The sequence below is a fragment of the Epinephelus fuscoguttatus genome, linkage group LG18, assembly GCF_011397635.1.
Source record: "Epinephelus fuscoguttatus linkage group LG18, E.fuscoguttatus.final_Chr_v1".
NCBI lineage: Eukaryota > Metazoa > Chordata > Actinopteri > Perciformes > Serranidae > Epinephelus > Epinephelus fuscoguttatus.
In genome coordinates, this window is record NC_064769.1 from 5,207,715 (window position 1) to 5,332,334 (window position 124,620).

General features: G+C 40.0%; 4 protein-coding genes across 6 annotated transcripts; 2 read left to right on the top strand and 2 right to left on the bottom strand.

Annotated features, from left to right (window-relative positions):
* Window positions 1-3,388: 3,388 nt before the first annotated feature.
* pkn3 (protein kinase N3) lies at window positions 3,389-45,447 on the top strand. Of its 2 annotated transcripts, XM_049604010.1 has the most exons (22): window positions 3,389-3,684; window positions 8,476-8,752; window positions 10,660-10,826; window positions 13,041-13,161; window positions 15,850-16,001; window positions 18,615-18,834; window positions 19,876-20,037; window positions 21,448-21,557; window positions 26,167-26,310; window positions 26,492-26,567; window positions 29,811-29,970; window positions 34,593-34,677; window positions 34,963-35,024; window positions 35,318-35,387; window positions 35,653-35,744; window positions 40,278-40,454; window positions 40,544-40,606; window positions 40,716-40,792; window positions 41,011-41,153; window positions 41,893-42,000; window positions 42,116-42,196; window positions 44,575-45,447. In XM_049604010.1, the coding sequence occupies exons 1-22, from the start codon at window positions 3,664-3,666 to the stop codon at window positions 44,773-44,775; spliced, it is 2,769 nt and encodes a 922-aa protein (XP_049459967.1). In that variant the 5' UTR covers window positions 3,389-3,663; the 3' UTR covers window positions 44,776-45,447. The 2 variants fall into 2 exon arrangements, with proteins under 2 accessions (XP_049459967.1, XP_049459968.1); XM_049604011.1 differs by lacking the exons at window positions 3,389-3,684; window positions 8,476-8,752 and having other exon boundaries at window positions 10,729-10,826; window positions 13,046-13,161.
* A 12-nt stretch (window positions 45,448-45,459) lies between these two features.
* zdhhc12b (zinc finger DHHC-type palmitoyltransferase 12b) lies at window positions 45,460-57,462 on the bottom strand. 2 transcript variants are annotated; one of them, XM_049604146.1, is made up of 5 exons: window positions 56,878-57,462; window positions 56,419-56,558; window positions 54,154-54,246; window positions 48,469-48,638; window positions 45,460-48,368 (listed from the first exon to the last, which is right to left on the bottom strand). In XM_049604146.1, the coding sequence occupies exons 1-5, from the start codon at window positions 56,972-56,974 to the stop codon at window positions 48,053-48,055; spliced, it is 816 nt and encodes a 271-aa protein (XP_049460103.1). In that variant the 5' UTR covers window positions 56,975-57,462; the 3' UTR covers window positions 45,460-48,052. The 2 variants fall into 2 exon arrangements, with proteins under 2 accessions (XP_049460103.1, XP_049460104.1); XM_049604147.1 differs by having other exon boundaries at window positions 45,464-48,368; window positions 48,469-48,635.
* Window positions 57,463-62,195: 4,733 nt separating this feature from the next.
* uap1l1 (UDP-N-acetylglucosamine pyrophosphorylase 1, like 1) lies at window positions 62,196-72,038 on the bottom strand. Its single transcript, XM_049604071.1, has 9 exons — window positions 71,406-72,038; window positions 68,616-68,820; window positions 68,231-68,406; window positions 67,917-68,089; window positions 67,155-67,348; window positions 65,404-65,544; window positions 65,096-65,281; window positions 63,278-63,344; window positions 62,196-62,568 (listed from the first exon to the last, which is right to left on the bottom strand). Exons 1-9 carry the CDS (start codon window positions 71,683-71,685, stop codon window positions 62,482-62,484), a joined length of 1,509 nt encoding a protein of 502 aa, XP_049460028.1. The 5' UTR covers window positions 71,686-72,038; the 3' UTR covers window positions 62,196-62,481.
* A 15,786-nt stretch (window positions 72,039-87,824) lies between these two features.
* Window positions 87,825-121,909, top strand: slc25a25b (solute carrier family 25 member 25b). The gene is made up of 10 exons (XM_049604058.1): window positions 87,825-88,733; window positions 105,408-105,534; window positions 107,016-107,103; window positions 109,218-109,329; window positions 111,022-111,180; window positions 111,324-111,476; window positions 111,571-111,678; window positions 112,111-112,278; window positions 113,980-114,130; window positions 118,702-121,909. Exons 1-10 carry the CDS (start codon window positions 88,371-88,373, stop codon window positions 118,884-118,886), a joined length of 1,614 nt encoding a protein of 537 aa, XP_049460015.1. The 5' UTR covers window positions 87,825-88,370; the 3' UTR covers window positions 118,887-121,909.
* Window positions 121,910-124,620: the final 2,711 nt, after the last annotated feature.

Genomic DNA, 124,620 nt, shown 5'->3' on the forward strand with positions numbered 1-124,620 from the left:
AGAAAGTAGTCGCAGACCAGCTGTGTGATTTTCTCCATGATAATAATCTATTTGAGGAATTTCAGTCAGGATTTAGTGTGCATCATAGCACTGAGACAGCACTAGTTAAAATTACAAATGACCTTCTAATTGCTTCAGACAAAGGACTCCTCTCTGTACTTGTTTTATTAGATCTTAGTGCGGCGTTTGACACAATTGACCATCAAATTCTACTGCAGAGACTGGAACACTTAATTGGCCTAAGAGGTTCTGCACTGAGCTGGTTTAAATCTTATTTATCTGATCGTTTTCAGTTTGTTCACTTTCATAATGAATCGTCCTTACGTACCAAAGTTTGTTTTGGAGTCCCGCAAGGTTCTGTGCTCGGACCAATCCTATTTACTCTATATATGCTTCCTTTAGGTAACATCATTAGAAATCACTCTATAAATTTCCATTGTCATGCGGATGATACACAGTTGTATTTATCGATGAAGCCAGAAGAAAGTAATCAATTAACTAAACTCCATAACTGCCTTAAAGACATAAAAACCTGGATCAGCACCAATTTCCTGATGTTAAATTCAGACAAAACTGAAGTTATTGTTCTTGGCCCCAAACAACTCAGAGACTCTTTATCTGATGACATAGTTTCTCTAGATGGCATTGCTCTGGCCTCTAGCACTACCGTAAGAAACCTCGGAGTGATATTTGACCAAGATTTGTCTTTTAATTCTCATTTAAAACAAACCTCACGGACTGCATTTTTTCATCTGCGTAATATTGCGAAAATTAGGCCTATCCTGACCTGAAAAGATGCAGAAAAATTGGTCACCGCTTTTGTTACCTCAAGGCTGGATTACTGTAACTCTCTATTATCAGGTAGCTCTAGTAAGTCCTTAAAAACTCTCCAGCTAATTCAGAATGCAGCGCCACGTGCACTAACAGGAACTAAGAAACGAGATCATATTTCTCCTGTTTTAGCTTCTCTGCACTGGCTCCCTGTAAAATCCAGAATTGAATTTAAAATCCTACTGTTAACTTATAAAGCTCTAAATGGTCAAGCTCCGTCATATCTTAGAGAGCTCGTAGTGCCTTATTATCCCACCAGAACTCTGTGCTCTGAGAATGCAGGGTTACTCGTGGTCCCTAAAGTCTCCAAAAGTAGATCAGGAGCCAGAGCCTTTAGCTATCAGGCTCCTCTCCTGTGGAATCATCTTCCTGTTACGGTCCGGGAGGCAAACACCGTCTTCACATTTAAGACTAGACTTAAGACTTTCCTCTTTGATAAAGCTTATAGTTAGGGCTGGCTCAGGCTTGCCCTGTACCAGCCCCTAGTTAGGCTGACTTAGGCCTAGTCTGCCGGAGGACCCCCTATAATACACCGGGCACCTTCTCTCTCTCTCTCTCTCTCTCTCTCATATTCTATTACTGCATCTTGCTAACTCGGCCATTCTGGATTCTTCTCCGGAGCCTTTGTGCTCCACTGTCTCTCAGATTAACTCATATCACAGCGGTGCCTGGACAGCGTGACGTGTGTGGTTGTGCTGCTGCCGTGGTCCTGCCAGATGCCTCCTGCTGCTGCTGCCATCATTAGTCATTAGTCATACTTCTACTGTTATTATACACATATGACTATTGTCACACTTGTATACTTTCAACATATTGTACCGCAGTAGCCAGAACTATAACTATAATATTATTACTTTCAATAATGTTGTTGTAAGCTACTGTCATTACCTGCATCTCTCTCTCTCTCTCTCTCTCTCTCTCTCGCTCTCTTTCTCTGTCTCATTGTGTCATGTGGATTACTGTTAATTTGTTATGCTGATCTGTTCTGTATGACATCTATTGCACGTCTGTCCGTCCTGGAAGAGGGATCCCTCCTCAGTTGCTCTTCCTGAGGTTTCTACCGTTTTTTTCCCCCGTTAAAGGGGGTTTTTTGGGGAGTTTTTCCTTATCCGCTGCGAGGGTCATAAGGACAGAGGGATGTCGTATGCTGTAAAGCCCTGTGAGGCAAATTGTGATTTGTGATATTGGGCTTTATAAATAAAATTGAATTGAATTGAATTAAAATAATTTTAACAGCTTCCTTTTTTTTTTTTATCTAAAAACAGGTTTGGCTCACTGATGATTGAAACCAGGGTCCAGTTGTTCAGAAGTAATCTTATTAGATTAAACCAAATCTTATTTCTTTTTTTTTTTTTTTTCAAAAGAAAGTAAAGGATTCTTAAATCAGATTAAATCACATAATCCAGTCAGAGGTTTTAATTTTGATCAAACCTTCAGCATGTGTTGTTCAGAACTTTGGCATGGGCCCTCCAACAATGTGTTGGGTGGAGAATGGGCCCTTATAAGTGACTGCTAACTTGAAAAGATGCCTGTGTTCAAAGAAGACCTCTCATTAAATTAAATACAGTGCCATTTGCTATATATGCCCTTGAAAAGGGCAAACCCATCTCCATCATGTTTATTTAAAACACTTCTTTTGGTATAACAAAATTATGTGCTTGTTCCAAACAAACTTAAATAAACTATTAAATTGTTAAATCAAATGAATAATTTCTTATTTTCTTTGGTATTTTTGTCATATACAGATATGCAATGATATTTGTTGGTTAATATGTATGTGGTTATCCGATGTAAAGTCTCTGATCATGTGACGAGACGTCGTAGCATGCACTGGGGCCTGTCGCAAGTACATTACACCACAAGGTAAGACATTAGGCTACCTGCTGTCAGTACAGTGATGTAATAAAACAAGATAAGATAAAAATGAAATAAAATAAAGGATTAAAGGAGAGATCGTGATAAAATAATCCCCTAAAAGCTGTCGTTATCAAACAAAAATGACTTTAAATTTCGTTTATCACCTTATATTAACTACAATGACAAAGTCAAAGGTAGTTTCTGACAGTATCCCCATGCTGTTTTCTTTCTCTTCAAAAAACATTTGAAGTGATCTTCATAAAAAACATTTGAAGTGATCCCTAGCTGACTATTCTACCACTTGTTCTTTGCATAGTCGGTAGCCTACATTGTAATATGTAGTTCCGTTTACAGCAATGATTATCCAGATTTGGTAATCTTGAAAAGTTTGTATATCATCAGGGTGCTCAAATCCAATACTGCTTAGAAAAACGAGTACTAAAGTAAAATGAATTAGCTGATTCTGGATAACAAAACTAAGGCTATCCAAATCCGGATCACTCTGATCCAGATTACTTTTTTGAACAACTGGTCCAAGAGTTATCTGTTGTGTATGTAAGTCAAGTATGAGAGGAAGACGCAGGCCACGTGAATGCATCATTTGGTTACCTCGGCAGGTGCATTGAATAATCGAATGTGATTGGCTCTTTCAGCGTCTCTGTCAGTATCGACTGCCACCCAATCCAGCCTCCGTCTCCTGACGTCAGTTTTGCGTCGAGCCTCACTTGAACTCAATTCAAACTTTTATTCAGATTTGTTTCCATAATGAGCAGGAGTTGAGCCTCATGGAACGCCTGGGAACAGCTTTAGCAGACGTTGAATTTCACATACCGCTGCTAGTTGACCTAAGCTAGCTGTGCCATTCCGCCAGGAGCCGTTTCACTAGACTTACTTTGTGTGCCCGAAGAGGACCGACGGCAGCTGGAGGAGACGTGACGCTGTGTGAATGTCCAGCACACACAACTGACAGCCACCATGTCAGGTTTAACACTACAGGTAACATTTAATGCCACAGGTCGTCAATTCTGCAGATGAAGTTAAATTATCATGGAGATATTAGGTGCCAACATTACGCCAGTTAATATTATCCGACATTTAGTTGAGTTAAACAACGCTAGTTGCTATTTCACCAGACGGGCGCACTGGATTTTCCTGTTTGTCTTGTTTGCCTCTCCTCATAGTTCCTATGTCTTTCTGGGTGTCAGAAAAATACTATTAACTAATGTTTCATTGAAGCTAATTATTTTAACGCCTCAGTCTCGTTAAGAAAATAAAAAATGGCAAGAGTTAGCAAAGCTCACTCCTCGGCTTTATTAGTGAGTTTCTTATTCAAACACAGTCTCTGCCTAAAATGGTTTATTTCAGGAAAGATTAACGTTAGCTTACACTTTGAATATTTGTTGTTTGTCCTGTTGAAAGCAGATGAATTGCTGAAGAGAGTTGTAGCCCATGATTAGACATTTTAGGGACTGTTCGTTACTTATGGGGGGGTGAAGCATGTCAAATAATTTTTCAAGCACTGGGGAGGGACTTGTGTTTTTATTTTGGCTGATTTTTTTATTTATATCACAGCATATTGAAAAAACATGCCCTCTAAACCAGGTTTGGAAGGCATTTTTTCCCCTTTAAAAATCACAAAATTACACCATTAATCCTAGCCAGGAACTGTAAAAATAGAAATTATTGTTGGATTTTTATATATTTGTTGGTCCTTGAATACATTCTGTGGAATGAATGCTTCCATCAGAACAAAACCTAACCAAATTTGAACTTAAAATAGTGATATTTTAGTTCATCAAAGTTACTTTATTCACAGTTCAGATAAACCGTTTGCCCAAACTGAAAAACGGAGCCTTTTTTCAACTCCAGGATTTTGTCTTAAACTTTAAGCTTTCAAATACTTCTAACTATCTAACTATCTAACAATTATTACAAGGGAGGGTCATGCATTTTCCCCAAGTCACAGGTTTAAGGAGAAATATTTATAGTTTTGGGAAGGATTAAAAAAAAAACCTGGGTCACACCCCAGTCAACCCCTCCTCTGATAAATAAAGAACAGCCTGTTATTACAAAAAAAAAGTTATTTCCCATAAGGCCAGTCTAATTAAAATAAATAAATTACAACATCCATCGGTCATTATGATGTAAAAATGCTTGGTTCATTTTCTTTCAGTGGGAACCAAACTTGCCACCACTTCCTAGGACAGAGAAAGGTGTACTTGTTTTGATTGGCAGAAGGTGTGTCCTACAGTAGATAATAGCCAAAAACATGAATAGATACCGGTAATAACCAACACTAAAGCCACCCTACCTTTTGTTAAGCAATGCCACTTACTAGGAAGGACTGAGGTCTGATAGTCAGTGAAGGTGAATACTTTGTTAAGGTGTCTGGGCTTTGTATCCAGTGGTGGAGTAGAATGGTAATTGTAGGGAAATGCCTTCAAGGCTAAAGCATAACCTTAAAGCTCATCTATTTGAATCTTAAACAAATCCAACAATATTGTCATAAAATCTTTGAACATTTGTTCATTGTTCTCATCTTTTTATGCAACTTAATTTGGACTTGTAAATGTTTACTATGACAAAGCATGTCTTAGGATAATTGATTATGCCTCTGATTGTATTCTTAAATACTTGATCATACAAAAACAAACAATAAATAGCCTAAGTAAACAAATAAATAAATAGGAGGGACAGGATTTAAAGAAATTTGTGTTATATTAGGGGTTTTAATCTTCTGGTTGACAGCTGTTTGGATAATTTGCTGTCAGTTTCATTTTGAGGAATGTGTGAAGAGTCTGGGTACAATTAGTCGGAATTTAATTGGAGCTATCTAAATCTAAGATGTTTCAGATTCAGTCAAAACTGATCTGTAAATACCTTTAATTGCACACTCTGTATAACAAACTGGCCAAAGCAATTTCAGTAACTGTCTATTTATAGAGTATCTTAAATGAACACGCTGATAAGTGCAAATACAGTTTGAGACATCTTAAATTACTGTTTTGGCTGGTCATAATGAACTAAGTTTGCTTCCCAGTAAAGGTTTCCTGTCTGTTTTCCTCACACAATCCAGAGATGTGCAGGATTGGCAAACTTGAAACTGAAAATTGCCTGTCTGTATGATCATGGGTGTCTGTATCTGTGTGTCAGCCCTGTGATTGACTGGAGACATGTCCAGGGTGCATCCTGCCTTTTGCCTAATGCATACTGCTATAGACTCCACCTCCACATGACCCTGACCAGGATAAGCACTTTAGAAAATGGATATATGGATGAATGATGTAACAGCTTGCCATATACTGTTTAGTCCTCGGTTGTGTCACATGGATTTAGGATCGGTGCAGCAGCTGTCAGAGCTACTGACTAATTATTTGAAACAAAGCTGTGTTAACAGCTGTTACTAGATGTTCAGATTGAGTGTACTCAAAACATGTCACAAATGTTAAAACATTTTAAAGGGCTGTGGCTCAGGAGGAAGAGCAGTTGACCTCTTTTTCAGAGGGTCGGTGGTTCGATGTATTCTACATGTCGAAGTGTCTACGGTAGGGATGCACAATAATATTGGCATGTCATCGCTGTCGACTGATGTTGGCTTTAAATTGAACTATCAGAATCGGCCAACATGTTTTTCTTAATTTGCACAGTAAAGATTACATTAATTAATAAGCATTGTATTTCATTTCTCCATCTGCAGTATGCATGCATATGATCTTAATTCCACTACAGAAGAGAGTTGATGATTGCCAAAATTAGGTAGGGAAACAAATGGATATGGAGCTATCAGTATAGGTTATCAGTTAAATGAGTTGTTACATATCGGCATATTGAATATCGGCAAAAAGTCCAATATCATGCATCCCTAGTCCATAGGCAAGATGCTGAATCCCAAATTGCTCCTGATGGTTTAGCCGTTGGTGTGTGAATGTGTGTGTGAATGGGAAAATGCTGGCTTGTGTTGTACTCTGAGGTGTCTGCTTCTACCCCAGTAAAATGCATAGCCTATGAAAAAAGATTTTTTTTGTGGTGTTGACAGAGTTGAAAGATTACATTTTAAGAGACACACCCCAGGTAAATAGCGTAAAATTTTAACTAATAGATGCGACAATGAAACTTTCCCAGTTGATTTCTTACATTAAGATTATTATATTTTATATTCCAAGTTTTCTGAAATATTATATTTAAATGTGCAAATGATGCATTGTCTAATAAGATATGTAATATTTTGCATGTATTTCCTGAACAAACATCTGAACACTGGATAAAGACAGGTACAAAATTCTTGTTTCATTTTGTTGACATAGTAGAGTCAAAGGTTTTTACAGAGGGAAATTTGGATGTCTCTTTATATCACACCATAAATCAGAAAACAATTTACACCATGTTTATATTGATTAGGCTATGAATGATATATGAACAAACCCCTGTGTGAAAACCTGCAGAATATATGTAAGAATAAAACTGGAAAATTGGTTGTATTGTGCTACTGAAATTGAGATTTCTGGCTCAGAGAATTTTTGGGTCATGTAATTTTCAGAATCAGCCTTTAAAGATATGTATTGAAAAAAAAATACAACGTGAGGGTAAAAAATTAAACTAATAGATATCAGTATGAAACTTCCCCAGTTGACTACTTACATTAAGACAAGTAGTTTTTGTAGTACAATTTTTCTGAAATTTTATGTTTTAATATGCAAATGATGCATTATCTAATGAAATATGCAGTATTTGCAGACATTTCCAGAACATAAATTGGAACTAAAATAAACACACAAATAAGTTTTTTTTTTTTCTTTCTACTAGTCTGAAAGAAGAAATGTTATTGAAGGAAAATTGCTCAATATCTCAAACTTGACGAATACATGACAAAACTGTTTTCACCTGGGTTGTTTCACCTTAAGGAAATTAATCTGCGTGGGTTTTTTTTCTTGTATTGTTTAGAACCTGTCATACTGTTTAATATTTGATTTCTGTTGAACATTTTCTCCCTCTAGCTCCTAAAATATGAAGATTTATTGCTTATTATTATTGCTTACTATTGCTTATTGATTATAGTTGCCTACTGCTTATTCCTGATGGATGAGTTGATAATGAAAATGATGATTAGTGTCAGCTCTAATCTTGTCTCAGCACCTGATCTTCTGACACTGAAAAAAGCAACGTTACCACTACTGGAAAGCTGAACAGACCACAAGGGGGAGGCACTGTGCCATTTATTGTTGTTGACTGTCACAGTTTGATTTAACATGGGTTTAACTGGTCTGCCTGAAATATTCTACTTCCTCCCCTCCTTCCTCCAACTGGTTTCTCTCCTTTCTTTTTTTGCTTGTCCCAAACAGTGGACACAACATGTGCGTAATTTCCATTTGAATTTTGAAATTGCAGTTTTTTGTCTTTGATGTAATTGTTATTGTCACATGGGTGGAGATGTGGGTGATGGCTGTCCTTTGTTTGGTAGGGGGTGGTTTCAGTTAGTCTCAGCACTTGTTTTGGACTTCATGTGGATGGTACTTATAATGCAAACTACTTGAATTTCAGTTCCTGAAATCCATATGCATTCTTGTAATTGTTTAAAGAGTGTGCTCATGAAAAAGTATTAATTCTGAGATATAGGTGAGACAGTTAGACCCTATTCTAGGTGTCACCAGCAGGTTTTGGGAGAAACAATACAGACATTTTGGGTAATTTGTTATGATATGTAATGTAATACATATGTGATACATAAAGAAATATAAAAATAACAAAGGCAGTGTTCAGACGTTGAAGCAGTTGTGGTGTGTCCTTCAGAGTGGCAGCCTGCAGGGTCTGGTTGAAGGGGATATTCTGGACCCAGAGTTTCAGCAGCGTTTGGAGGATGCTCGTACTCTGCTCAGGCAGGAAATCCAGCGGGAGTTGAAGATCAAGGAGGCTGCTGAGAGACTACGGAGGGCCGTCACCAATCGCAAGAGCGCAGCTGATGTAGAGGGCCAACTCAAAGCCTCAAACCGCAAGCTGAACAAGTTGCATTGGGAACTGCAGGAGCTCAATGCCAGATCTATGGCCACAGAGAAGGACAGCGTCACAGGTAATTTAAACACATCATTTACTGGAACTTTGCTAAAATGGCAACTCGTGAACATTTAATAGAATGTCTGTTCTTTTGTCCAACACTTCCATACCTACTGCCTACAACAGGTCCAAATCCCTCTTGACCAGCACTTTGGTTCATGATGTGGTATTTTGAAAATTAATGGGTTTCTATAAAACTTATGGTGAATATTTAAGTTCTTGCTCATTGAGAACCCCTTGACCTCTGCTGTAGAACCATCAGCAGAAAATATCCACTTATATAGCCTACTGTGAAAATATATTGAGCACATTTATGCTCCACAGAGGATGAACCCTTTTCTATTTAGGACCCTCCAGGAGATTTCTTGTAGACAGCAGCAGTGGAGGAAAGCCAATTTACGCTGCATGTATATTATTAGGCTTTAGACTTGAAGGGGAAAACTTAACAAAGATTTTCAGGCCTTAATGAAATCTTGATTTTCTCAAAAGTACCATGCTGAAGCTTTGCACATGTAAAAATGCTTGTTTGGGTTAATGCAATATGTATTTCAAGGTGTTGCTATGTAGAGATGCAAAGTAAGGGAGGGGGGGGATGGAAATATATACAAATATCTGCTGCATCTGATTTAACACTGCTTTAGATCACTGCAGCAGAGGATCAGTGAGACAGTGTCTCGATATTGGAGACACCGAAAACACTCCAGCTATTAAATGACGCATGGTTAAGTCAGTTTACAGCAACTCAGTGTTTAGCACCACAATAACAAAGGTTTATTTAATGACTTTAGTTGTTCTTTTATCTCAAACATGTTAAGATGTTACATACCTTTACATGTTTCGGCGGAAACTTACGCCTTCCTCAGAAGTGTCACTTGGTGGTGGTTGTGACGCATTTTTATCAGTCTGTCAATCAGCCGATATTAGGGAGGCAGACAGCAGGTGGTGTGACATCTGTAGTTGTAGCAAGTACCCTGCTACATTAAAAAAATGCGGTGAATCACACTTTATGCGCCGGAGGTGGTAATTTGTATTAAAATGTATTTTGCTCAATGTAAGCCTCTTCTTTATAGTGATTGTGACCAACAATCACTATATTTTCTGAGTGACATCAACAGTGGTTTGTCTTAGCAAACCACTGTTGATGTCACTCAAAATCACGTCCACGTCCAACATACCTGCTTAGTTTAATTATCCAACACAGTTAAAATTGTATAATGTCTTCATGCTGGCGATAGCCATGGCCGGCATTCTGTTTTTGGTCTGTCTATCAAAGAACACAATGAGGGAACTTCTTCAAATTTGGCACAAATGTTCACTTGGCCAAGGATCAAGGTCAGTATGACCTCACAAAATATGTTTTTCGTCATAATTCAAGAATTCACATGCTAATTAGGACAAAATTCACATAAATGTCTAATAGGATAAAATTATGAAGTGATGACATTTTATGTCCAAAAGGTCAAACATGATAATGTTCTGCTAAAACACCTGTCTGGCCATTACTCAACATCAGAACTCAGGAACAGAAGGGGTGACATTTGGTCAGATACTGAATTGGTGGCACTAATTCTGAAACTGTGCTTATTGTATAGATCTTATGTGCTGTCAGGGGGAAGATGTATGTGACGCATCCATGTTTATTCAGACATGGATTTAAACTGTAGGAGAAACTTGACTAACTTGACACTTGAGTAGGATTTGAACATTTTGGATCCAGCTTACCTCAGTGGTAGCATCACAATCACACTGAGTCTGACAACACTGCACACTACTACCCCAAGCTTCTGTCAGAGTGCAAACACATCTGCCCTCTGAATAACTAAAAGATGGCACAGGTCATTAAGCCCTCTCCAATTGATCACCACAAATTGTCTTTACCAAGATACATAAAGCCTGACCTGCCATGTGGTTATTTTTACACAGGTTGCTCAGAGCAGGAAGACAACCAATCAGAGCCATGTCAGTGGGAAGAGGCCACATCACCAGTGGTCAGTCGAGTCAGAACCCTGAAGAAACAGCTTACCATGGAGACCAAAGTCAAACAGGGCGCTGAGAACATGATCCAAATTTACACAAACAGCTCAGTCAAGGTACAGTACAGTCCGGCCCAAATAAAAACATCACAACACAGACACACACTCACTTGGTCAGTTTGTGAATGGAGATGGTTTTCCTTCACAGTTTGTTTGTAGCAGGGAGTTGACGCCGACTCATTTGGTAAAATTCTGGCATCAGCAGAAAGCATTTCTGATGTGTAAGTAAGGACAGAGGTTTGGACAGGGGAGAGAAACAAAGGAATGCCACTGCAGACAGGGGACTTGAGGACAGGGCTGTTCCTTTGAGTGAGTAGAGCATGGTACTAACATGAACTCCACTATGTTTTGATTGTTTTAATTCAGTCCTGAATGTCTTCTTACTATTTATTTCTATCTTTTCATCTTCTTAGTTTCTTTCTAATTGAGTTTAAATACTCTTGTGTTTTTAAATGCTTTAAATATTGTTTGCTACACTCTTATAAGGAAGGGTAGTATTACAAACTAATTGAACAAGTGTGAGGTAATGCGGAAATTAACGCGAGGATGGTACCCCAAAAGTATTGTAAGGGAATGCAAAAGTATAGAAAATTATATTAAAGGAACTCTCATTTATACCTAGGGTGTAAGAAGCTTTGTTGGAACTGAATGTAAAGACAACAAATGGAGAAAGCAGACATGTCAACACACTGTGTATCCAACCATGTGAACAATTTGAGGAATTAGTGAGGATTTATTTATGTGCCAGTAGGATGACTTCAGCGTGGGATAGGTTCCACTACAGAGTAGCTGTCATTTTTGTGGGTGTGTCAAAGAATTAAAGGGACAGTTCACCTCAGAATCAAAAATACATATTTTCCTCTTGCCTGCAGTGCTGTTCATCAGTCTAGATTGTTTTGATGTGAGTTGCACAGTGTTGGAGAGATCAGCTGTAGAGATGTCTGCCTTCTCTTTAAAGATCAAGACACAACAAAACCACATCAGAGAACTAACGGTGACGAGAAATTTGATGAACAGCCGACCATTGGCTTGGTGTGTCTGGGCCTTACTAAAATGGAGCTAGATGGCACTTGGCTTGTGGTGCTCGAGCGGCCAAAAAAAAAATTACATTTGAAAAACTCAACGCCGATGTCTCTTTGCAGAACTCATGACCCGGTTATTCAAGATAATCCACAGACCTTGGTATGTGTTTCCACAGAATTACACCAGCCGACTGTATCTCCGCACAAAAGGAAGCGTGCATTTACTGATGGACGAACTTGCATCAGCGTGAGATGTAAGCATTAATGGTGTCTTCCTTGGCTGAGCTGTAACGCTAGCTAGCTCAGTGGTACTAGGTGAGCTAGCAGTTGATGCGCTCTGTCTTCTGCATGATGGCACGGTTGGTGGGTGTAGTTATGTAGAAAGAAAATATGTCCCACATGTAACTGCAAGGTCTGTTGATTATCTTGAGTAACTGGGTCATGATTTGTGGAAAGAGACATTGCTGTTGAGTTTATTTTTAAAAAAAATTGTGAGGTTTTTTTTTTTTTGCGCTTTGAGCACCACAAGCTGAGTGACATCTAGTTCCATTATATGGAAGAGAGGGCAGACATCTCTAAGGCTGATATCTCCAACATTCAGCAACTCACATCGAAACAGTCTAGACTGATAAATAGCACTACAGGTAAAGGAGAAAATACTGATTTTTGATTTTGGAGTGAATTCTCCCTTTTAAGTTTATTAGTGCCAGATACAAAATTTTTTCCTTACAGAGGATCAGTAACAAAACATCCACAAACTCTGCACAGGTTCTCTTGGTGTTACTTCATGCAAATGTATTAAATGCAACACCATGTAACTCTGTATTGGTGTCAGACATGAGTGTTATTAAGTCATCCCTAGCAGGAGAGGAGAGGACCGAGGAACGAAAGAAAGATGAGACAAGTGTTCAAAAAACTTTGAAACACAGGCCATCTAGATGGAATCCAAATTGGTCCTAAGGTTCAAGCCTTGGTTGTACTATACTTCTGATATGCTACTTCAGTGCACTATAAGAACAAATATTATTTGGGCCACTATACAAGATTGTAGATTAATATTTTATACAGAGGAATTCAGATTATAGACACTACTGCTGACTATCTGTGTAACTATTTGCCACAGTTTAGCACACTTATCATACAAGTTCCAGTCATATACTAGGTTTCTACCCAGTCTTATTCCACTCATTGTATCATGATGTGTCTGCACTGGACAACATGCATTAAGCTCCATAAGCTCATTTTCCAGGACAGGAAGATGATGTCCACAGCCCAGCAGATGTTGCAGGACAGTCGCACTAAGATTGAGCTCCTACGCATGCAGATTATCAAAATCAGTCAAGCCAGAGACGTGGTGGATGGCTTGCACGGTAAATTTAACAGCACTTACATGTACAGTTCTCATCTTGGCCTTATAATCTCCACCAGCACACAGTTTATAACACCTATTACTGAAACTGCTAACTGTGACAATTCCCATGTAAGAGACTCATCATTAGTGTTAACATTGAATGCACTGAGTCGAAACACTGCAGTAGTCTCTTATTGACAAATTGAGTCAACCATTTTCATTTTTGTAACAGGAAAAATGCTAACATTAAGGAAAATTTTAATCTAAATCACATGAAATAATCCAATTGATAATCAATGCAGTTATTTTGCATTACGTCAAACCCAACTCATGACGTACTTTCACACATTTTGGAAAAGACAGAAATCTCGATTTAAGGTCCATAAACCTTTTCCATACCTTTCAAATGCATTTCCTGGTATTCATTGGCAGAGGGACTTTGCTCAAGTTCCAGTGAGACAGAGAGCCATCATCGATGGTAACAGTCTTAAGTTCAACAAAAAAAGTCAAACAAGTGTCTCCAAGGTCAAGAATGAATTTCCATGTTCAAAACTGCAACAATTCATTTTGTTGGTTTACAGTTGAAGGCCTAATCCAGACAGACACAGTACTGTTTTTGAAAACATGGTTGGTTTTTTTCCCCTTCTTTTTTCTCAAAAAATCCTGTCTCATTGCCTTATTTGTGATGCCACGCAAAAGAGATAACGCACACTCTGATGTTATGATCCAAAAACTGTGATTTCCCTGTGTACACGTCAACACAGAAAACACAGTCTCTGAACTAGGCTTGCAACGATGTACCAGTTTCAAGGTATACTGTGATATTAAAATTGACGGTTATTGTACTGTGTACATTTGCTTATCTAAGACATTAGGAAAAAAATGCAACTGTACAGAAAATCTTAAATTTATTTTAGTTATTTACAAAAGGGAGACTTTTTGCACATACTTCCCTTGAAATAGGGTTTCAAGTTTCAAATATAGTAATAAAATATTTGTTTATCCAAAAATAACCCTTCCGTTTCAATTGTTTTGAAAGTCATTTTGACCAAATATAATAATAATAGTTCTCTGATACTGCTAAACCATAATATTTTCTGAGACAGTTATCATACTGTGAAAATCTCATAACGTTGCAACCCTACTCCGAACATCTTCACCCTGGAAGGAGTTTTACAGCAGGTCCATTTTCTGTGACCTAAAATGCAGTTTACATGTGGACTACAAAATAAATAGAAAAGCCATGTTTAAAAAAATCCCTGCGTACACATGTACTTGGACGTTATCTCCTTTGTGAAACAGCACAAATAAGCCGAAATTTTGTGCAATGGTGGATGTGGCCAAAATAGTGCTCGTTCTAACCTTGATAACAGGGCCTTTTTCATGTTTAAACATAAATGTACAGATAAGCTTCCACTATACTGAGGATCAGAGGCATCAGAATGCGCTACAATGTGACATTGCAGCCAGGTAGCCTTTTGGTTATAAGGTGCCCCAGGAATGAGTCCTAAACCCAGAAATGAGTTAGCATTTTTGCACTCCCAGTTCCCTTCTCTTAAAGTCAGTGGGTTTTTTGAATGGGTTTTTAGTTAAATGCCTGAAATAAGGTCACTTAAAGCTTAAGAGACTTTCATGTTTTGTTCTATGACATAAAAGATGCCAGTAAATGCCCCCCTCTTAAACTTTGAAGCTTTTATGTGTCTTTAAAAAAGGGGTTGCTAACAAGTGGCTAAATGACACTATGGAGCATTATCATGCCAAACACGGCTTTACAGCCTGGCTGTGGTAGGGATGTTAAGTCATGCAACCATAATGTAGTTTGTTTATAGCCTAACGTTTATAGCATTTTTACTTCTTGTGATTGCATTTGGGCATCAAAAATCACAAAGGTGGTGTTCATTTGTGAAGATTATCTCGCTAACCAAAGTGTGTTAGTATCATAAACCTTTGTTTGCCACAGAGCTTATGCTCAGCAATAATCCAGACTCCAATGGAAAAATCCCACAGGTTTTTTGACAAAGGGACCAGGGCGGAGCTAACTTCTGTGTCAGCCTACAGAAAAACGTCATCCCTTGAGCACTCAAGTGCTTTTTTACAGGCTTCTGATTGGCTAACATCGTCATCTTCTTCATGCCTGACTGGCCCACGTGACTCTGGGGTTAGGGTTATATCACTGCCTGTTGGTTTAACATGTTCTTGACAGGCTTTCAGTTGTGTGTTCCTTTGTCATTATGACAGATACATTTTTTCTAAGTGTGTTGACTGGATTTAAAAAAAAAAAAATTGACAACAGAGGAGGAAGAAAAACCATGTTTGCAAAAGTAGCCCTGTAAGTGTGGACAAGACTCTGTTTACTTCAGGTCCATAATTTTCAAAATGGAGCTTTGTGGAAATTATGATAATGAATTAAGCCCTTCAATAGTATTCCCATAGGTTTTTAAATACCTTTGACAACATGGACTCTTGCATTATAGTGGTGTTCATATACCTGGAAATGGACAAAGCTGACATTTAGATTTTTTGACCATATTAACTAATAACTATGAATAAAGCAGGTTTCAGAAAAAAACATATAAATGAAACATCAATGTGGTCTCTTGCTAATATCATATTTAATAGTTCTGACAACAGTCTTAAAGGGTGGTGCTTACTGTATCCACTCTCAAATCTGCTGGTGATGCCTGAGTCATGCTCCCTCTGACCTCAGGTCATCCTGTGGAGATGATCAGTCCTGTGGAGCTGCGGGTGGCTGACCTCATCCACCACTTGAGAATTGAATCAGCTGTAGCAGAAGGAGCCAAAAATGTGGTGAAGCAGTTGAGTGGACATAAGGTCCAGGATCGCCGCATACTCGCAGAGGTTGGTACCAGCCGGATATGTTTTGTTTATTGTGACGGCAGTCTCAAAACTAAACCTTAAAAAAGATCAAAGGCAGTAAAAGTGAATGTTTTTAATAAGGATTGAGCCAGACTGCATCCTAAGGTGTGTGAGGTGTGTAAAGGTAACTCAGAGAAATAGGGCTGATTGTGAAAAGTCTTGAATTTCATGAATTTGAAACACAGACCTCAAGCACAGAGAATATAAATTCACTAAAAAGAATATGGACATGTAAAGACAAAGCTGTGACACTGGTGGCCACAGAGCAGCGCATGTTAAGTATGCCAAAAACAAACTGAAGTAAATTTTTGGCAGCATGTTTTAAACCAGCACTGTGCTCAGTTTTTGACACAAAGTGTGATAAACTGTTGCTGCTGAGCTCCTGTGTTTGCTCAGTTTGTAGTCGTTTCATCCTTGGTTCAAGTTTGGTGTAAGTGAGGTGAATTCTCTTTGTACTGTATCATAATTGCTGAAAATGAATCAGTACACTGCTACCTGACATTTAACAACTTAGTCGTATCAGAAATGACCCAGACAGGTTATTTATCTTCGAGCAAGAATGTAAAATAGTTATCCCTTTATTGAGAAGTTCTTTATTGGTTGGATTAAGCTACTTGGTTTGTATAAGTGATGTAACAGCCTCCATTTGGTGAAAAGAAATTGCTTAAATACCTTGAGATTTTTAATAGATGGATTTCTGTCTGTCAGTCTGTCTACTGTGAGACTACAGCCAAGGGTCATCAGTGACATTTTACCTGCAGTGCATTCAAAAGCACATCTGCTGACTGGAATACTGTGCAGATATTTCAGACTGAAAAAGATATAAACTAAGAGTGTCAGGCTGACACACTGGTTCAACCTTGAGGTGACGTTAAACCTGAAAACTAGCTTGACTGAGACCAGGTTAGTCTGGAGGTATGTTACCATAGTAACTAAGGTTAGACTTAATTAAACTTACTTTATGAAACATGGTTTTATGGAATAAGCCTAATTTTTGAGGTAATGGTGGTATTTAAAAATTTATTTTTTCCAGTTTTGCCTTTATACAGTATATACAAAACGGGAAAAAAAGAACATATACATCGCAGCATATGAGTCAAAGTTCCCACTTGTTTACAATAATTTCAGCAGGTATCAGAGATGCTTGGAACATTTAGGATGTGTCCAACTCCACTTTTGCTAGTTAAAAACTGCAAATTCTGAGTGTAAAGTAAGGTGCAAGAAGCAAAGGGGTTGTATTTAGTCACTTAATTAATCATAGGTGTGTTTTGGGTGTTCAGTCAGAGTGCCATCTCCTATTTACATGGCAGATTCAACAAAATGGAGAAGTGAGTGGTTTTTTGTTGAGAGTAATGCAGTGAGAGCAGTAATGTCACTGCAGCAAATATGGTGGGACATTTAAGCAGCAACACTAAAAACTGTAGTTATAAACTTGACAGAACTAAACTTTTAGCTTTTAAAAAATCAATGAAGTTTCGCTGTTCCTTGTGTGTAAATACGTACAGCGTGTCTCTTTATGTGGAGTCAAACAGCAGCTCTACAGATCTGCTGATCTCTGCTATGTTCACATTTTACAAAATGTCATTAATATTTTCCTCATTAATGATGTCTTATTTCACCAACCTACACCCCTGGCTCTTCCCTGTTTGTGTAACAATGCAATTTTACATGTATTGTTAACCTGCCTATGTAGGCCCATTTTACTATCTGAATAAGAGGCCCTTTAAATAGCAGGAAAATACTGCACTATTCTGACTTTAGACCTGGTTTTTGTTGGTCAATGGTGTAGTGACTTTCTTCTGCCTCAAAATAGCAACACACCAACAATGCACCTGACCACACCTCATTTTAAGACAGACACACCCATAGGTGCACAGATGAGTGCAAGAACATTTGCTAATTACACAACATGGGTGCTGGCCATGAAAGTGACAATTGCATCAGTCTGAAACTAGCAATGACAGTTGCACTGCACAGTGCGCCTCTTTGTGCCAGGTGTAAGATAGGGCCCTGAATCTTACTGACTGATTGTTTCCCTCTCCTCAGAGGTGAGTCTTGTTCCCATTGGGACTGAGTCTAAGTATTGAAGTTAGAGAAGGGGTAAATCAACAGCAGACAGGAGACATTACCTCTGTCTGAACCTAAAGACCTAAATTGTTTGTCTGTATTCAGTATTTATCACAAACTTTGGGAAAAGTCTCCTAGCTGTGAAGAAGCGTTAATTATCAAATTGTTTCTCCCTCTAAGCTCATTATGTGATAAATCTCTACATTCTCTGTGATGTGTTAGATTTTTGTAATATTAAGCTGCTATCAGACATACTATGACAACAGAATTCCTGCTACTTTGCAGGCTGTATTATTGAGCCATGTTGGCAAGATGCGAGGGCAGTTTCTGTGATGCCAAGTTTTTCATGGCCTTTTTTGTAATGTCACGTGAGAACTTTATAATGCAATAACCTTGCGCTATGTAACATCCCTTCAGTGGCCTAGTGATCAGGGGGGATAACATATTGCCAAAATATCCCTTTCTTTTTTGTCATACCACTCTTTCTCTTGCTCCATATTTCTTGTCTGTATCTCTACTGTCTCTCAGGCCCAGGCACGAATGCAGGAGTCATCTCAGAAGGTGGAATTGTTAAGTCTCTCCCTGGAGAGACGTTTAAGTGAGTTGCCTCTGGACCATCCCAAGCATGCTGCCATCAAGGAGGAACTAATGTTGAGAACCTCGCCTTCCTACGGCATACCAAAGAAGCAATCCAGTGCTCCTTCCTCTTGCTCTTCTTCCTTCTTCCTCAAACCAGCCAGCCTAACAGGTTGCTACTAATATATTCCATTATATATTAATTTATTGTCTTTGTTAAAAACTTCAGTGGTGGAAAGTATCAAAGTACATTTACTCTCAAGTACTCAAATACTGTCCTCTAAAGGGTACTCGGCTGATTTACAACGAGCTTTGTATCATAACAATATGGATAGTATATGCAAATGAAACATGGTACACTGCCCTCTGCCTAACCAGTGCCTAGATATCCCTGCTCCCCTCCCAGCCAAACTTGTGGGGCAGGCAGATGGAGACAGACGGCCACTGATGGACACCGACCTTAAATGACGTGATGAATGATGTGTTTCTTGAAATGACAGCAGTCAATATAACAACTGAACAATTTTTTTAACTGTACATTGAACTACACATCAGAACATTTCTTTGTTACCATCTTCACCACCCTGGGAGCATTTAAAGAACGCAGAGGAGAATTGTAAACACGCGACTATGTAGAGACAGAAATTACATGCCGTCGTGTAAATAAGATAAATAACATACGGCTATTTGGTTTGTTTAATAAAAGGACAAGGTATAGACCTGTTCTATAGGAAAGGTAACCTTAAATGACTTCTGTTGTGATCTGGCGCTAGATAGAAAATTAAATAAAATAAAATGAACTTGACCTTCAAAGTGGGGGCAGGGGGTGCCCCTAATATAATGGTAGGGGAAACACTGTGTCAGTATTAACAAGATATGTAATAATACTCATCAGTCATAGGGGCCATAGTTTTCTACAGAACAAGTACTTTTACTTTTGATACTTTAAAAACATTTTGCTGATAATACTTTTATACAATTACTTAAGTAGGATTTTGAATGAAGTAATTTTACTCATAACAGAGTGTTCTTACATTGTTGTACTGGTACTTTTACTTATGTAAGAGATCTGAGTACCTCTTCCACCACTGAATAACTTGTCATCTGACCTCATCGTTTTGTGATTTCTAGTACATTTACATTTTCTTCCTCAAGCAGATGATTGTTTTCCATTAAGCTTGAACAGATTCTCAAGGCTGTATTCAATCATTAGGTCGGTTGGAGGTATGTTTGATGGGCTGCCAAGACCTTTTAGAGTCTGTTCCAGGCCGTGGTCGTGTGACCGGTGACTCAGATGGAAAGTCTTTGAAGGTGAGAGCCGGCCTATCAGGACGCAGCACCAATGGCAAGACTACCAAGGCTGATGAGCTGTCCTGTAAGTCAACACTCCAGCTAACAATTTTTTTGTTTGGCTATTTTACTTTCCTTTGTGTAAAGCATGCTGCTATGTTTACATTGTAATTAGTCTGCTTGTTGGCTTATTCATGGTACGTGTTTGTTCGTATTGATGACAAAACTTAATTTATATACATTTATATTAACTACTACTACTACTACTACTACTACTTATAACTTATAGTTATGACTGGTCAAGGTCCCTGCTTGGCCAGCCTTCACAGATGGGGGAGCAGCTTGAGCCCAATGTGTGCTTGTGGAGAGGAGCAAACCATGGAGCATATTATTGAAGCCTGCCCTCTCCAAAGACTAAAAGAAGGTCTAGTCTCCCTCCACAATATAGATCAAGAGGCTACAGCTTGGCTTGAGAAATTTGCATTCGCTAAATAAAACTACTTATAATAGTAATACATTGTATTGAAATTGGTCCTTGTGCCTTCCACAAATCTAACAAAATAATAATAAAAAATTTCTTGAATTAGACATGTGGCCTAGGGTGCCCAGTAGCTCAGCTGTTAGACCAGGCGTTCACTGTACGAAAGCATTGTCCTTGCCACAGCGGCCATGGGTTTATTTCCAGCCCCTGGCCCTTTGTTGCATGTCATCCCTTCCCCCATATCCAGTTGTAGAAACTCATTATTACAACGTTGCAGTTAAACCTCAGCAAACACTCCAAAAACATGAAGAAGAGAAGTGTCTGCAGAATATTCTCTCAGGCTACATACAGCCCCATAAAGCTCTAGTGGATGCTTGGTTGGCACTGAATATCTTAAGTTATTCAATTTGCTACATACATTGAACAAAGGCATATAGTCTCATGAAGTACAGGATGTGGTTAGAAAGATCATGCAGTGCCCCGTCATCCTTAATGTCAGCTGCTGTATCGGGATTGTTTGCTTGCAAGTCCTGGGGGTGGAGGTGGGAGGGTGGGAGATGTCCATTCTTGTCAAATACTTTAATATCTGTATGCCAACACTGCATTGAGTGGTATCAAGTCTGAGACTGATTATTAAAAATTTCCGATACCAGACACACAGACAATGATCACGCCTATGTTCAAATTAAAGCAACTTGTAGTCATGATGCACAAAAAGTCAGAGTAAACCGTTTAGATGACTTAAGTGAGGGAAATCAACTGAATTTGCAAAAGCCCCCAAGTCCACCTCCAGAGAAGGTAGTACCCTTAAACATTTAAGACATTTGACAGCCTGAAAAGAATATTATTTCTTATTGGAGGAGTTTGTGTTTTGAATATTCCAATGCTGTGTTGTTATGGCAGCTAACATTGTATTTTTCTCTTTCTCAAATATCCACACACATCCTGTTCTACCTTTTATTGGTCTCATTGTCAGAGCCTGTATCAGTTTGTGTGTTTGTGTTTGTGTCTCAGCGGAAATAAGTGCTGTGCTGAAAGTGGACAACAGGATAGTGGGGCGCACACACTGGAGACAGCTGGGCAAAGAAGCCTGGGGGCAGAGCTTCAGCATCGAACTGGACCGGGTCAGTGACTTTCACTTCACGTCCAACTAGCAGCTGACATTACAGCTGAGCCAGAACTGCATTTTTCAAATGGTTTCTCCACTAATGTGCTATTAAAGTAAACGTTAAAATTACTGAATTACTGTCCCTTGACTGTGATATAGCAGTGTTACAATATATTAATTTTGAAAGAGCCGTTTTTCAAATGATACGAAGTCTTTGGCAGATAATTTTTTTTTTTTTTTTTTAGATATTCAGGGTTTCCACATTGTGAAAAACTTGGAAAAGTCATGGAACATTAGAATCAAATTTTCCAGGCCTGGAAAAGTTATGGATATTATATTTTCTGTAGATGTTGATGTAATGTATGCTCTAATATACCATCATGTAAGTTTCTTCATTTTCTCCCCTCGTTCCGTCTCTCCCTTTATGTGTGCCAGCTAGCTAAAATTATGTTTAAAGAGAGTTTGAATCTAGTGTGTTTGAAAAATGTTGGGCAAACAGGGCAAGAAAAAAATGTATTATGGGTCCTTTAAAAGTCATAGAAAAGTCTTGAAATTTTGTCCAGGAAAATATGTGGGAACCCTCAATATTTCTTTTTGTCATGAGCTCTGGGTAGTGACTGAAAGAGTGAGATTGCGGATACAAGCGGCCAAAATGAATTTCCTCCGTGGGTTGGCTGGGCTCAGCCTTAGAGATAGTGTGAGGAGCTCAGACATCCAGAGGGATCTCAGAATAGAGCCGCTGCTCCCTCGTGTCGAAAGGGGCCAATTGAGTTCGTCGGGCATCTGATCAGGATGCCTCCTGAAAGCTTCGGTTAGAGGTGTGCCATGCCTGTCCAACTGGTAGGAGGCCCAGCAGGGGTGTAAATAAAAACTTTTTTTTTCTTTTCTTTTCTTTTCTTTTCTTTTCCTCTCTTTTCTTTTCTCTTTTCTTTTCTTGGTCTTTTTTGGAAAATTGTCTAATCTATAACAACATTTTATGCTTCTTCTACATGGACTAGAAAAAAACGTGAATAAATTAAATATATATATAAAAAATATTCAATTAGATAATGACATAAAATATTTGAGTAATTTGTTATTTCTTTGTTATTTTTGTCATATACATGTATACGATTATGATTGTTGGGCAACATGTATGTTACTGTTGCCTAATGTCATGTCTATTTGATCTTGTGACAAGACGATATGATCCAGCAGCTTGTTCAGGTGCAAAACCTGTCAGGACTGACAAGCTGAGCACATCTGCAAGTCCAGTGAGCAGTCATGTCTTTTAAACAGAAAAGCGGCAGTAAGAAAAGACAAGAGACACAAACAGAAGGAAAAAATAGCAAAGCTCCCTAAATTAGATTCCTTTTCTTTTGTTATAAACATTTGTTTGTGCATGCGTGCGTGCGTGCGTGTAATATCCGGAGTACTTCCAGCTTTAACTCAAAACCGAAACTGTTTCAAACATTTGTTTACAAACTCTTACACTACTAGTGCAGTATAATCTAAGTTTCATTCATCCAGTTGTATGCTCAGAACCTCCCAAACACTTGAAACTTCTCTAAAACATTACAATATAAACACTTCTGCCTTTCAATAGTGCACTCTTAGTGTGCCTTAGCACACACTTGTGTTTGAGCTCTGCTTAAGCAGACTCCTAGTTCACTGTTGAGGCATGCGAGAAAAACGTTTTCTTCAGGAATTCAACATAACACACAATTAGTAATTATATACAGTACAGTATTGTATTTGCAGCAAGAAAAATTTTCAGGTTATCTACCTAACTATAGAACAGCTGTGTTCTTCCACATTTAAATGTGCTGATGTTGGAAGTACTATAGTTGTTGTGATTTTCTTGTCTTGTCGCCTCCCTCTTCATTCCACTATTACAGTGTTGCTCACCCTCTTGACTAAATAGTTTATTGCAAAATGTCATCTCAATCTCCCCTAATGGTGAACATCTGTTAACAGCCCAAGAACCATCACACAGAGCCTTGACATCTTGTCCCTCAGTGAGTCATAATGGCCAAGTATGTCTTTGATACTCCGTCAGCCTCCTACTCCACTCATGTAATCCCTCTGCTAATCCTTTGACATTTGCTCTAATCTGGTTTTACTCATACACACCCAGCATCCCTGTGTAAGACTCAGGTTTAGCATCCCGGCTCTAATTCTCTCTGTTTAACAGTGAGCCTTAAACTTTTTAAAGGGGAAGTCACTGATTTTATACATACAGGTCAGTTCACTAATTATAGGGAGTACTGCACAGCCTGTAAAAACAGTTTTATAATTTATTCTGCAGCTCTGGAGGAGCTTCGTGAAGTCTGATAAAATCTCATCTCATCTCATCTCAAAATCTGTTACAGCTCGAGATCCAAAACAGAAAATGGGTGTCTCTGCGGGACCCAAACTGAATTTAGAATGTATATGAAATGTATTTTTCAGCATCAGCATCTCTCTCTCCCTCTCCTCTTTTGCCATGTACACGCAGGCAAGAGAGAGTTACTATGGTTAGCTTGTAAATTTCTTGAGGACCACTTATCCAAACAATTTCACACTTGACACTGAGCTTGAAACATTTGAGTTTGTTACATATACAGCCCAGGTCTCCCTTCTTTATCTGTTGTGAAGACATGTTCAGTAGAGTACCTTTGGCTCAAATCTCTGCAGAGCCCTAAAGCCTGGCCCCCACCACGGCACAGAGCCACAGAGGGCTGTTGGCTTGTTAATTCAAAGTTTATTATTGAACCTGTCGCACTTCCAAATCACACCAATTTCACCAGTGCATGCCCCTGAGCCCTAATGACTATACCTGCCAAGTGTGAAGTAGACTGGATGAATGGTTCCTGAGATATATGAAGGACATCTATACATACATACATACATACATACAGTACAGGCCAAGAGTTTGGACACACCTTCTCATTCAATGCGTTTTCTTTATTTTCATGACTATTTACATTGTAGATTCTCACTGAAGGCATCAAAACTATGAATGAACACATGTGGAGTTATGTACTTAAGAAAAAAAGGTGAAATAACTGAAAACATGTTTTATATTCTAGTTTCTTCAAAATAGCCACCCTTTGCTCTGATTACTGCTTTGCACACTCTTGGCATTCTCTCCATGAGCTTCAAGAGGTAGTCACCTGAAATGGTTTTCCAACAGTCTTGAAGGAGTTCCCAGAGGTGTTTAGCACTTGTTGGCCCCTTTGCCTTCACTCTGCGGTCCAGCTCACCCCAAACCATCTCCATTGGGTTCAGGTCCGGTGACTGTGGAGGCCAGGTCATCTGCCGCAGCACTCCATCACTCTCCTTCTTGGTCAAATAGCCCTTACACAGCCTGGAGGTGTGTTTGGGGTCATTGTCCTGTTGAAAAATAAATGATCGTTCAACTAAACGCAAACCGGATGGGATGGCATGTCGCTGCAGGATGCTGTGGTAGCCATGCTGGTTCAGTGTGCCTTCAATTTTGAATAAATCCCCAACAGTGTCACCAGCAAAATACCCCCACACCATCACACCTCCTCCTCCATGCTTCACAGTGGGAACCAGGCATGTGGAATCCATCCGTTCACCTTTTCTGCGTCTCACAAAGACACGGCGGTTGGAACCAAAGATCTCAAATTTGGACTCATCAGACCAAAGCACAGATTTCCACTGGTCTAATGTCCATTCCTTGTGTTTCTTGGCCCAAACAAATCTTTTCTGCTTGTTGCCTCTCCTTAGCAGTGGTTTCCTAGCAGCTATTTGACCATGAAGGCCTGATTCACGCAGTCTCCTCTTAACAGTTGTTCTAGAGATGGGTCTGCTGCTAGAACTCTGTGTGGCATTCATCTGGTCTCTGATCTGAGCTGCTGTTAATTTGCCATTTCTGAGGCTGGTGACTCGGATGAACTTATCCTCAGAAGCAGAGGTGACTCTTGGTCTTCCTTTCCTGGGTCGGTCCTCATGCGTGCCAGTTTCGTTGTAGCGCTTGATAGTTTTTGCGACTCCACTTGGGGACACATTTAAAGTTTTTGCAATTTTCCGGACTGACTGACCTTCATTTCTTAAAGTAATGATGGCCACTCGTTTTTCTTTACTTAGCTGATTGGTTCTTGCCATAATATGAATTTTAACAGTTGTCCAATAGGGCTGTCGGCTGTGTATTAACCTGACTTCTGCACAACACAACTGATGGTCCCAACCCCATTGATAAAGCAAGAAATTCCACTAATTAACCCTGATAAGGCACACCTGTGAAGTGGAAACCATTTCAGGTGACTACCTCTTGAAGCTCATGGAGAGAATGCCAAGAGTGTGCAAAGCAGTAATCAGAGCAAAGGGTGGCTATTTTGAAGAAAGTAGAATATAAAACATGTTTTCAGTTATTTCACCTTTTTTTGTTAAGTACATAACTCCACATGTGTTCATTCATAGTTTTGATGCCTTCAGTGAGAATCTACAATGTAAATAGTCATGAAAATAAAGAAAACGCATTGAATGAGAAGGTGTGTCCAAACTTTTGGCCTGTACTGTACATACATACAGAGATTCCTTGTTTTATCGTGAGATGAAGTGATTCTGGTAATAATGCAGTCTTCTGAAAATAAGATCATAAAAACTTATTAACTGTTGTAATGTGTTTGCTGATCTAGTCCAGGGAGCTTGAAATTGCCGTGTTCTGGAGAGACTGGCGAGCCTTAAGTGGGGTGAAGTTCCTGCGGCTGGAGGATTTCCTGGATAACCATCGACATGGCATGTGTCTCCAGCTGGAACCTCAGGGCATCCTCTTCATCGAGGTTCTTCATTTCATACCTATGAATGAATGAATGAATGAATGAATGAATGAATGAATGTGTTGTGTCTGAAATCATGCCCAGCAGTAATTATTTATTTTCCGATGACACAGCCACTAATACCAATGCTACATCAGTCCCACTGTATCCACGAATCACAATCAGCTCCTCTGTTTATTTTCAGGTGACATTTATCAATCCTGTTATTGAGCGGCGCTCCAAACTCCAGAGGCAGAGGAGAATATTCCCTAAAGCAAAAGGTATTTATGAATACTGTATTTGGTCAGTTATTTCTTCAGATGTTATTTATTTCTTAATGTAGATTGTATTATTATTTGTGCTTGTTCTAGAAGTTTTGTCCAGGTGAACAGTGGCATCATACTAAAATCAGTTTTACAATAAATAACATGGCTCTAAGCCACACATTTAAAACACTAAATAAAATAATAATAATAAAAATTACACATAAATTATAACTTGGATGATCAGCGTACACATCCAAATTTCCCAGAAGCATCATTTTTAATATTAATGTGGTTGCTTATATTTTTACGTTTTTAAATGACCATGAATAAATTTCACATTTCATTAATTGCAAGCCTGAGATTGTAATTAAAACATCAAAAGGTTATGTTCAGCTCACTCATTAACATACTTGGTGGAAAATATCACTAAATCCCACGCAGTTTATTCAAAGAAGATTTCATTTCCCTTTTAGAAAAGTGCAAAAACAGATAATAAACCATGGTATATTTACCTTTATCTCTTATTTGGAGAACAAACTCTGTAAAGATCACTATTGTAACAAAATTTTTATTTGTTTTAAGCGACACCTATTACCACCACTTACACACCAATCATTTCTAAAGGCATTCAAACAGAACATTTCCTCCTTTAATTGAAATAATAAATCAGCTCGCATTAGGAGAGGGTTTATGAAAAGACTAAAAGACCTAGGTGGTCTGTCTTATCAAAGTCAGACTAACACACCCAGATAATGTGATTGGGAATCAAATTACTCCTTGGACCCAAACTGGCCAAGGCACTCTACACATGCTCCACAGTTTCTGGCCCAGGCTTTGACCTGGAAGTCCCATAGCATTAAATGTGTAACAGAAGAAGAAACCGGTAATAACATTGCAAAATCTACATCCAGAGTCGTGCATTTTTGGACAGACGAGGAGACACAGTTCATGCTGTGGCAGCTGAAAGAGGTAAATATTTTAAAATACATGGATGGGAGAAAAACATGGAATGGCGATTGTTTGGTCTGTGACGTAATAGACCAACCGGAAAAAGGTCCAATACTAACAAGCTGAAAGGAGGCATATCACCACCAATCGTAGCAAAGTTGGATATACTTCGGTCAATAAATCGACTCCCCTCCCATGTTTGTATACTGGGACAAGGACAAAAGGCCAATTAAATGGCCTAGTTGAGCTACTTAACTGTGCATGTAAACATACTGAGTGTTATCTCCCTGTGGCTAAAGGACTGGAATGGTAAAGCTCCCGTGTGGCTCCAGATTGATACCACCACAAGCAAGTCACTTTCACTCACTCCCTGATTTTTGCTTTGCAGTCTTTGCCATTGTTAATATTTCATTGGAAATATAATTGTAACCCAATCATAAACAGTTCAAAAAGTAGTAAGCAGTTGATTACAAATAGTAAACAATAACCTTTCCAACCATCTTTATTAGATAAAGGCTTCAAAATTTGGTATGATAAGGGTTTACATAGCACTGGGACCTGTATATTGATAGCCTAATACTTTTATCTAAACAATTTGCTACCATTACCTTGCCTGGATTCTTCGTTAAAGGTCAATATGTTAAATAAGGGTGGGGTTTTAATGATTTCTGCTCAGATTATGAATAGATATAATACCTCTTTATCTCATGTTCGACAACAATGGGAAGATGATCTAGAGATCCTGCTTAGATGAGGAATGTGACATGGTTCTTTGTGGGTTTATTTGTCTTCTCAATGCTCAAGACATGCTTTAATACAGATTAAAGTGTTGCATTGGCTACCCTTTTCTAAAGCCAAACCTCTGAGATTATTCCCAAACACAACCTGAATATGTGACAGGTGTAAACAGATCCCAGTGGTCATCTACCATATGTTTTTGTCTTGCATAATACTTGTCCCTTTCTGGTTATGCTTACTATGCCTCTGCGTCAGCAATAGCCGTGACCGGAAGAATTGTGTTTTTGCTTTGTCCATCCATCCATCCATCCATCCATCCCATCCCTATGAACACAATATCTAGAGAACACCCCAAGGGAATTTGTTCAGCTTTAGCACAAATGTTCACTTGGACTTAACAATGAACTGATTACATTTTGGTGGACAAAGGTCAAGGTCTGTGTGACCTCATCTGTCTCATTGTTGTGAATGTGATATCTAAGAATGCCATGAGGGAATTAGATGACACTAATCTTGGGTGTCCTCCTTGAAACTGTGCTGATTGTATAGATCTTCTCTGCTGTCATGGGGGAGATGGGTGTGAGGCATCCATGTTTTTCATAGATAAAGATGTAAACTGTAAGAGAAACTTGACTGGTGCGCAGAGACATACAACCACGGGGTAGTCATTCTCGTTTGAAACCATTTTCAAGACTTATGGTTATAATATTATGCCTTCTCCTACAATTGCTATTTTTGGTATGTTCACAGTTCCAGATAATTCTAATATCCCTGCTCACTTACAGAAGGTCATTGCCTTTTCCTCCCTATTAGCTAAATGCTCAATTCTATTTAAATGGAAGGATGTAACCTTTTATCACACAGCCAATGGATCAAAGATATGATGCAGACAGGCGGCTATGGCTCAGAGGTAGAGCGGGTCGTCCACCAATTGAAAGATCAGCAGTTCGATCCCGGGCTCCTCCAGGCTGCATGTCGAAGTGTCCTTGAGCAAGATACTGAAACCCAAATTGCTCCCAATGGCTGTTCCATCGGTGTGTGAGTGTGTTAAAAAACTGAGTAGCAGGTGGCACCTTGTATGGTAGCCTCAGCCACCAGTGTATGAATGTGTGTGTGAATGGGTGAATGTGACTCGTAGTGTAAAAAGCGCTTTGAGTGGTCACTAGATGACCAGAAAGGTGCTATACAAATACAGGTCCATTTACCATTACCATCAAGCTAAAAATAAGATATGGCTCCATTAAGAAAAACTTGGGATTCATTCATGAACTATTTGAATAGTCTACCTCACCTGAAACTATGAAGTTATACCTCTACTGGTGGTCCATCTTATATGTACTTAAATACTCTATGAAGCATGTTTCTTTGTTTGTTTTTCATTTCTTTTTACATTTCTGTACATCTTAGGTTAATGTCTTGTATGATAAACTGAAAAATCTTGATAAAGAAAACTAAAACTAAACTAAAACTAAAACTAAACTTAAAAAAAGGTGAATCTGACACCAGTTTTTTTCAAAAGTAGCTTAAAGTGTTTCAGTATACAATACATATTGTCTCCAATTCTCCTTACAGGGAAGGACTTCATGCGTGCTGCCCAGATGAACATGAACTTTGCCACTTGGGGTCGTTTGATGATGAGCATCCTGCCTCCCTGCAGCTCCCTGGAGCCCATGAGCCCTCCATTAGCAGGCCCTTACAATGGCTCCCCATCATCCACCACTTCTCCGGCACGGTAAGGATCTGTGGTGTCTGTACACACTTTGACCCAGAAACATCTCTTTGTCACATCTATGAAAGAGCTGTTACGAAAGTGAGCTATTAACTTCTCTGCTCAGCTTTCCAACGGTGACTTGAGGCTGTTTTTCCACCCACTCATGATATCTGAGACTAGAGAGAATGTGACTTCAGTGGAGGGCTGATAGCAACATTATCACTGACCTGCATTCAGAGTTAAGAGAACTAAGACACAGTGGTTGTATAATAAGAATATCAAATAGGTTATAAAAATGAACATTATTGAAGCATAACAGCATAAATATATTTTATTTTTCTTATTGTCAACAAATCCCATATGCAGAGCCAAACAACCAATAAAAGTATCTACTAACAAGTATTATGTGTGTGTCAAAGCCTGATACATCAGTGATAGCCTGAGTGTCAGACTGAAGCTCCCAGAACCTTCAGTCTGACATGGCTTCCTTTGAAGGCGATTTAAGGGGAGAGAATTTGATTTTTCCCTAACCAATCAGTAGAGATCAACGACTCACCCAGAATCTGACGTCATTAGTATCCATGCCTCGGGGGTGCCGAAAACAAGCGAGCATTGCCCGTTTAAAATGTCTCCGTCGTCGTGCACGCCCAGCTGCATTGCCGTTAAATCCAGTTTAGCAGCTTCCTTAATTTGGTCCTCCATTAACGCGAGTAGTGGTGAAATACCTCAATAGCATCGTTAATGTGGTCTGTAGGATCTGTAGCAGTCGCCATTGTTGCTATCCTCACCAGTTACCCACCGGCGTACAGCTTGACATCAGCGTGGCGCTGATTGGCTAATCGCTAGACCCCTGGCGTTCATTGATCCGTCCATCGTTTGGACGAGATAAATCGCAAATTCATTGAAGTATGCCAGACCAGAGATGCAAGCCTACTCAGTTGACTGGGTGGGGTCTATGGTCTGGAACCAGGCTACATCAGTGAGTCACTCTGTGTCACTGGGTGACATGTTCCTTCATTACCATGAACACACACACTGTTTATTTTGACTCAATCCCACACACACACACATTGACCTGCTGCCCTAAATACCCAGTACAGCAGCAAATGTGCATTCATTTGCCACTGAAAATAGTCCACAATAATCAGAATCAGTTGAGCTTTGATGGTCAAGCACGTTAACACATATAAAGAATTTGGCTTAGTTTTTGATACCTCCTCACCAGTGATAGCTGTGGCCGGAGGCATTATGTTTTGGGGTTGTCTGTCCGTCCGTCCCATTCTCATGAACACAATATCTCGAGAATGCCTTGAGGGAATTTCTTCAAATTTGGCACAAATGTCCACTTAAACTCAAGGAAGAACCGATTAGATTTTGGGGATCATAGGTCAAAGGTCAAGGTTGTTGTGACCTCATCTGTCTCATTTCTCATGAATATTATGTCTCAAGAATGCCTTGAATTTTTTCAAATTTGGCAGAAACATTCTCCCAGACTCAAGGATGAATTGATTAGATTTGGTGGTCAAAGGTTGAAAATCAAGGTCACTGTGACATTGCATCTATCTCATTCTTGTGAATGTGATATCTCAAGAACATTTTGAGGGAATTTCCTCAAACTGGCACAAACGTCCATTCGGACTCAACAATGAACTCATTAGATTTGGGTTTTCATAGGTCAAAGGTCAAGGTCACTGTGACTTTGTCCATTGTATTATAAACGCGATGTCTCAAGAACTCCTGGAGGGAATTTCTTCAAATTTGGCACAGATATCTAAATTGGACTCAAGGATAAAATGATTAGACTTTGGTTCTTAGGATTGTTAATGGCTCCCTACATTCTGGTATCCTCCCCTCATGTCTCAAACGCACTATTGTAACATCACTGTTAAAAAGAATAATTTTGATCCACTTGTTTTTGAGAATTACGGACAAACCTTCCATTTTTGGGGAAAATTCTTGAAAAAGTTGTTTACAGTCAACATATGTATCTTCATCAGGCAAAAAACCTGGTGAAGGTCTAGTACCAAAACGTCGCTAATAAATTATATATTGCAAGTTACACAATGCAACTTTTTAGACTTAGATAGTAAAGATTTTTTTTACAGCTTAATCATAACAAAGAGATTCTGTACATAGGACCAAAGGCTTTGAGGAATGAAATCCAATTCTTTGTTAACTCCCCAGTGTGAAAAACCATGTGGGCATGTCAAAAATTTGGTTGTGATTTTAGATGCTGATCTTAGCTTCCAGAATCACATCTCTAATATTTCTAAGACTGCCTTTTATCACCTCAGAAATAGATCAAAAGTTAGATGCTTCTTGTCTCAGTTAGACTCCAGTAGGCTGGATTACTGTAATGCACGAAGCATCAATGTTTTCACAGACATGGATGTAAACTGTACCTGCAACTTGACAGGTTCAAGGAGGCATACAACCCCGAGGTGGTAATTCTAGTTGTTCATTGCTCTCAATGTATTTACACAGAAACTGACATAATAGCAAAAGAGGACAACAAAGCAAAACAAATAAACATAAAGAATACACAGGATTGATATGTACATTGGTACGTGAAAATAAATACTAAAAATATGACTTGCATATGTGTACAAGTCAAGTGTTCTTATCGGTTGTAAATCTTATAAACTGTGCAAAGAAATAAAGACAGAGTGGATATACATGAACTGGATGATTATGTAGAGTATGTACATGTAATACTAGAGAACTAATATACAGTGGTGGAAAAAAGTTTTCGGAAACCCTTAAAATTTTACACAATCTCAAATATTATCATGAAATATTTGTGGAAAAATCTTTTTTGTGTTTCAAAAGGTGTGGCTGCATTAAACAGATACAAACAAATACAAATTATATTTTTTTTGTTTATTGTTTACAAGAAAAACTAACAAAACTAAATTCTTGACAGTTTCAATATGTCAGTTCTCAACATTGTCGGTATCAAAGTCAACAAATAACAGAATGTGTTCAAAACTGAACAAAAAATAAATAAACCATCACATCATCAAATTAATATGTAGTAGTCCTGCCATTGGCACGTAGTAGAGCTCTAATCCTGGCTGGCATGTTCCCCACGAGCCTTTCACACTGTTGAGGGGTAATCTTGTCCCATTCTTCTTGAATTACTGCTTTTAATTCTTCTAAATTCATTGGTTTATACTTTGAAACAGACCTTTGATAATCCACCACAGATTTTCAATGGGGCTCATGGCCGGGGATTGAGCTGGCCACTCTAAGACCTGGATACTGTGCTCCTGCAGCCAAGTTCTACTGGCCTTGGATGTGTGGCAAGGGGCATTATCTTGTTGAAACATCCAGTTTTTACCTCGACGGAACAGTGCACGCGCAGAAGGGAGCATGTGGGTTACAATACTTGGTAGAGTTCAATGTGCCATCACAGACAGTGAGATGACCAACACCAGCAGCACTCATGCATCCCCAAACCATGATACTGCCTCCACCATGCTTGACAGTAGGTACTGTACATGCTGGAGATAATGCTTCGCCTGGCCTTCTGCGACTCACATTAGTAGGAGGAAGATAAAGCTGGAAACTGGACTCATCTGACCACAAAATCTTCTTCCAGTTCCTGGCTGTCCAGTTCTTGTGTGCCTGGGCCCAACAACGCCGGGCTAACCTCTGTCTCTCATTGATCAGGGGCTTCTTGATAGCCTTGTAGGACCTTAAGCCATGATCTAAAAGTCGGCCACGTACAGTGTGGGTGGAACACTGGACACCAGTTTGGTTTGACCACTGCTGCTGAAGCTCCTGTGATGTCATTCGGCGGTTTTGCCTGCACATGCAGATCAGGATGCGGTCATTTCTTGCTGAAGAAACCCTTGGACGCCCAGATCTTGGTTTGTCTTCCAAGCTGTTGGTTCGTCTGTATTTCTGCAGAGTGTATCCAACTGCTGAAGGACTGCATCTGCACTTCCTGGCTATATGGCAGCAGCTGTACCCTTCCTGGCTGAGAATCTTTATCTTCAGGCATGTTTCCTGCGTTAGGTTCCTTGTTTTAGCCATTTTTGTGTCTGAAGAACTTTCAAATGTGCTGGCTTTATGTAGACATGAAGCTTGGCAACAAAAATTGTGTCTTTTAATAAAAAGAACGACCTTCATCACTGGTACCAAAATGACCCAATACTCAAAATTTCTTATGTATTTTTATGGAACCAATCAGTTTTTAATGGCTTTTTTAGGATTTATTTAGTATTTTTGCTGTGACTGTACTAAAAGAAATTGCACTTGAAGACCTAAGAGTGATTCTTAATGCAATATTTCACAAATGCATGGGGTGTCCAAAAACTTTTTTCCACCACTGTATATTAAAAAAACTAATTCTTGACTAGTAAACCTTTTTTGTTTGCTTGTTTGTCCTAGTGTGTGTTTGGGGGGTTTCTTCATAAAGACACAAGTAGGCAGACCTGTGTTTTATAATGTGGCAGTGTGTAAGTGGTTTTGAGACAGTAACTTGAGTCTGAGTGTTATAGACCTGCAGCTCAAAGTAATTAAGAAAAAGCAAGATGCATCACTGAAAGTAGCCAACAATACTAACATCAGCACAACCATAAGACAGTGCTTAAACAGCAGTAGTGGCATTGTTAAAGCTTTTACCCTTGGTTTTTCAGAGAACCTGTGAATCTAAACCTTGCGGAAGAACAGCCTAGCAGATCTCCACATCGCATGAGAAAGAACACTAAAGACTCTCCACTGGTAAGTAAGTCCAGTGGCCTGTCTCAATGACTAATGCTTTAACAGCAAGAATAGTTATACAAAGATTAATACCAGTAAAACAAAGGGTTAATGGCAGAGTCAATCAATCAATTTACTTTGTTTATATTAAAATTTAGGTCATAATCTAGAGCAGTGGTTTTGTTCCATAATTTTTGTTTCTGTTGCTCTCCAAAAGCAACTGTTTTTAAAATTAATTTTCCATTTTTTCTTGTTTGAGTGTTTCAGTTGATGTGTCAGTTTATTTCTATTGTCTGATAAAACCAGGGTCCTGCTGAGAATAAGAGCCCAAAGCCCAAACGACAGCCCTCGGTTCATCCACCCCCACAGTAAGTCATACTGAGCAGGAATGTGGAAAGTTTGTATTGTTGTTTGTAATTATTTTTAAAGAGATAGTTTGGGGTTTTTGAAGTGGGGCTGTATGAGGTACATATCTATGGTCAGTGCATTACCTCTATAGATGGTGGTCAGTGCGCCCCCAGTTTGGAATAACAGGCAGGAGTCCCATCAGAGAAGATGATAATTAGAAAAACTGCCAGCAGTAAATAATTAGAAAACTTTGAAAATGGTAAGGAAGTCTTCATTTGCAAAAAAGTTAGTGCACTTTTGTTCTCTCATGCAGCAGAGACGAAGGACTACAGATGGGAGATTTCAACTGCATTTCAGTCCTGGGGAGAGGTCACTTTGGTAAGGTACGCATGTACACTAACTTGTTCTACCTGAAAAAATATCAGGAGCAGGGAGCACCCGAGTACTCGGTTAGTGAAAAATGAAGGTTAAGAGGTGTCCTAGTGAGTTGGAGATTGACCATGCAATCCCATCTTACCCAGTCCAAGTGTGTCGTTTTTGCATGTCTTCCCTCAGCTCCTGTCTCTCACTTACAATAATTTTTTAAAGAGAAGATATAAATGTTAATATGCATTATACATTTCTCCTCTACCTTGTGACTGATCAAAGGTGCTGCTAGCTGAGTATAAGAAGTCGGGCAAACTGTACGCCATCAAAGCCCTGAAGAAAGGAGACATTGTGACACGTGACGAAGTTGATAGGTAAGCGATCCCTCAACTAGCTCACTTAAAATGTCATCATAGTGTCAATGCTTCTTTCCACTCCGCTATGCTCCTAATGGATAGCATGTAAGTATGTGCTTGCGCCAGGGGTCTGTATCACAAAGTAAGTTCAACTTAGTCTGGCTTCACTGAGCCTAACATCAGTAATCCTATCATGAAGCTGGCTGTCACCTGGCTCTGTTAACTCATCCTTGTGAATACAATATCTCAAGAGCACTTTCATCAAATTTGGCACAAATGCTGACATGGACTTGAGGATGAACTGATTAGATTTTGGTGGTCAAGGGTCAAAGATCAAGGCTGCTGTGTCCTTTTATCCATCTCATTTTGTATGAATGCAATATCTCAAGAAAAGCTTGAGAGAAATTCTGAACGTTTTAGTTACTATGAAATCAGTAATAGAAGGATGCTTTATTTGAGCCAGCAATAGCCATGACTGGAGGCATTATATTTTCGGGTTGTCCGTACATGTACATTTGTCTCATAATTGTGAACACGATATCTCAAGAACACCTCGAGGGAGTTTCTTCAAATTTGATACAAATGCCCACTTGGACTCAATGATGAACTGATTAGTTTTTGGTAGTCATAGGTCAAAGGTCAAGGTAACTGTGACCTTGTTTGTCTAATTTTTGTGAACGTTACAAACACATTGACCCAAAAATAATACAATGCAGTACAAACACCAAATAAGTGTCTTCAAGTTAGGGATTCTTTTAGTTGGTGTCTTGTCTCATATAGATGTTCTGTTTTTCCAGTTCTTTTTAAATGTATTGTCTTTGACTCTTAAAATGTATGTCAACTTTTCATCACTAAAATTTCTTGGACAATTTCTAGCCAGTGTTCCTGCTCCTGCTTCCCCACTACTCGGACCTTATTTGAATTAGAAAAGAAACAATAAAAGAAATAAAAATAATTAAGTGACCTTCAAAGTCAAAATTGGACACACAGTGTTGTCTCATCCTCTTACTCTTGTCATATGAATATAAAGATATGCAAGAAAATGACTGAAATTATTTGGACCATTTATATTAATTTAAGATTCACACCACAAACACTTCAGAAAGAGTCCGCATACCATGACAAAGTAAAAACTACTTGAGTGGGATCTGCTCAAACTCTTGTAATCTTTCTCTTACTCGATGCTCAGTCTCGTTTCTGTCCTTTCTCCTCTCCGTGGTGCTCTGCCATGTCGACCCGTGAAGAAGGAACTCCATCTCGGAGTCCAGATCCTCTGCACTGCTTCACAGTGTCTCCATGGTGTATCCTCTCCCCCTCAGCACCTGCGTGGCATCTTGTGCACTATCGTATGTGCGTGTTCCTGAGTCCCAGTGAATGTGCATCTTGTCCAACGGAGTCTGGAAGCAGACACCTTTTTCCTTCAGGGCCCTCTTTACTCCCGTGTACGCCTTGTGTTTCTGGACAATCTCCATTGTGTAGTCATGGTCAAATGAGAAACGCTGCCCTATGATCATTATGTTCTTTCCTCAGGCTGTTTTCAACACCATTTTGATATTAAACTCCAGGACATACCACTATGGATCTGGGTGGTGCATTCTGATCTGCTTTACAAGCCAGAGCTCTATGGGCCCACTTGATCTGTAGGTTGGTGTCCATGAGTGCAAGTTCAGTTTTCAAAAGTTGCTCTGCAAAATCACAATATCCTTCTTTATCCCCGGGTACTCCATAGATGCGGAATTTTTTTCATTGATTTAATTAAGGCATCTTTCATAGCCATGTTAATTGTCTCCATCTCATCAATTTGAGCCTCTGCTTCTTTCAGTCTAGTTCCATAGGCCTGGATTCATATGGAATTAGCCGACAGTTTTTTTTCCTCATCTTGGGCCTGGAAACTCCACATTAATAGCTAAAAGCCTATGTTAAAACTTGCATGGTGTTTGCAGTGTTAATTTCTTTGGCGAAAACTATTAGGAAAATTCTTCATCAACAACCTTTTTAACAAGACAAAAACTATGATGACAAGCTAAAAATAGAAATTGATGATTAAAAGTGAGACAAAATCTATGTCTCATTTTCATAGATGAGATGTTATGAAAATGTTAGTGGTGGACCATGGGACATTGAAAGCTAAGAAAGGCCATGCTTGTAACTATCTTCAAATGCAGCGTTAGCAACAGGCTGATGGACTCCAGTAAATAGTTGGCACCAGCATGTTTCACCAGCCAGCAGAAACACTCAGACAGGAGCAGAGTCAGCTGTTGGTGCAAGTTGTGAGCTGTAATTCAGCAGTAAATAATCAGCTGTGTGTGTCTGACTGTGGATGGTGGAAGTGTTGAATGGATTTGTGGAGTTTGTTAGTAACAGCGATGGCTGTTAACAGCTCTGCTTGTTAGCTGCTGAATGTCAGCAGAGCAAGCAGCCACTGGCCACCAGACTTCACAGCTGATCCCCGCAGGACTCAGATTCACACTGTCTTGGGAAGATTTATGGTTTGATGCTTGTTAACAGGCAGGTAGGAGGCTCAGTTACAGTTGTGCTGTAAGTAAACAGTCTGAACTCAGATCAGTTTTCGCTGACAGAGATGAATGTTTGGTCTTAATCACCAACTCTATGAGAGGACACAAGTTTAAATCTCCAGACTAACATGTTGAAGATTAATAAGAAAGAATTCAGGTTTTAATGAAGTTATTTTTCTGCTTCTTAACAGTGAGATGGATAAATCAGAGTTTCCAGTTTCTGGGTACAAATCCCAGTGGTCTCAGATTAGTTACTTGTGGTGTCAAAGTTTTTGAGAGCATTAATAGAGAGATGTTGAGCTTTTCAAATGATGATCAGTAAGTGTGTGCTCGTAAATCACCCCTTAAACCTGTCAAAAACTGCTGGAGAAATGACAGGTTGTAAGTGTGCAGAAATTATTTGTAGTTGTAGAAAAAAAACTATCTAAATGAAATTTTTATACAACCTGTCACCTTGTTTCTAATTTCTGGTACATGAATTAGCTTAACTGTATTAGTTTAAAGATAATATATATACATAATGACTAAAAGTTGATGAAAATGTCATGAATTTTTGTCGACTAAAACTATGAAGGATAAAAATGACTACAATGTGACTAAAACTCTAAACTAAAATAGCTGTCAAAATTAACACTGGGTGTTTGAAAGATTTCACCATTTTCCAGGCAGGAAGGATTTAATGATGCTACCCAGTTGCATCATGGGAAGTTTAAGAACCAATATTGTTGGAAGTGATCCACACTAGAGGCAAAACATCAGCCTTCTGTCTTTTATCTGTAACTTTATAAGGTTCCCAGTTAGTCCTCATCATGTTGAACTCAGCTTCTCTTGTGTCCGGTTGATAACTGGGTGTTGGTTTTTTCAGGGGACAGCTCTAAAAGTACCCGGGGAAAGATTTTACCTCACATCACACCAACATGACCCCCAGTATCAGTATTGCTTAATTTTTCAGTTTGTTTACCAGCATTAACTGTGAGATAGTGCATCTCCAAACCATGATAATATAACTTTTTTAAAACAAAAGGTTTTTAAACTGTTTGCTATGATGGATTTATCATAAACATAAACACAATACCGCAAACGTTTTAAGTGAATTTCTTCAAACTTGGAAAAAACTACTCATAACTGTACTTGCGACTTGACAGGTTGAAGGAGGCATACAACCACGGGGCAATTCTAGTTTTTCATTGCTCTCACTGTATTTACACAGAAACTGACAAAATATCAAAGAACAAGGACAACAAAGCAAATCAAGTAAATGTAAAGAATAGATAGGACTGATACGTACATAGGTATGCAAAATAAATGACAAAAAAATGTGACTTGTATATGTGTACAAGTCAAGTTTTTCTGTAAGTTGTAAATCTTACAAATAGTGCAAAAAATAAATACTGGATGGATAGATGTGGACTGGATGATTATGCAGAGTATGTACATGTATCACTCATTCCTGAGAACTGTGACAAGACCATATTTTGGATATATTGAACATGGATGTAAGCTGTGTGTGCAGCTTGATCGCTTCACAGAGGCATTGAACCGCTAGGCAGTTATCCTAGTTTTTTTTTTTTCAATAAATTGTTTTGTAAATAAAATGTCAGAAAATAGTAAAACATGCCCTGTGTAATTTCCCTGAGCCCATCTTCAGATGGTACATTTTATTCACCCAAAAGTAAAAAAATTCAAAGGTGTTGAGTTTATTATCACGTATGAAAAAGAAAAGCATCGTATCCTCACATTTAAGACGCATGCAACCTGCAAATGTTTAGCTTTTTTTGCTTTTAAAAAAAGACTAATGATTACTTGATGATGAAAATAGGCAGTTAATTTTCTGTTGATTGACAAATCCATTAATTGACTAATTGTCATAGCTCTAAACAAGTGAACATGTTTTGTCATAAATTAATGATTACAATTATCCTGAATAAAAAGTGTATAATACAGCATTTATGTTTGGGAGGATAACGCATGTTTAAAAATGCTTTTGAGTCACATATGTTAATCTCTACAAACATCTCTGTGTGTTTGTGTTCAGCCTCATGTGTGAAAAGAGAATCTTTGAAGTGATCAACACCTCACAGCATCCTTTCTTGGTGAACCTATACGGCTGCTTCCAGACTTCAGACCATGTGTGTTTTGTGATGGCCTACTCTCCCGGAGGAGACCTCATGACACACATTCACACCAGCATCTTCACTGAGAAACAGGCCTGGTTAGCACACACCTCTGTTTGTAAAGTTCACTGACATGGCAGCAAAAATACAGGATGATGATATTTCCATCACTTTCTCTCTGTTTAAGGTTTTATTCATCATGTGTGCTGCTTGGTTTGGAGTTTCTACACCAAAACAAAATAGTTTACAGGTGGGTCCTTCTCAAGCTGCTCCCAGAGCAGTATTACATCATACCTTGCTGCATGTTGGGAGCGTGTTGCATTATTTGGTTTGTGTCTGTCTGTCTGTCTGTCTGTCAGGGACCTGAAGCTGGATAATCTGCTAATGGATGCAGATGGTTATGTGAGGATAGCGGACTTTGGCTTGTGCAAAGAAGGTAAGAAAATTAGAATTTCTTGTCATTTTTAAGGTCCAGTAAAAGCCAGACTCTTATGTGTGATGTAAATGTTTTGCCTACAGTACATAGCAATAAGTCTACAGGAATATCCATATCACACTTGGTACAGTGTGATATGGATAGTACAGATTTGTACAGATGGTACAGATTTTGTGTGTGGAGGCTCAGATATCTAAGCAAGGCTCTGGTTTGTGTAGGTATGGGTCACGGGGATCGCACCTCAACATTCTGTGGCACACCAGAGTTTCTGGCCCCAGAGGTGCTGACAGACAACAACTACACCCGCAGTGTGGACTGGTGGGGGTTTGGGGTCCTCCTCTATGAGATGCTGCTGGGGGAGGTCAGTATAAACATGCCCACTAGTTGCTAAACTGAACAAAGCAAATGCAAAGCAAGCAGATATTCAGGGGAGCAATTAGTTTGTGTCCATTTAATTAATTGAACACAAACATATGACACCTTTTAAGTTGATATGGTGGACTCCTTAGCACACAGATACATATTTACACATTCAGCAGGTCCAATGTTACATAAGCACTCATTGGAGTTGTGTTTGTGTCCACCTGATGAGTGGGGGGGGGGTGCGCGCACACATGCCGCAATAGCTGCTTGGAAAACACGGGGTTGGGCGCTGGGTGTTACTTTTGTGCCTACTCTATTCCAACTTTCGAGGGCGCAGAGGCAGGTTGCATCTTAGGTTGCTAAGCGCTAGAACGGCGTAGCTCTGGTGTTTGAGCATGCCTGCCACGTGTCTACATTGAAAACGATGAATTAGAGGGCGCAAAAAACATGTTTTCATGGTTTCCATGAACTTCTGATGGAAATATCTGTCTCTTTAGCTGCTAAATATGTTATGTTCACCAGCTAGTCTTATTACCAGTCCTTTAATATGCATGGAGTACAACAAAGCTTGTCCTCCCTGCATATCTGTACACACCTTTCAAATATTGATCCAGTGTTCAGCTCAAATGCAGACACGCAGTAACTCAGGTGATTTAGCTGTAGTGTAATACAACCACAGAAGGGGCAGAATCTATGAGAGGAGCATTAAGTTTGTGTTGCCCTCTGTTCTCTTTCAGTCTCCATTCCCAGGTGATGATGAGGAAGAGGTGTTTGACAGCATCGTCAATGATGATGTGCGCTACCCTCGCTTCCTTTCTCCTGAGTCTGTGTCACTCATTCAAAAGGTTGGCCTCCTATCAAATGGATCTCAAGTCTTCCACAGGAGTTTTCTCATGATCTTTTATACGGGTGTCCTGCTCCCCTGTGTACTGACTCCCCTTCATTCTCACTGTGTTTTAGCTGCTGCAGAAAAATCCTGAGATGAGACTTGGAGGAGGACAGGAAGATGCTGCAGAGATCAAAAGACACAAGTTCTTTCAGGTCATTATCCAGCCAGACACTGCTGACCATCTTACACTGTAACCTCTTAACTATAAAACATTACAAGTCTCTGACTGATTGCTCTTTAGACAAACAACAAGGGGTGGGAATCAGCAGAGGATCCACGATACACGATTATTGCAATTTTTAAAATGCTGCAATATGCTGAGTATTGTGATAAAATAAACAGCGATATTCATTCATTTTCCATCACCACTTATCCTGTTAGGGGTCACAAGGGGGCTGGACATTGGGCAAGAGGTGGGATACACCCTGGACAGACTATCACAGTGCTGGCACATAGAGACAAATGATCATTCATGGTCACATTCACACCTACGGGCAATTTAGTCACTAATTAACCTAACCTGCATGTCTTTGGACTGTGGGAGGAAGCCGGAGTACCCAGAGAAAACTCGCGCTGACAGTGGGAGAACAGGCAAACTCCACACAAAAGGGCTTCCCCACCCTGGGATTTGAACCCTTCACCCTAAGTTTGAACCAGGAACCCTCCTGCTGTGAAGCGACAGTGCTGCACCACCATGCAATATATTACGCTTTATTACCATTTTTCAGCTGTAAATTATGTCCCCAGAGGAAAACTTTGTCAACATAAGTTTTATCTAATAACATAAAGTTTTCAGTCTTTTCATCTCACTTAAGTCATTTTTTTGCAGCAGCAAAATGTTAAAGCAATTGATTATATTATTCTACTAGGCTACCTAAAGATTAAATTGAATTTGGTATATTAATAATTTATATGATTAAAAAAAAATCAATACTTGGCACTGTCTGACAATACGATATTGCTACACAAAAATATTGTGATACCATGCTGCACCAATTTTTTTCCCCTCCCCTACAAACAACTGTACTTTAACTTCAATAGAGAGCTCTTTAATTTAGTTCTTTATTTCATATTTTCTAATTCTCAGAGCTCTGGTTGCCCTCCCGAGATGAAGAGATTTCAATTTCTTGAAAATTTTCACAGTTTTAAGAACAAAGAAATTTGACCCAAAGAAGAAGCAAATTCTGGAAACACTGTGGGCACCCCTCACACTTACGATGTGTTGGTGAGGTGTACTGCTGACAACATTAGAAAAAATAACTGTTGTGGAGAGTGATGAACCAGCTGCCGGCTTGAGTCAAGCTCACACTGGCCAACTTTTCTCTGCACCGTTCTAAAGCGGTTTCATCTCATCACAAACCTTGGTCTGAACTGGACTTAAAGAACATCTTGAGGGAATTTCCTCAAAATTGGCACAAACATCTACTTGGACGCACTGATGTAATGATTAAAATACTGATTAGAATTTGGTGGTCAAAGGTTGAGGTCACTGTAACCTCACAAAACATGTTTTTTTTGGCCATAATTCAAGAATGCATATGCTAATAATGCAGACAATTTCACACAAATGTCTATCAGATAAAATGATGAAGTGATGACATTTTGTATCAAAAGGTCAAAGGTCACCAATTCAGATACTGAACTGCAGTTAAAATGAAAGTGAAAAGGATTCAGTTCAAATGTAAGCATTGAAAGATTGTGACGTGCCAATTTAAGTGTAAGCGCTGAGTAAAGTTGAAGTTCAAACACTGAAAGGAGTAGGGATGGGAATCACCAGAGGCTTCATGATACAATATTATTGCGATTTTAAATGTGTTGTTCAAATAAACACAAGAAATTTGTGCTCTAGATAAAGGCTCAGCGCTCAGTGAATAACCTCCTAAGCCCTATGATAAGCTATTAGGGCAAGGCTTAACTATACAGACCAGTGAGCAGTGATAACTAACATGTCTTTGGGGTCATCAGGTGGGAACCTCCTTTCACCAGTGTTTCGTCTAGTTGGTCCCACGACACCTCCAGGAGGCTAGACAGTGATCTCTGGCATCCCAGAGACACTTCCCTAATACCAGCTCTCACTGCTCCCCGCACCAACCCAATAACCTCCTTTACCTTACTTACACATGGCTTTCTCAGCCCAAACAGCACTGCCACCTTCAACCAAACCCAGGCTCCATTTATGCGAGCTCCAGGTAGTGACCATGTCGATACTACCTTTCCTAGCACATTTACAGATGTGATATGCTGAGTATTGCAAAAAAAAAAAAATTACGATTTATTACCTGTTTTCAACTCAATTAAGCTGGAAATGTTTGTCTAAGTGAAAGTCTGGACTGTCAGTGATGTGTAAGTGCCAGAAGCAGTTGAATTGTTTGCGATGAAGAGTGAGAGATCAGAGATATTTTTATTGTAAACCAATGTGTGCAACAAGGTAGCTCTTCCACAGCACAGACTGCAGATTGAATGTCAGTTTTTTGTAAGTTTGAGTTTGTTTGTTATTCATGCTTTTCATTAACCCTTTGTCTGTTGACAGGGAATGGACTGGGGCGCTCTCCTGGCCAAAAAGATAAAGCCTCCCTTCCTACCGGTCATCAAAGCACTGAAGGATGTCAGTAACTTTGATGAGGAGTTCACTCGCCTCAAGCCAGTCCTCACTCTCCCACGAACTCCCTGCGCCCTCACTGCCGAGCAACAAGAAATCTTTGCCGATTTTGACTTCTCTTACATGAGCTGACCAGACCAGAAACTACAGTCCTGCCTTTTTCATGTCCACACAGTTCCATATTTCCCAGTGTCACATCGTCCATGTTGCCTGGTCATTGCAACACACCACAAAGTCTGCAGGCTGCAGCCAGGCTCATTCTGCTGGGGAACTGACTCATTATGAGGCATGCAGGGTATTTTAGTTTTTACTTTGTTTTCTTTGTTTGTTTATGCCAAATTGATTTTGAAATGTTCCATGCCGACTGTTTCTGTCATCAAGCTGTAGGATCAAAAGGCTGGACATTTATTGTTTACACTAAATGAACTATATCACCAGTGCAATATTTTTACAAATGGACATTGCTCAGTAATATCAGCACTGCCCTCTGAATCTGAACTGTAAATATTTGTGCTCTTAATGAAGAAAACTGAAGGCCAAAGAATGAATGTACAGTCTGCTATTTAGTGCAACCATTATACATCCATCTGTTGTAACCTTTTATGTTGTTGGGATATTATATACTGAAAATAGCCAAATAGTTTATAGAGATTTATCAGTCAATATGCCAATTTTTAAGTAATACTCTCATGAAGATTATGCTTATATGAAACAAACCAGCCTATATGTTAAGTGTAACCTGCATGAAGGTAAATATTAATGAATAAATTTATATCTGCTGGACTTTAAATGACCAGGAAACTCTTCATGAAACATTTATTTATTGTTGTATAGTCATTTCAAAGTAGTAAAAAACATTGCATGACAGTGTTGCATATTATTCAGAAGTACACAACATTAATTCATATAAACCAGAGCTCTCCCTGATAATGACTCAGTCTGACTGGAGACAATCTGCCTTTTGTCCAATACTACTGCTGTACATTGAACTCCACACCACATTTATTGCTGTCTTACAAGGTTACTATTGCACAAGGACATGTTTAAATGGAAATACCAGACGATGTATTGCACTCTCAGCTCTCTACTTACTCTTAGCTACTGTTCCACAGTATTCTTCCACTTACTGAACTAAAATAGTCATACAAAAATCTAAAGACATTTTCTGGTTCAAAATTGTTTAAAAATTATATACAGTATAAAATAGCTTGAAATGCTGTCCATTGAAAGTCAAAGCATCTTGTACATCATGGTTGGATTAAATGCTAGAAACAATACAACACAGTTTTTACTACTTTCATATTAAAATCAACTGGGGTTTGCAAAAAATGATGAAAAAATGTAATTTGTCATTCTTTCACTTCAGAAACAGCTTTGTTTTTAAAAGACAAAAGCTGCTGAAGTAGGTGGACCCTGTAAAACCTCTGCAGAATAAATACGACTCAGCAATTACAGCAATTTATCACATAGAAGACAGAAGTAAACTTTCTACACTAAAAACAACATATGTACCATTTTAAAAAGAATTCCCCGACTTGTTCCTCAGGATCTGATTCCAGTGAGTGAACAGAGAAATCATACCAACCATACATGTGGATTCTCTACACATGCACCTAAAACAAGTATTTTTAATCAAATCTTTAATATTTGACATGTATTAAAAGTAAACTTCAGAGTCAATTTAACAGTCCATTAGTCAGGTTTACCATGTGTCATGGTAAGACCAGAAGCAAACATGTTATTATGTTATTACTGCTCACGTAAATAATTCAGTAGAGGACACAGCACAGGAGCAGAAGTTGAGTGGGATGTATGTGCATAAAAAATGACCAAGCTTCAGTCAGCAGGGCTTCATCACTAGCTTTACTTGGAACCTTAAAAGAATAGTTCACCCAAAAGCAATATAAACTGAATATAGTATGCACGTCCCTCAGCTGTCTATCGTTCCAGATAGGGGCGTCTCCAGGGGGTGGCAACCCTATCTGCCCACTCAGAGGTGTAACCTTAGGCTAATTTATTTTTGCTGGTACTTTACAATGTGATTTGGGCCCCTTCTTACACCCATCACAAAGCAGCATTGTTTTCTTTTATATATTTGCTGCAGTGACAGTACTGCTCTCACTGCATTACTCTCAGCAGAAAACTGCTCACTTCTCTGATCTGCAAAATCCACCATATAAATAACACTGCAACAGGTGCAGGGCCACCTGATTTTAAAGGGAATGGGAGACACTCTGCCTGGTTGAATTCACATTATCCTCAAAACAGACCTAATTAACTGAGACTAAATACAGCCCTGTTTAACTAGCAACAGTGGAGCTGGATACGCTCTACGTGCACTTGCAACAGGCACTTTAGACTATGTGCTTTAGATGGTTTAAATAGGGCTTGTATTTCTTAATGTGCATTGTTTTCTTTTGTATGTAGCCTGCTTTTGGAGGTACACTTTCTCTCTGAGGACTTACAGAATGATATGTATGGTACTTATGAAAACTTACATTACATTTGTCTGGTGACACACTATTGTGTTGTGACTGGTAGGTCTACTCATCCTTTAAATTAAAATTTTAGACAGAGGAATGTAAGGAAACTCTAAGATAATGTTAGTAGTTAAAGTAGATACAATATGTCTCCCACACTCATTATTCCAATAGCATAACCCCCCTACAAAAGTAAGTGCCCCACATGTCGGGAGATGCCACTGGTTTCAGCAAAAGTGTTCTATTGAAGGGCATAAAGGACAGCAGGGTGCCCCCCAGAAAAGCATGTCAGTATCAACAGGGCTCAACAGAGGCCGATCAAACAGCATAGGTTTTCCGGACATTTTATAACCTTCTTCACTGCCATTTGTTTGGCCTTCGTTAAAGTCTGTTTGCACTGATACACTTCAATTTTTCGGTGCTTCGCTCTCCTTAACGCCATTCAAAAGAAACCTTTTCTGGGGCCACAGAAAGTCTGGGGATTTGAGTACAGTTTATATTGTTTTTGGCTGAACTAGTCTTTTAAAATCAAACAGTAAAGTGTCTGTTTAAGGGGAATGGTATTACATACTTGAATAATTGTAAACAATTGTCAGAGTAAGGACTGTAGTGCTGGTAAACTTTTGTCCACACAGAGATGGTAACTCGGAGCAGGTACATTATTCTGTGGGTACACAAGACAATTTTTACTCTGTTGACAACCACTTGAGAAGAGAAGGAAAAAAACAGGAACTGTGGGCAGCAACAACACTGCAGGAGAGATGTAAGAAAAGGTAATGTTGCAGAGTTATGGAAAAATAACAAGTGTCTATATAAAGGTAAACTGCACACATAGATAGTTTATCTCCCAACTTTGTGGTCAAGTGTCTGATCCTAAAATCCAGAGAGGTTGTTAATGAGCGAAACCCCTCTCAATGAGTATTAATGTCCTAGACTTGGTCGCTGCCCTCCCTGAAGTACACCTGTTCCCACACTACTGTGTCCCATACACAGAAGAAACCCCACAGGTTGTGGAAGGTGCCACGGTCGAAGGGGTTTTCATCAGCACCGCAGTGTTTTAGGTAGGAGATGCGGTGGCGTGACATGAACTCCCAGGTGGTGGTGTTGAGTGAAACCAGGTAGAGGTGGGAGCCGAGCAGGAGCAGCACGATCAGCGAGAGCAGAGCCACCAGCACGGCCACAGCCAGCAGCATCCCATTGGTGCGCAGCCACAGCTGCCAGGTGGGTGCAAAACTGAAACCCGTCCTGATGAAACAAAGACATAAGCAGTCTGTTGAGGCTTCACAACTGCAGCAATAATCTGCCAGCTGAGTGGCATGATTGATGGTGACAGTGTTGTACTCACCAGGCAATGTGCAGCCCCCACAGCAGCACCAGCAGCTGGACAGCAAGGTAAAGCACGAACCAGCGATGGTTCCTCTCACCAACACAGTTCTCAATCCAGGGGCAGTGATGGTCGTAACGGCGGACACAGTGCTGACATGTCTGGCAGTGCTTTGATCTCATTGGCTGCTGCTGAGTGAAAAGCATCAAGATTAACCCTGTTGTTTTAACACTGGTTATGCGCCAGGCTTGATTATAACCTACACCAGCCCTGACCAGTGTTCTGTGTGAAACCATGCATGTGAAAAAAAAATTGCTGCTGTTGCTCTTCAGCCTGGAAAAATAAGTTGTAATGAGGTTTCGGAGGCTGTATACCTTGAATGAACCATACGCACAATGTCCCAATGAAAATGTTTGGGATTATGATACATGCTTTCCCTCCCAGTACTGTCTTAGTAAATCAGTTATTACCTCCACCAAGGAGGTTATGTTTTCGCCGGCATTTGTCTGTTTGTCTGCAAAATAACTCGAAGAGTTCTTAACGGATTTTAATGAAATTTTCAGGAAAGGTTGATGATGGGACAAGGAATGGATGATAAAATTTTGGTGGTGATTGGTTGAAGCGAAATGGATAAAATAATAAAAAGGCGGGAAATCCAAGCTGCTTGGCAGAGGTCTGCGCTCTCCGTAGCGCAGCAATGGGTTGGGTCCGGGCATTTTTAGGCAATTCTGAGCAACAAGCAGAAGAATTGGAAGACATTTAGGAATTTAGCAACACAGTCTGCCTTTTGCATCAGCTGAGGCTTGAACTCACAACCTCTGAGACTAAGAATCAATTTCTATCTCACTGAGCTAATTAGTCAGTGACAGTTCATGTGTAGCTTCACAAATTGACTAAGCCAGACATGCAGGTTTAGCAGCCGTCCATGCATGGAAAAGCAGATTTCAAACCACTGTAAAAAATTCAGTTATCAAAACAACAATCTGAAAATACACATATTGCATCTAGACAGCATGGAGATGTTGGTAATTTATTTTAACAATGATTGATTTGCTTCTTAAGTGAAAAACTGATGTTTAACTAGTTGAGCTATGTGCAAAGTGAGAAGCCTCAGATGGTTTCACACTGAAGCATTGACACTGGATCTTTATGCAAAGTTTGGTTTATTTTCAAGCATGAGAAGGCAGATTTTCCAGCAGAAAAAAGACTTGAAGATGCTGCACAGTGATCAGTCACGCTCAGGCAATTTTAAGCAATAAGCTTGAGCACAAGAAGAGGATTACATTACAATGTGGATTCTGCACCAGTTGAGGCTTCAACCTGCAACCTCTGGAACCTAAGACAGTCATACACCACTCTGAGCTAATTGGCAAGTAGCAAGTCAACAGTGGCTTCACAAACTGAGTAAGCCATTCACTGTTGTGTAGGAAAGCAGCCATCCGTGCATGGAAAGGCAGATTTGAAACCACTGTAAAAAAAATTCAGTTATTAAAACAAAAATCTGAAAATATACATATTGCATCTAGACAGCATGGAGATGTTGGTAATTTGTTTGTAACAATGATTGATTTGCTCCATAAGTGAAAAACTGATGTTTAAAATTGCCATTTTTACATTGACTCCAATTGTTCACATTAGAGCAAAATTCAAAATGCTGTCAAAAATTCAGTTTTTGAGATAAAATTCTGAAATTTGCCACACATCATCTACCATGACTCTAGAATTTTGTCATTTTTTTCATGACATTGAAGATTTACTTAGCAAGAATTTGCATGTATATGTTTACAGTACTGTTTACAGTCAAACATTCTGATGCACTATAGGCTCAATTTTTGATAAATCAAAAATCTGAGAAACATAGTTTTTGTAGGACAGTCTGAAGATGCTCTGTAGCAGGTTTGGTGTCAACTGAGCAAAAATTGTGGGAGGAGATAGGTTTAAGAAGTTTTACAGTTTTTGGAAAAAAAACAGAGTGATGAACTTCCTAATTTTTAATAGGTTTAAATGTACAAAAGTTTCTTCAGTATTGGGGCTACAGTTTGATAAAGTAGTGAAGTTCATCATCAGGACTATTTACAGCTGAGGATATCTGGCATGAGACTGGACCTTTGTGCAAAGTCTGGTGAGTTTTCACCCATGGGAAGTAGGATTTCCTCAGAAGAAGAAGAAGAAGAAGAAGAAGAAGAAGAAGAAGAAGAAGAATACCTAGGATTACAATAGTGTCCTGGCAGCTTAGCTGCCTGGACCCTAATAAAGAATATAAACATGCAGACAATGTGAGGAGAGGAAAAAAAGCTTCATGCAAAATAAACATGGAAATACAGTACAGGCCAAAAGTTTGGACACACCTTCTCATTCAATGCGTTTTCTTTATTTTCAAGACTATTTACATTGTAGATTCTCACTGAAGGCATCAAAACTATGAATGAACACGTGGAGTTATGTACTTAACAAAAAAAGGTGAAATAACTGAAAACATGTTTTATATTCTAGTTTCTTCAAAATAGCCACCCTTTGCTCTGATTACTGCTTTGCACACTCTTGGCATTCTCTCCATGAGCTTCAAGAGGTAGTCACCTGAAATGGTTTTCCAACAGTCTTGAAGGAGTTCCCAGAGGTGTTTAGCACTTGTTGGCCCCTTTGCCTTCACTCTGCGGTCCAGCTCACCCCAAACCATCTCCATTGGGTTCAGGTCCGGTGACTGTGGAGGCCAGGTCATCTGCCGCAGCACTCCATCACTCTCCTTCTTGGTCAAATAGCCCTTACACAGCCTGGAGGTGTGTTTGGAGTCATTGTCCTGTTGAAAAATAAATGATCGTCCAACTAAACGCAAACCGGATGGGATGGCATGTCGCTGCAGGATGCTGTGGTAGCCATGCTGGTTCAGTGTGCCTTCAATTTTGAATAAATCCCCAACAGTGTCACCAGCAAAACACCCCCACACCATCACACCTCCTCCTCCATGCTTCACAGTGGGAACCAGGCATGTGGAATCCATCCGTTCACCTGTTCTGCGTCTCACAAAGACACGGCGGTTGGAACCAAAGATCTCAAATTTGGACTCATCAGACCAAAGCACAGATTTCCACTGGTCTAATGTCCATTCCTTGTGTTTCTTGGCCCAAACAAATCTCTTCTGCTTGTTGCCTCTCCTTAGCAGTGGTTTCCTAGCAGCTATTTGACCATGAAGGCCTGATTCGCAGTCTCCTCTTAACAGTTGTTCTAGAGATGGGTCTGCTGCTAGAACTCTGTGTGGCATTCATCTGGTCTCTGATCTGAGCTGCTGTTAACTTGCCATTTCTGAGGCTGGTGACTCGGATGAACTTATCCTCAGAAGCAGAGGTGACTCTTGGTCTTCCTTTCCTGGGTCGGTCCTCATGCGTGCCAGTTTCGTTGTAGCGCTTGATGGTTTTTGCGACTCCACTTGGGGACACATTTAAAGTTTTTGCAATTTTCCGGACTGACTGACCTTCATTTCTTAAAGTAATGATGGCCACTGGTTTTTCTTTAGTTAGCTGATTGGTTCTTGCCATAATATGAATTTTGACAGTTGTCCAATAGGGCTGTCGGCTGTGTATTAACCTGACTTCTGCACAACACAACTGATGGTCCCAACCCCATTGATAAAGCAAGAAATTCCACTAATTAACCCTGATAAGGCACACCTGTGAAGTGGAAACCATTTCAGGTGACTACCTCTTGAAGCTCATGGAGAGAATGCCAAGAGTGTGCAAAGCAGTAATCAGAGCAAAGGGTGGCTATTTTGAAGAAACTAGAATATAAAACATGTCTTCAGTTATTTCACCTTTTTTTGTTAAGTACATAACTCCACATGTGTTCATTCATAGTTTTGATGCCTTCAGTGAGAATCTACAATATAAATAGTCATGAAAATAAAGAAAATGCATTGAATGAGAAGGTGTGTCCAAACTTTTGGCCTGTACTGTACATATCTGGGCTTTTCAAAAAGCACCTAGCTAACATTCCATGGTGACATTTAGAACAGAAATATACCTACACTTAAAAACTAAACCTGATCATGTGATTTAGTTTTGCTTTTAAATATCACAATAGAAACAATTCTCTCTCTGAATCATTAATTTCCATCCACTCTGATGGAAGCTGAGGACTGACTAGTACAGAATACACCTGATGTACCGCTGATATGTTGCTGACCCCCAATGAGCTTTTTACACAGGGACACCAGGGGCATATTAAAATTGACCATTTATGTTGAATGAGAAGATCATTCTCGACCCTTGACACAGACTGTGCGATTTGGTCGAAAGCTCCAAAAGCCAGTTAAAAGACCTTGGGTTCAGATTTTTTTGTATCAATGTGTATGTGGCATGATGGTGTTGTGGTTAGCATTGTCGTCTCACAGCCATAAGGTTGCTGGTTTGAACCCAGAACTCTGTGCGGAGTTTGCATGTTCTCCTCGTGTCAGCATGGGTTTTCTCAGGGTACTGAGAGGGTACTGGCTTCCTCCCACAATCCGAAAACATACAGGTTAGTTGGTGACTCTCAGTGGGCCTAAGATGTGAATGTGAGCACAAATGGTGTATGTGTTAACCCTGTGATAGTCAGGCAACCTGTCCAGGTTGTACCTCGCCTCTCATCCAATGTCATCTGGGATAGGCTCCAGCCCCCACCCCCCGTGACCCAACAGGATAAGCAGTTACGGAAAATTAATGAATTTGGCTTTACAAGTTCTATAGGTTTAGGTTGAAATAATGACCTATACATAAAGGAGGTTTTTCTCTACTGTTTATACAGACATCCAGAACACAGTAGCTCTAGATAGAGTTGGTTGTTGTTTCATGTTAGTCTGTATTAAAAGACCTGTCAAATGATTTGAGAGTGATACCAGGTTCCAACCTTGTGTTTTCATTTTTGACAGTAGGGCTTAATTTCGGTTAACTTTTGGATTATGGATTGTGCTTTAAATCATCTTGGATGTTACAGACAAAAGGTAAAAGGCAAAATACAGGCATACAATCCAATTCCTGCATACTGCTGTACACAATGACCTGCCTGCACCTGTATCATATGATGTTTTGTGTTCACTGGAAGTAGTACAGGTGTGTAACATAGAACTGGGCTGCTCGGCAACCCATCTGTTATTCTATACCGCTGAGGGATCCTAGAAGTACTGTAGAACTTCAGGTGTCACATTTCAGCCGTAGAGCTAAACTAACACTACAGAGAGACAACAAATTACAAACTCCATGTCCATAGACAAACAATCCATTCCACAGGCTCAGAAGATCAGTTTTTACAAAAACTGTAATCTCAACTCAAGGTCCTGTACTACATCTGGTGCTCTTCCCCGGATCTTTCTCTGTTATTATTTGTGGTAAAACTTAAAACACATGACCAAAGATCCATACTTAACAAATGAGTAAGCACTACTGTTTCCAAAGTCAAGAATGAACCTTCACGCTCAAATAGGAGAAGGTCTGAAATAAAACACAAAAACTGACCAAAAAGAAGCTTTTAAAAAAGACTTAAAAAAATGCAATTCATAATAACATGCAGCAATACACGTGGTGACAAAAATATCAACAGACTGTCACTCTTTCGCTTCAGCAACTTGTCATATTTTTTCTAATGGTGTTAATCCACATCAAAGTGTTCTCATCCTGAAATAACAACCAAATGCCACATGAGCCCTTGGCAGTGTTGATGACACAGTGTGTAGCGTACCTGCAGCAGACAGTGGCCACAGCGACGCTGTCGCAGGGATTTGGTGGTGGGTGGAATCATGTCCTGTTGCTCCTCAGTCACTCCCAGCGTGAACTGGCACAACACATGGGACAACTGATCAGAGAAGCCACTGCCAATTCAGTTCAAGCATTTATCAAGACCTGTTATGTGCGCTTGTCATTTATGTCCCCACAAACATGCAAAACTTTTCTAAATAAGACCTCACTATCTAATTTAGATTGTGTTTTCCACAGGTTTGTTGTCGACATTTTTCTGGGTCTTTATCAGAAGTATTTTATAACTGGTGTATGATAACAGTTAAATCTGTGTGAAACTGCCGAATGAAGTAGCCAGATATTACTGCACACTCAATTCTCCCTGAATTCTCCCTGATACTATCAATTATATAAACCAACACAAACCACTTAAAATGTTATATTGCTCCTTAAGTTCCATACATCACTTACATAGCATACAGAAGTAATGGCTACAAAACAGGGATGCATCAAATGCATGCAACACCTGCACTGCAACACCGTACATCTGCAATGGCATGAGGGAGCAGTAAGACATACTGTCAGCTAAAATCAATAAATGTTTCTCAGGTAAGGTATCCAGTCCTTTTAAGAATAAATGTCAACAAAACTCAGGTACATCACATCTCTTGAGTCATTCTCCAAATTCATACAACGGTGGTTACTGGACAATCAAACATGTTGTCATGATCTGAATACATATTTAAGTCCTCATTTCATTACTGTATGTTGGGGCTTATGTGCTTTTGTATAGTATGTTTTCCTTAATGTGCTTTGGTTTTATGGTGATGTCACTGTCTTGCTAATTGTGCTTGTGTGCTGTCGTCCTTGCTTATGTGCTTTGCTTTGTGCCTTTTTGTATTTGTTTGTGGCTATGTGCTTTAGTCTATGCTGTGTTTTATGTTGTACTTTTGTATAGTACTTTAGTATTTAATGTTTTAGGTTATGTGGTTAGGTCATTGTTTTTTCTTAATAGTGCTTATATCTTGCTGTTTTTGCCCATGTGCCTTGTTCTGTGCTTTGTCTATGGTTATATACTTGCCCTGTGCTCATGTGCCCTGCTATGGACATGCCATCAATCCATCTTTTATCTGTGCTTATGTGTTTCTGTGCTTTTGTATGTTATTTTGTCTTTTTCTGATAAATACTTACACCATCAACCTGCCAGGGACTGCAGATGAAAATTAGCCTGTATGGCTAAATCTGGCACATTTGCTTGACTTAAGTGATCAGGTTCATTAATGTGCACTGTCCCTTTCTAAATAAAATAAAATAAACATAAAACTATGAAAGACAACAAATAAAACAACAAAAAATAAAATACAATGTTTCTGTTTGGTTAAGAAAAATGGTTGCAGTGGTTATCTTAATCTTTACACCATCTTATACACAACTATTATCCCTTTAGATTTGTGCCCCAGACATCATCAGCTATTTTTGACCAACAACTTCTCCTCAACTATGGGAGCGCGGGGAACCTCCTGACGTGGGGTAAATTGCAACATGGACTTTTTAAAAGGTTAAACAGGGTCGATCCTGTCGTGCTTCCAGCCAGTTGACCACAATACCACCAAACAGTGACACACCAAACAGTGGCAGAGAGACTGGACGTGTTTTAACAGAGTTCAGTGAAAAACAGTGATTTCGGTCAATTTAAGTGTATTTCTTTATCACACTTTTTTTATTATTACTGAACTGTCTATGCAAGTCACCGAATCCAACCATATATCATCTTAATTATCTTGTAGCCTAAAACATAGCACCATTTAAAACTATGTAACCAACTCCCAGCAAGTGTTAGCTAGGCTGGATAAAATTTCCACACAGTGGGGTAAGTTGTAACATAGTGTTACAGCTAAGCTACCTATAGCGCATTTTCTCTTTTTTTGCACTTTAAACTTATGCTCATTTTGAACTAATGCACTTGATTAAATGAGATATACTATAATTGTGTCAGTATCCTACTGACACAATTCTATAGTCTTGTCAATATTCATACATTCAACACTCATATTTTGAGATGTGGATCAAGGTTACCCAATCTATGTACATCTATGGGTCCAACCATTGAATATGGATGATAGAGTAACAGATGGATGGATATCTGTATGGATACCTATCCGTCCCCTGATGTAGATGGAGAGATAGGTATCTACACACATCCATCAATCTCTGACAAAGATTTATGATATGCCTAATAATACAAATACATATTAGGATCATTACTCACCTGCAAATCGCTGTCATCAGACAATATGAATCCTGGGTCCATCAGAGAGACAGCGAAATAGAGCAACACTGACACCAGCACCAGCAGGACGAAAAGCACAGGCTGGATGAGCTGGCCTGTCTCCTCCTGCTTCCTCAGCTCTAAGAACCAAAACAAACAGCAAACTATGATTTCACTCAGTGAAACACACTCAAGTCCTGCTGAGAGCTCCCAGGCTCTGAGCTTAACTCCCACACAAGCAGGTTTATTTCATAAACCATGGCTACTAAGTTAATAGTGTGGATGCTAATCTGGGCAGCAGCCTTCTTTATAAAATAACATCAGAGTATGGTAACGTTATACCATTATACATCAGGTATTAGCTTGTCATTCATTCCACATATTAAATATGACTTCAAGCCTGCAGCTGCTCAGTGTGGCGCTATTATGTGTTACCGTGTAGACGTGAGATAATCTTACCTGTATCATGTAGGAAGAGTATTAACGTTATGACCCATGTCAGAATCACATGAGCTGTTCTTACCAGAAACCCTGAGCCAAAAACATTTTTGAACATGGTCCTAGCATGTTAGAGCTCCCATCGCTATCTGCAGCTGGAGTACGGACTGCAGGACTGTCAGTGACAGCACAGTCAGTATGTACTAGCGTTAGCTAATGGCGAAATAATATCCAGCGCGTAAAAACCAGAGAACCAAGTAATGTTAAGTTGCGAAACAGTAAAAAAACGCGTTAACAGTTAAAAAGCTGCCGCCGTCATCTCACAAAGCTAGCATTAGCTAACGTTAATGTCGCCAGGGTATTGACGGTATTACGACCGTCGGCGCTACACTGCGGCTTTCACGTTATTTGTTTCGCGTGGCTGAGCTAAACACCGAATGAAAAACAAGTCGAAAAGCATCGCATCTGAATTTAGACATTGTTCTAGTGTATTTGTTTATTGATGTCGTCCCTGTGCAATCTCAGCTGTGATTGGCTAAAGTCCGTCACGAGACAGTCCAGGATAGGATAGAGTGGCCGGCAGGGCCGTTACAGCGAGGACTGCCCCGGGATGTGCAGCCATGAATGACGTATGAACCCACTGTACCTTATGGATGCTGTGTTGACCTCTGGCATGCAAACTAACGGTTTAATTTCACAGGGTACATGGAAGACAGACAGACAATAGTATGAGTTTATGAGTAAGAATCATGGATGTATTTTCAGAATGCCAGAAAGCTAAAACTAGAATTTAACTAATTCTCCTGTTAAAGGCAACGCAACACCCCTAGAAGGGACATAGCACCAAATTCTGGGCCCTATGCATAATCCGTCTTTGTGCCCCCTTCCCTTTCACTCTTGATCCATGTCTCTCTCATGCACCTTTATCTATTTATTTATTACAAATCAGTTTTCTTTCTTTCTTTCTTTCTTTCTTTCTTTCTTGTATTGCATCTCCTATTTCCATGCATGACATCAAGGGTACTATCTGGTGCTCCAGCATCAAGGTGCCCTCTGGGACCTGTTCAGAGGGCTTCATCACTAGGTATTGCCACACACCATGCAGATGGGGAACATCCACAAAGGAATCATGGCCAGGAAGTTAAAAGGGGCAATACCAGCACACACACCAACAGGCAGATGGTAGGTGGAGGTCAGAATAGCAGAACCAACAACACATATACATATTTAACATATCCAATGATATGACAAAAACAAACGTTTTTTCAAGGTTAACCAAATGAATACGTCTGTTATATGTTGATTGCTTTTCATGTGTTCCACACTAGAAAGTGTTAAAAAGTTTGACATTTGAAATAGATCATCCAACTTTTTAACTTGACCAAAAAAGGCATGGGGAACAAGGCTGCTACATGAAATGGACTGTGTTTATACAGCACTTCCTTGGTCTCACAGCACCATTCACTCATTCACACACACATTCATACACCTGTGACCGAGGCTATCATACAAGGTCCCACCTGCTCATTAGATAAACATACAAACACACTTATTTTGAGGTTAAGTATCTTTACCAAGGACACTTCAACATGTAGACTGCAGGGACCAGATATCAAACCGCCAACCTCCCGAGCTCCAACTGCCCAGAGGTATACTCCAAAAAATATCAGCCTAAAGAAAACACAAACTGTGATCGTGAGTTCTCCTTCTGGCTGCAGTCCATCAGTACCAAGGGACTGAACATTTCCTAGTTTGTCGTAGTCAAGTCAGATTAATTTATAGAGCACATTTAAAAACAACAAGCATTGACCAAAGTGCTTCATAAAGTGATAAAAACAGAGGAATTATCAAAAAAAAGTCATAAATAGATTAATAATAAATTAATAAGAGCATGCAATATTTTGACATAATCATGACAAAAATGGCATTGTACAAATAACAAAATAAAATACAAAGAATACATGTGTTAACAGTGTGGTCAGGTATGTCATCATAAAGATAATTAAAAGGCTAGAGAAAGGGATATACCTTAAGATGGGTTTTAAATGTATCAACAGAGAGGGAAGATATGGTTCTTTCCACAGTACCAAAGCTTTCCTTTGCTGTTGCTGTAAGTCCCTCATTGACAAAGAGTTTCAGCTGCTGTAACTAAGACACTTTAAAGGACAAGAAGACTTCTCTCACACTCTGACCAGTAAAGTTAACAGCTCCTCTTCTTCTCTTGTTCTTGCAAGATGATATGTGGCAGTAGCGTCTAGCATTACCACTCCAAAGGTTTTCACTGGGCAGGACAGTTATGAAAAATTGTGATATAAAAGGAAACTAGTAACTAAAGCTGTAGTGGAGTATAAATAACACATTTGCCTGTGAGAGTAGTATAGTAGAAGTATAAAGCTGCATAAAATGGAAATATTTAAGTACAGGTACCTCAATGAAAACGCAAATGTCATGTTCTCAGCATATAATTAAGATATGACCATAAATATAATAAATACAGTAATATATCATCATATTACTGCAATGACAACCAGCCTTTTTAAGGGTAAACTATTTTTTTGTGGAGCAAAATCTCCTCATTTGCACTGAAAAGGGAAAGAAAAAGTTTCATGTGAACCTTTCTGTAAAGAAAACAATTAATACAATATTGTTCAGCTTCAGTATAGCATATCAGATTATGGAGGTTCGCAGCTTGTCTAGCAGCTGTTTCGCTTCCTTGGCCAACGGAATGCTCTGCAGGCAGTTATCCACATAGAAACATCTCTGTACTGAAAATCTGACATCTTCATCTGAGCTGGTATGGTCAATAACATGCTGTTGAAGCACGAAGGTGGCACAGCAGGGTGAGCAGGTCGTGCCAAAGGGTAGCACCTGCCACTCATAGATGTTGGGGGGCGTGCCTCTCTTCAGGTCACACCACGCTAACCTTAGTAGGGGCCTGTCTTCGGGCAGGAGTTGGACTTGATGAAACATGCCTTTATGTCCCCACTAATGGCCACACTGTGTTGACGAAAGTGTAGCAGCATCCCATGGAGTGAGGGCCCCAGAGTAGGTCCAGGGAGGAGAGCACTATTCAGGTTGAGTCCTCTATTCATGGGAGCATTGAAGAAGATGGGATTCTTCTGGTTATGCTGAACCATGTGATGGGATATAAACCATGACTCCCCATACTCTCAAGTCCCTGGTGTGGACAGCTTTGCCACAGAGCCTGCAGTTTCAAGCTTCTTGATGTCAGCACAGTAGGCTGCGGCCTTCTCAGAGTCCTTCGGGAACCTTCTCTCTGTGCTCCTATGGCTTGGCATCACAGCTTCTGGAGAGGCTTGGAAGTGCGGTGCATTCTTCTGTCTGAGCAGGGGTGTGGTGTATAGTGATGGATCCCTTCCACTTCCACACATACTGTCTTACTCTCTAGAAGAGCAGTGGCCTCTTGATCCTTCTTTGACCAGGGTTACCAGCTTTTTTTTTCACTTCAGAAAGACAGACTGTGTACCTGCCAGAACCACATGAGAGTGTGAGACTGTGACAGTAAAACAATAACACCACTCAAACATACTCACACCGACTGACACATACACACTCAAACACTCTCGCACTGTCACACACTCCAAACTGTTCCGTCCAGCTTCTTACTTTTATTTCCCTCGAAGAAAAAAGGTTTTAACTCTTTCATTGTTTATAGTTTAGAGTTAAGTTTCCTTTCAGTTTTGAGATAAGTTTTAACTCTTTCATTCCTTTTAGTTTGAAGATAAATGTCCTTTCAGTTTCTAGATAACTTATAAATTGTTCTTTTCTACTTAGTAAGTAGATAAGTTTTTACTCTTAATTCTACTCTTTAGATTAGAGTGTACTCTCTGTACACTCATGACTGTGTACCATCTCACAACGCCACCACCATAGTTAAATTTACAGATGACACGACTGTGGTGGGGCTGATCACCAAAGGCAATGAGTGAGCCTACAGAGAGGAGGTACAGGGGCTGAGAGTGTGGTGCAGAGAAAACAATCTGACTCTAAACATAGCAAAAAAAAAACAAAAAACCAAACCCCAAAACACAGCTTCAAATTCCTGGGCACACACATTACAGAGGACCTCACATGGACACTTAACACTACAGCACTGGTCAAAAAGGCCCAACAACGACTGTATAAACCTGTCCCAGCAGCTCCTGAGGTCATTCTACTGCTGCTCAATTGAGCGCATCCTCACCCATGGAATCCTGGTGTGGTATGGTAGCAGCTCTGCAGCAGACAAAAAATCCCTGCAGAGCTACACCAGCTACCTGCCATAGAAGACATTTTCACCTGCCGCTGCCTAAAAAAGACACACAACATCCTGAATGACTCATTTCACCCTGCCCATTACCTGTTTGAACTGTTACCCTCCACATGTTTTATGAACAGTTTCTATCCAAAGCCATCACCATAATGAACTCTGAACTGAAAACAAACCCCCGGATCACATCACAACAAAATGTGCAATAATTTTATGACCACTTTATTTTATCTCTTTTAACTGCATACGTTGGCATGATGAGTGTATGGTCTTTCTACTGTGTAGATGAGAGTATGAGTGATCATTTTTTCACAGCAAGAGAGTTTCTGGTTCGAGCCTGCGGTGGGGGATTAGAAACCTGGGGTTGGGGAGCTCTTGTCTGCTGAGTTTGCATGTTGTCCCTGTGTCAGAATGGGTTTTCTCTGGGTACTCCGGCTTCCTCCCACAGTCCAAAAAAACAGGCAGATTAATTGGTGACTCTAAATGGCCACCACTTGCCCACTGTCAGCTGAGACAGGCTCCAGCCCACTGCAACCCCTAACAGAATAAGCGGTTATGGAGAATGAATGAATGAATGTTTTTTTTTTTAATATATTTTACGTGTGGCCTTGTAACTGTTCTTTGGGCCCAAAGGTACATATTTGAAATCATGCCAATTTAGCAGTATCTAATTCCACATGTCACAACAAATGCCCTTTCTTTTTTTCCCCCTTATTTTCCTGTTTTTTTTAAAAAAAATTTGCTCAAATTTTTGTGTTGAATTGATCAAAATTACTAAAAGCTACTCTGTAGTTTACAGGTCCACCACAGAGCTTTTCTGTGAAAGCTGATGAAGCTTTTCCATGATTTATTTTGGCTCAATATAATAGCCTACTGTTCTGAAAGTATATAAGATATAATATTGGTAAATATTCCTAGTTTACTCAACATTTCTTTTAAAAACAAAATCACAAAAAATTCACATACTTCTCTTAAAACAGTTGGAATTAACTCTTGGACACTTCAAGTTAAATAGGTAGGCAAGTCAAGTAGGATGAATTTACTAAGAAGGATGGGAGAGAACACAAGGTGAGGAATTTGGATTATTTTTTTAGTTAAATGTAAAAAAAAATAATCAATTCCAAAAAAGCATTGCTAGTCCCATAATTATTTATTTTAAAGGTGGAAGCTTTTCCTTAAAATGAGATAATTTCATCAATTACAGTTTGACATGATTATACAGTTCAAAAATTAATTTAAACAGCTGTATATTTTTGGGCTGAAACTATCCAAACACATCCATCTCCATTCCATACTCCTGTACTGTATGGCACTGGACTATCTGCTCACACAATACTCTCTTAATCAGAGTAATGTTACTGAGCCTGAAGCTCTTTGGCCCTTTTTTCATCCAGAATGAAGGGAGTCGGCAGTGTTCTTCCCTTCAGCAGCTGCTCCAGGCCCTGACAGAGGGAGTGACATGGGTGGGTGTATTAAGTCAATTAGAAAGGGATCATTCTCAAGATAAAAGCAGCATATTAACTGTCCAAGATTCATTTTAAATGCAAGCTAAAACAATTGACATTTTTCTTAATTAAAGACACATCCTGTAACTGTTCTATATGGAGCTAGAACAGTCTCAAAATGAATAAATGCACACAGAAATTAATAAATGCACAAAAAAGGATTCACAAATGTAAAACGTGCGGGAGTCTCAAAACTCGCTCACACAAATACAGGGAAGTTTACAAATTTAAAGCACTTTGTAAATGCAGGTTCGACAGTTCATATATAGCAATGTAACAACTTCCAAATATGTATTTGATGAAAATTGCAAATACTTTTACATGCGTACATTTGTGAATTACAATTGCACATATTTAAAACAAGAAATATTTGTGTGTGCATCACAAATATGTTTATAAACCTTATACCTTATTTTTCATATGTGGATTTTCTTTTACTTATATATGGAATGAAACATATTTTTGTGTGCACTGAAAATGTGTTCGTGTTTTGAGTCATATATATATATAAATCTAAATCCCAAAATACATTTGTGAATCCTTTTTTGTGCATTTATTAATTTCTGTGTGCATTTATTCATTTTGAGACTGTTCTAGCTCCATAGTTCTACAGGTTTCACCAGATTTACACATTCATGTCACTCACCTCTCCAAAGTAGGAGATTAGTGGTGAAATCTCACATTGTGCTGGAGGATTGTTCCCTGCTGATACACTATAGGAAAAAAAAAACATTTTTAGATTATTTTTATCCATATACATCAATCACAAGTTGAAGAGTCACTGGTCCCTGTGATCATTTTACCTTTTCACATAGAGAATTTCATACTAAAAAGACAATGCTTGATGTAACTGCTAGAATTAGTGCTTTGTATAAATATATTTATATATTTTTCCACATACCTGTGTACATTATAGTCCTGTCTATTCTTTACCTTTATCCTTTATCTGTTGTCCAGCTTTGTTGTCCTTGTCCTTAGCTTTTAAATCTATTTCTGTGTACTGTCAGTGAATTATGAGCATTGGAAAAAAAACTGTCCATGTGTATTTTTACATACCTGGTCAATAAAACAGATCCTGATAAGTTGTTATTAGCTTGGGCTCAATTTCAGAATTTTTGCACAAAAAGCAGACTTTGATTTGTCCCTGATTTCTTATTGTGTTTTCCATTGGTAAGCCATCTTTTAAAGGCCAATACCAGCAGGAGGAATCATTACAGCTACCAATAACTTATCCTTAAATGTCCAGGTAAACAGGCAACTTTAGGCAACTATATGCAGTTGTATGTTTTTATTTTTAAACTACTCTGAGATTTGGAAATTTAAGTATCAGAGTTGCACTGCCACCAGATGGCATCAAAGTAAGAAAATAGCTCAGGAGAACAAGGGGTAAATGAACAAATAGACTTCAACTACGCTCATTTGAAAACATAACTCATATCCAAACACACACCTTTGCCCCATTTCAACAGTCTGCTCACTGCTACCACCCATGATCTACTGACCAAGGGCAGCTTTATATGATGGGAAAGGTTGACTGGTTGTCCCAAAGCATATATGATTGGTCCTGAGAGGATCATATCTCTCTCATATTTGCTTGTTAAGTATGAAGCTAAAGCCAGCAGGCAATTAGCTTAGCATAAAAACTGTAAGCAGGGATAAACAGCTAGTCCGTCTAAAGTTATTGTTGTGGTTTTATAGACATTACATGCTGGATCTATTTCTTGGCCCAGCACAGTGACTTTCAGGATAGTTGTTGTCATTGACTGTGTAGTTACCAGGTAACTCAAGGAAGCCACTATGCCCCGCCATGACATAGTTTCAGCATGTAACTACCCATAAAACCACAACTTGTCATTTTTACATTTCTGTTTGAATGCAGAATTAACACACAAGATGTAACGTGTTAAAGGTATACCTTGCAAGAATTGTTGGCTACTGTTTGTTAACATGACCTGTACTGCAGCCAGACACCAGAGGGCGACTGAGATGTTTGGGCTTCACTTTTGGGGAGCTGTCATGTCATCCATCCTTATATACAATCTATGGCCCATGGAAAATCCTGCATTGTGTACCTTTAATAAGTAAGCTTTAGAGGTAATGGTAGGCTGTTTAAGAAAAAAAAAAAAAAAAGATGAACACAGCCAGGCTAGCTGTTTCTAGTCTCTATGCGAAGCTAAGCTAACTACCGACTGGCTCCAGCTTCATATTTAGACTGTTGACTTCAACGCATATTCTCATAAATGTTGAACTATATGTTTAATCTTTAATATAATGAAATTTGATTTTGGGCTATGGAAATAAAATTTACTTGACTTGAATTTCTTACAGTAAACCATTATTAATGTTATTGGTTCCATTTGTGCTTTTCCTGTTAGACAAGTTAAAATGTCTGCCATAAAAAAAAATGACAAGGGTATTGACATTATTTTACTGCAGGGTGAATATAGGAACATCTTCCTCTGACCTGGCCATTGGAGGAAAGGTATTCCCATGTTCATCCAAAAGTGTAGCTCCTGCAGCCATAGCCCAGCGGCAGTGTTGAGCCAGCAAAGAGTTTCTCGCTGTAGTCGGGCTGTCTGTCGCTGCTCCGTCTGCATTTTTCAGAGGGGAAAACTCATCCTCCCTCACAACCTCAAACACAACAAAGCTCCTTCCAAAGACAGACAGTACATATTCTAATTAGCAGGAGAGACACTGTTATATGATTTGTGTCATTTTATGTAGAGTACATCAGATGTCATCTGAAGAAGGCACAATAACAATCAACAGTACCTTGAGAATGAAAAGACATCAAAAACAAATTTCTCCATCTTTATGCCATTGGGTTTGGTGGGTGTAACTTGATTCCCACACGAGTCCACAAAAGGCACTTTCTTCAGTGCAACATGTTGTTTCAGTTGATCTTTAAATGTCCTGTAAGATAAAAACAGTAGGAGATCAAAAACAGGACTAACAATATGCAAAGAAAGATTATGTAGGGTTTATCCTCTGGGAGCCATGAATTTCCACAGCTGTGTCACAGAAGTCTGGCCATTTACTTTATAGGTTTGAAACTAAGCAGCACAGTGGTGCAGTGGTTAACATTGTCACCTCATAGCAAGAGGGCTTCTGGTTCAAACCCCAGGGTGGAGGAGTCCCTCTGTGTAGAGTCTACATGTTCTCCCTGTGCCAGCATGGGTTTTTTCCAGGTTCTCCAGCTTCCTCCCACCATCCCAACACATGCAGGCTAAGTTAACTGGCGACAATATATTGGCCATAGGTGTGAATGTGAGCCTAAATGGTTGTCTGATGACCTGTCCAGGGTGTACCCTGCATCTTGCCCAATGTCAGCTAGGAAGAGGAGTTCCTCTGCAACCCATAACAGGACAAACGATAACAAAAAATGAATGAATTTTGAAATCATTTATTAGGGACCAAAGTCTTTATAAAGTGTGAACTTTGGCCCACTGGTGGTGCTACACAGCGGGTCAGGGAGTCACCAAAATCTTTAAAAATCTTCTGGGAACAAAGAATAGCCACAAAACTTAAATGTCAGTCTGACAAGTTGTGAAGTGCAATTCTAACATTTTGCTGTAAAAACATTTTGCCAGGGACAATGTTAGACAGACAAATTGACGTGACACTGGTTTATACGTTACTGTAGGTTACTACAAACCTATGTATGAATGGACCATGTTACACCATCTGACAAAATTTTGTGCTCTGAATGTGTCATGTGTCTGTCATGTTTTGTAAAAGGGCAATTGATTGCTAACACCACCACCAACCCACTGCTTCCTCTAATCAGCTGACTATGGGTGTCCACTCTTCTAGTTATCCAATCAAACCTTGCCATGATCTCTCTCAGCCAATCAGGATGCCACTGCAAAATTTTAAATCTGCTCTCTCTTCTGCTGCTGTCAGCCATCGTTTTAGACACAATCTTCGCACCCTCTTCCACCCCGTTCACCTCCAGCCATCGTATCCAGAGTCTAGGACGAGCTCAACAAAGACTCATTCCTCTACTCATCCAGATCATCAGCACTTCTCCATCTTCCTCTTATCTCATCTTTACCATCTCTATCACCACCAGCATCTAGACCCCAAGGGGGTTCCCTATTCGACGATGGATTCATCGCCCTCCTTAAATCATACCATCTCTATGGGTTCTAATCACCAAATACTTTCCACATTTTTATTCTTATGTGCACATGTTAATAAATATTCTTTTTACCATAAAAATGAGTCTCTCCTGATTGAAATGCATATCATTTTGTGTTTACAACTTGTTCCCTCAGCCCCAAATGGCCAAAAGATCACTTAATACTAGTTTAACTGAAAAAACATGGCCCTAATTTCCAGATATGGGCGTCTCCTGGTGAAATTTGCTACTCAATATGTTGTCTATATACTTCCATGACTGCCTCCAACCCTCTAGTCTGTGGTGTTTTCACTCCAATCTGTCTGATTTCACTTGCTGTGACTTCCATACTGTGCTGTCAGAGGAATCTCAGCAACATATATGTGACAGTAAAAACTCTTACTCTGTCACTTCCTGCAGGAAAGCCCTGGTAAAGAAGTGATTGCAGATGTTTCCAGCACTGTACACCAACTCCCCTCCAGGTCCTCGGAGCTCGGCTGTCTCTGGCTGAATCTCACTGTACTCCACAACCTGAGAGACGCCTCGGACCCTGCAAACCACGCCCACTGGCTCAGTAGGGTATGCCTTCTCCACCACCTGACACATGATAAAGATAAGAGATCAAAGGAAAACGGAACAATTTTGACTTTTTTTATTCTCTGAGAATGAAAAGACAAAATTCTTTGAAAAGTTGGCTTTTGTGTGCCATCCATCTGATTTCTGATGCTTTTCTGAGGCCACAGTGAGCTTACGCATGCTGCTGTTCTTATATTGCCACCACAGATGTGCAGTGTACATAGTAGTGCAGTAGGCCCTGAACAGAGAACATTTAACACTTCGAGAACACATACTAAATTTATGCAGCAATAAGTTTGCTTGGCCATATGATTTGCAGCACTGTCTGTACATGTCTCTATCATCATTCAATTCATCAGATATGTAATGTAATGACAATCAGTCAGAGCCTCTTTATCAGCACACTGGTGTAATGGGCCCTCAGACCAACCACAGTTTGAGCCAGGCTTGGCGCTGGGTTCAGCACACACAGTGCAGAGGCACCCAAAGTTCAATCAGTGGTGTGCTGTGGCTGCGCTCATGCTTTGTTAAGCTATTCCTTTAATGGACTTTTTACCTCTTTGATATCTACTGTATGATATAAGTCTACCTTGGCTCCGCAGTCAGCCCCTTTGCTCACGCAGAACCCAATAAACACAGGGTCGGCCATTTTGACCAGGATGTTGTCTACACAGTACACATGCAGGTACTCCACTCCCTTCTTCTTCATGTCCTCCAGCACCTTGTTGTCCACCAGTGCCTGGTACAGACCACCATTCCCATCTGACATAGAGTGGAGAGGTTTTGAATCATGGCACATTACCTCAAACGATCCTGAACACACATCAGTAACAACAGGTGCAACCAAAGTGATTTCACTGATATCTGAGTCTGCATCCTCTGAAGGAGCTGATGTGCACCTACCTGGGGCCATGGCTATCTTCCCTTTACTCTGCAGGATGACCTTTCCATCAAAGGTCACTGCTGGTATCATTCGTTGCTCAAACATAACAATGTTTGATGGCTCCAGACCAAAATAGTTGTTGTCCTTTAAGAACTTCTCAGTGGGAGCCAGAGTGAACTCACTGGTCATTATGTACCTGAAGAGTTGCAACAGTACAGACAAGAGGTTTACAATTTCAAAGTTAGATTTAATCTTCATAATCTTTGTGACAAATCTTTTTTTTTTAATCATACCTAAAACAGAGTAAAGAAAGTTAATATCACTATGTGTTCAATATGGCTTCTGTAAGCACAAGCCTACACATGATCAGAATAGTCAGATTAGGCAGATCCATCATAATCTTACCATGGAATGGTGCATTTTGAGCCATACTTTCTGTCGGCCAGCTCCTGGATTTTGTGAATACGCTCTGCCTGAATTTGATACAAGGTTTTTTGGCTTGGGAGCCCAACGTTATACATCCCTTTGGGATACTGAACACCAAGACGGGTCCCCTGACCTCCAGCCAACAGCAGGACTCCAACTCGATTCCCTGAGATCTGCAACAGCCCTGTCAAGATACAGTGGTGACATAAGCAGCAGCTGGATGTAACTTTACTGATTTGCAATCAAGGCCTTTAAACTTTACTATGACCAGCTTACACAGCACAATGCACCTTTTGTCAAACTGTATCAGTGAAAACTTTCATAAAATTTTACAAGCTGGCATTTAACCTTTAACATGTCACTGCTTTCATAATGCTGTGGTAGAGATTTTCAGTGGTGAGGAGATTACTAGTGATTTTGCATGTCACGTTTTTGGCGTGTGACCTCACTCATGACCCCTCATTAAAAGTCACGAATGAGCTATGAGCAGTTCAACCAAAAAGTTACATTTCCCTATGAATCGTTTACAGAATTCTGTGAGGTAAAATCACTGTAGTATTCAGAAGAAAAAGCAATGACTTGAGAAAAGTTGGGAGAAAAAAATTTTCTTCTTGAGACTCCTGCTCCTCCACCTACAGCTTGAGGATGCCCCACAGGTGCACAGGTGAGTTTAGGGCTGGATACATACTTGGCCAGTCCATCACCTTTACCTTCAGCTTCCTCAGCAAGGCAGTTGTCATCTTCTAGGTGTGTTTTGGGTCATTATCATGTTGGAAAACTTGATAATGAAAACTTGCAGCCCAGTTTCTGAAGAGGGGTGATCATGCTCTGCTTGGAATTCATGTTTCCCTAAATGAACCGAGCTCCCCAGAGCTGGCAGCACTCATGCAGCCCCAAACCATGATGCTGCCACCACTATCCTTGACTGTAGGCAAGGGACAGGAAGCTGAAGGTGAAGGTGATGGACTGGCCAAGTATGTATCCAGCCCTAAACTCACCTGTGCACCTGTGGGGCATCCTCAAGCTGAAGGTGAAGGAGCGCAAGGTATCTTCACATCTATCTGCTCCATGATGTCATCATGAAGAGAGGATTCCTGAAGCAACCTGTGAGCTCTGGTGAATTCCATGCCCAAACGGGTTAAGGCAGTGCTAGATAATAATGGTTGGCACACAAAATATTGACACTTTAGGCACAATTTAGACATGTTCAGTGTGGGGTGTACTCACTTATGTTGCCAGCTGTTTAGATGTTGATGGCTGTGTTTTGAGTAATTTTCAGAGGAAGGTAAATCTATACTACTATACAAGCTGTACACTGACTACTTTAAGTTATATCAAAGTGTCATTTCTGTAGTGTTGTCCCATGAAAAGATATAATGAAATATTTGCAAAAATGGGAGGGGTGTAGTCACTTATGTGAGATACTGTAAATGTATAATATACAGTACGAAATGAAGAACTTGTAACAGTATTTGTCATATAGTATCCCCAGTGTAAATTTGTTTTTTCTTTTTTTAATTTTTTTTCCTTTTCATTTATTTATTTATTCCATCCATCCATCTTCTAACCGCTTCATCCTCTTGAGGGTCGCGGGGGGGCTGGAGCCTATCCCAGCTGACATTGGGCGAGAGGCAGGGTACACCCTGGACAGGTCGATTTATTTATTCTATTTTTTTAATTTATTGTTGCTGTTTGTGGTCCTATTTATTTATTTTTGTACACACGTGTGCAAGTGTGTGTGCTATAATTTTTGAACTGTTTTAACACAGCTTGTCATCATATATGTATATATTTTAAAAATTTTGGAATTTTATGTGTGAATGTGTGAATTTTTTGGAATTTTGTAAACATTCACACATATTGTATTCTGTATGTTCATTTTTGTATAATGTTGAAAACTTAGTAAACAGATTGTTGAAAAGACACTATTGATACTGTCACTATTTTAAGCTCAGATTTGGTAATGGCTTTTTTTTCTTCTAACAATAGCATTCAGTTGCACATAATGCTTCCAAGGACTATCGGAAATGTGGAAATCCAACAATAATTTCTGTGTTACTGTTTCTGGTTATGATAAATGGTTTAATTTTGGTATTTTCTGACATGTTTCCTTGAAAAACATGTGGTAAAATAAATACAAATTACAACCATTTAAATTTGTATGCCCTTCCCCCTAACCCCCCCCCCTTTCAAAAAAAACCCCATAAGTCCCTGCCCCTTTTTTGAACCACCCCTCCCCCCATACGTAACAAACAGTGCCTAAATAGGCATAATAACCAATAATGGATTTTCAGGATGGAAGGATTCATCTCAAAGCTAGTTTAAAGTACTACTGGGAAAATTGGTTTAACATCACATTGCATTTGTATTGCAATGACTTCATAACTTAATAAAAAGTAGTAAAAAGTAGTTTAATATAGATCTCCCCCTGAAATGTAGTGATGTTGAAGTATTAAATAACATAAAATGGAAATACCGAAGTAAAGCACAAGTACCTCAAACTGTATTTAAGTACGGTACTTCAAGGAAACACACTTTGTGACTTTCCACCACAGGAAGTAGTGACTGATCAAAATTATAAATGAATTTAAGTGTTTTATGGGGATTCTGCTGCTAAATATGCCACAATCTGTAGGTGCATTATTAGTGAGAGGTTTCAACATCAGACACAAACATGTTGTTATTCAGTAAACTGGCACCATCTTCTTCCTGTCGTACTTACTCTTCTAGGTACCCACAGGTTACCCTAAGCCCTCTAAAAACATTCACCTTCATTTTCCCACTGTTCCAGAGAGTGTTTGTCACTCTTCTTCACGCTGCCGATGGACTCTGGAGGGACCGGCTCTATGTGTTGATCCAGGCTGGCAGACGGGGAAGCTGCAGCCCCCGCAGCCCCTTCACAGTGCTCCTTCAGTCCCTTAAGGTCCAGCTGAGACAGCTCCTGAAGCAAAGTGTCTCTCTCCACCTCACACAGCTCCGGCCAGAACTGCAGGACGTGAGACTGTCCTGCACTCTCTAAACTCTGCCTCACCTGCTCCAAAGAAAGCATTTTGTGTCTCGGTAACAACGCAAACCGTGGAGTGGGAAAGTATAACACTCAGACATCCAGCTTCCTCCTGTAAGCAGGATCCAGGAGGTGAGTGTTAGTTAGTCTTTGTAGGAAGTGACAGCGTGTTCTGAACAACTCGTGACTGCAGCTCTCGGACCCATACACGGATCCTGCCTGTGGTCAAAAACTCACATATAACAGGATACACTGCCTGCTGCGGCTTAGTGAAAGGCGTCTTTATGCTGCTGCAGGTTTCCAGGGGCGGACAAACATGTTGGAAATAGCTTTCTGCAGACCGACGTGAGACGACTTCCTGTCCGTCAGCAGCCAGCCACGAGACCAGCGGCTGTAAGAGTGAGGAAAAACTGAGCTGACTCAGCGTCTCATCAGCTGACACTGCCGACAGTTACTGTACTGTCTCTTTATTTTTACACCGTCCATCTAAACCTGTAGCCTACTAATACTCTGCGTTTTACATGAGATATACCAACATGGTTTCTTACAGTTTTGAGCTGCCCAGGGACCGTCCCCAAACGGCACAATAACATTTATTGTTGGTACTGAATAGAATGTATGTCTAACTTGATATATAATCAATAAATAATTAAAATTAAACGTTTTTTCCACATGCACTACACCTACCACAAAATTTGACATCAGATGAGGAAAGTAACAAAGTATTCTTTTTAAAGTGATTATTTGTACTTAAGGGGAGACTGGGTATGGTTCTAACAATGGGATGTTTAAAACATTACCACTTTCACCAGGTAGGGATGGCTTGGGTCATGTAGTCAGGCCCCCAAAAAAGCCTCTCATGTTGTCTTCACACCAAACACAATGCAGTTTTTGTGTTGCGTTACTCGTGCGAATTTGAATGTTAGAATATTTTGTGTTGACTCCCGTCATAGCATACACATGAATGAATTTGCGTGAAATCACTGAATCTGTGAATGAACTTCTGCCGGTATGTCCTCGGCGTCGTACGTCCCAGGAAGAATCTAAACGCTGATTGGCTATCATGGCGCAAGACGGTCGCTGAAGTTTAGATTTTCCAACTCTTGCGAAAAAGCGTATGCTGTGAAATTGCGCTACTCCCTTAATTTGTGCCACCTAATTCGCATATTTTGCATAATTTGCATTGCGTCCATTGTGCCGCCCCGCGGGAATTTGTGTCTTTTTGTATCTTTACATTGATTTTACTTTGAATTCACTTGTGCAAATTGTTTTATTCACATCTAGTGTGAACACAATTTCATACTTGCTTTCAATTTCTCCCAGTGGCCACTCATGGTATTGCAGCGAAAAAAATCACCTGTAACCTAAAAAGGATTTTTCCTATAGACCACCATTTTAAAAGAGATGTCTGTAAAACTGTTCACAGGACACCTCCAACTGCAAACATGGTCAATCATGAATCTTTGTATTCTGAATTTTTGATCCATGGAGGTTTTATATCTGTAGAACTTTCCTACATGCTGAGAAAAGTGATTTAAAAATCTGTCATGTCATGTAGTACATTTATTGTACGATCACTTCCTTCCAGGCCTTGTTTCTGAAATGTCATGTCTGAGTGGTGTATGTGTGTGTGTGTGTGTGTGTGTATACAGTATATATATATAATGTATTATGTATATATATGTGTGTATGTATAATAAAGAAATAATTAAATGTAAGAATGGTAAGTAAGAATTAATTAGAATATTAATTGAAAAGAATATTGCACTGACTAGCTATGTGATAGCCATGTGTATCCCGTCTCTCGTTTCAGCTGGGCTCGGCTCCAGTCCCGGGACCCTGATTTTGATCATTTTTGTACTGTAATACTGCACTGTTGACAACTTGAAAAAAGGGGGGTTACAGTTACTGACAGGTGTACCAAGTCCAGGGGCCAGTCTACTGTATATAAGTACATTTACTCAAGTAAGTAAATTTGAGGTAGGCTACTTGTACTTTACTTGAGTATTTTCATTTTATTATAATAACCTCCATACATTTAGAGGCAAATGTTCTACTTTTCACTCCACCACATTTTTGCCTGACCACTTTAGTAGTTACATTCAGATTACAATTTTCACACCCTTCCCACCAGGTGAAAATAATGGACCTCCACATTTGGTGATCTTTAATGTAAATGATTGTGATGAACTTAAAGTGTTCCTTTATGTGTTGAGAAAGTTCTCCAACTACTTGAGCCAAGGAAATTGTTTAAAACTCTCTGGGACTATGTTGTGGTTTTTGTTTGAAGTGATGTAAATTAAATCTAATGATGAGGAAGGACAGTTTTGGTCAATGGCCTTCATTTTCAATTTTAGATTGATGAAATATTTAAAAGTCAAGTGTGTTTGGCAGAAATGAAATATAATATTCCTAACTACGTTTTCATTAGTTTCTAATCACTTGAAAAAAAAACTTGAAAATAAGAGTTGTGTTTTCCTGACCTTAGAATGAGCCATTTATCTACATACAGACCAGATCCTCTCCTACAGAGTCTGCCATGTTGTTCTACAGTAGCCCAGAGTGGACAAATCTTACACTAGCTCTAGGCCATTAGCATTTTTACATTTTTGCATTTTCAGCCACCATAGTTCTCCTACTAACAGTGAAACAAAGGTGTAATTATGAAAGATATATGTGCCCTTTTCAATCCTGTGAGTGAAAGTAAGGTGACTTTTACACACTACATTTATCTGATGTTGTTAAAAGTCTTCGGCTCTCCGGCGTAAGCAACACCGTCGCCGGGGTAAATGCAGCGGTCGGTTGGTAAGGCTGAAGGCCTGTTTGGCGAGCACTTCCACGGCTTCTTGGACTGAGTATGGAGCAGTGCCTCGCCTCTTTATTTCTCGGCACTCGCTGAACCCTGTCGACGCCTGGCTGGTACCTGTCGTCGGCTCGGATGAGGTGTTCCAGCCCTGTGGCCCCTGCTCTCCTCGTCCCCGCTGGCGCGGGGTGAATCTGCACAACCTGCGGCCTCTTTGTGTGGCTCCCTGGACAGCTAACGCCGTGGACCCGCCGGCTCTTGCCAGGATTGGGCTGGTAAATGCTAGATCGCTAGCGAACAAAACATTTATCCTGAAGGATTTCCTGACTTCCCGAGGATTGGATTTTCTCTGTGTGACTGAGACGTGGCTGACTGTTGGTGAGTCCAGTGCTTTCACAGAACTTTTACCCGATGATTGCTGCTATTTTAACTCCCCGCGGACGTCGGGTTGAGGAGGAGGAATAGCGACTATGTATAAGAGTCACTAAATGTAAGCAGCTAGGTAAGATGAAGTGTGCCGTCTGAGTGCCGTAAATCGTTTCATCCTGGAAGTGACCTGTGGCGGACCCGGACACAGTTTCCTAAAGGAATGGAAATACACTATATAGAAATAGCTTATCTTCACACCGATGGTCTCATTTGCTGTTGTAGGTCACGCACAGACATCAGCAGAAACGAGAGACTTTTGCATATCCAGTTAAAAGTTCCTTGTAGGGCATCGGTGGCTTAGTGGTAGAGCAGGCGCCCCATATACAAGGCTGTTGCTGCAGCGGCCCAGGTTCAAATCCAGCCTGTGGCCCTTTGCTGCATGTCACCCCCCCCCCTCTCTCTCTAAAGGCAAAATGCTCTAAAAAATATCTTTAAAAAAAAAAAGTTCCTTGTAGCAGCTTTAAAGAAACTTTGGTTTTCATATGCACTCAGTATTACAGCTTCATGTTATATATATTTGCAGTAATAGTTTTCTCCTTGCCTGATCTGGTAAATCCCCGGATCTCTACAAAGGGAAAATGTAAACCTTTTTTATTCAGTACATTTTCAGTAAAGGAAGAAATGGTTTATGTACTTTGAAAGTACAGCAGAGACTGTACATGGAGTAATTAGGCAAGTTACAGTATCAGTATTTGTTACCTGTTAGGCCTAATGCACTGTGAAACCCATTCTTCCTATAGCAGGCTTGTATTTTTGTGTGTCTTCATTATTATGCAAATACATACATATATACAAAGTTGGAGGTATTTGAGGAAGTTTATCATCACTGTAACATCCTAAACCCTGATTCACTCACTCAACTTTAAATTCCCCAGTGCATGCTGGAGGTCAAAGTGTGATGAATCCAACAGAACCCCATCATCTGCAAAGAGCAGAGATGTAATTCTGAGGTTCCCAAACCGGACCACTTCCTCCCTCTGGCTGCACCTTGAGATCCTGTCCATAAGTATCACAAACAGGATCAGTGACAAGGGTCAACCCTGGGGGAGGCCAACAACACCCACCGAGAACGTGTTTGAGTATGCAGACGCAGCTCTCACTTGGTCATACAGGCACTGGATGGCTCGTAACAGCCATCCCTGTATCTTGTAATCCTGGAACGCCCCATAATGCCTGGTTCACACTACACGATATCAGCCCGATTATAACCCAGTGCAGCGATGTACGGTGTCGGCATGGATCATGAACGACAATGAGTGTAATACGCAATAATCCATTGTGTCATCTCGTGTAGTGTGTCATAACAGACGACAACTGATGCCACATCTGGGACGCCTCATGACATTCCAACTGAAGGTCTAGCATGTTTGATTTTCTTTTTCTTGTTCCCGATTTCTCCCGTCACAGCCATCACTTTGACCAATAGTAACACAGAACGATCTGCTGCCGTAGACAAATGTATGACAACATTACCCCAGGCTTTTTGATATTTCCTCTCGGGATGCTACCACATAGAGAAAAAAGGAAACAATGATGGCGTGAAACAGCAGAGGCACTTGCACCTGGCGAGTACTGCCATTAGCATTAAGCTAGCAAACAATGTTATTTCTTCATGACATAAAGTAAGAAGAATTTAAAAAATAGTGGTAGGGCTTTTACTCCCCACAACTGCAGAGGCTAACAGCTTAATTTGAAACAGACGACATTATAAACGGGCTATTATTTATTATTCCCTCTGTATTTGGATATTTTTACTTTTTTTCACTCCCGTTTGCCTTGATAAAGTTAATACATCGCACCATCATTTCAAACTCACCACTTCCTGTATCTGTATAAAATTAAAAGCCCCTTACAACTTCTGTTGAGAATCTCTTCATTTTCTAAACAGGCTTTTATTGTGAAAGATTTGCAGGAATTTGTTGTGGAGGATTCAGTGACTTGCATGTTTGCGTAAGGTAGTTCAATTGTAGCTCCTGCCATCTGGTGGCACTTTTTTTTTTTTTTTACGTTACTACAACAACATTTCGGCTGGCAGATGAACAGCCACAGTGACTGAAATAATAGTAGTAATAATAAAGATATGACAAGGATAACCTGATGTGATTACAAACGTCATGAAAGATGACCAGGGATGATTGTCTGTCCGTCCTGGAAGAGGGATCCCTCCTCAGTTGCTCTTCCTGAGGTTTCTACCATTTTTTTCCCCGTATAAGGGTTTTTTTGTGGGGAGTTTTTCCTTATCCGCTGTTAAGGTCCAAAGGACAGGGGGAAGTCGTATGCTGTAAAACTCTCTGAGGCAAATTGTTATGTGTGATATTGGGCTTTATAAATAAAATTGAGTGACTGATCGAATTGAGTGGTGTGGACCATTGTGTAGTCTGTCATGTCTGTTGGCTAAGTCATGGCACGATTTTGAAATGTCATGTACTGTGAACCAGGCATAAGACTCCCCAAGGGATGCAGTCATAAGTCTTCCAAAACATTTCCAAGTCCACAAAACACAGCCTTGGTCCACTTTTTTGAAAATGGGGACCACACCTAATACCTTGCCACTGGGGAGCTTCTTGACTACCTCAGCAACATCTGCTAGGGATATGGGCAAGAGTTCCCCCAAGTCTTCAGGCTCTGCCTCCTCCACAGAGGACATGATGGCCAGATTCAGGAGTTCCTCAAAGTGCTCCCTCCATCGCTTGACGATATCCCCAGTTCAGATCAACAGATCTTCTCTTCTGAGCACAGCCTAAGACAAGCCCTGCTCTCTCTTCTTAAGGCATCTAACAGTTTGCCAGAACGTCCTCCCACACGTTTTTTTGTTTAAGCAACCACCACAGCTGCAGCCCTTTTGGCCAACCAGTAGCTGTCTGTTGCTTCAGGTGACCCCTGTGCCAGCCAGACCCGAAAGGCCTTCTTCTTCAGCCTGATGGCATCCCTCACCGCTGGTGTCCACCAGCGGATTCTTAGGTTGCCGCCAAGAACAACCTTCTGACCACAGTTCCTAGCAGCCGCCTCCACAATATAGGCTTGGAACATGGACCACCCGGATTCCATGTCCCCAACCTCCCCTAGGATGCACAAGAAATTCTTCCGGAGGAAGGAGTTGAAGACCTGACGGAAATTAACATTTGCTTACTTTGCAACCTTGGTTCTCTGAGTGAGGAGATTATATTATAACATAACCATGGGATATTATCCCCATCTGGGGTTATTGATGTGGAAAATAATGATCTTTAAGACACACCACTTTACATGGTCAGTCAGAGAATCAAGGTTACAAAGTAACTGAACGTTCTCTATCGTATTGAGATTATCTCCCCACCCAGTAGTTATATCGTAACTATGGGAACCCTTTAAGACACCCCATGAGGGGCCCCAGGAGCAGAGATGGCAAAAGTACCCAGATTCCTTACTTGAGTAGAAGTAAAATACCTATGTAAAAAAACAACTTGAGTAAAAGCAAAAAGTACTGATCCAAATATCTACTCAAGTAAAAGTAAAAAGTACAGGCTCTGAAATGTAATCAAAAGTACTTTTAAAAGTAAAAAGTATTTCTATTGCACGATTCACTGGCTGCAAAGCTATTAAACACAGGATAATTTATATGGAATCTACTTTAGCATTGTTATTGTTTGAACAAACACTACCTGCCTAGTATCCTAATGTACTTCACTATATAGTCCTTTAGGCATTTGTATTGTACACTTAAGATTAACACATCACACTTCTGAACATTGAATTTTGGACCAGGATTAGCTTTTAAACTATGGTGTCACAAATCATGCTCATATGCCCAACTCTCAATCAACCTTTTTAATAGCACTTTTTTTAATAGCACATCAGGCAACAATTGTTTCTCACTGTACAGGTGTTGTGTTATTGTGAGTGACACACCCAGGGACTACAGATGAAAATAACTAAGCTTCTCTAGCCATTATGTCCCTGCCAATTAAATTAATAAAAAATGAAAAGACAAAACAAATTTGTGCACTGTGCATTCAGTGAAGCTCAATGAAAAACCCTTCACAATTAAGACACAATTCCTGTGCTATTCTGAACAGTAACTCACTATGTTTACACTTACACAGCACATACTAGACCCCCTCTCCATCTCTCTACATTGCATCACTCCATCCCTATATGTGAGTCTAATGTGAAGGCATGGTAAACAAAACAATATAACAAAACCTTTTGTTGAGCTTCAAGAGAAGCAGGTTTTCCAAGTTCTCAGAAAGTAGCTTAGCCCTCTTGGGTCTAAATATCATTCCTGCTGTGCTAAAAAGCCTCTCACAGGCAGCTGAGCCAGGTAGTGGTGTGTTGAGCTTAAGAGACAGGTGGCACACAGATGGAAATGTTTTCAGGATGTCCATGGTATCAGTTGGACTGGCCAGGTAGGACTCTAGTTGCTTGGTGTTACCGTCCCGTTGATCTGTCTGCTTGATTGTTGAAAAGAAGTCCTCCTCCTCCGCCGACGACAGAGAGTCACCTGACTGGGCTGCACTACTCTGCTCCTTCAGGTGGGTTTTGATGTAGTCAAGGCCTATGGGGGATACAAAACCAAATGAAGAAACAGAATTAGCATACAAGAGAAGGGGATGGACAGAGAAAGGAGGGACTGAGAGCAAGGGAGGGCGAGGAAACGAGGGAGTATGGATGGAGGTGTGGAGGAGGAGGTAGGGAAGGGTTGTGGGGTTATAAGTGGTATTTAACAGGTGCAACAGTCGGTTACGATCCACTTTGTTTGAATGTACATAGAGATGTGAGGGGAGTGAGTTTTAGGGTGTTAGACATATTAAACATAATTTAAAAAATTATAACAATACAATAAAAGAAAGTGAGAAAAAAAGAAAGCCTTATGTCATAACCAGGGGTGCACACAACAATTTTGATCTGGTTCTCAAGGAGCACCAGAGGTTGTTTCTTGGTGGCGCTCATTTTTTTCATGTCTGAGTTACGATTCAGATATTTTTTCTGATAAAATAAGATTCAATACAAAATTGGCAATTGAATACAACCTACAGATTAACATCTGACTTCATGAAATGAAAAAGAAAAAAACCCCACAAGTTTCACTATAACATTACTGCTGTTAACAGTACTGTTTAGCTTTTTTGAATTTTAACAGTAGCACCACCTACCTAAAATCATTTCCCCAGACAATGTTTGTATCCCTAAGAACAAGATCATGAAGTCATGTTAATCTAGACGCTCATAGCAATAATATCTGCACTGTAAAATGTTAGGTACTCAAATGAGCACTAACACACTTGGATGTGGTGCTCATTTTAATATTTTCAGCGCTCATGAGTACTGAGCACCAGCTTATGTGCAACCCTGGTCATAACGTTACAGCTGACTAGTAGAAAAAAAGCGCGATTTCGGCCGTTTCTGCTCAAACCCAAACCGACTGTGGCAGCTAACGTTAATGCTAGCCAGCTTTCAGCATAGTCTGATAACGGTAGCTAACCTCGCCTTCTGCTCGTGCAAGCGCTTATCTTTGAGCGCTCTAACGTTAGTGCAAGCTAACTAGCTAACACGTAGCTAGCGCTAATGACTTACCTTTATGTGTTTCCTGAGGTCTGACGGACTGCTCTTGAACGCCAATACTTCCTGGTGTTTTGGTTTGTACAAGATGCAACGCGTTCGCCAGGAGTTGTTTTTAGCACCAACAACCTCAAAAAGCTCTTTTAAAATAAGGCCATGGGTCCTGCTCATCGACGGACTGCTCCTGTGATTGTGTGGGATCCTCACTGTCGTCCATTTCGTGCAGCTGCTCTGACGTTAGTGATGTAACAGGTGTGGGCGGAGTGGCAGACCTGCTCTGACACACGCACCACAAGCGCACTCTTGCAACGCACACACACACACACACACACACAGCCAGCCGTGTCTCCTCCTGCGTCTTTCAAAACCCAAAACAGTTCACGCCCATTGGTGTCGCGGCGCCAAAAAATAAAAATTATATAGGCTTAGGCTATATATATAAAGTAACGAGCCTTTTTGGAAAATGTAAGGAGTAGAAAGTACCGATATTTATGTTGAAAATGTAACTGAGTAAAAGTAAAAAGTCGTCAGAGAAATAAATACTTATAAAAGTACAAAGTACCTGAAAAATCTACTTAAGTACAGTAACGGAGTATTTGTACTTCGTTACTTGCCATCTCTGCCCAGGAGGCAGAGCAGATGCAGGTACACAAGCCCTCCCCTGGTATTCAAATGAGACGTCCCTGCCACCAGGTGCATTAACAACAGAAAATACCCAATAGGTGTGTATAAATGAAAAAAACATGAATGAATTACAAACAAATGTACAACATCTTGCACATTCAACGAACGGTAACACCGCAGACGCTGTGTGTCACTGTACCAATGCCCAGGTGCCAGACACAACCATAAGCAGGCAGTAAAATCTGGCAAATGTGGATAGACTTGACCATGTAGCAGGTGCACAGACCTCAGAGAGGGAAGCACCCTGCCACAAGGCCAATGAGGTAGCTGCACCTTGTGTTGGGTGTTCTCGCGCACCCACCAGTACTGGCATGCCTGCCCCTCTGTAAGCCTGCTGAACTGGCTCTGCGACCCAGTGAGATAGCCTAGCCTTCGACACCGGCTGGCCCTGGCACTGGGCCTTAAAGCAGACAAAGAGTTGGTCTGTCTTTCTAAACGCTGCAGCTTGCCAAACATAGACCTTCAGGGCTCTAACAGGACAGAGATTTGAGACTTTTTGACCCTCACTACCCTCCTTGGAGGGGTTGTAGGGTCACACCTCCACTGACTGATTCAAATGACAGTCTGTGAGTACTTTTGGCAGGAATGCAAGGTTTGGACGCAATATGAACCCACCCAACTTCATCCGTCAGGATACAACAGCTCTTATCCACTGACAGAGAGTGCAGTTCCCCCACTCTTCTGGCTGATGTCACTTCCAAGAGAAAAAACACTTTATGAGACAGCTTCTTAATGCTGACTGACTGCAGAGGCTTAAAAGGTTCCTGCTGCAGGGCAGCCAACACCTGACCCAGTTACCATGGAGGAATGGTTGGCGTCCTGGTGTGCAGTTCAAGCCTCTGTGCACCCTTCAGGAACTGAGAGATGAGGCTGTAGTCCCCATCTGCAAGCCTATAATCCCCTGTACGTGCAGCCTTGATAGCTGCCACCATACCTCTAAGGGTTGTGGGTGATTTTCTTGCCTCAAGCAGCTCCTGCAGGTATCAGAGCAACTCTGGGGCTGCACGTCAGTGCATCGATCCAGTTAGTTGTGCACCATGATGCAAAGAGCTCCCGGTGGTGAGAGTATGCAGCCCTCATAGACGGTGCCCGAGCACTCCGCATGGTCTGAACAACTGACTGCGCAAGTCCCAAGCCTAGCCGACTGGCCCTCTCAAGGGCCAAGCCCAAAATCTGTGCCCCTGTGGAAAGGGATGCAGCAGGGCCCCCTGCACCTGACTCAGGAGGACCCGCCAGACAGGGAGCTCCCACGGCCTCCTGGCCAGGAGAGGCACCACCTCCGAGAACCATGTCATGTGGGGCCAGTTTAGAGCCACCAGGGTCAGCTGCACTTCCTCCTTCCGAACTCTCTGCAGCAAATATGGGAGGAGACTGAACAAAACAAAGAGATCTGCTACTTCGGAGAGCCCAATGTAACAAATTATCTGCTGACACAGCAAGAAGCTTAATGTGGTTAAAACAATCATATTAAGATCAAGAGGAGAAAGCTGGGAAACCTTTGGCTTGGCGAAAAATACAATCTGACAGAGCAGTTAATAGTATAATAACCTCTTTGGGAAACCAAACAGCAGACCCATTGGAAATCAGTAACAGTTATAGAGATTTTTAGGAATCCTTATTTAGATCTGAATGCCATCAAGCCTCTAAAGAACGAGACATATATCTTGATCAGAGATTTCATAGGCTATCCAAAACATTAACCGTGGAAAAGTGCCAGGGCCTGATGGTCTGCCAAGCAAATTTACAAAACATTTCAAGAAAAACTACTTGTCCTGCTCCTAAAAATGTATGACGAATCCTTTCAAAATGGAACTCTCCTACCTTCTTTAAGGCTGGCCACGATAACACTGATCCTGAAACCGGATAAACCTTCCACAGAGTGTTAGTTATTCAGATCAATTAGTTTAATAAGATATAAAAATACTCTGCAAAGTTCTAGCAAATCGATTAGACCCATATATACCACATTTAGTTCATAGTGATCAGCATGGTTTTGTGCAAAAATGCCAAGGGTTTCATAATAAAAGAAGAGTCCTTAACTTAATTCATGAAAAATCTGACATTAAAGATACAACAATATTGACGCTACATGCCCGACAGGCCTTTGATAGAATAGAATGGCCATATTTATTTCATGTCCTGCCTAGATTTGGATTTGGAAATAACCTTTTTAAATGGATGGTAAGAACAGTAGGAAAAGAACAGTGGGTGATGGGCATTGTCCCTGGTTGCGAACAGATTGGCCACTGCTCTACCGAAGTCATGCCAGATCTCCCCGCCCACCTCTGGGTAAAGCCTCCAGACTTGGGCCTCCCTTGGAGAGTAGGTCCACCCCCTGGTTCACCAATCTGGGCATGTACGTAAATAGCCCTGATGATCAGGAACCATGTCTATGCCCAGGTCCACAGCCTGTGTGCTATTCTGCCCAGGCCCCCTTGCCTGTTGACATATGCTGCTGCCACTGTGCTGTCAGTTCTTACTAGCATGTGACGGCCTTGCAGACTCGGGAGAAAATGCTGGAGGGCCAGGTGAATGACTCTCAGTTCTAGAACACTGATATGCTGGCCCATCCAGTGGGCGCTCCAGACCCAACTGGTGCCCCTGCCCTCGTGGAGTGCGCCCCACCTCTCCAGGGACACATCTGTAGAGAGCACCTGGTGACACAGTACTGGACCAAGCGCATGTGTAGAAGAGCCAATGGCACCACTGCCATAAGACTCAAAAGGCAGAGACACAGTTGCCACGTGGCTCTGGCACCCAGCCAAAAATGATAGGGCACTCTAGATTTGGATTTGGAAATAACCTTCTTAAATGGATTAAGATTTTATATACAAACCTGATAGCCACTGTCCTAACAAATAATATAATTTCTAAACTAATAATCTTGGAACAATCTACTTGCCAGGGATGGCCCTCGTCACCAATGTTTACTCAGGCTGCTTTACCTGCCTTAAGAAAGAGGAGGGCTATGACTTCCAAACTTGAATTGGTATTAATGGTCTGCTCAATTTCACTCTGCAATGTTTTATTTTTTAATGGAGAATCCTCCAACCTAGGTAAATACTGAAAGGGCATCAATAACGAACCTCCCAATGAACTGTATCTATACTCTGCAGACCCAAGAAATCTGACAAGTCCAACAGAGAACGCTTTCCTCAAAAATACTATTGACATTTGGTGTAAGGCGCATCAGCATATTGGGGATACCCCCTCTATTTCTTGCTTCTCCCCTATATGGGGCAATACATATTTTGGGGCAGAAAGTGTGGATGGTGCTTTCAAAATTTTGGTTAACAAAGGTGCACGAAAAATAGAGGACCTTTATCTGGATGGTAACATTCTTACTTTTGATTAGTTGTGTCAGAAAGAAATACCATAGCCCTAAAAACACTTTTTAAATTTTTACAAATGAAGCATTTCATACTCTCCAAGCATATGGATTAAACATTTGAACCACGTTTATTACATCTTGAAAATCTCAAAAACCTGAGAGGGAGAAGTCAAGTTTCTTTATTTTATAAAGCTTTGATAACATATAATACAGAGTCTACTATTGATAGGCTTGAGGGATGGAGACTAAATCTTCAAAAAGACATAGGAGAGACTGGTTGGGAGAGGGTATGCTTTAAAGCTCAAAAACAATCAATCAGTGGGAAAATAAAATTATTGCAATACACAAGGTTGATGAGAACTTACATTTCCCCGATCAAACTGAACCGTTGGTCCCCTGACTTCCCAGACACTTGTATTAAATGTTTAGAAGGAAAGGGGACTCTGTTCTGTGTATTGGATTGTCCAAAATTCCAAGAATACTGGAAAACAGTTGTTGAGACTATATCTGAGATTGTTGGAATGAAGGTACCTCACCAGGTACAATTGTGTGTATTCAGCAAATATCCAAAGAACTTTGTTACTAGTTCACAACTGATACCTTTAATTGACTTTGGACTCCTGCAGGCCAGGAGAATGACTGCTTTTTCTTGGAGAAAAATAGATATACATTCAAGTAGTATATGGTGGTAGTATGCGGGTGAGAGAGATGGCATTTTGTGTTGCATTGGAAAGACTGACTTATATAACCAGAGGAAGGGCAGGAGAATTTGCAAAAAAGAATTCATTGCAAATTCTAACATATTCACGATAGTAAAATTACAGAAACTATACATTTCTCTGTTATTGTTATTTAATTCTTATGCCCTTTTGTTGTTGGTTATATTTCTAATTATTTTATTCAATTAATTAATATTCCCTATATTACTCATCGACTGGTCATCAGTCACCTGAGTGTGCTGTCATCTGTCATTGTGAATTCTGACAGCTGTCAATCAAGCTGTCATCTGTTTGCAGTCCAAACTGGTAGAAAATATTTCTGCACACTAATATCTATGCAGTGTTTGACTTTATTGTTGACCTTTCAGTGTTTTAGGCACTCATCAGAACACACATGTGGCAACAGTTGACAGGCATGTAAAAGTAACACTGCATAGATGTAAGTGTGCAGAAATCTTTTCTAAGAGTATAGACTTTACATTAAATTTTTTGGGGTTTGGGGTTTACAGTGTATTACCGCTTCTTCAGTTACAATAGGTACTACATAACTTCTGTAACTAACTCAAAGTTTTACTGGTTTTGTACTTATTGAACAACTTCCCCACTTTCCTTTCCACTTGACTGTTTGCTTGTGCTGCTACAGTGAACCTCTGATGTGACCGCTGCCTGTCACATGTGAAGGCTGCTTATTGGTTTTGGCTCTGTGCCCTCTAAGTCTTTTAATCCTCATGAACAAGCCTGTACAATTTAAGGGACTGTATTTTCTCCATCAGGCAGAGTGGGTGCTGCTGTGTTCGGAACTCCACTTTTCGTTATACCTTTCCTGTCACGGAAGGGTGAATGTAGAGGTAAAGTAAGTGATCATAGTAAATGCCTGCTCACATCAGCATTTAACACCATGACTTATAATGTGTGCCCATAAGCTTCATTTGGGGAAAGACCACCGAAATGCCTAACATTATCTGCTGTTAACTCTTCTAATAACTCTCTGATGCAGGCAGTGGCGTAGGGTACTTAAGACGGGCCCATATCATCTCAACATGATCAGAGACTTGACATTGGATAACAGTAACATACATATTACCCAGCAATGTGTATATCATTGAAAATACCAAAGAAACTGAAAAATTATTAGTTTTATTCAACAATTTAATCATTTATAATGATGGTATTGACTATTTTTCAAAAAAGTAAAAAAAAAAAAAAAAAACCAAGATGGGTTTATAAAGCAAATGGCACAGTTTTCATATAATGAGAGTTCTTCTTTGAACACATATTTCCAAGGTGGCAATCACTCATAAGGGCCCATTCTCCACCCAACGCTTTGTTGGAGGGCCCCCCCTCTCTCTCTTCTGGTAGTATTTACAACTCAAACAGCTTTATGGTTTTGGATCTGCTCAGAACCCCTTCCTATGTTGGGGACAAGATGTATTTGGTATTATTATATTTTACAGAGCCACTCATGAGAGAATTTGCCCACCCTTCATTAAATAATACAAAAATATCAGTATTACATCATCAGACACAGAGTAGGACTAAATTTTTACAAATATAAAAAGACTAAACTACTTCATTGAATTTATTTTACACCTGCAAAACTTTAGAGAGCTAAATTAAGAGAAGCTGCCACTTGCAGGAAATAGCAATGAAATAATGGCACATCTCTACATATATTTAGAGTTTTACAAATTCAGGTAATCTGTTTATTAAATATACTGTGCATGAATATGGTATGCTCATCACCTTATCCTCTTGCGATGCAGTATTGTAAATACCCGTACTGTTGATATTGACTCAAGTTGGATGAAAAGCAGCTTTCAGTAGTTAAATATGAGTCAGGGTTAAGCAAAATCCAAATTGCATCATTGTTATAAATCTTAATTTTTTTTTAAATTTATTTTTTATTTTGTATTTCTTTTATTATTTTTTTAACAGTTTATCTGGCAACATTTGCACGGAGAATAAAGTGATTTTGATGAAATATCACAATTTTTTACTTAAATTTGGTTATATTTCCTGACAGAAGCATTCCATGCACATTATGTGTATTTTTTCCCAAGTCTGGCTACGATAATTGCTGTGATTTTGCCTTTCAAGCCTGCCAGCGGCTTTTTGGGTTCAGATGGTATTTAAAAATTTAAAAATCTCCCCCACACTAATAAATAAATAAGTAAATAAATAAGTCTTTCCACAGATCTTAAAAATATTTGACATGCCATCCCTGTTTTGCACCAGCCCCCACCTCATAAATAATGAGCAGTCCCCTATAGCCTATCATGAAATTGTCACAGGACTTTCCATCGCATTATTTTTTGAATACACTGTGCCCATTGACTGTATAGAAGTTTTGTACCTCTGATTTGTAAGGTTGGCTAGCCTTACACTGAAACAAAAGGTGGCGCCAGTGTGTTGTACCATCAGCAGGTTTGTGTGAATAGGTTTCATATAATTTTCTTGTATGTTGGTTCATTATTCTCAAACTTTTATTGCATTTTCTGAAATGTACATAAAAGCTATGGTCCGTCAATTTTTTTTCTCAAGGATTATTTCCTGAAGGGCTCGTCCTGTCTTAGAAAGTAGACACCTGTCAGGCCTGAAGGCATAATACCAAATATCTGAACCTTTAATGTAGTCACACTGTAATCTCGCGTTGAACAGCGAGACTTCTGGCGCACCCGGCTCCCGGAGCCAAATACGTTTCTTTTCTTGACAGTCGGCAAGTTAACGGCACTTAAATATCGAAACAAACATCATATTCTTAACGGTCTTCAAACAGGAACCTTGTTTTTCGTGATGTGCAATACACGAGCCCCGTGTAAACGGTAACCTTCGATGCTGTGAAGTCATTTTAACGGATGATAAAGACGCTGACAGTTCAGGATCCTCTTATCGTTTCACCGGCATCTACAACATTTCGGTTAGTTCTACGTTACGTCGAAAACGGTATGTAGCTGATCTTACTTATCAAGTGAAATTAAAGAGAAAGAACCGTTTTCGTGCCAGGTAAAGCCCGAGGATGTGTTCGTGGTAAAAAGCCTGGTTTGTAAGCTAACCGGCTTCTGGTAGCTTTTCCTTTCAGTGCCGGCTGAAATGGAGGGACATGTGACGTGGTAGTCACGGCTCGAGATATAACGGTGGAGTCAAGTGCTCTTTGACTAAGTTCTCAACCGGTTGACAGTGTAGCTGTAGTGTGTCCAGCTGTTGAGGCGAAAATTACCGGACACGTATGATGCACCAGCAGGGCTCGTTGATGCCCCCCTTGCTCAGTGATGTGTTCTGCCAATGTCGATCGGGTGAGAGCCACCGGGGAGTCGACCCGGGTGGCGGAGGCGGAGGCGGGCACACCGTGGACCCGTCATCAGCTGCCCCATTTAAACCAGTACCTCTACATCCCGTTGCTGCCGACTGGCACTCGGACCCCGGTCATTCAGCGAATCCATGTGATATATGTGGAGGGTCTGAGCAGGAGCACAGACTCAAAGTGTTGTTCCAGGTCCTGGATGTGAACGGGGATGGAGGCATTTGTATCAACGACCTGACAATTGGCCTGAAGAAATTAGGGGTACATCGCACTGAACATGAGCTCATGGTAAGTGGACATAATTTCAGCTCAAATGGATGAGGCTTTCTTTTCTTGTGTAATTTGTCCTGTCTTGTGTTGCTGTCCAAATTTCTGTCTTAGTGTAGGAGAACAGACAGTTTGACAGATAACAATTGGGTGTTAGTCAGCAAAGCAGATAAGTAACAAGGGACAGTAACAGTGAGGGACGGTGGCACAAGAAAATAAAGAAAACACCACATCAGCAGGGTAAGTGCCAAAACTGTAAATCTTTAATTAGTAGCCTGGGCTATTATTTGCTGAAATCACTGAACTCAATAGGCTTATATTAGGGACAAGCATCTATATGGGACAGACCTTTACTTCATTTTACACAAAACTGTTGCTTAGCAAAGATGGGAAATACGATGAAATTGTTTATTTAAACCAGTATGAATATTACTTGTACAAATATAAAAATTAGGCTTCGAATAACATATCAATTATGTGTTGTGTTATGACACTTGTTTTATCCTGGTTATCCTGTTAAAACAATATTATTATGTGGATAAATGTTTTATCAAAAATACTTCTGATTCTTTTGATTGGACCCTTATGGACTAAGGGAATATAAATAAATTACTGGGTAATCGAGGAATAGACTTAATGAAATGACTTAATGACCGCTTCAGAGGAAGGGAGTTACCACTTGTTTTTGTCATGCTGGAAAATGTGAATGATTTATAGTCTTTTCTGGTGCTCATGGTTTCAGCAAGATGAACTGAACCAAGCTGACAATGTGTAGCATCTACATTGTAATGAAAGTTTAAACATTTATTTTTAAGTGTGATCTCAGCAGCTAACTAACATTAGCTGAAGTGGGTTTTATACAGCCAAAGAACTTGCATAAAAATGAACTTCTTGGCAACCAGACCAGGCATTTAATTGAGCCAGGCCTTTATTTCTCAAAATGTTTCACAGTGGGTTTGGTTGAAAAGTAATAGGGGTCTTTATATGCCTCTGTTTCAAAAGCATTACAGTGACCATAATTCAGTGTAAAGCAGGTACTAATTATGCAAATGCAGTAGCATTAAAAGTCTTCTCCAGTATAACATGCATCCTGCCTACATTAGGGTCCACCCTGATGAAACCAAGACAGATGATGCACCGGTGTACTGTACTGATAAATGGAGTAGACCAGTGGTTTTCAGACTTTTTGTGGTCAAAATTTCAAGGCACACCTGTATTTTTATCTGTGCACAATTGCTTATATAGCATGTATTATCACTCTTAATATGACATAAAACAATAAAAATGAAAAAAAAAAAGGCAGGTAGCTTTCGTGATACTGTCTAATGACAGTTTTTTTCTTTCTTTTCTTCTGGTGGTTGGTCATCTTTGCTGGAGCTTTTTTGTAATTTGCTCCATACAATAAAGTGACTCATTGTCCTACTCACCGCTCTCTCCTTTTTATTGTTATCATCCCGGTAGAGTTTGCCTCTTTATTATGAAATGCGTGTGCACAATATATCGATACAGTCAATTAAAAATGTATTCATAACTTTTACTATAGGCCAAATCGAATATTGCAATGATAATGTGTGGTTATCACAAAATCCCACAGCACACCTGGATTGGCATCATGGCACACCAGTGTGCTGCCACACACCATTTGAGAACCACAGCAGTAGACTCAGGGTTGGAAATACATTTTTTGTTCACCTGCTGGTGTGACTCCTGGATTCTAAAATCAACCAGCCACTCAATAGATTACCATTGTTTTTTGGGGTGAGTAGAGTAAATGTAGCAGCCACTTGCATATTTTACCAGCATTTGCCTGGTGGTCGGTGCTAATTTCCAGTCCTGAGTAGAGGAGTGCATTTTAGGTGTCACCTCACAGTGACACATGTTCAGTGGAACTGAACTGAAATTTTATATACTTTATTAATCTCCAAGGGGAAATTCAGTTTTTCACTCTGTTGTCAATTACACACAGGTCCGAACACACCCATGCACAAACTGGACCTATACATGCACTAAGTGGAGAGATGTCAGAGTGGGCTGCCCATGACAGGCGCTCCGGGCGGTTGGGGGGGTTTGGTGCCTTGCTCAGGGGCACCTTGGCAGTGCCCAGGAGGTGAACTGCCACCAGCTACCAGTCCACCAGCTACCAGTCCACGCTCCATATTTTGGTCTGGATGGGGACTTGAGCAGGCGACCCTCCGGTTCCCAACCCAAGTCCCTATGGACTGAGCTACTGCCGCCCCCCCCAAATGTATGTAACCTATGTAACACATATGAAAAAACTGCTGTCGGGGCGTTGGTAGCGTAGTGGATAGTGCCAGCGCCCCATGTACAGAGGCATTGCCTCGCTGCAGCGGCCGCGGGTTCGAATTCAGCTCGCGGCCCTTTGCTGCATGTCAGTCCCCACTCTTTCTCTGTCTCCCCATTTCATCCTCTGTCCTGTCAATAAAGGCAAAAAGCCAATAAAAATAATCTTTAAAAAAAAAGAAAAAAAAAAGAAAAAACTGCTGGCTGAATGACAGCCAGCATTTGTTATCACAGCCTTTTGGCCTTCATTAAACGTGATATTCAAACAAATGAAACAGGTACAGAATCTGAAAGACAAGTTAAACAGAAGGTGTTGTATGATTGCCTTTATGAGATTATCGTGTGTGTAAGTTGCTTGTTGTTACTCTTAGAGGGATAGTTCATTTTTTTAAGTGGGGTTGTATGGGGTACTTATCCATAGACAGTATATTACATACTATAGATGTTAGCCAGCACGCTCCAAGTTTGGAGTCTGACACGGAGGCTAGGCAATGTACATACTATACTATAAATGGGTCAGTAAGAAAACATATTTTAGCTACCTAAAAAAAAGTCCCACCCAAAAAAAGTCAGTTTAAATGTGCGCTATATTAAGAGTATTTTCACCACTTCACCTTTCCTTTAGACAGCCTGTTTGGACAGGAAAGCTGATCACAGCTTCAGTTTCCCATCTATGCTTTCGTCAAAGCTACCAGACTCTGTTGACAAAAACAGTAATTTTAGCCCACTGAAAATGGGAGCTGTTGGTCCACCACTGCATCGATCAGTTAGTCAGTTTGTGTTATTGTGTCACTTTAGTAAATCTGAACAAACAAAAAGTCACACAGTAAAACAAACAAAGCAACCGTCTGAGACAGAGTTGGACCAGCAGCTCCTGTATTCGGCAATGTTGCTGTTTTTCTTATTGGAGTCTGGCTTTTAATTTTTTTTATTTAATTTTATATACTTTATTAATCCCCGAGAGGAAATTCAATTTTTGTTTAAGAGAGTGATATAATGTCTTCATTTTCCTATCAGGAATCACTGTCTGACGTTAAGGTGAAGTGGTGAAAATACTCTATACTAATAGTGTCCAAAAACGAATTAATTAATTCGTTATCTCGAGATAACAATCTTTGTTATCTCGAGATAACAAATTAATAAGTCGTTATCACGAGATAACAGTGCACAAAAAAAAGACTAATACATGGCCGTTCTCATCTTCCGTAGATATTGATATTTTTAGGTGTGACTTTTTTTGGTGGCTAAAATACATTTTGTGGCTTGCCCCTCCACGGCAGTAGATGTTGGACTCCAGCCTGCTTCTCCAGACTGGGGGCTTGACGACTACCATCTACTGTATGTAATTTACTGTCCATGTATAAATACTCTGAACAACCTCACTTCAAAAAACACTTAACTATCCCTTTGTTCTGTTATTTGACTGTATTTCGGGTAATTATTCTTTTCATAGTGGGAGTAAAGCTGTCACCATGACAGTGTAAAGAACATGTTTCTAAACATTACTAAATTAGAAATTACAGTGTTACTGTTTCCAGCTCCCGCCAGATTTCATCAGTTTGTCATCAGTCCATCTTGCGTAAGCTTTCTTCTGTATCTTCATGTTAATGTGTCGATGTCGAAGCACAACAAAACACAAAACAAACTGGATTACGACTGCAGATTTTTAAAAAATGGTGGTTGATGGTCTCCATGCTGTCCTGTAAATCTTTGCTGTGAGTACTCAACCAATCAGAAATGTTCAGCTCTGCAGACCACACCCCAAAAGTTTCTGTAACACTAGGAAAGTACTACCTCCCGATTAGGGACTTCATGGGGGTAAAAGAAAGTCCCCATAACTTAAATGTGACCCTGTCCTGGTCCCTGCAGTCGAAAAGCCATGATTTGCTCAAAAGGTTCCGAGTCCTGGGTTAAGTCCCTGCTGTCGAAAAGGCGCTCAAGGTACCACTGTCGTAATGTATTTAGTAGCTGTCTGGACACAGACTTTGATGAGGTTACTAGCCAGTGGTTTTGATTGGGTTACTTGACTTTATTTTTTCAAGGTTATTATTTCTGAAAGGCAGTGGATGATGTATATTTGATTTTATACACATTATACTGCAATCGCAGTTACACCTCTGCAGCAATAGTAACTGAGTAATGGAGTCTTCACTGACCTCATATGACAAACCAGACTGGTAGCAGATCAGAGTTGTGAAAATCTTCTCCAGAACTTTCTCTCTTTGTTTGTTGAGGATAGTCACATAATCCTGAATAATAGTACCTTCTGCATGCCGTTTGACATTGTGGCAGATGTCCAAGACCACACAGTTATATAGCTGTGTGGATTAACAGTAATAACAATTCACTGGTTGAAGGTCCTCTATCAACACAACCTGGAACTGTCAAGCCTCAGTTTATCTCAAAATAATGTTTTCTGTATAACTGACAGCTAGAGCGTCTCTTAAAGCCAATTTGTGGGGGTTTTTGTGTCGCAGTAGTCGACCTGCTCATCAGTACTTTTGCAGTTCCTTTAAACACTAAATCATAACCTTCAGTTGATGTAAAAGGCCTGCAGGTTAAGTCAAAAGGGTCTACAGTAGTTTGACCAAACATTAGAATGGGCAAGAAAGATGCATTTTCTCAGTGGCTGAACACGGTGTTAATTCCAGTGTCAGCATCTGAGAAATGCAGTTTCCTTCCTGGAATTTTCATTCAGTGTGTATTTTACAGTGAGTTACTTTAGAAGAAAATCGAGACACATGTTGAAGCAAACAGGAGAGTCTCAGGTAGAGAAATAACAGCTTTGATCAGCAGTGGTCTCGTTGTAAACCTTTGAACACACATAGTTAAATCTTTAAGTATCAGCCATAGCAGGACAAAACCATGCAGGGTCCCACGCCTGTCAGTTAAAAAGAAGCATAAAGACAGCATGAATTGATGAACCCATCCTGCCCTGTGTGACAGATGGTCATAACAAGGCATCAGTAAGAGGTTATAGCCATGTCCAAATGGAGTACCAAACAGTCAGCCTCATGTCAAGGCTTGAGGATCCTGCATTACTGGTTTTGTTTTGGTTCAAAATAGACTATATCCTGACACCCTACTGTTTTTATCCTTGACTGAGTTTCAGACAGTAGTTTTGAAACCGTTTCTGCAGTGGCCACCAGGGGCAGCTCCACTGGTTGTATACGTCTGATTGTATGTAAGACTATAACTCCCTGGCTACTCTGTCGTTAAACCTCTTAATAACTATTGGGTGTGGTTAGCTGTGTGATGCTAACAGTCAGACCTGTCACTGTATGTGTGTGGGCTGTTTCTCACCAACTGTCACCGGTTTGGAGTTCACACTCTTGCAGCAGCATGATAAACAGAGGGAGCGAGAGCGTGGCAAGGAGGAGCTGAGGAAATCAATATGCTGCCCAGCTCCACAATGAATTAAGATTTAACCAATTTCAAATAGTTAGTAGAACAGAAAAGTTGTGTTCAGACCCCCCTTAAACCTTATATATTTTTATACATTTACTGTATATATAACCATAACTATGTTTGTGTGCATTGAAAAGTACTTTGTAGCAAGAGTCATTTATATATAATCCTGAAATACATTTGTGAATCCTTCTGTGTGTATTTATTAATACCGCGATTAATCTGACTCCATACACCTCTGTCAACAGTAGAATCAGGTCTTGTAATTCAGGTTTCGGTCTTTAAGCAGAGTTGTGAAAGACAAACATTATTAGATTTTTAAAAGCCATTTCCTTGTTCAGTACTGACATATTATACTTGCATGGTTGTGTGCACTCTCAGTTTAACAGTATCATACATAGACAAGTGCAGAGGAGTACTTCTAAACTACTTTTAAATAATTAAACTTTCATGCTTGAACTGTCATATCAAATGAAGGCAACAGGCAGAAAAAACATTTGATGCAGTAGACAGTGACACCAGAGTTCGTTCATGAAGTGGTCATTAGACAAAGCAGTGCAAACAAAAGGCAAGCAAACTGGTAGTCACTGTTACTGTTCTTTCTGTCGTATGCTCATTACACAAAGCAACAATGGGCATGCGCAAGTTGAGAAGATTACATCATTGTTTCCCAATCGCTCTGTTTTACACGCCACACATATACACAATTACCAGAGTTTTAAAAGATCTGTACCTTAGAGGCACTTTACAAAATCTCCATTTTAGGGACCTAAAAATCAGTTTGCTTGTGGACAAGAGGCCAAAACGTGGGGGAAAATATGCATTTACAAAATTATCTTTGTAGGTATAAGTATAGATTATTATTATTAGAAATTATAGGTATAATTTGTGATTAAAATATTATCGTAGCATATTGGCCACAACTTTGCACAGTGACCTGCCTTTTTTAGGAAATTACTGAGCCATTTTTTAAATGAAACTATATCTTTGTGAGCTGTTTTTAACAATTTGTGTTCTTAGTGTGAACCAGTGGGCTTGAGGCTGAGTGCCACAAACATGATAGGGAGCGGGAGGTCAGAAAGTCTCCGTAGACAGGCTGACACATTGTTGGTTTTGGTCTTTTCCTAGGGTTTGGCTTATTATTTGATAAGTAGAAACTGTTATTTTTTAAAATGTGAAAAAAATCCCTGCTGCTGATGAGGCTTGTTGTCACAATATTTGCATGTAGGGTCTTCTTCCAGGTTATGTAGTGGACAGGCTATAATTAAGAGAGCTCCTGTTTCTGTCAATAATCACTCACACTGGGATCAATGTAGTCCATGAGCAGTGCAGTAAGTAAAACAGGTCTGCAGAAAGCAGCTGGAAGTCATGAGGATTCTATAAAGGCTGAACACTGTAGTTTTCCTAGCAGAAGAAACCTGGTACATGTTGAGAATTTAAATACAGCGAAGCTCGGTTGTCAGGTGGATGGGATCTCCTGCTGGATGCTGACGGTGTGCTTGGAATGATTCAGTGAGAGTGTAGGAGGATAGGAAGGAGGGAGGAGGGAGGCATCACTCAGCAAATTTTCTGCTGTGAGGGAGGTGCAACCGAGGGGAAACCCTGCACTTCACCCCACCCCCTCCTTCTACAGTGGCTGATGATTGAAGGCATAGATTCATTTCCTTGCTGTAATCCTGCCCTCCATTGGCTGAGTGGCTCATTCCATGGCTCGACAGTCGGATCTGCCAGTATGGGCTGCAGTGATTGGTCAGGCTCAGCTGCAGTGAGGATGCAGGTTTCTGGAAGCTCTCTTTGGTGCATTTCTCTGGCTGCTGATACTGATGCCTGCTAAGTAGCAAATCCTGACTGTCTGCTGCGACCATCATTTAATTATCCTCAACATGAGATACTTCCAGTGTGAAATTCTAATTTTGATAAATGAAGAACTAATCATGCCTCAGACGTTAAATGGCAGGAGTTAGATAGGAGGGTTTTGTTTTGATCCTGCTGCATATGATGCCTGTGGATATGAACCTGGATGTTTGTCAACTTCGCAATTTTCAATGAGAAAAGATCCAGTAAGAAGATGAGACGCTGAGCTGGAGCAGTGAAGTGGAAGAAAGTGGAGACGTTGTCCTCAGCTGACCTTTCTACACTTGTTCTGCCAGTTCAGCTCTTGGATTTTTGTGTTTGAGTGGAGGGCACTCACCCAGACACAGTGAGCCCCACTCTGAGAATGGTGCAGGGCATACTGACTTTCCTGTGGCAGAGACTTTTTGGCAGGACGCACTGTAAGCCTGCTGAAACTCCGTCACCAGGTGAGAAAGAGACTGAGGGTACTGGGAACTGCAGAGAGCTGCAAGCTCGTCTCCAGGAAAAGTCTGCAAACTCATCTGACAGTAAAGAAGTCAGCAAAAGTAACGTTACTCCAAAGAAGACCACAGTATTAATCATGGTTGCACCACCTGCGGATCTTAAACAGGTAAAATACAGCAGGTAGCTGTACCCCTGACTTTTGTTATCCAGTACAACCCATCATCTTGTCAGCATTTTAAATTGTTATGTAAAATATCTCAACATTTACTGGTTGGTTTGGCACAAAGTTTCGTTTTGACATTTGTGGTCCTAATAGCTTAAAAACACCACTGTGCTTAAGTACAGCCTCAGAGAGCTGCTAAGCATTGCTGTAGAACATAGTCTCTCAAAGTCAGAGTGCCCACGGTCATTGAAAATCTGGAAAAGTCATGGATTTTCACAATCACATTTTCCAGGCCTGGAAAAGTCCTTGAATCAATTGAAATCATTGGAAGTCTTTGGGAACTCTTGGAATTTAGTTGTGTATTATGGAATTGTTACAGTAATTTTCTGTGGATAACCTTCCATGTAATGTAACATAATTGCAAATTAATATTCTTTAGCTGTCGTCTTAACGAAGCTTTAATATGTGTTGATGTGTGACATTTTGTCTACTATCACGTACATTTTGTCATGTTCTCCCTGGGTTTGTCTCTCCCCTCCTGTATGCCTGCTAGCTGAAGTTATGCTTGAATAGAGCTTGATGTATGAAAAACACCAGTCAAGTATGGCAAGAAATCTTTTTTTTTTATTAGGGTCTTTGAAAAGTCCTGGGAAAGTTTGGAAATTTTGTCCATGAAAATGTGTGGGAACCCCGCAAAATGCGGCCCGCAGGCCAGTGGCAGCCCTAAGAATCATTATGTGTGGCCCCTGAACATGCATGCATAATATTTTAATCATCTGTGGTCCATTTCAATACCTTCACTTTCACTAGGTCCATTCATTCACTACACTACTCAGCTACTGCATCTAACTGTGCAAACACGTGTCTGTCATGTTAGGAATGACAACTTGTAAAGCTACTGGTAGCGTTGCAACTAGTGGCACCTTGTGAGTGTTGCGGGAATTTGGTTCTGTCATCTATGCTAGTAGGGTTGCAAAGGTATGAGATTTTCGTGGTGCAGTATGATAACTGTCTCAAAAAATATCAGGGTATTGTGGAGTTACACAATATTATTTTCAGTAACAATGACCTTAAAGGAAAGAATACAGAAGATTTTTTGGGTTAAACAAATGCTTTATTGTAATTAAAATAGAGATGTCAGTTTTGATTTATTTTGCTTTTGATAGCTCAACACCCATTATCCCACCAGTGTGTGCAGTGCAGTAAACTGAAGAGCAGCAAATTAACCCATAGACCAACATATGTAACTAGTCAAAATATTCGTGGCGATTTACTGTTGACATCCCTAAATTGGTACTTGAGAATCTTATCTTACCATATAATGACGAAAACTCTGTCTGTGGGTGTGTCTGTTCCACGTTTTTCTCCTCACTGACTTGGTCAATCCATGTGAAATTTGGCACAGTGGTAGAGGGTCATGGGAGGATGCGAATGAAGCAATATTACATCAATTGGCCAAAGGGGGGCACTATAGCAACTGATTGAAAACTTTGAATGGGCATATCTCATGCCCCATATGTCGTAGAGACATGAAACTTTGCACAGAGATGCCTCTCCTCATGACACAAATTTGCCTCAAGAACCCATAACTTCCGGTTATATAGATTTTCCACCATTTTGAATTTTTTGAAAAACACTTAAAATCAATCTCTTCCTAGGAAGTTTGACCGATCTGCATGAAACTCAGTGAACATAATCTCGGGACCAATCTAAAGTTCCCTCTTGGCAAAAGTTGGAAAACTTACTAAAACTGAGCTTCTAGGGGCGCTGGTGGCTTAGTGGCAGAGCAGGCGCCCCATGTACAAGGCTGTTGCCGCAGTGGCCCAGGTTCGACTCCAGCCTGTGGCCCTTTGCTGCATGTCACTCCCCCTCTCTCTCCCCCCTTCACATTTGTCTGTCCTATACATTAAAGGCTAAAAAGTCCCAAAAAATATCTTCAAAAAAATAAATAAATAAATAAAAAATAAAACCTGAGCTTCTATAAGGCAGTAAATATTGCGGAGGGCGTGGCTCATCACATAAAGGTGTATAACATCTCAAGGGTTTCACCGATCACCACGCAACTTTATAGGCATATGATCACAGATAATCTGAGGGGACCCCATCATTATTGACTCCATCAAACAAAATGGGGGTGCTAGAGAGCTAATTTTTTATCTAGGTCTAACCGCCATATCGATTTTTACTAAACTTGGTAGATATGTAGAACAGGATGCCTCAAGGTAACTTGAGAAATTTAATTCTAATTGGCAACTGGGTGGCGCTATGACAACAGAAAAATGCTTAAAAATGGCTAAAATGCGACCGATCGCTGTGGCTCCTCCTGTGGCCGGATGTTTTTTGTTTTTTCTAATTTTGGTATGACATGGTATGGTATGCTGTACATAATCACGGAAACTGTCAGTGTGTCATTCTGTCAGTCAGTCAGTCATTCTACCAGTGTGCCCCACTTCAATACAACATATAAACACTTTAACTATCTGCCTTTCAACATGCTTCCTCAACTACTAATGTACAGTTTTAGCCCACTAACTATCCCACTATTGGCAATTGTACTACTGTACTTTCAATTAAGCCATCGTACTATCAAACTCACAAAAACTCTGTCTGAATACATTGCTCTTCTTAATGGGTTCAGTTGACTATTTAATCTGCAGTTTCCTATGACCTGTATCCCAAACACACACCATGTGAAACTGTACGTGGGCAACTGTGCACTCAATGGGTATGGACTAGTATTTTTAATTTTTAGAAGTATGTGTAACTGTCAAGGAAGAAAGGGGATGCACATGAGCAGATGAGACTCTGTCTGGCTGCATTTCTTTTTTCAAATGTTGCATTTATTTCTGCAACCCTAAATGCTTGTGCTGTTAGCTAAAGTGAGTGGTTTTGGCGCTCAACTCAGCAGTTTAATGTGGAAGTGAGATGGAAAAGATACTTTATTTTATTTGTGCCGTTTCCTGTGCAGCCCTTAATCTTTTGCTGGCTTCCTAATTTGTCACTCCACCTGCTGTAGACTCTTAGTCTTATCAACCTTTGTTAAGGCAGTGGTGGCCCAATGAGCTAAAAGCTCTTCTCCAGAAAGACTCCGTTCCTTAGTGAAACATCTACACTTGGGCGCTGCCAAGTAAAACTACACTCTTCTTTTGTTCTTTTTACAGCTGTTGTTGGATATGTACCTTTCTCAAGGTTACCTCAGTTGTCAGGGCGTTTCCAAAATGACTGCATTTCCTTCGCAAACATTTGCAGCTTGAGGCTGAGGTTTTTTTTCCTCTTGCTTCAACAGGTCTCGTCAGTTCATAATAGAGTCAGCACAAAGCTGAAAATGTGTTTTTGCTAGCAGTGTGATGTCCTTTGATTTAGTGCACTTCAAATTGAAAACACGTTTGCTTGCATTTTTTAGTCCCTTAATGTAATTTTTTAAAATTTTTAAAAATTAAAGTAACTGAAAATATTAAACACATTTAGAATGAGATGAAATGATTTGACACTTGTGGGGGTAAAGGTCACTGCAATATACACTATGACACTCAGTGTAGAGAATTTATTTTACATTTTTATGTTTCTGAAAAAGACACGGCTCCATCTAACAGCTTAATGTCAGACTAAAAAACTATCTACCCTTGGTCTGCTCACCAATCGCTGAGAACCAAGTCAAGTTACTGCTACCCTAGACTGTATAAATAATGAAAGTAGCCACCATGATGTCACCATATTGGTTTGTGGACTCTCTTTTTTAAGTTGGAGTTTGGTGTCTTGGCCGTCCCTATCTTGAATGTTTGGAGCCAGAAGTAACCACATTTGGACGAGAGGGTGGTGCTAACCCTTGAGCTAGCTGCTAGCTTGGTTATCACAGTCCATTACAGTCTATGGTTAACTGAGCTAATGCTAATTTTTAAGGGTCCAAGCAGCGACTGCTGTTGGAGCTCTACTGTTTTTACTCACATTGTTGTTTTCCTCTGTGCTATTCCAAACTAAACTTCACAATATCCTGTGACAAATCTCAAATATCCAGTATATTCAACTCAAGTTTAAAAAAATTCATTCAATTTGTATTTCATTCCGTCAAAACCTACTGGCATGTTCCTAGGTATTTTTGATGATTGTAGATACAGAATCAGGTCTATGGATCAGTAGTTTAGTGGTTAGGGGGATGACTTGTAAAACAAAGATTTAGAGTTTAAATCCTGTTCCATCCTGCAGGTGGTCTGAATCTTTGCATTTTCCAGGATAACTTTTGAAAATTTTCACATAGTAGCATTATTTGTGTATTGGTAAACATTGGATGCATTCCAGGCCTTGGACAAAATAAAAATACAACACAAATGTAGTCAAGCAAAACACATTTTCACTGAACACAACATTGAATGTTTTGCTTCTCGTCGGTGAAGAAAGAAACAAGCATTCAAATACTTGCAGTCTGCTTGGACCCTGATAAATGCTTGCAGCTTTAATAATGCTAATTTTCACTGGTGAAAAACAGCCTTATAATCATAAAAACAAAATGTCCTTACCAGAAAAAATGGAATATCTGATTAGGGTCCTTAAGTAAAAAGAGTTGTTGTTTTTTTTAATGAAAAGGGCTGTGCAGTTAAAATCATCTCACAGAAAAGTGTGCGTCATTCAATTGGAAATTGCAGTGATCAGTATCACTGTGTTGAATTTTGTGCATGGTAAGGACTGTGTAAGCAGTTGACTATAAGGCAAACAAAGGCAAGTTGCTTTGTCAACTACTTATCTGCCTTAAAGGTCACCGGTTTTCAAGGCACTATATATGTGTGTATTTTGAAATGTATACCTACTTTACATACAGTACAGGCCAAAAGTTTGGACACACCTTCTCATTCAATGCGTTTTCTTTATTTTCATGACTATTTACATTGTAGATTCTCACTGAAGGCATCAAAACTATGAATGAACACATGTGGAGTTATGTACTTAACAAAAAAAGGTGAAATAACTGAAAACACGTTTTATATTCTAGTTTCTTCAAAATAGCCACCCTTTGCTCTGATTACTGCTTTGCACACTCTTGGCATTCTCTCCATGAGCTTCAAGAGGTAGTCACCTGAAATGGTTTTCCAACAGTCTTGAAGGAGTTCCCAGAGGTGTTTAGCACTTGTTGGCCCCTTTGCCTTCACTCTGCGGTCCAGCTCACCCCAAACCATCTTGATTGGGTTCAGGTCCGGTGACTGTGGAGGCCAGGTCATCTGCCGCAGCACTCCATCACTCTCCTTCTTGGTCAAATAGCCCTTACACAGCCTGGAGGTGTGTCTGGGGTCATTGTCCTATTGAAAAATAAATGATCGTCCAACTAAACGCAAACCGGATGGGATGGCATGTCGCTGCAGGATGCTGTGGTAGCCATGCTGGTTCAGTGTGCCTTCAATTTTGAATAAATCCCCAACAGTGTCACCAGCAAAACACCCCCACACCATCACACCTCCTCCTCCATGCTTCACAGTGGGAACCAGGCATGTGGAATCCATCCGTTCATCTTTTCTGCGTCTCACAAAGACACGGCGGTTGGAACCAAAGAACTCAAATTTGGACTCATCAGACCAAAGCACAGATTTCCACTGGTCTAATGTCCATTCCTTGTGTTTCTTGGCCCAAACAAATCTCTTCTGCTTGTTGCCTCTCCTTAGCAGTGGTTTCCTAGCAGCTATTTGACCATGAAGGCCTGATTCGCGCAGTCTCCTCTTGACAGTTGTTCTAGAGATGGGTCTGCTGCTAGAACTCTGTGTGGCATTCATCTGGTCTCTGATCTGAGCTGCTGTTAACTTGCCATTTCTGAGGCTGGTGACTCGGATGAACTTATCCTCAGAAGCAGAGGTGACTCTTGGTCTTCCTTTCCTGGGTCGGTCCTCACGTGTGCCAGTTTCGTTGTAGCGCTTGATGGTTTTTGCGACTCCACTTGGGGACACATTTAAAGTTTTTGCAATTTTCCGGACTGACTGACCTTCATTTCTTAAAGTAATGATGGCCACTGGTTTTTCTTTAGTTAGCTGATTGGTTCTTGCCATAATATGAATTTTAACAGTTGTCCAATAGGGCTGTCGGCTGTGTATTAACCTGACTTCTGCACAACACAACTGATGGTCCCAACCCCATTGATAAAGCAAGAAATTCCACTAATTAACCCTGATAAGGCACACCTGTGAAGTGGAAACCATTTCAGGTGACTACCTCTTGAAGCTCATGGAGAGAATGCCAAGAGTGTGCAAAGCAGTAATCAGAGCAAAGGGTGGCTATTTTGAAGAAACTAGAATATAAAACATGTTTTCAGTTATTTCACCTTTTTTTGTTAAGTACATAACTCCACATGTGTTCATTCATAGTTTTGATGCCTTCAGTGAGAATCTACAATGTAAATAGTCATGAAAATAAAGAAAATGCATTGAATGAGAAGGTGTGTCCAAACTTTTGGCCTGTACTGTATATGAGATAGTCAGTCTACTGTACTGAGCTCTCAGTGTTTAATATCTGTGCTTTAATGACACTGCTTAGGAATATGCCACAAAAAGCAAACAGTCTTTCTTTTATACTGTCCATTTACGTCTTAGTACTTTGAGTTAGACAGCAGAAGAAACCTGATGTGTCTGTGTCTCTACGTCCCAAACGTGAACCACAATGAATATGAGTATTCGGAATCAAATGGATTACCATCTGAAATGGAAGTCCGTGTTCAAGCCAAGTAAATATTTCCTGTCAAATCAATTGATGATGTATCATACATGGAGGAAGGTATGAGTGAAAACATGCTTTGCTCTGGTTCTGATGCTGTATGATTTTTCAGTTATTTGCAGGATAGGGGACAGTTTTACTTTACTGCTGTACCGTGTGGACGATATATCTCAGTGCAATAATGGCGTGACCTGTCATTGCTGATAGCCTTTGTCAAATGATTAACTCTCATTTAGTGTTTTTAAAGGTGGCTTCTCAAATTCTGACTGATATTCTTCCAATGGCTGCTTTGCCAGTGACAACAAATTATGCAAACGAGGCAACCACATTATGTGAGAAATTGCACTGACATGTCGAAACTGCTTTTTATTTTGTGTCTCTGTGCTGTAGTTTGTTAATTTAGGCATATTACTGTCAGGGCCTATAAAGTACCGTGCACTGTCCAGGGGACTTGTTTACTGTCAAAATTAAATGTTATGTATTTACCACAGTTTTCAAACCTTCCAGGCAGACTTTGGTTTCACTTCATTCCTTTGCAGTAAGAGGGACAGCTTAAATAAATGTATACATTTGCTCAAGTAATGTACTGAAGTATAATTTTGAGGTACTTTGTTTTTTACTCAAGAATTTCAATTATATTCAACTTCACAGTTTCATTTCATAGGGAAATGTACTCTTCTCCACTAGGCTTGGGTGGTAGTGTTGCTTTTTCAACTAAACTGATAGATGCTGTATCGAGGCAATGTATTGTAATGCACAGCACGCACCACCAGAACTCAGTCCTGTACTGGTGGAGCAGACAACTAAGCTGAGAAAGATGCTGACTGCAAGTGGCGGGGATAACGTTACAGGACTAGTTAAAAAAAAGTTTCTGCTTCTGTTTGAGAGTATGGGTTTGTCCCAATGATAAAGATGAGCCAGCCAACACAGACAGACCGGTGTGCCCTATTTGCCACAAACACATTGTGGCTAGCCACATGAATGTATTTAACTGACAGTCTGCCACTACCTATAGCATATCGTCTTCCTGTAGCCCACTATTGTGTTGGCATCTGCCTAGGGATGTAAAGGGATGTCCTTCAGTAAAGGATCTTAGGTCTTCTTTCGCTACGACCGTTGAATTACCATGCTATGTTAACGTATTGTACTGCATTACAACTTTAAAAGCAGATGTTAAGGGCTAAAGCATGCAGAGCTGCTGCTCTAATCCTTTATGTAGTTTTTTTCTGTGAAATGTTTCTCAAACAGTGGCCTGTGGACTGCTTTCCATCCCGTGAGCCCAGTGGTGCACATGGTTGAGTTTTTTCTCATGCTCAGTCACTTTTCCCTCCTTACTAGCAGAGCAAATCATTTGGCAAAGTATTGCTCAGGTGCATTCTGGGAGAACAAACACGGAGCTAGATTTCCTCTCTGGCCTGCACAGCCAGCTGTTCCTTCTCTTAGGCGTCCCGTTCCTGTCAGTGGCCTGTATTCATGCTTCAACTAACACTAATTCCTTGTAGAAATCCTTCCAGTTGGCTTGGCAGGCTATATTGGCAGAAAGTGCTGTGGACTGTCTAAGATTACTAATAACCCCGTATGTGTGATGGCTGTAAAGTGGTCTAAACTGCAGACTGAGTCAACAGTGCACAGATGGCAGATGAGGGAATCTTCCATGCGCTGACCTTCGGTTTGTCACATCAATCTGCTATCTTTGATAACAGTGGTGAATTAGTTCACGTTATTATCCTTTACAGATGATGTTGCTGTACATACAGCTAATGCATCATGATTACTGAATCAAAAATGAACCGAGAATTCAGTCTCTCAAGGTTTTTCCTGTCTCTTTTTCATTGCAGAAAATAGTGAAAGCAGGAGACAAAGACCTGGACGGACAGTTAGACTTTGAGGAATTTGTTCATTATCTCAGAGACCATGAGAAGAAGCTCCGGCTGGTCTTCAAGAGTCTGGACAAGAAGAATGATGGTGAGGAATCTTGCTACAACTTGTGACTTTTAAAGTCTGCTGTATGGTATTGAGAACAGGTAGGACCAATTCATTATCACAAAAACATAAAAGGTTACTCTAGTGACTTAGTATTACATGCAGTGGCATGCAAAAGTTTGGGTACCCCTGGTCAAAATTTTGTTTACTATAAATAGTTAAGTGAGTAGAAGATGAAGTGATTTCCAAAAGGAATGAAGTTAAAGATGAAACATGCTTTTCAACATTTTAAGCAAGATTTGTGTTTTATTTTTCTTTTGTACAATTTGAGATTGAAAAAAGGAAAGGCGCACCATGCAAAAGTTTGGGTGCCCCAAGATATTTGAGCTCTCAGACAACTTTTTACAAGGTCTCAGGCCTTATTTAACTTGTTAGGACTATAGGTTGTTCACAGTCATCATTTGGAGAGGCCAGGTAATGCAAATTTCAGAGCTCTATAAATATTCTGACTCCTGAAAACTTATCCCAACAATCAGCAGCCATGGGCTCCTCTAAACAGCTGCCTAGTACTCTGAAAACTAAAATAACTGATGCCGGAGAAGCAGGAGAAGGTTATAATAAGATAGCAGTGTATTTTCAGGTCGCTGTTTCCTCAGTTCCTAATGTAATTAAGAAATGGAAAATAAGAGGAACTGTGGAGGTCAAGTGGTGTTTATTTACCACAACCAGGAAGGAACAGCAGTCTTTAGAATAGCTGGGTACATATGGAAGCCCAGGTAAGATGAGTTGTAAATATAAGGACAAGTGTTTGGGTGTGTGGCTTATGCATATAGATGCACACCAGTCTTCACAAAGGGAACAGAGGAACTGAACTAGATTGAGCAGAGGACAGTCTCTCTTCTTTACGTTGGAGAATTACCAGTTTTATACGTCTCCTTTGCATTTCAGTGTTTGTGTATGGTATATGAGCAAATGATCCCCTAATTCTAATGTTTTTTTAGTTTAAATCTAATTCCAAATCTCAACATTTTCATTTATTATAATGGACTGATGGCAACACAATGCATACATTACTCATGACTCACAGACAATAAGGTCTGCGTTATAAAAACAAACAAACAAACAAACAGAAAATTGGGGCAAACCTGACCTGATACAACTCGAGGGAATTTTGAGAAATTACAGCCCGACCGGAACCTGGCTGCGGGATGGGCTGAATTGGGTTTGGGTGGAGGATCATAGATCTAAAGACCATCCCTGTCTGGTGAATGCCCACATCTTTCAAACTTCTCTCCCTCAGTTTGTAATGCTGACTTTCTGTTATTGATTTCTAGATTTCATAATGAAGCCGAGATAACCCTGATTTCATCATCAGGGTTATTTTCTCAGACTTGACAAAGCTCCTCCAGAGATTCAAGACATTATACAACTGCTTTTACATCACTAGTAAACTGACCTCTATGTCTAAAATTAGTGGACTTTAAGTTTGATTAATTGATGACTAATTTCTTTCTGTGGTGCAGGCCGGATCGACTCACAAGAAATCATGCAGTCTCTGCGTGACCTGGGAGTGAACATCTCTGAGGAACAGGCTGAGCAGATTCTTAAAAGGTCAGAGTAATGCTGTGATCCCCAGATTCACAAACTGAACAGATTCACAATTTTTTTCAGTCTGTGTCTGTGTCTGTGTCTCTGTGTGTCTGTCTGTCTGTCTGTCTCTGTGATGTCTCCCATCTCTTTCTCTTGCGTAGTGCATGTCACATTTTAACGCATGTGATCTGATTCACAGCGGCTATTGTATACTCCCTCTTAATAACTACAGAAAGCAGTAAGGTGACAGTCAGACTACTTTTTCCTCATATCTGTTAATGAGGTTAAAGTGGCACTCTTTTCTTTAGTCTCTCACAGGTTACCGTAAAGGCTGCAGCAGCACAATCCTAAATACACAGAGATTAATCACATTCTTTCTTTTAAGTAACACTGTAGCAAATGTGTCTCTTAAAGGGTAAGTTCAGTATTTTTCAACCTGGACACTATTTTCCAATGTTTTTGTGTCTAAGTGACTAATGGGAACAAATCTGGTCCAGCATTAAGAGAGGGCTGCAGCCGGCAGCATCGAAACAGGCTGCAATATGACCACTGGGAGCATATGACACTGTCAATGTATGTCCAATAAAAGTGCTTGCCACTTACTAGCTCAGATTGTTATTTTAATTGTCTGACAACTTTGTCTAACTAGAAACAGAGCCGAAATTGCTATTGCCAAATCCACCAGACTCCATTTGTCATTTTATCATCATAAATCCAACTTCATTAGAAACAAATACAACTAACAAAAGCCATTTTGGTTTGTCTTTCCACTGTTTTAACAGTCAGCAACTCTGGTCTGGTTGAAATTAACCATTAAGTCACCCATTAAAATCTATAAATATGCTGGCTCTATACACACTGAAATTACTGTTTGTCTGCTGAGTTTGGCAACTGTGATTTTGGGGCTGTTTCTGGTTAAACTAAAATGGATCTTACGCTTTAACCAAAAGGTCTTTCTCTGTAGGGATCCTTTACATAATGTTGTCAGACACTTAGAATAACAATCTGAGCCTGTCAGTGTAAAAATCAAGCACTTATAGTGGACATACATTGACAGTGCAAACATGCCCTGAGTGGTTACATTGCAACTTGTTTTGTGGCTGCCAACTGCAGCCCTTTTGCTCAATACTGGACCAACTTGTCTCCATTAGTGATCGAGACACAAAAACATGGGAAAATGGAAACCAGCTAAATATCAAGCAAGCATCACTGTTTCCCACAGAATGAGTGTGTGTGTGGTGGTAGCTGACAACAGTGGGCAGGGAAACGTGAGGCGACAGCAAACTTTGTTTTTTTTTTGGTTTTTTTTGTCTTTTCTTTTAATTACTTCTGTCTCTTTGTATCATTCTGTGTCCCATTTCTTCTGAGGTTTTTGTTCGTTAATGAGTTCTCCATTAGTTCTTTTTTTCCTCAGCAGCAGTTTGTCAGGATGGATAACTGATCTGTCAAGCAGAGCTGATCAGATCAGATCAGAGAGGAGCAGCTGCTGCTGTGGTTCTTTCCTTCACTGTCCTGTCCCATTTGAATCAATAGGAATACCTTTAACATAATGGCAGCCTACGTCTGAATGACAGAAAGCCATCACTTTAACTGATCCATAAAGCATCCACAGTGCTTGTCACTACACATGTGAACTATCGAGCTATTCTATTTATCTAGGAGTAGTATTTGTTTAGTTCCTCTAACCTCCTGTTTGTCTGTCTGTCTGTCTGTCTGTCTGTCTGTCTCCTCTCTCTGGCTGGTCTCAGAATAAGGAGGGGTCATATCTGGGCCCCTATCTTGTAGTAAGTAGTAGCTTCTATAGTCTGCTTGCTCGGCCAGTGCTACCCTGATTGCTGCCTCATCTGTCTAATTCAGTTACCAGCTGCAATTTTTTTCCTTTCAGATTTTTCAGATGAAAAATGCAACAATTATCACATTGTCAAAACAAAGCTGCTGTGATTATGACTCAGTTGTGATACAGAGTGCCCAAGTAAAGCATCCTGCTACAACAGAATGCATATAAACTCATAAAGGAAGCCATGAGACCAAGTGTTAGCATTGTTGAGAAGTAACAGTGCATGTGAGCTGACAGCTTGTCCTTTCTGATGTTTAAAATGGTCATATTTGTAATAGTTTGTATTTCACATCCCCAGTATGGATAAAAATGGCACAATGACGATTGACTGGAACGAGTGGCGAGATTATCACCTCCTCCATCCAGCAGACAACATTCCCGAGATCATCCTCTACTGGAAACACTCCACGGTACACACTCCTCTTTCTCTCTGCTTCAAAGCAAGGGCAACAAACATTAAGAGTAGAACCCTAGTCAAAGTCTCATCTTTCCTATTATAGTGTATTTGTGTGGACGATGCGTCAGACAAAGAAGTCAAAACATTCAACATGGCTGCCAGACTGTTACTTTAAATGATAAAAATACTCAATAAAAATTAAAGGTCCAGTGTAGGGAGATAGATTGGCATAAATGGAATGTAATATAATGCATTTAATTGTCATTAGTGTATAATCACCTTAAACTAAGTATAGTTGTTTTTTGTTATCTAAGAAGAATAGGTAGTGTACATTTGCTTATCTACAGTATTGAAAAAAAATGCAACTGGACAGAAAATCTCAACTTTGTAGTTATTTTCAGAAAGGAGACTTTTTACACACACTTCCATCAAAAAATGGTTTCAAGTTTCAAATATAATAATAAAAGGTTTGTTTAACCACAGATAACCCTTACATATTACTTCCTTTAAGGGTCATTCTGACAGATGAAAATAACGATAATAATTCTGTAATACTGTGATACCGTAAAACTGCAATATTTTCTGAGATGGTTATCGTTCCGTGAAAATCTCCCTACTTTAGAATGAGCTATTTATATTTGCATATGAGCCGGTCCTCTTCTGCAACTTCACCACTAGATGCCACTGAATCCCTACACACTAGACCTTTTATAGGGACTCATAAAGGTATAGTGCAAGTTGGATCATACTTCTTCTATTTTTTTTTTGGCTTGAAGGAGCAGCAATGTATCCGTAGATTATAAAATCAAACAATTCAGTAATATACAGTAAAAGTTAATAAAATGACTGGACAAAAAAAATCATAATTATATTTATGGGTATATTATCATTATTATAAAATCACCATTAGCACAAGTCTCAATATGTGTGTCACCAGTAAATCAGACTGAATATGCCAGCTTGAAAAGGTGCATTTTCAGATGGGATTTGATGGTGGAAAGGTAGTCAATGTTGCAGATGTCATGGGAGAGAGAGAGTTCCAGATGCAGGGGCCAGAGTGGCTGAGGGCTCTTGAACCCATGGTGAGTTGGATTGCAGTAGAGGATCTAAGAGTACAGGAGGGTGTCTAGATATGAAGGACTTCAGACAGGTTGGAAGGGGCTTGATTATGAAAGGCCCTAAAGGTGAGAAGCAGAATCTTGAAATCGATGCAGTATTTAACAGGAAGCCAGTGAAGGTGCTGGAGAATGGGAGTGATATGATCTGTGGAGGGGGTTCTGGTAAAGATATGGGGGGCTGAATTCTGGACCAACTGGAGTTTATGAAGACACTTGAGAGGGAGACTAAAGAGGACAGTATTGCAATAATCAATACGAGATGTAACCAAAGAATGATCGAGGATAGCAGCACTCTGAGTTTAAAGTGACAGGAGAAGACGATTAATATTTCGTAGATGAAAGTATGCAGAATGAGTAACATTACTGATGTGTGCCTCAAAGGACAATGTACTGTCCAGGATGACACCCAGACTCTTAACCTGAGGGGATGGATGGACTTTGAAGTTGTCAGCGGTTGGAGACAAACTGTGTGGTTTAGCCAGAGTAGATTTAATATCCACAAAGAGAACCTCAGTTTTATCACTGTTAAGTTTTAGGAAGTTGCATGAAAGCCAATCATTAATTGAATCCCTCTGCTTCCTTCTCAGATCTTGGATGTTGGGGAGAGTTTGTTGGTGCCTGATGAGTTCACAGCAGAAGAAAAGAAAACAGGAATGTGGTGGCGACACCTAGTGGCTGGAGGAGGAGCTGGTGCTGTGTCTCGAACCTGCACAGCACCTCTGGACAGGCTTAAAGTACTCATGCAGGTAAAGCACAAGACACTGCTGATGAATTAGGGAGTACTCTCAAGCAGGAACGTTTTTATTATCGACAAACTGTACAAAAGGAAGTGGATTAGCAGTCAGTGTGAATACATGCCCATTGTTTGTTTGCTTTCTGGCCTCCCCAGGTTCACGCTTCCAAGAGCAACAGCATGCGTATCACTGGAGGCTTTGTCCAGATGATCCGAGAAGGCGGTGTGAGGTCACTGTGGCGAGGCAACGGCATCAATGTCATCAAAATTGCCCCCGAGTCTGCTATTAAATTCATGGCCTATGAACAGGTACGCACCAATACAGCCTCCAGTTAGCCGTTTATTCCTGTCACATTTTGACACTTTGTTGCTGCTAACAAAAAAAGAATGTCCTGTCTGTCAGATAAAACGATTAATTGGAAGTAACCAGGAGACATTGGGCATCACAGAAAGACTGGTGGCAGGCTCTCTGGCTGGAGCCATTGCTCAGAGCAGCATCTACCCCATGGAGGTGAGAGACCAAATAACACATAGATTAAAACCAAATTTTTAAGTAAGACCTTACTTAAAAAGTAATTTTAATGGTTATACTCATTCTGTTAATTTTAGGCATCAACTCATGACTCATGCTATTTGTATGAAGAAATGTCCAAGTGGATTCTCTTTGTTTTGTGACTGACTGCCCATTTTAACTTTTAGCCTTGAACCCATCATGTGAAACTGTACTGTGACCTCTTATCTGGAGGAAATCAGATCTTCAGACTCACAGACCTGAGGTTCATGACACACAACGTAATTTTCTATGAAAGATAATGCACGGCATATATGTGTGATAATAATCCATTTTTGTTCAAGTATGAAAGATTTTCTTCAACTCTTGGACAACAAAGTGGTGGTTTCTTTCATCTGTCAGAAGGCCTTACATCACGTCCTGTCCACTCAGGTGTTGAAGACACGGTTAGCCCTGAGGAAGACAGGCCAGTACTCGGGCATCTTGGATTGTGCCAAACAGATCTTTCAAAAGGAGGGCGTGGCTGCTTTCTACAAGGGCTATGTCCCCAACATGCTAGGCATCATCCCCTACGCTGGCATCGACCTTGCTGTCTATGAGGTGTGTGCTTGTTGTCAAGGGATAACTTCTCTTTTTATGCCTCCGCACCATGGCAGGAGGCATTATATTTTCAGGTTGTCTGTCCATCCATTCGTACGTACGCACATGCATACCTCCCATACTGGTGAAGGTAATTTCTTAGGAACACCTTAAGGTAATTTCTTCAAATATGGCACAAAGGTCCACTTGGACTCAAAAATAAACTGAGATAAAGATAAACTGATTAGACTTAAGTGGTCAAAGGTCAAGGTCACTGTGACTATCCATCTATTTCCATTTCCACTGTGAAAAGTTGTGGAGGGTACCAATAGAACTGTTCCTTACGTCGCAATTTTTAGTCACCCCTCAGTTCAGGTACCTAGCACACAGATCTGGTACTAAAAGGTGGACCTGTAAACACAGCAGTCCCTTTATTGGTCAATAGAGGACGGTTGCTCTTGCTCAGGACTGAGTTGTGGCTGGTTTGAGGCTTATGTAACCACTGTTCATACTGTGGCAAGTCTTACTATATTAGTAAACTATAACTATAAAATGAAAGGATGTTTTCCTGCCTCTCACAGCAGCTGTAGACTGGGAAAAAATAATTCACTGGGCTGACTACAGGCAACTTTTAAGGTGGAACGTTTACATTTAATGTTACTTGATGCACATGTTGATGACGTGAATCCATCAGCACACCTTAAATATGACAAGTTTGACCATTCCATTAGTTTTTATTGTCTCTCTTTGACATACACTTTTAGTATTGAGTGGATATTCAAGCGTTAGAAAAAAATAAATAAAATTTGACCAGATTATGTGAACTGCATATATTCTAATCCTCACGCATTACAAATCCACTATTTTTAAATTTCCCTTTGAGATACTTTCACTGCAGCCTCTTCGTCTTTGCTCTAAAAATGTTGGTGTGTAACTTGTTCTGTGGACGATAAATGAGGTGCAGATTTCTGTCTGTGTAACTGGTGATGAGGAAATACAGCAAGTGCTGGACAGAGCAGTGAGTAACAGCATTCCCGCCCACATTTAAGAGTACTGTTTGTGGTGGAAATGCTAATCGGACCTAGTACCACATCTGAAGGGTCACTTTTGGTTCCAAAGGTATTATACCAAAAGTGTTTGATGGAAACGGGGCTAATATCTCAAAAAGGCCTTGAGGAAATTTCCTCCATTTTGGCACAAATGTCAACTTGGACTCAACCATAAACTGATTAGAGTTTGGTGGTCAAAGGTCAATATCACTGTCACCTCAAAAAATATGTTTTTGGTCATAACTTAAGAATTCATACACTAAACATGACAAAATTTCACACAAATGTCTAAAAGAATGAAATGATGAATTGATGACATTTTACATCCAAAAGGTCAAAGGCCTGCTTCACTGTGACATCATAAAGTTATGCAAAAACATTTCTCTGGCCATTGCTTAACATCATATCTCAGGAACAGAAAGGGAGACAATGGTCAAATACTGAACTGGTGACACTAATCTTGGGTGTCCACCTTGAAAATGTGTATAGGTCTTTTGTGCTGTTGGGGGGAAGATGTGTGTGAAGCATCGATGATTTAGAATTTGTAACTTCTTTGCTGCAACATCCATAGTCATGTCTGAAACTTGACTGGTTGGTAGAGGCATACAAACACGAGGTGGTAATTCTAGTTTTTAGTTCACTCTGACACCTTTGCTCTCTTCTCGTCTGTCAGACTCTGAAGAATTCCTGGCTGCAACGCTTTGCCACAGACAGTGCTGATCCAGGAGTGTTTGTGCTCCTGGCTTGTGGCACCACTTCAAGCACGTGTGGCCAGCTGGCCAGCTACCCATTGGCCCTGGTCAGGACTCGAATGCAGGCACAAGGTAGGTGATTACAGAACACTGTTGCACTGTACAGTTGCTGTCTATGAAAAGGACATAAAGATATGATAATGGGTTTGAAGTACACCTCAGTTCTTTGATTACTCAGTAGTTGGTCAGTTTATTAGAATGATTGGTTAGAATGATGATCAAAGCCTGTACATGATGATGTTAAAATGTTTTTATATTTGATGTATTCCTGACAGTAGAATGAGCCATAATAAAGGTATACACTTAAAGTATTTAAGTATTTAAAGAGATATTTTTCAAGAATTCTACTGTATAAGTAAGAAACAAGCCAAACGTTAATGCACGTGATGATCAAATATTTTCACTCTGTGAAGACATACCTGGAATACAGTGTTTTAATCATTGCTCTGAGCTCCTCCTTCTTGACTGGCTGTAGAGGGACCATGTCTGTGCATAGGTGGACTGTTATTACGTTTGTAATGTCGCTCCTCTGCTTGCTTTTACTGCCACATGCAGTGTCTTGAGCAAATGCCGCTACAATAGATGTCTGATGCTTTGGTTTCGCCGTTTCATTGGCGCAACTGACAGCCTTGAATCCGCCCCCATAACTGCGTATTTCAATACACGTTTCCTCCTGAGATGATGATGAATTAAGTTACTGGTGTTACCGTCACTGGCAACAACAGCAGCCCGACAAACTAATGCTTCTCTCTTGTGCACAAGGTCTTCCGGTGCATCTCTTTCTTCATCCTCCTCCTCTCTTTTCTGTTCCCCTTAATGCACTGCAGCTTCTTCCAGTTGTTAACAGACTGCTAACTAGCTAGCTGGTGAGCTATACCCAGCATGCTGTTCTGCAGACTAATTCTGTAAATGTACAGTTTTTAAAGTTACAAATAGTGTATTGTCACTTGTTGTGTGCCATGGGGATTCCCACTTTCAGAGAGTTAGTGTGGGTTAATATTTGCTTTGTTCTTAAGTTATAACGATTAGTAAGAAGGGTGTGCAATTGATAATGGTCCCCTCTCTCATTTCACACAGTGTGTCATTACTATAGTGCTCTTTCCTGTTTACTAACGCAGTCTAGCACCTGTATAGCACTATGCAGTGGTATAACGCTAAAAATTCCTATCACGTGGAAAATAAACCAGTATATTGCCCAGCACTAGTTTCAACTTGAATGTCACTGGTTCATGAGAAGGTTTCAGTTAATCAGATTTTATCGTTACCATACAAAAAGCCCCCTACACTGCCATGTAAGGTTTCTTTTTTCATTCATAAAAGCGTCCCACAAGAAAACTGCTAAATTCCATAAGTCCTCTTAAATTACATGTACGTGCCAATGAAGACTGATTCTATTGGTACAAGTGGTTCTTGCATTAGGTCCATTTTCTTTATTTTCTTATTTAAATAATTAAATTTAGTTCACTTTTTGTCCAATCTAAAGCCAATTATTTGCTGGTACTGAGGCCATGATATTACAGACCACTGTACAATTATACTGTTTCAGCTCTTAACCTCAACAGGACAGAACACTGAGTGTTATACAAAAGGGGATAAAATCAACATTATAGCTACATTTATTTGTTTCCACTACATGAGGTATCAAGCATCAAGTGTTTCACCATTTGTTTTCATGCACAACCATTTTAGTGAGGTGTAAAAATACTTGACCTTTCAACTAGTTTAGAGATTTGGGATTTGAATTTGAATTAAATTGGCTTAAAGTGCCTTAAAGACAGCGAGTGGATTTAGTTGATAGAATGATTGTTACAGTGGAATCAGATGACAAGAGAACAGCCACAGATATAACAAATCATATTTTCATAAAGTTGAATAGCTTCAGTTAATTCATTTAATCTGCAGTATTAGTGATAGAAAATAGCTGACTAATTCTGTGGCATTTACAGCAATCTTTAATATGTGCTCTCTCCCTGTTAAATAAACCAATCCATAAATGAATAATTCCAGTTCATAATTAAGCTCTTTTCTGGTTGGCTTAGTAATTCTGAGCTCATGTGTTTGAAGATATTTTCTGAATTTGTCTGATAAGTTCTTTGTGGCTGCTGCTAACCTTATCATGTAACACAGTGGCTTAAATAAAGGGAAGTGTTCAACAATATGACATGGTTAATATTGTAGGTTTAACTAATATTATTAACATTTGGGTATCAATCAATCAATCAATTTTATTTATACAGCCCAATATCACAAATCACAATTTGCCTCACAGGGCTTTACAGCATACGACATCCCTCTGTCCTTATGACCCTCGCAGCGGATAAGGAAAAACTCCCCCAAAAAAACCCTTTAACGGGGAAAAAAAACGGTAGAAACCTCAGGAAGAGCAACTGAGGAGGGATCCCTCTTCCAGGACGGACAGACGTGCAATAGATGTCGTACAGAACAGATCAGCATAATAAATTAACAGTAATCCGTATGACACAATGAGACAGAGAGAGAGAGAGAGAGAGAGAGAGAGAGAGAGAGATGCAGGTAATGACAGTAGCTTACAACATTATTGAAAGTAATAATATTATAGTTATAGTTCTGGCTACTGTGGTACAATATGTTGAAAGTATGTATTAATATCTGGCAGTATACATGTGTGACAATAGTCGTGTACAATAACAGTAGAAGTATGACTAATGACTAATGATGGCAGCAGCAGGAGGCATCTGGCAGGACCACGGCAGCAGCACAACCACACACGTCACGCTGTCCAGGCTGCGATATGAGTTAATCTGAGAGACAGTGGAGCACAAAGGCTCCAGAGAAGAAGCCGAGTTAGTGACATCCAGAATGGCCGAGTTAGCAAGATGCAGTAATAGAATACCAGAGAGAGAGAGAGAGAGAGAGAGAAGGAGAGAAGGTGCCCGGTGTATTATAGGGGGGTCCTCCGGCAGACTAGGCCTAAGTCAGCCTAACTAGGGGCTGGTACAGGGCAAGCCTGAGCCAGCCCTAACTATAAGCTTTATCAAAGAGGAAAGTCTTAAGTCTAGTCTTAAATGTGGAGACGGTGTCTGCCTCCCGGACCGTAACAGGAAGATGATTCCACAGGAGAGGAGCCTGATAGGTGAAGGCTCTGGCTCCTGATCTACTTTTGGAGACTTTAGGGACCACGAGTAACCCTGCGTTCTCAGAGCGCAGTGTTCTGGTGGGATAATATGGCACTATGAGCTCTCTAAGATATGACGGAGCTTGACCATTTAGAGCTTTATAAGTTAACAGTAGGATTTTAAATTCAATTCTGGATTTTACAGGGAGCCAGTGCAGAGAAGCTAAAACAGGAGAAATATGATCTCGTTTCTTAGTTCCTGTTAGTGCACGTGGCGCTGCATTCTGAATTAGCTGGAGAGTTTTTAAGGACTTACTAGAGCTACCTGATAACAGAGAGTTACAGTAATCCAGCCTAGAGGTAACAAAAGCGGGTATGTATAGTATGGGGAACTCTGACAGTAAAATTAGCACCTGTTTCATTTTCCTCAGTGTGGATTCTCTTGTTCCATCATTAACTCAAAACAGCAGCAGTAACAAGCCATGCAAGCTCAGGAGAGCAGCAGCTAGGAGTGTAAATCACCAGTTTCATCACAAAACGATATTATATCGATTCTTTGGACAATATGATATTTGTAGATATTACAAAGTCTGCCACGATACAAGTTTGTTTCGATGTGATTCAGGGGCCTGCGACTGATATGAAATGGCATTATATGCCTGTTTAACGCAGTCTGTTACAGAAGAAGCTACCACCCCTTTCTCTTTTTTTTGACCATAAAAGATAAAACAACACATAAATAATAAGTGCAGCAATGTTTACTTTAAATTGACTCCACTAACACACATAAAACAGCACATGGGATAAGTTAACCTTCAGGGCTTTCTGCCAGAGAGACCTTTCTGGAAGAAATCTTTTCATTTTAACCCAAACCATCATCTTTCTCATAAAACAGGGCTATCTGGCTTAAAGGCCTGAAGGCAGACTTCCTTCAACAGCCATAAAACAACAAGATCATTTAACAAAGGTATCACATTCAACTCAGTAATAACTGTCAAGGATCATGGACAAAACAATAGTTTCTAGCTAGTCACTCATTATTAGCTTAAGCATGTTTATATTGCATAAATTAACCTGAAGGCTAGCAGACTGCATCACCTGACAGAGCAGCACGTTTGAATTTCAGCCTGACTGTACGTTTTTTTTCAGCCAAACATTGTTTAAACAGAGTTGCTTCCATTGCTGTAGTGAGAAGGTAGCAGATTGAGTTGCCATCCATGAAGGTAACGTTACACTATGTTTTATCTCATAACAGCACTGTTTACATAGGCCATGTGTTTTGTCTGTTGACCCCTTTTTCTCTAAATTTGAAATTTCCTAGCAGCTGCTGTCCCCCTTACCTGGAAACAATAAATGTGGTGGCAGCAACTCCTTAAAGTTTTTGCACATTTTCTTGTGACTTAAAAATCAGGATTGAAGCGTCTTTAATAGGTGGCTAATGATGTTCTTATGTTTAGATTAATGTATCTGGCACTGCAGAAGTCAACAAGTGAGTAGGTTGGTGTATGGTGTAGTGTTGGATGAGCCTATCTTCCTCTGTTTCCCTCAGCTACCCTGGAAGGAGGCCCTCAGATGAACATGACGGCCCTGTTCAGACACATCATCAGGACCGAGGGGCCCAAGGGACTCTACCGGGGCCTGGCACCCAACTTCATGAAGGTCATCCCATCTGTCAGCATCAGCTATGTGGTCTACGAGTATCTCAAGATCACCCTGGGGGTCCAGTCAAAGTGAGGAGGGAGGGAGGATATCAAGAGTGGCCAAAGGTTTATTTTGTTTCCTTTGCTTTTCTTTTAGCTGAAGATTTACTGCATTTGGCCAGAAGAAAAGAGCAGCTGACATTCAACATATTGAAATCAAATGATGAAATTCCAGGGTTTAAATGTGAATTAATGTGGATTAAGGGGAGGGAGAGCTTGAAAGCAGAGAGACTGATGCAGACAGGCTTGACTGAAGCACCTGAAGTTGCTCTTATTTAAATGTGTCTTCATGGAATCCAGGAGTGTTTATCACCTGTTCATCCTGGATGACGAAGGCAAAAGTTTACATTGAATTAATTGAGGTAGCTTACTGGGGTACCAGTATACTGACAATGAATGACTCTTTGTCTTGAAGGGCTTTGCTAAGACTGATCATAAACTCTTTGAACCTAATTCTTGGTCTCCATTTAATATCATGTTAGCTTTCCAGCTTTGTCTTCTCTCTCACAGCCTAAACAAAGTCAAAAGGTCACTGCTTAATTAAAAATAGGCAGTAGCCATATAGGTTAACTGGGCTTAACTAATTCATATACACAAATTACGAAAGCAAGACCAAGAATTTGTTCAGGGTTTGTTTTTTTTTTTCTCCATGACACCTCCCACACTCTGTTAATGTGGCATTCACAGGATAATGAAAGAATGAATTTCCTTTTGTTTCCCAAGGTTCACTGCTTCTTCAGCTGCTTTAAAGACATTTACTTCCATTCAGTCAGGTGCTTTATGGAGCAAAAAAAAGTAGTAAACAACTAAGATATCTCCTGATGATGTAATTAAACTTAACTTTGTGTTTAAAGCATGTAGGTATAACTCTAGCTGGAGCAGCTTTGTGACCCGCTCACTGGCGACATGACTCGCGCACCAAACCTACATGTCAGTTCACGATCAGCCCCCTCCAACCCTTGGCCGTGAAGGAGAAGCCCCGACAAAAATGCTAAGTTAGCAATTAGCAATTGTGAAGTGTTAGGTTAAAAGAGTGCCGGTTAGGGTAAGGGTAATGGGAGGGGTTACATCTCATTTCTTATAACATGAATCACACCTTCATGTACCATGAAATATAAAGTGAATTATTGTTACATACTTGTTCACTTCAGTATCACGTTGTAAAAGGGTTCAGATAGCTGTTGTGTTGGTGGGTGTGTCTTGTACCAGTGGTGGACGGGGTTTGTATGGTCAAATGGAAATGGAATGTGTCTGCAGCTATACATGTCTCGTTTAAAGGGATCGTTCAGATTTTTTTGAAGTATGAGGAATTTATCCATCATCAGCGCATTACCCCCAGTAAATGGCGGCAGGTACGCCCCCAGTTTGGAGAAGCAGGCTGGAGTACCGACACTGAAGCTTAAGAATGTTCTGCTCCAGAGGGGGGCAGCAGCAAAACGTATTTTAGCCACCTAAAAACAAATCAATATCAGGTTAAGTTGGTGCTACATTAAAAATATTTTCACTGCTCTACCTTGCTGTCAGACTGCGCTTTCCTTTGCCACTACAGTTTCTCAACCCTAGAGCTTCCGTATTCATACGCACTGTAGTACAGCCACATATTGGCGGTTCCGTCAGACTTTTAGCGGATTGTGGATGAGACAGCAAATACAAGAAAATATACCCTGACAGACTGTGATAGCAACGAGAAACTACTGTTACTGCAGAGAAAGGAGGATACCTTTATGAACCACAGTATACAGAAGAACTTTTGTAGAGGGACTGAATGGGCTTAAAGAGAAACATGCACAGGAATACCAAAGTTCTACGGTTGAGAAGTGTAGTGCTTAACTAAGGAGCTGTTTGACAGCAAGGTAAAGCGCTGAGTATATTCTCAATATTGCATCTACTTAAACTCATATTGATTTTTTGCAGCAGGCCTTTTCTAAGTGTAAAAAATACGCTTTACTGTTGCCCCAGTCCACAGCAGAACATAATTTAGCTTCTGTGGTGTTCCTCCAGCCTGCTTCTCCAAACAGGGAGCGTGCCATCTGACATGGACTGTAGGTAATACAATGAAGATGGATAAGTACCCCATACAACCCTACTTCAAAAAATTTCAACTATTCCTTTAACAGTGTTACACTGAGGCAGTATTGCTAAGGGACTGATTGTGGGTTCTCACATAGGAAATATCTGATCCCAAAACTTGTGTCGTATTACCAACTGCTTAAGTTGACACAGTACACTCCATCAGCGTCCATGACAGGTTTCAGTGCTTTCTTATCTTTTCAGTAATAACAGTTAGACATTTGTATGGTAGTATTCCTCCTAAAAATGTGTACAGAGGCCTCTGTGCGACAAACCTCCTTAATTCCTGTAGTCTATCAGTTATAATATGTTCATGTTTATACCATTTTCCCTTTCCATAGATTAAACATGAGCCACCAGGATATATGTCATTGCATTATCAGCTGGAAGGAATATTTCACAGGATTGTTGGCTAAAGACATTTACCATTCTTGTATGATGTCAATAAATAGTCCTTTAAGTTACGTGGCAGGATATCGGAGCAGAGGCAGCACTCTCAGCCTGACTGATTCCTGTGTCACATGAGACACAGATTCCCATGAGTGCCTTGTGTGCCTCCCTTACATAAATGCACTTAAACACTAGAGGAGGTGGAGTCTGTGGAGCGTTGAATGCACTTTAAGGTACTCTGCTTTAATTCCTGTTTGTCTTTTTTTCTTTTTTTTTATTGATGTATTTATGTATTTATTTTTACAAAAGAGGATTCATGACTGAATTTGTTATCTATTACTTGTGTTGATTATATAACATTAGGTATCTTCTTAAAATAAAAGAGGTGATAATCTGGTTTGTTTTTGAGAGCTAGAGGCAACTCTGATATGGTTGAAAATTCAAAGCCTCACATATATGGAAGCCCAAAGTGTTCAGTTCTGACTTAAACAGAAAAAAAAAATAAAAATCATATGAATAAATTGTGTAAACTATTTAATCGAACCAACATTTTGTGAAATAATTGAAGAAATTATTAAAACACAACTCATTAATATGAAATGTTTTGTCATCATTCATTTTTATTTTATTAGACGTTTTTAAAAATTCCCTTTTTCAAGATCTGTTTTTATTTTAATGTTTAACACAGACACAGTTTAATAACTGTGTCTGTGTCCAGTGTTTGTTTACAGCAGCAGCCACATAGATTTTTTTATGTCTCCGCATTGGCGATAAGTGTGGCCAGAGGCATTATGGTTTTAGGTTGTCCGTCTGTCCTGTTCTTGAGAGCCCAATATCTCAAAAATGCCTCAAGGGAATTTCTTTGAATTTAGCAGAGACATCAAATTGAACTCAACAATTATTAGATTTTGGTGGTCAAAGGTCAAGGTCACTGTGACCTTGTATGTCTCATTCTTGTGAACATAATATCTCAGAAACACCTTGAGGGAATTTCTTCAAATTTTGCACAAATATCCAATTTGAATTATTAATTTGATGTTCTGCAAAAACACTCACTGTCATATCTCAGGAACAGAAGGGGAGACACTTGATCAGATACTGAATTGGTGACACTAATCTTGGATGTCCACGTTGAAACTGTGCTGATTTTATAGACCCTCTGTTCTGTAGAGAGGAAGATGTGTGTGAAGCATCCGTGTTTTCACAGACATGGATGTAAACTGTAAGAGAAACTTTACTGGTGCACTGAGGCATACAACCACAAGGCAGTAATTCTAGTTTTTCATTAACATACTTAAGGACTGTTGTTCTATCTCTAGGAGCTAACTGACTAAATCTGGTAGCAGGTGTTCAGGTGGGCTTGCTTAAGAGACAGGGGCATGTGATTGGCTCACAGGTTAGGGGGGTGATGGAAACACTTGTGAAAAATTACATTATAAAGTAATGTAAAATCATTTTAAAAAGTATTACTGATTTCATAATAATTAGATGAGTTTTTCATTATTTCATGTATATATTTTGCCAAATTTATTCATATTACTGTTCATTTTATTTATTTGCTTTTGAACTCTTTGGGTCCCTGTACAAAGATTCCTCTGGTGACACTGTCTGTTTTCTCAGCAGCAGCAGTTTATGCAGTATAGGATAAAGAGACACTGTACATGTCAGCTGCAAACACTGCTGAGGCAAAACCTCAGCTGACTATAATGAAGAATAAACACGTTGGGCAGTGAGAAGAACAATCTGAGCAGGATCTCATCATATTAAATTAAATATATGTTGTGGAAAGTATTGTAATAAAAGGAAGGAGGCATTCATTAAAAGACAAACCAGCATGCTGTCCTGTCTGTATATCTCTAGTAGAACTGCAGTCTCACATGATGGACTTTCTGCTTGTGACCGTCTGCTTTTGAAATCACACTGTGTCTTTGTAGCAGGTGGAGAACAGATGATGGTTTACATTTGCTCATTTGAGTGCTGATCCTAAATCACAGGTTTGGAAGGAAATGTCTCCCATCCCTCTTTCATCTCCTTCTTTTCTGGCACAAGAAGTCTGTGTGTGACCCCTCACACTGGGGCACTTCAATGTGGAGTTAGCATGTTCTCCCTGTGTCAGCGTGGCTGTTTTTCGGCTTCCTCCAACAGTCCAAGACATGCAGGTTAAAGTAATTGGTGAAAGTAATTGTAAAGTAATTGGCCGTAGGTATGAATGTGAGCGTGAATGTTTGTCTGTCTCTATGTGTCAGCCATGTAGTAGTCTGGTGACCTGTCCAGGGTGTACCCCGCCTCTTGCCCAATATCAGCTAGGATAGGCTTCAGCCCCAACCCTCATCTGCCTTCATCATGTGTGGCCTTCAGTGACGCTCTGGGTCAAAGGGCAACATGGAACGCAATTATTCAGTGTTAATTTTTTAATGTGTTATTTTTTTCTCTGATAAATTAATCAAAATTAAGACATTATTTTGACAGCCCTACTATGAATATAAAAAGTTATGGTTAGGGTCTGTTCATGGTGAAGGGAGGGTCATTTTCCCCAACACTCCAGGGGAGCTCAAAGAAAAATAGTTGTAGCTTGGGAAGGGTAAAAAAAAAAAAAAAAGAAACAAAAATTAAGTCACAGCCAGCAACTCCATTCCTCTGACAAAAAAAGAACAGTCCCTAAACACTGGGCCTGTATTAAACCAAAATCAGAGGATTTAAAGGGAGTAGTGTTGAAGTGGAAAAATCCCAGCAGAAACCATATGGATGAAGTCAGTTTACATGTAATGAAATTAACAATTTGGTGGGAAAATATAATCTGTCATGTTTTTGTAAAGATTTTTTTTTTTTTACAACTATTAGTAGGCAATGATACTGCCACTGCTGTAACCACTTCATCTTTACCTTTAACCATAGGATCAGTATTTTTATTTATTTTTTAATTTGAATTTATGTTCATTTAGTGGTATATAAAAAAGTATTGGCCTACTCCTGTGATTAGGTCAACAATGCTGAGAAAGGAAAGTGTGTACATGACAGGTGTGATGGGGGAGGACATCTCAAACAGCTACCTACCTTTGTAAGTATAAATCAACATTTTCAAAGACAGTAATGATGGTAGTGAAAGAGATTAAAGAGTTAACATACTTTGCCTGCACATATAACAGTAATATCAACATATATCAGAAATCAGAGTGACAACTAAGTAGATGTTCATTTATGTGCCCATCTTCAGTGTGGCCCATTGTACAGTTTATTTCCCTTTTTTGTACTTCGCTGACCTGTGACAGTGCCAACAAATGTTTTAATTTTTTTAAATTTCATATTCA

What these genes read in the sequence shown, in the direction of transcription:
- pkn3 (XM_049604010.1), top strand. Translation starts at nt 3,664, where the DNA reads ATGTCAGGTTTAACACTACAG. An exon ending in CAAACCAGCCAGCCTAACAG is followed by an intron (nt 18,835 to 19,875) that starts GTTGCTACTAAT and finishes TTCAATCATTAG; the next exon opens with GTCGGTTGGAGGTATGTTTG. An exon ending in TTCACTGAGAAACAGGCCTG is followed by an intron (nt 40,455 to 40,543) that starts GTTAGCACACAC and finishes TCTCTGTTTAAG; the next exon opens with GTTTTATTCATCATGTGTGC.
- zdhhc12b (XM_049604146.1), bottom strand. Translation starts at nt 56,974, where the DNA reads ATGTTCAAAAATGTTTTTGGCTCAGGGTTTCTGGTAAGAACAGCTCAT. An exon ending in CTGATGACAGCGATTTGCAG is followed by an intron (nt 54,247 to 56,418) that starts GTGAGTAATGAT and finishes GTGTTGTGCCAG; the next exon opens with TTCACGCTGGGAGTGACTGA. An exon ending in TGGGGGCTGCACATTGCCTG is followed by an intron (nt 48,369 to 48,468) that starts GTGAGTACAACA and finishes TTGTTTCATCAG; the next exon opens with GACGGGTTTCAGTTTTGCAC.
- uap1l1 (XM_049604071.1), bottom strand. Translation starts at nt 71,685, where the DNA reads ATGCTTTCTTTGGAGCAGGTGAGGCAGAGTTTAGAGAGTGCAGGACAG. An exon ending in GGGCTGACTGCGGAGCCAAG is followed by an intron (nt 67,349 to 67,916) that starts GTAGACTTATAT and finishes ATCATGTGTCAG; the next exon opens with GTGGTGGAGAAGGCATACCC. An exon ending in TAATCTCCTACTTTGGAGAG is followed by an intron (nt 62,569 to 63,277) that starts GTGAGTGACATG and finishes TCCCTCTGTCAG; the next exon opens with GGCCTGGAGCAGCTGCTGAA.
- slc25a25b (XM_049604058.1), top strand. Translation starts at nt 88,371, where the DNA reads ATGATGCACCAGCAGGGCTCGTTGATGCCCCCCTTGCTCAGTGATGTG. An exon ending in TCTGGACAAGAAGAATGATG is followed by an intron (nt 105,535 to 107,015) that starts GTGAGGAATCTT and finishes TCTGTGGTGCAG; the next exon opens with GCCGGATCGACTCACAAGAA. An exon ending in GACTCGAATGCAGGCACAAG is followed by an intron (nt 114,131 to 118,701) that starts GTAGGTGATTAC and finishes TGTTTCCCTCAG; the next exon opens with CTACCCTGGAAGGAGGCCCT.